General features: G+C 34.9%; 6 protein-coding genes and 1 pseudogene across 9 annotated transcripts in view; 3 read left to right on the forward strand and 4 right to left on the reverse strand.

Annotated features, from left to right (window-relative positions):
• Positions 1 to 1,008, reverse strand: part of LOC128225741 (acetylcholine receptor subunit alpha-like 1) — an 11,082-nt gene extending 10,074 nt beyond the window's left edge. Inside the window, exon 1 of the mRNA XM_052935647.1 lies at positions 832 to 1,008. Within this exon, the coding sequence (XP_052791607.1) occupies positions 832 to 999 (168 nt within the window). The 5' untranslated portion in view covers positions 1,000 to 1,008. The remainder of the gene's footprint in view (positions 1 to 831) is intronic.
• A 15,405-nt stretch (positions 1,009 to 16,413) lies between these two features.
• On the forward strand, positions 16,414 to 30,163 carry LOC128227777 (acetylcholine receptor subunit alpha-like 1). The gene is made up of 7 exons (XM_052938624.1): positions 16,414 to 16,823; positions 21,295 to 21,405; positions 26,519 to 26,563; positions 27,564 to 27,673; positions 28,114 to 28,294; positions 28,653 to 29,453; positions 29,744 to 30,163. Exons 1-7 carry the CDS (start codon positions 16,719 to 16,721, stop codon positions 29,906 to 29,908), a joined length of 1,518 nt encoding a protein of 505 aa, XP_052794584.1. The 5' UTR covers positions 16,414 to 16,718; the 3' UTR covers positions 29,909 to 30,163.
• A 4,351-nt stretch (positions 30,164 to 34,514) lies between these two features.
• LOC128227778 (acetylcholine receptor subunit alpha-like 1) lies at positions 34,515 to 43,717 on the forward strand. Of its 2 annotated transcripts, XM_052938626.1 has the most exons (8): positions 34,515 to 34,758; positions 35,052 to 35,131; positions 35,674 to 35,784; positions 40,419 to 40,463; positions 40,877 to 40,986; positions 41,421 to 41,601; positions 41,927 to 42,742; positions 43,024 to 43,717. In XM_052938626.1, exons 2-8 carry the CDS (start codon positions 35,063 to 35,065, stop codon positions 43,186 to 43,188), a joined length of 1,497 nt encoding a protein of 498 aa, XP_052794586.1. In that variant the 5' UTR covers positions 34,515 to 34,758; positions 35,052 to 35,062; the 3' UTR covers positions 43,189 to 43,717. The 2 variants fall into 2 exon arrangements, with proteins under 2 accessions (XP_052794586.1, XP_052794585.1); XM_052938625.1 differs by having other exon boundaries at positions 34,515 to 35,131.
• Positions 43,718 to 46,727: 3,010 nt separating this feature from the next.
• LOC128225742 (acetylcholine receptor subunit alpha-like) lies at positions 46,728 to 49,066 on the forward strand (annotated as a pseudogene).
• A 6,591-nt stretch (positions 49,067 to 55,657) lies between these two features.
• On the reverse strand, positions 55,658 to 66,034 carry LOC128227359 (acetylcholine receptor subunit alpha-like 1). 3 transcript variants are annotated; one of them, XM_052937807.1, is made up of 8 exons: positions 65,939 to 66,034; positions 65,384 to 65,628; positions 62,763 to 62,807; positions 58,923 to 59,032; positions 57,386 to 58,337; positions 56,901 to 57,081; positions 56,650 to 56,711; positions 55,684 to 55,822 (listed from the first exon to the last, which is right to left on the reverse strand). In XM_052937807.1, the coding sequence occupies exons 2-7, from the start codon at positions 65,606 to 65,608 to the stop codon at positions 56,653 to 56,655; spliced, it is 1,572 nt and encodes a 523-aa protein (XP_052793767.1). In that variant the 5' UTR covers positions 65,609 to 65,628; positions 65,939 to 66,034; the 3' UTR covers positions 55,684 to 55,822; positions 56,650 to 56,652. The 3 variants fall into 3 exon arrangements, with proteins under 3 accessions (XP_052793768.1, XP_052793767.1, XP_052793766.1); XM_052937806.1 differs by lacking the exon at positions 65,939 to 66,034 and having other exon boundaries at positions 65,384 to 65,858; XM_052937808.1 differs by lacking the exons at positions 56,650 to 56,711; positions 65,939 to 66,034 and having other exon boundaries at positions 55,658 to 55,822; positions 65,384 to 65,859.
• Positions 66,035 to 72,087: 6,053 nt separating this feature from the next.
• LOC128227358 (acetylcholine receptor subunit beta-like 1) lies at positions 72,088 to 92,800 on the reverse strand. The gene is made up of 7 exons (XM_052937805.1): positions 91,919 to 92,800; positions 81,003 to 81,154; positions 80,729 to 80,773; positions 79,687 to 79,799; positions 77,424 to 77,595; positions 74,885 to 75,748; positions 72,088 to 73,655 (listed from the first exon to the last, which is right to left on the reverse strand). Exons 1-7 carry the CDS (start codon positions 92,046 to 92,048, stop codon positions 73,464 to 73,466), a joined length of 1,668 nt encoding a protein of 555 aa, XP_052793765.1. The 5' UTR covers positions 92,049 to 92,800; the 3' UTR covers positions 72,088 to 73,463.
• A 3,088-nt stretch (positions 92,801 to 95,888) lies between these two features.
• LOC128228778 (acetylcholine receptor subunit beta-like 1) lies at positions 95,889 to 106,000 on the reverse strand. Its single transcript, XM_052940278.1, has 7 exons — positions 105,881 to 106,000; positions 103,265 to 103,413; positions 101,472 to 101,516; positions 99,780 to 99,889; positions 99,200 to 99,314; positions 97,393 to 98,316; positions 95,889 to 96,694 (listed from the first exon to the last, which is right to left on the reverse strand). Exons 1-7 carry the CDS (start codon positions 105,975 to 105,977, stop codon positions 96,512 to 96,514), a joined length of 1,623 nt encoding a protein of 540 aa, XP_052796238.1. The 5' UTR covers positions 105,978 to 106,000; the 3' UTR covers positions 95,889 to 96,511.
• Between the last annotated feature and the right edge of the window lie 38,179 nt (positions 106,001 to 144,179).

Genomic DNA, 144,179 nt, shown 5'->3' on the forward strand with positions numbered 1-144,179 from the left:
ATTGAAACTCATTCGAAATGCATATTGACTCATTAAGCGATGATAGGGTATTTATTTAACATTGTAGTGAAAGGTACAATATTTCTTACTTGTTAATATATCATTGAGTTATATGTTCGTTCTCCGGCTTTGTCACAACAGATTCATTTTTAGAATTGCTTGTTTTAATTTGAGCTAAACAGTCATATATTTGCATTTTGTCGGATCAGCTACTTTCTTATTGAAAATGTGATTTATTAGCATAGGCAAGAGTTGTAGTCGCATCATGGTATGGGTTTTGCACAGTTAAAATACATTACAATACATGGAATTGAAACGACAGCAATCCTTTTAAAATGTATAGCATTGAAGTAAAATATCGTAAAGTTTACAATACATACATACGTTTACAATGTATTTCCATCTGATATCACACATACGTAAATATGCACTGTAAGGTGAATTTTCCTTTAAATGTACAAGACTAATTTAGTATAGAGTGCAACATGTTCCCCAATATTTAACTCCGGCAAGGTTGGAAAACATTCGCTTTATAATGTTTAACGTTAACTTATAATTTTCAAATAGGAGTGCTAAAACATAACGCATTTAATAAAATCTTAACGGGGAAGGTTCATTATTGTTGTCCTTTTTGCGATTAAGGGATTATGTATCCATAGTATAATACACTGAAAAGCATGTTTGTACGTGCAGACTGTACTTGCATGTTTAAAGTTTAATTTTGTATGCAGCAAGGAAGATATTTCAGTATATTATGGCAAAACATAGTGTTATCACTTTGGAAATGTACTGAATATATATGTATCTACATATTACTGTTTAACTACTTACGACGTCGATGATTTGTGACAGCCGAATTCCCATCCTCACCATAAGAGGTTTGTTTGTGTTGTTTCCGATGGGCCGAATCAGTTTGTTGTACTTGTTCTGGATCAGTAGATCGTGGTACAAGCGTTTTGCATCGTCGTTGCCGTCGGAATACCCAAAAAGATTGCACATAATAAGAATCACAAGACATCTCGTTAACAATATAAGGTATGGTATTCGCTCGGTAGCCATTTTGGATTTCCCTTTCACCAATTACAGTTATATTAGTCCCTGATGTATACATTGCTTCGCATGTAACTAGCAAATAAAATTATTGTAAAAATGTGTCAATTATTAATTACGCCTACATCAAACAAAGTATTCTATTAAAGAGAAGAAAGCTCGCATCAGAGCGTCTAGCGTGATGTTTGATATGGTGAAGCCCAGAAATGCCCATACTCTTTGCAATCCGTCGTATCGGAGAATTCTCTATAATATAACGCCTACCATGTTAGGACTTGGTAGCAATCGTGATTTTTTAGGTAGCCTTAGTTCATTGCTGTTATATATATTCCTCCTGCAATGTTTTGCTGTGAATATGTTTTTGGAAATAACATATTTGGATGTTTATTGTAAAACATCTGTCTATCATCCGGAAGAAATCCGAATTTGATAAAGCCGTTTGACATGTCAATTTCATGTACATATCAAGGCAATAAGATGATGACTATAGTGACTGATTATCAAGAGCTCCAAAAGAGCACGCCTTATAGGTTTAACATATTTTAAACTGCATCAAACGGTTTAAAGGTGTGGGAATTATGAACGTTTTGCTTTTTTTTCTTGATTTGTTTTAACTCGAGTGTTACTGACCGTTTCAAGGCGCTAAACCCGTCATTTATCGGTAAAGCTAGTCGAATGAGTGTGCAGTTTGTTTGTTGTTTTTATATTGTGTATGTAGTGTTATATGTTGTATATCTAGCTCATTGTCGTTTGCGTCCTCCGTGAAGTGTGCCCCTACCCCCCCCCCCCCCCACCGCTCACAGGGCTTGCATTGTCGCCTACTATGCTTCAGTGAGTGTATACCACGTGATAAATTTTTGCTTAAAATGAAGACTAAAATCAAATTTACGTTTGTTTAACGACACCATTTTAAATAATACAAAGGGCTATCTATGCCTCTTCAAGAGCCCCACCTTCGTTTACTTACCGGAGTTTGATACATTGATTAGTTTCATCAAACACTGACAAATCTGTTTCGAAAAATTAATGATGTTTTGACATTGCTCCGTCAGACGGCCGTTTTGTGAAAAGATTTGTCGAAGTGTTTTAAGAAACTATACTCTCAATCAAACTCTGATAATTGACCAAAGGCGGGGCTCCGTAAGCGGCTTTCACTTAAGTTACACTTAAAATGATGAAGAAATAGTACAGTTATTTTTGTTTTAAGTCTTCATTCGAAGAAAAATATAGCTTTCCGACGTAGCATTTATGACGCAATTTATCACGTGGTATACACACACTGTGCTTGTCCTTGTATTATTGATTGCATTATTGAGACTTTTCTTAACTTTTCTACTTTAAGTATAACGCTAGTTGAGTTATGATTTACCATTTTTTTATGTATTTCGTTGCCATAAATTCATTTCTTACTTACGACGAAACTCGCCTCTTATGTGCTTTTAAGTACAGAGGTACTCCTATAAGCAATAAGTAAGTAAGTATTTGGAGCCGGAAACAACTCATTTAACTTGCAATGCATAAGGGTATTGGCAAGGATAAATTTAGTCTGTCTCGGAATTATTTATTCACGAAATAATTACTACCATCTCTGCTTTGAATAATCTAATGAAGACTTTCGAGACGTTTGCCTTTACTTCTGTTGTATACGCCTTCCAAACATCAAGACAATCACATTTCGAAAACACAGCACACGATGGGCGTAACTCAATATATAATCAAAACAGGTTACGTCAGTAATGCGTTGAACCATGATATGTTGTTATATATGGTTGAGTTTTCTCTCTATGTCCACCAATATTTGATTATCATATAAATTTCACAATTTGATATTCAAATGAGAATTCCTTTAAGAATAAATTCAAATTAATGCTTGCCTAAACTGTGCTTTTTCGAGACTCTGAATTTTAAACAGAAATAAACATCGAACATCAGTTTCCATTGTTTTATCAATTCATTCTCCTGGAAAGACTTTAATCGAAACGATTGGAATGTTCTATGCACGATGCGACACGAGGAGACAATAATCTAAGACATAATTTCCAATTTAACCACGATCTAATTCCGTTCTGTACTTTTTTTAAATATTTGCTGAAATAAATGGAAAGCGTGATATGAATGCAACACTATCTACAAAGAAATATCATTACAAGCAGGCAAAACACTTACTTTGCAATTTTAAATTGATATTCGCTCGATGGAACAACTTTGCAAACAAAAATATCCATGTTAGTTCCCATATGAAAGTTGTCATTGAATAAATGTAAGCTACATCTGAAATAAAATAGTCCAGTTGATTTTGTAATATGATTTCATATCATCGAAAACGTCTCTTTTTCTTTCATGCTTTAAGATGAAATATGGGGTTTTAACAGTGAAATAACAACAGTGAAAATATCAATTTGATATTTTCACTGCAAAATAAGGAGTGAAAATATCAATTTTCAGAACTACTTTTAAAATCCTTTGTTGTTACATGTACTTGCCTTGGTCAAAACAGAACACTGGATTTCAGTAAATTATGTCAAAAAATTAAAAAAAAGAAGAAATATTTTATAAATTTAAATACATATATAATTGAAAATTAACAACTTACCGTTTATTACCAGTTATCCCATTTATCAAACATTGTACTGATCCTTAAAGCTGAATGTTCGAACATTTGCTTTCATTCCAAACAAATTACAGACAAAAACAACTGTTCGAACATAAATAAAATTTTATAGCATCGTTCAAATGTATTTTGAACTGTTAACCGTTGTAGTACGTAAAATGAGCTTCCTGGAGAATTCACACAACAATTTACAGATAGATCCGATATTTTTTACCCCACCCACATCTCAAAATGTGTCAACAAACTAGCGTGGCATTTACTCTTCTGGAAAACAAAAATTTTAAAGCGAAGCAGACTGGTCTCTGACAGTAAGATGACTGAATATTAACTTACTATAAAAACACGCGTATGTGCAGTCTTAATCTAAGAAGAATGGTTAAAATCCAATGAGTATCCACATTTGTTTTGCTAACACATTTGACCTTCCAAATTTTCATTCTATAAATAGCGGCGTAGTAATTTGGTTAAAACAAAGTGTTTTCATTATTTTTTGGAACATTTGTGCACTAATAATACTTATTTTTTTTTTACTGTTCATAAAGTTTTTCAATAAAAAACGAGCGAATATTAAGCTAAGAATGAATAGCAGAGAACTATTTCTCAGCAAACCGAAAGTAGAAAAGTTGACAGCTATAATTATCCATGAAGGGCGCCCCACGGGTAGGGGCGTAAAGCCCACCCTTTTCAAAAAAGGGGGTAATTCAGAAATAAATAAAAAACAAATAAAACTCCGAAAATAAGCATAAAAGAAACAGGATATTTGTTTATTTCAGTGTAAGATCGTATTTAATTTCACTCGTGATCATAAAAAACTACATTTTCACTCGTGGCTTCGCCACTCGTGAAAATATGTTTTTCTATGACACTCGTGAAATAAAATACGATCTTACACTGAAATAAACAAATATCCTCTATTTCTTTTTGCAAAAACTTAATAAAAAGTTGTAACGACATAAGATTTTGCCAAATAAAATCTCCTATTTATTTCAGCATTACAAGAAAATCTCAAATAAAATGTGAAAGGCTTATCGTGAAAAAACGAAATTCATTTGATTTAGTATCCTTAAGTTCCAGAAAACCACACTCATTGTCAGTTGTCACTCAAATCACATCTGTGACTTGAATTTTCAGGGAACTGCAATTTAATAAGATTTTTAATGATATTCGGTATAGAATCATAGAATATAGGACGCTTTTATAATAACGTATGCTCTTTAATTGAATCTATGAAACTCTTTTATGTGCTCTCTTGAAATGATTTGTCTTGATAATATTTTTAGTGTTTTTATTTTTAAGTTAGGAGGGAACTCTCTATTATTTAATGCTTGAAATGTAGGTCTTCTATTGTCATTTTTCAAAACTTAATAATATTAAAATTCAGCATAGGTAAATATGTTTACTTATTCTTACCTCTTGGCAAACAATGCTCTGTCTTCAAATAATAATGTGCCATTATTATCTTTGTTCAGTAAGCCTTTTAGATTTTATTTTCATAAAAATAAGCATGGGGTCAAAATTTAATCAAGGGGTGATTAAATACCCTCGCCCCTACGGAGAATCAAAACCTTTGATATAGCAAATAAGGACACTCATATTTGAAGCACTGCAGATCTTATTTTTATAACCTTGTTCATATAAAAGTAAGAAATATTGGATTTGCAAGTCAACGTTTGCATCCGCGTAGAAAATACATCACCATAGACTTATTGCCACTCAAATCACGTCTGTGACTTGATCTAGGAGAGAACTGCAATTTTCCGGGGTAATGAATAAGCCAGAAATAATGAAGCAGGCGTATGTAAACTTATCTCCTGTTATGACAACTCCGTTGCTGATAAAACCCCTGCATCCATACAAATTATATATCTAATTTTAAATTGTTAGGGGAAAATTATGTCTACCGCGAAATAACGAATCTCTTGAACGTGAATGCTGGGTTATTCATTTGTGAGAACTTATTTTCGTTCCATTCCTTTGTTAAAGACTGTATTTTAGCAGAATCAATGAATGTAAAACTTCTTTACAATATATTGCAGTTAGTCGATATATATTAGGATCGATGCTCTTATGAGCCATATTTAACTAATATGTTATAAAATGGAAACTTTGGGACGATCTTAGCTGCTACACAGCCAACAAGGCACATATAAATAATGGAGACCGTATATCACATTTCATGCTTTTAGCTTGTTGTTATTTAAACATTAATTTATTAGACACCAAATGAACCTTAAAGTCCGCGAATGTGTGTGGTAGTAGGTCATACTTTAAAAAGATCGAAAATGATGTTAATTCAGTTAATTGTTAATTTGCATGTTATGAAATTGCTTCAGTTTTTTTTCACGATTCGTTTCCTACTAAATTACTATGCATGAGCACCACAACCTATTCATTGGCACCACAACGTTCAGAAAATCGAGCGAAGTGCAGCAAGTATAACAAATAAAGTTCTAAAATTTGTAACGCGACAACCTTTTGTCAATAAAAAAACCACACACATGTAAAGAAAATACTTAAACCTAAGGTATGTGAACAATTCTCACGAAAATCCAGATTTTTACGTTTTCAACACTAACGTCTAGCAAGTTATGCAAGTTCTAGACGATCAGATGTTAATTTTTTTCAGAACTTTTACCTTCAAGACAACTCATGACCATTCCTATGTGGAACTACATTCTCCAATTTTTCTAATTTACTCGTATAAACCTCTAAAAATGAAAAATAAGAAACCATACTCACTGTTTACAACCATATTCCACTCATTGGCACTATAACGGAAGACGCGTTGGAGCATTTTCAACACATAACAAAATGTTATGGCTCCAATGATTACCCAGCGTGTTATAGGAATAGTAGAAGTAGAAGTAGAAGTAAAAGTAGTAGTAGTAGTAGAAGTAGTAGTAATCGTAGTGGTGGTGGTGGTGATGATGGTGGTGGTGATGGTGGTGGTGGTTGTGGTGGTGGTTGTGGTGGCGGTGGCGGTTGCGGTGGTCGTGATGGTAGAAGTAGCAGCAGCAGTAGCTGTAGCAGTAGCAGTTGCAGTAACTGTAGCAGCAGCAGCAGTAGTAGTAGTAGTAGTAGTAGTAGTAGTAGTAGTAGTAGTAGTAGTAGTAGTAGTAGCAGTAGCAGTAGCAGTAGCAGTAGCAGCAGCAGCAGTAATAGTAGTAGTAGTAGTAGTAGTAGTAGTAGTGGGGGTGGTGGCAGTGGTAGTAGTAGCATTAGCATTAGCAGTAGCAGTAGCAGCAGCAGCAGCAGCAGCAGCAGCAGAAGCAGCAGTAGCAGTAGCAGCAGCAGCAGTAGCAGTAGCAGAAGTAGTAGTAGTAGCCGAAGCAGTATCAGTATTAGTAGTAGTAGTAGTAGTAGTAGCAGTAGCAGCAGTAATGAAGTTATAACACTTATAAAAGAAAATATTAATCTGAAGAATGAACTATGAACTTTTAGCGGCCTGTCTTGAAACGGAAAAGCTTGCACAATATGGCAGGCGCATGTATATGGAAATATGAGGCATTCCTGGATAATACACATTTAACAATAGCCCAAGGCATTTGAACACAGAGTCAGGAACCTAGGAATTTTCTAAAAGTGAAGTTGAGCCCTTTCGCACGTCCAATTAAACGTAAGCGAGTCAGCGCGTCATTTCTGAAATGACGTTTCGTTCGCATACATTTTGGCGCGCAAAACAATTTTTTTCGTGTAAACCTTTAATTAAATCTCAATTTCTATCCGTGTAAGGCATTTAATAAAAAAAAGTTTGTTTCTAATTTGAGATCGCAAAATATTTCCACTTGTGGAAACCAAAAGTAAATATTTCACACCGGCTACGTTACTTTAAAAGTATGCTATTGGTGCTCACTCTGTAAAGGATATTGCGATCGTAAACTTTAACAAACAATTATTCTCTATTAATCCATCCCTCATTGTTCCCAAGTCACTGCTGGCTCAAATGAGATTAATATTTTTAAATTTGTAATTATTGATAAATGTTTGGACAAGTGTGAGGTTATGTACAAATAGACTGGTTTAACTCGTAGTGAACATGTGTTTCACTGGCTGTTTTAATGCGGTTAGCTCAATATGTATTGATACATTCGGAACTCCTCGGCCTTTTTTTTCAAAAAAAAAAAACTCGGATGTATTTGGACGGTTTACATACTAAAAAAGCGGTACGTTTTAAGTCCGCTGCAAGTAGATCGCGTAGTAATTTTATTTAGCAGTTAAACTTTATGTCTTAACTCTTGGGAATCTTAATTATGTTTGCAATAATACACTTCACTGGTTATCAATTTAAACTTAGATCAATAAATACAACTCTAAAACACTAAATTTAATTAACGATATAATTAAAAAAAATACGAACTACTTCAACTGATGTACCGGCATACATCCGAGGTTGTTTTTGAAAAAAATGGCCGAGGAGTTCCGAATGATATTGATAGAGCTACGGCCATGCATGTGGTATTTGTATGTGGTGTTTGTACCTTTCATGTGTCTTGTTCGGTGTCTTGTGACTTTAAATAGGGTTTTAGCTAAATATGTTTGTATACTGGGCCAGTCCCAATAGCCGTCATTGTATTTTTGTAATTATTGTGTACGAGAGAGTCAAAACGTCTCAAATGCACTGCTCGCACATTTTTATCGGTGCACCGTCAAAAATATGTACGATGCGCCCATAAACTATAGATGCAACGATTGAAATATGTACGTTGCGCCCCTCATCCATTCTAAGTATAACTGGGTGAACACGGTTAATCTAGGAAATAATGATGAAAGGAAAATATCGGTGTTGACGTTAAATATGTTTCCTACGCCATTCTATATTCATCTTGACAATGCATTTTTATTTCCACTGACGAATTCACGAAGCGCTATCGAATACGGCTTGTACTTAACTTCGAGCCATTTGTTTGTTTATAATCACATTTATTTAAAATAAACCATATATTATATGTTCAAAATTACTTTATGGACTGATTATTGTGTGCTGTTTATATCCGGGTCTTCCATGCTCATGACGTACGCAAAAATGTGTTAAACGGATTAAACTTCAAAAAGTTGGCTTTTTATTGTCTATTTTTGAATGTGTTTACTAACTGGTTATGTTACGAAAATAATAATTGCAGTGAAAATTTATGGTAACGGTACGAGGGTACAGTGGCCCAATTGAATATTTTACCAGTTCTACGTTAACTCAAACACAGTAACCTCCCCTGGCGATGTACGACTTTATCATGTGTTTACGTTCATTTTACCATGGCGTGTATCCATGTTGTAATATAATGACACTGAACGACGTAATAGGTTTTGTTATGGTTTGATGTCGACATGTTATGTTTATGTAAATACCGCAAGCCCATTTAAAGCTGCACTCTCACAGATTGAACGTTTTGACAACTTTTTAATGTTTTGTCTTGGAACGAGCCAATGTTTGCGAAAATCCATAGAAACCAGTTATATAGTTTAAACATATTTATTTTACAACGATTGTGAAACAAGTTATTACAACATTATATTAATCACTCTCGTTGGCACGATTTTACGCGAGAGTGTGGTCTTGTGTTGAGGGGGAAACATGAGAACCCAGAGAAAACCCACTTGTCCGGCTTGGTGACCACTAACAACACTCACATGCGCCCAAGCCGGGAATCGAACCCGGGTCGCCTAGGTGAGAAGCGAGTGCGCTAACCACTGCTCTAACCGGACAACCAGTTATATAAGACTGCTGACAAAAAATAAGATCGCAGATTTTTATATTTAAGTTCAAAATTTGATGTTTTATGCATTTTTCTGCGATCTTATTTTTGTCATCAGTCTTATATAAACGTTAGTAACGGTTTAAGCCATAAAACATTAATTTTCGAATTGAAATATCAAAATCTGCGATCTGATTTTTTTTCAGCAATCTTATATTATTGGTTTGCGGATATTTACGCAAACAATTGCTCTTTCCTAGACAAAAAATAAAAAAGTTGTAAAAATGGCAAATCTGTGAGAGTGCAGCTTTAAGTGATTATAATTCACATATTGTCCAATATGTTTTTCTTACTATGTGCGAGTCCAAAAATACGCAACAATGTTAACTTGCCTATACATTTTCATTCTTAAACTTTTTCAGCCGCTTTGATGTCTTGCATTCGTCATGTATTTTATTGTGACACCCATTATATACGAATGCACACATACATATTTGACTGGTCATATATTATGGATTCAAGGAGACAAATATGTTATTTATGTTTTCATTCTGTGTTTATAACGATGAGCTGTATAAGCTTTAGTTAAATAAACATTCTGTTCTGTTCTGTTCTGTTCTGTTCGGTTCTGTTCTGTTCTGTTCTGTTCTGTTCTGTTCTGTTCTGTTCTGTTCTGTTATTATGGGCGTACGGTGCATACATATATTGGTACGCCGGTACATTAAAGTTTGACATTTCCGAACACCGTATTAAATTGTACACACATTGAACTCTTTCCAAACAAACTAGTTTCTTATACCAAAAACTGTAAAGTAATTTTATAGTATTTTAATGAAAGATTTATAATTTGTTTGTTTAATTATCCGTAATACAGCTTATCAAATAATTCTGCTTTTCGTTCGTTCTGTTTACTATTATTATGTTAGAGCAATACATGACTTACTAAATTGTATATAAGTTATTTTGCTAAGTATAAATGCTGCTGTCTCAAAACGATACAAAAACTTGCCATATACTTATGCCAATAGACAAGAGGTTTCTTAATACTGTTCTGCACAATACGGGATGTATTTGTACTCGTATATCCTATTTGTCTTGTAGACGTTCAATATTTGTACATGTATGTAATTCATTTGTAATGTTAAAGATACGGTCTACCTATATGTTATTGTTTCTTATTTTGCTATCTGAGTGTTACATTGCGGCTGCATTTCCGGCAGGCGCAAATTAACGTGAAGGCAAAAATGTAACTTTTGATTTTGATAACCTCCCTTTACCTGCTAGAACGCCTTAGTTTTATAGTCTCTAATATAGGTGTTTTCCACAAGAGGACATTATAATCGTTTTTGTGTGTTCATTGAACTTTACTACAATTTTAATTAAAAACGATTACAGATCATGTCTGTGAGTAACAACCCCATGATTAAAAAGGTGTTATTATTCTGAAATAACCTTTGTATTTGAACAAGATTTTAAAGATCTGTGAAAATCAGGTTCCTTTATTAAGATGAGGACGCTATGCAAATATATTGCTTTAATTATTAATGATCATTACAATAAGTCTTTGTACACTTTTGTTGGGTCTCTAAAAGGTGTTTGAAAGGCAATACCAATGTTAACAAAACCCGTCAGCTTATATATCTATTTCAATAGCGAGATGAGTATCACAATTTTTGTGAAAATGACGTTAAATTTTCATTTGTAAATAAATATCAGCATGAGTCCCTTATTGAGAATAAATTAATTGAATTTTTGGAAACATTCAGGTTTAATTATATTTACATTACTTACCAAAGGTAATTGTATACTCCAGTATGATTGTCAAGCTTATTTGAAATATCTTTTTGTATTTGATGTATTCTTTTCTATTTCTCACGGGAGGTTGTCTGCAAATTCGATAATTTTAAATGATTTTCACTTAAAATTAAGTTGAAGTTTTAACATCATTAATCAAAAGAATATTTTTAAATTAAAATACTTGCACGCAAGCAAATAAAAACGGACTGAAAATAAAAAAAGTCTTTGTAATAAACCGACCATCTTGGGATTTTCGAAAACCCTTAAGTAATGCAGCATGTATGTTAGAAAAAGTTAATAGCATTAATGAATTGGAATGAAATCTGCAAACGATTATTATTGTCATTCTTATATCAATATTTGTTTTAATTTGACAAAATGCTTGGGGTAAAAACATAGTTTAATGATAAATAATCATTTTGATATACATTTTTTATGAATTTCATATTTTTCATGAAGATTTTCACCTGATGAGTTTCAATTTGAATTAAAAATATAATTTGAAACTCAAAAATATCATATATAGCATGTACATATGCGGAAATGTATGCAAATCGTTAAATTGGAAAAGTCTTAAAAATACTTTATTTCATGGAGAACGTTTTTACATTCAGAAATCCATTTACAGGAGCTGTATAATCATAGATGCAAATTAGGCTCCAATGTAATACGGTCTGCGTAGATTGGCTGTGATTATATGAGTGGAGATGATGTATCCTCATCGCTCTGCAATATCGCCTGCGTATTGAAACGACCCTGGAATACAGTAATTGCCGTCACTGTTGCTAAATCTCACTCATGAATGACAGTCTATCATATTAATGGATCTTGTAATTTCTTTCTTAAGGAGGGTTATTTTCTGGAAAAAAACACACAGATATGTTTCTGATATCATATATCTGTCTTCAGTTTAAGTACAGGAGACGGAAAATCTATTATTCCAGTATATACAAGTGTGTTTTTTTTACTTATGGAACGCAAATTCTTGGATATTCAAATATGCAATGCAAACTCTATCCCTACTGTACCTACTGTTTAAGCTACGATGTAATGCTTTGAATAATAATGCTTTACTTTATTGATTTTAACATGTTGAAATCATTGATAATTTATATATATATGTATATATGTATAATGCAGTCCCGCATTTATCAACTATTGCCAGGTCATGTGTTATGTTATTGTGATAACGATGAACTGTATATGTTCAATCTGACAATAAATGTTCTGTTTTGTTCTGTTCCGTTAATTTACCGAAATACCTGTCAAAATGGACACTTTGTACATATATATTTTCTATTCTGTCTTTAACACCTGTATCCTCTTTTCCTTGACATATTTAAGCTCAGCTTTTGCTATTTGAGAAATGTGATGCTAATTAACTTATCCAAACAGACTTCTGATAATATTGAACAAATACAGATTCCTTAGTTAATTGGTATCATATTTTCCCTGGTAGCCACTTTGCAGCAGGAAATAAGGAGAGTAATTAATTCTACTGCAAGAAAGGCACAGTCAGAATGGAACTTGAGTATACATTGATTCTAATATTTGTAAAACGAAAGGAAGAAAAGTTGTTTTTCTCTTTTTAGTAATAAATACGCAGCTGGTTTTGAGTTATAATGATGAGATAATTAACACTATTTCGTCAAGTAAGACGTCGGTTTTGTCTTCTATTTTGTTTTAAAAATGACACTTTTTTCAGTATTTGATATATGATGTGAGAATCCGTTCATATTGAATTGTTTTACGGCTTGGTCATTTGAATAACGAATGACAAGTTAGGTGTCGCTGTTAATGTTGCCTTATTAAAACATTTTACACACCACTGAACGTTATTCTGGTTTTCGATTTTTTGCAAAACACGGAAGTGTTTGCATTTTGCTGTAATTCGTAAGAATTATACCCGAATGGTGTGATTTTCTCGCCATCAGCTTATCAATTTCTGAGAGCAAACACTTCGGTCATCGAGCGGCGTGATTGTTTACCTAGCGTGGTAGATATTGCCACATGGCGTTCGTTGTGCAAACACCAGCAAGCAGATACAAGCCCCGTAATTAACTGCCAGAACTCTTTGTCACATCGATTATACGCCCATTTGCTCTCATTCTGAACGCTGATCAAAGACGGACCAAAAAACTTACTTGTAACAGGTTTAAAAGTGCCTCTGATCCTCCTGGATAGAAGTACAACCAACAACAAGAAAATTGTCTCCTTTTCAGACATTTTAAATTATAGTCTAGATACTTTCAAAAACCTTGAATTCACCAATCACAATGAATGGCAAGGATAATGTTATATTAAAATATGTTTCTTAAATTTAGATATACGCTTCCTTTTGCCTATGGCACGAGGTTTTATTCATTAAAAATTAAAAGATATACATATCTGTCAAGATTTTTGGGTCAAGCCCTAATTCAAGTAACTGCATCACTCGAGTCCTGGCAATGTAGACGAAATGGCGTGAGACTGGGAATGAAGATAATGCCACCTTGTTTAGATTAAGTCAAATTAGTAAGTAAGTAAGTAAATTGTTTATTATAGTGACATTTGTACATAGCATAATAACATTTCATACTGAATAGTTTAACATTTACACCCGGCCCATCAGGCCTATAAGTCACCTTTATATCAGCGGTATATATGATGCGTAATTTTTTTTCCATGCCATAATAATTCATAACGGAAATGCTGTTTTGAGGCCAAATATACGTAAATAAGTTTAGTCTATTATTGAAATACTCTCTTATTTTTCAAATTGCAGTGTTTCTGTATACATTATTGTATGGGCCATAGCATACGTATACCTATCATTGTTTGGCTCAGGGGAGTGAGCATGTTCTCCGACTTTTCAACTACAACGTTCAGTCCATATTCGCCTGGTAACGTCAAATTAAATTTAAACAAAATAAAAAAATAATGGAACAGCGAAATTACTTCAACTGTGTGTAACCCTGTGTATCCTTGAAGAGCATTAGGCAGGCACAAGTTGAGGTTGAGTTTGCACATCTCAAAATACAAAAATGATACATGATTATGTGCGGCCTTTAATTGGGTGTAGTTATGTGTATCCTTGTAGAGCAGTAGACGGACGCAGCCTGTAAAACGACACAATGATTCCGTGCGGCCTTTAACTGGGCGTAGCTATGTGTATCCTTGTAGAGCAGTAGGTAGACGCAACTTGTGAAACGGTACAATTATTCCGTGCGACCTTTAACTGGGCGTAGCTATGTGTATCCTTGTAGAGCAGTATGTAGACGCAAGTTGTGAAACGGTACAATTATTCCGTGCGGCCTTTAACTGGGCGTAGTTATGTGTATCCTTGTAGAGCAGTAGGTAGACGCAACTTGTGAAACCATACAATTATTCCGTGCGGCATTTAACTGGGCGTAGCTATGTGTATCCTTGTAGAGCAGTAGGTAGACGCAACTTGTGAAACGATACAATGATTCCGTGCGGCATTTAACTGGGCGTAGCTATGTGTATCCTTGTAGAGCAGTAGGTAGACGCAACTTGTGAAACGATACAATGATTCCGTGCGGCCTTTAACTGGGCGTAGCTATGTGTGTCCTTGTAGAGCAGTAGGTAGACGCAACTTGTGAAACGATACAATTATTCTGTGCGGCCTTTAACTGGGCGTAGCTATGTGTGTCCTTGTAGAGCAGTAGGTAGACGCAACTTGTGAAACGATACAATTATTCCGTGCGGCCTTTAACTGGGCGTAGCTTAGTGTATCCTTGTAGAGCAGTAGGTAGACGCAACTTGTGAAACGGTACAATTATTCCGTGCGACCTTTAACTTGGTGTAGCTATGTGTATCCGTGTAGAGCAGTAAGCGCAATCTGAGAAACGATCAGGAAGGGCCTGAAGTAATTAAAGATCTTTAAAATGAAATCAAAACTTGAATTACAAAATAGTTTTAGTTGTGATATACACGAACGTCAAATTCATTTGTTGCTCATGTTTCGCTTTTGTAATAAATGTGTTTCTTGTTTTCGCTTATATGTGGTGCGATGAAGGCATTTTAGACCATGCCTGTCTGTCTGTCTTTCTGTCTGTCTGTCGGTCCGGCGGTCGGTCCGTCCGTCCGTCGGTCGGTCGGTCGGTCGGTCTGTCGGTCAATCTGGTGGTGACTCGGTTGGTGAGTTTGTCGGTCAATCGGTCGGACGCTCTGGCGGTAAGTCGGTCGGTGAGTTTCTCGGTGAGTTGGTCGGTCGGCCGGCCGATCGGTCGGTTCGTCGGTCGGTCGGTCGTTCCATCGGTATGACATTTATTCAAGATAAATGTTATGCTACATCATGTTATAAATCGATATTTTTGTATAACATGTACATAAAAGAAATCGGATTCCTCAAAAATTAAGGCGATGCTTTATATTTTCCCTAATACTAATTAGCAAAGTACAAAGTGCTTTGTCAGAAAATAATGTGAGTGACTAAAGATATGATATACAATATACATTTCAAGGCGAGGGGAGTAAAACATATTGTTGCAAGTCTTACGAAAGACCAAACACAACAAAATAATTCATACTAAAGTAGTTAATATGAATAATCGTTTGTCAAATTTCCCTCATTGAACGCTGTATATGGGAATCACGCCGTCCTGATGTGGAATTAATAGCCTTTCAGACGATGTTGCATGTCAAATTAAGCGAATTGTTCATTTGCAGCTGAGATAGGAGTGGTCAGCAATATTGGACATAGGATGGACACTGACAGGTCCAATCAGGCCGCTGTGACTGGAATAATTGGATTGCGTCCTCCAACATGTACCTGTTGTCATACAAGATTGCCTTCAACAAATAGTAATAGACTGTGGGAGATTCGGATGATAATCCCATGTCTTAGGTATTATCGAATTTGTTTTGGATGTTTCTCTTATAATTAATTACTGCTTCAATTATAACAAAATAGTCGGACGTCCTTTTTCAAAACTCGGACAACCAGTGTGAACTTTTGTCTAGCATTGGATTATTAAAAAAATAAGTTTATTATGTGGATCAAGCACGTTACCCTGGCAGACATAGGTTGGCCAATACCAACCTGTTTTAGATAATAAATTATATGTGTACGCCACACCGGCCCTCGTATGTAGAGCTCTGAAAAAAGTAAAATCAGAAATGAAAACTCTGAGCAGTTATCTGATTTTTAAGACCGACAAATATTAGGAGCTGATCTGTAACTTGAGGAGGAGTACGTTTCCTATTAACCGATGTTCATTTAGCATAAGAAAGCGATTGTATTTCGCTGCCGAAATAAGACCGCGCTGTGTCACTCTTGGCACAATGATCGGTGATCGTATAACTAGCATTGTTTACACGATATAGATATTGGTAATGTGGATGGACGACTTACATATTAACCTATTAAACATGTAGAAGATGCAAGTATTACAGGATGAACAAGCGATCTTGTTTGATGTAGTGGACTTGGCGTTGATCCTGCAGGCTTCATGTGATATCGGTCATACGCTGATGAAAGACGGCAGTTTCCATACAAGGCGTTGTGGCAGACTTTCTGTGATTGTTAAGATATTAATTTGTGATTGGCGGATTTGCCTACGACGAAGATGAAGGTGCGTGTCGTAATGGCCGGATTTGTGTTCGGGGTTTTGTTCCTGGTCGCCTCGAGTGAACCACCGGCGGAACAACAGTTGCACTATTTCCTTCTGCAGGTATGTCCACTTCCGGTCACTCATCGTGATCTTGTTACCACGTTTGATTGTAATGGTATTATCAATGACATTTAACGGCGATGACCACGCAGCTGGAAGTATTCAATTTGTTTGATTCGATATAACATCATTGACAGAGCAATAGCTGTCATTACAGTTAATCAAGAAATAGTTGCAGTTAATCAAACACATTTTAGTGCGACACAGTTTTAGGTTATAAGTATGAACTTACAGACAACACTTACATTCTTATGTATTGGCGAGGTTAATGAGTGGTTAGCTGAAGAGGATATCGTTAAGTTTTATATTGTCTAGGTACACATGTGTACGTCATGTTAATTGGTGTCTGTTTTTGATATACCGTTTTAATATATTTTTAATCGACGTTTAAATTTCAAAGAATATGTCTTGACATTTTGTTTCGATGGTCGTTACACAAAGGATGCTCATTATGTAACGGTACATTTAATAATTGCAAAATGTTTCTAAGGCATTGTACCGCAATTAATAAACTTGAAGATGTGTGCGTTTTAGTTAAAATGTTGTTGTGGGTCATGTTCCCTTATGTAATGTCTTTAAAGATGTACTCTTACACCCAAGCAAGATTGACCACAATTTATACAATTGTTTTAATATACCAAAATGAAATAATAAATATCGAAAACAATGGCTCTTCTGAAGGTTACCGAGTTAAATTTGAAAAAAACAGTGCAGAAAACACGGTATTTTTACCCTATGAGACGAAAGTAGATCACAGTAAATATATTAGCACTCACCAATGATTTAATATGTTTTCGTTTCTAGCTATCAAGTACAAGTTTACAATCTTGTTAAATAATATTTTCCATAAATGCATTATTTAGTAAATAGATAAAGGCTTATCACGCAAAAGTTATGTTTGTTATTCATGGTTATGTATTGATTTTGAATAAGAGTGTCACTTTAAGCAATATTTTGCAACATCTTGCTTTCATAAGAATGATAAATTATGACAGGTATAATGATCTGGATCATTAGTGTTCACAATACAGGTGCGTATAATTTAGACATTAAGCTTTTTAAGAGCGTTTCACCAATGAAGTACTTTTCAATTTATCATAAAAGTTATGCATTAAATTTAATCACCTATGCAACATCAAAAAAATATCATATTAGTCAGTGACATTTTCAAAAAATTGTTAAAGTTAACAACGGGATTAACGTCATCGTTTTTAACTTTTAAAGGTGAACTATTTGAAAATGTGTTTATATATTTAAATAAAGCAAGAAAAATGAAACGGTTGTCTCAAAACTGGTAAGGAATACTGCGGATCGTAATTGTATGTGTAAAATAGGGCGATATTTATTTGAATTTAACAACGGTGACGTTAACAACGTTGTTAAATTTAACAAATTTCTGAACAATCGACCCATTAATGTACAGATATTTTTATGTGCTCACATATTTGGTTAAAAGAGGCATAGCTGAATAGGTTGTCTCAATATTTGTTACAAGTACCACAGATCACATGTGTGGCCATGAAACTTTCACTACGAGTATTACAGATTTGAAAGTTAACAATTATACAGTTAACAACGTTGTTAACTGTAACAAATTTCTGAACAATCGGCCTAATGTGATCATCAGTAATAATGCATAGTTGAATCGTTATATTGTGGCCTCTGTGTGGCCTTGTACATATTAAACTCTCTCTTTGCCATGGTATTAACATGCCCATTTTCTTATTTAGTTTTTTATTATTTATGTATGGCTTTTTCTTCCAATCCTATTGCAAACATTAGACCCCGATTTCTCGAAGAAATCTTAGGCGTAACAAGCTTATGTTTCTAATTTCATTTAGCCAAATTAGCAAGGTTTGGTTGGTTTACCAAATGAAAAATAGTTTATAGTGATCATGATAGAGATAACTTCCATAAAGTGACACTCTTATTCAAAATCAATACATTTACATGTATAACAACATACATTTTGAGTGATAAACCTTTAACTACTCACTAAATAATGCATTTATGGAAAATTTAGATTACTAATAAAAGAATTGTAACCGTGTATTTAATAGCTCAAAACGCATACATATTAAATGGTTGGTGAATGCTCAAAGATTTACTGTGGTCTACTATAGTCTCATAAGGTAGAAATACCGTGTTTCATGATCATTTCTTTCAAATTAAACTCGGTATCATTCATATGAACCGCTGTTTTCGACATTTGCCCATCCTTTTTGGAATATTAAAAACAATTGTATTATTTTTATTTGGGAGTAGGAGTGCATCTTTAAAATGTTTTAGGAATCTCCAAAATGGGAATATAACACAGAATATACCAAAACAAATATAATGCACCTAGCTTGATCTTGTTATAAAAGGATACTTTTGAGATATTGGAGCCATATATCCTTTTCTTTATCATATTTTTACTGACCAATTAAAAACTATTTATTATAGAAGTGAAGTAGCTTGGGTTTCCAAGTAATGTATAATTACAGCACCACGCCTTGAGCATTGGTCTTCAATCATGTGTTATGGGGCATAGACGAAACCAGCAATCAACATTAATTACTAGTCTTACATGATATCTGCTGGCCATCTCCAGATAAGAGTCTTCGATAATTGTAGACAAACAAAATTACGTGCCAAGCACAAACACTTGCTTCTAACCAGTAACCTAGACGAACTGAAAGGGGAAACCATGCAACATACTAAAACACTACGCACGGACGCACAACACTTTATTTGGTACAATTAAGTTGCTATTTCATTTTAATTGCCTATTCAATTGTACTCGATAATCGAATGGACTTAGAGTTCTGAATATCAAAGGCTATTACAAAAATTACTTTCCCAACTCCCAGTAAATCATTTGAGATTATTGCTCGTTCTACTATTTTAAATTCATGCATATGCTCTTACAAAATTTAAGAATAACATGGAAAAAATGAATGAAATCAACGAATCGGTATGGCTAGACCATCGCCTGATAACATTTAAAAACTTGATAATTTGCAGATAAAGACTATCTGTTCAAGAAAAATATTAACACTACATAAAATGAAATTTGACTTATATTGCAAAACTTTTCCGCTTACTGTGCCACCGTGAAACACTGTTAAGAAACTGAATAACGTATGTAGACATAAAGTATTAAACATATGGTTTCTTGGCCCAAAGCCTTTTTGTAAGCCGATGTAAGTCTTCAAGATTAGAACTGATATTGACAAAATGATTAATGATTTAAATCTTTGCCCGGAAATTCTAAACATCATCTTCACAGCCCACTGTTGCTGCTTCACATCAGCTTCTATGATTGTATCTTGGTCAGTCAATAAATAGATCACATGTCATATCGCAGACTGATGTTCAATCACCCAAAAACTATTTTTGTAAATATTGTGTTAACTGTAGCAATTATATGTATATTTCATCAAACTTATGATATTTATGACATATTACATGAACCATTGATGACCTTAGGAAATAAAAATGCACATTCACCCATTATTTGGCACTAAGAATAATACAACCTTCGTCATCATTATCAATTGTCCGTCTATCCTCAACTTTGCCAAGTTTCCTTTTAACTAAATAACGTGTCATGTGACCAGCCGTTAGTTGGTGTGCCGTTGTTTCGTTGTCAACTTCTTGGAACAGGCACAACATAATGACACGAAAACAGGACAACATATACCATTGAGGTAAATAAAGGAGTATCAAATGTTTAGGTATGTCCTTGTAGTTTTCAGTCATTACTTCATTTTTTCATAAAGGCTGATTTGTTGTAATTAGGCATTCTATACTGTAGCAATATATTTTACTAACAATATTAATATCACAACCATCTATACAGACGAATAATGAAGGGCTCTAATTCTGGACTATTGTGACTTAGTTTAGTTTCCCTTCCGAAATCTAGTTTTCTTAAAGATAACATCACTGTTAGAATACAACCTTCATAGCCAATAGGATTGCAGATAGCCAATCAGTAAGTACTGGGCTGTTTCATTAAGAAGTTCAACTTTCGCGGATGTTTAAATGTACGAATACTGCCTCTCATTCGACACTCCTTCCCTGCGTCAGCTTTTATATTGACATTGTGTTAGCAAATGAGTTAGTTTTCTAAGATAGTTAGATGACCTGATGCATTTTTTTGATGATTAAGAATGGGCGAAGTGAGAGTGTCGAATGTAACATCATGTCATCATCAAACATTACTTTAACACGTAAAAACTCCTTATGTCTCCCGCTTTTGTAAGGGCATCAACATCATTAAAAACCTGAACACATCTTTTATTTACCTGAAGGACAAAGACTTATTATAAGCGGCCTTATGATATACAATGGGTGACAATATCATTATTAGTACATGCATAAATATATAACAAGCATTTTCATGAATCTAATTGCAAGGCAAAATAACCAATTAAATTTTGAATAATGTTATTAATGCTTTATTGTTTTTCAATTTTACTTGCAGAAGAACCCGTACAACAAGCTGATCCGGCCTTCCGGAAGCACGGCAAACGGCACAACCGTCAGCAAACTGACTGTGAAACTGGGTATGCGGCTCTCACAACTACTTGATGTGGTGAGTTTGTATTATTGATAAAAAAAATCATAAGGTTTTAAAATAAACATGGTCGTACCTTTCATAGAAGTTATTTAAAACGGCAACATGATTGTGCTTCAGTAGAGAAATATGGTGGTACCTCTTATTCCAATGAGTTAAAATGGCAACATGTGGTTTTATAGTCAAACATGGTCGTACATTTTATACCATCAACTTAGAATGGCAACATTTGCATCGGTGGACAAAATGGTGGTACCCTTCATTTCAGTGGATTTAGGCAAAAAGTGCTTTGATACACCAGCATAGACATATATTGTATGCATGAAGTTTTAAATTGCAACAGGCGCTTTGGTGAAAAAGACATGGTGGTACCACTAACAGAAGTGATTAAGGAGAAGGGCAACAAGAGCTTTGGTAGACAAAAATGGTGGTACTTATTTAACTAGTGGTATTAAAACATTCTTTTACCTCTTACATCGGTGATTAAGAAGGAAAACAAGTGTTATGGCAGAGTAACATGGTGGTACCTCTTGTACAAGCGTTTTAGAAGGCCAACAACTGCTTTGGTAGTGAAACATGATGGTACTTCTTATACTAGTGACTTAAAATGACACCAGGTGCTTTGGTAGAGAAACACCGTTTTACCTCTTTTACCAGTGGTTAGGAATGGCAACATGCGCTTTGGAATACGAACACTTAACTAACAGTACAAAGTATAAAGTACTTTTTCAACTTAATACGAATTAATGCGTTTTTAGAATAACTCATGAACAGCTTACAGTGTCCGGTAAGATTCACCAGTATCTTGGGAAGTGTTAGGCTGTGCACGAGTAAGCCGGTTTAGACCTCAAGTGAATAATAGCATGGTTTGACTGTCCTTGCCGTGATGATTGATCCAATACTTAGGAATGACAATATTTTGATAGCTGTGTTATGTTTGCTGCTTGAGACGCTGTGTTCCTCTTCTTAAGTGACTGTTTAGATTCGGTATCCTGTCATCGTATGATGGTAATTTATATACATATTATCTGATTTCATATTATTAAACTAGTAATATAAGAGTCTCTAAAGAATGGCAACAGGTACTCTGGACGACGAACACTTATCTTACACTAACCATGACAAGAAGCAAATAAAATCTAAAACTAAACTAAATGTTTAAATATGATAGAGTATGATATTTATTTATATTCTGTACATATACTTAGTATTTTTAGGAGATAGGGAACTTTTATTGAGCTTAGATTTTAATTAGTTTAAATATCGCATTTTTCAGTCCACAAATAATTTATACTATTTTTGGTAAGTATGTATTTTGTTAACTGATGTTCACAACCTACCTTCCATGTATCATTATTTGACTCGTTGGCTATCATAAAACTAGGACTTTTTTGGAATCAGGTAAGTATCTTTTGCATGTTTCAAATGATGAGATAATTTTTAGCGGGTTGATGACAAACTGGATTACACTTTTATTACCAAAACAGTATGGTGTCCGGCATATGTGGATTGTGCAAGTTCAAGTTTCTAGACATAGTTCGTTAATCAACTGAAGAACATGAAACCCTAATACTTATTCAGACAGTGTACTTGTTGAGGACAGATTGGACCCGTCAGTCGTGATTCAATGGGACGTTCGCCGGTCCTTTTCGGTATTTCATTAACTTTAACAATACACTTGACTGTTCAATGAAGTATCTATTCGTAGAAGAAGCACTATACAAACGAATTGTATTTATCTTGTAATTTTCATTTCGTTTCATACAACTTTGAACTCATTAACTGTATCAATGCATATAAACGTCAACCTACCTATTGATGTTTCGACTGAATTAAGCTGTATATTTTGTATTTTGGTTTCTTTCTGTTGATTTAATGAAAATGTTTGCTTTATTTTATGTTTTAAGATTCGACAAATGTGTGTTTTCGCTCATGCCCATGTTGTCCACGTGTATTAATACAGGTGGAAAATTTGAAACTTAAAAATAGCTTAAAAACTTTTTAAATATAATTACTTTGCTCTTTTCACAACGGTTTAGACTGCTATTTAGAACTGCACTTATATTTTGATATATTTGACAAGCTTGACAAAGGTGTAACACAATCGGGATATGAGTCAACTTTTACAGAGGATCATTTGATCTCTTCCAGAATCTTTTCCGTGTTGGGGTACGGTCGCGTACGAATGAGGTTCCAAATGAAAAACCTTAATTTTCTAACACCACTTAACACTAACAGACAGAAAAACAATCATAAAAAGAATCGGAGATCGTCTATAAGCATCACAAACGCTTCTCAAAGAAATAAGAGTGTTAATAATCGCGATATCCCCTGTTCAAAGATATCGAAGACCCGAATGTTTTATTAATTGCATACATTTAAAAAAAAAAAAATTCAAAGAGTGAACAAATATATACTTTAAATACTCTAAATACTTTGATTGTCCACCATCTCGTATTTTGGTAGAGTAAAACTGTATTCATTTTTGTACAGTTTGATATACTAGTAGTTTTACTTGAACAGCAATAAGCACAATTACAAGATGCCGTTTGAAGAGCTGTACATTGAAAACAAACGTTTCTTGGATTAATAACTCTTTTAAACAAGATCCAGTTTTTACGAATTATTTATAAATCCAAGTTATAAATCAAGATAAGAATTTCGAAAAGATTTCAGAAATTATTCATGATCAATGCCGACATATTTGGTTGTTTTAGTCAATTCTCTCGTTTCGGTGATTAGAAATGGCAAAGCTGTTTTGGTACATAGAATGTAATTTAATGATGAAAAGACGCAAATTGAGCCTAAAAGTAACGCGTTTAATTCGACATGAATGTTCAGCATATTGATACCAGATACTCCTTTGTAATTAAATTCTTTTGGAGAAAGAAAATCTCCGGAGATTGAAAGTACATGTATACTTCCAATTAGATGCAATTGAAACACTCATGAAATTAAGAAAACCAAAGATAGCTCAGTCCTCGCAGAAGTTATGTTCTCCAACGGTTTTATTTATGATTTTTTTTATGTTAAACTCATCATCTTTACTGTCTCGTAATTTAATTCAATCTTTAGCATACGCATTTAAACCTTATTTTTAAATTTCGTATCCCTCACTGCCAGTTTGGGTTAAACGTGCACGTGGTTTCATACAAAAGAGATCCTTGCATTTTAGTATACTACAATACTGATGTCGTGCATTGATTTAGATTTTCACGATCAAATTTTGGTAGCGAAAATAATTTTTCACGATCAGATGATGATAACGAGTACGAAAAATAAGGTTTAAATAGTATGAATTCAAACTTCTTCATTTCGGCCACACATTGTTAACAAGAATAAAGTATTTAACGATTTCGGCAGTATTTTTGTCTTCCCTCCGCCAAATGTGATACTATAGGACATATACAAGGTTCTCTTTGTATTTCATTACCTTTAACAATGCAATTGTCTGTGAAGTGATGTAACAAAGTCGCACAGAAGCACTATAAAAAAATATTTTGTACTTTTAATTCTGTGTAACCTCTCGTATAAACTAAAACGGTAAATTTGATTCCAATTTTCAACTGTCAACTGGTTGTGTTGCTATGTCTAGCTAATTTAAAATACTTTTCCCACGCTAGACATTCCTTGCTAATTTCACGAAATTCAATGTTTTAAGCACGATAAGAACACCAAGGATATTTCGTTAAATTTGGCAAGTAACAAAAGAGTGAACAGAATTGGAACAACAATGAAACATTGCAGAGAACAATTGCATCTCTAACAAACGCTCTTCTGTGGGCCTGTATGGACGTTGATGGAGAAGGATTAAAATGACAAATCACAGTTCACTAACACCCATTATGGACTAATGAAGGAATCAAAGTCATTAGGAGAACCAGATATCGTCTGTAAGCAATAGAAATAGAAATGTGACAAAAGAAAACAATGAAAGAGGTAATAAACGCGATGCCACCTGATCCAGAAATATCAAGTACTCGGCCGCTCTCTGAATTGTATATATTCATTTATATATCTCTCAAAATGAGAACATTTTTTATAATTTGATTGTCTTTCACTTTGTCTCTTATTTCACTAAATATAATGATTGCAATTTAAAAAAATGAAACATGTCGTTTGCAGACAAAAACTAAGTACAAATGAACGATTCCTGAATTCGACGACGTTTTATATTCAGTACGAGAACGTTGGACATGTTTTACGAATCTTAAAAAGGTACATGCGCATCATATCCAAACATTTCTGCATTATGATTAATATCGCCTGACTTTCAGAACCAGAAGTTCATCCTAAATCTCTGTTATTTCCTCATGTTTTGATTGGCATCTAATGATTGAGAATTAATTCAGTCACTCGCGCTCCGAAGTCATTTGAATAATTGTGTTACCGTTAACAGAATACATATTTTTCCCGGCATTTCTGAACACGCATTTCATTTGTGTTGTTAATATCAGCTAGACAGAAGCTTAAAATCCATCAGAATATACCATATACATATTGTTAACAATTGCTGTTAATGTTATTTCAACAATCGTGTAAGCGTTTTCCGTAGGACAAAAGAACGTTGTGCAAAAAGCTTACATCTGCCTCTAATACATTGGGTTAAAATTTTCATTTGTGTATAGACATAAACAGCGAATATTAATTACCGTTGAACTTGAAAACAATGATCCTCTGCCTTTATTCAATCGTACCAGACATGTTCTAAAAATCATCTCAACTATCTTATATGGGATTTCTTGTCATTTAAAGTTAATTATTCCAAGAATTAGAATTGAAAATGAATAGAATCCCGTTCCTTTAAGCATGTGATGTCTGGCATGTAACCATTGTGTTTGTATCAATCAAACAACATTCAAACGTTCAAATTGCACATAAGTTCGAAATAAACCCAAGGACTTCTTGTTTTTCTGTTTTACACTTCCCAGTTGATCCATTATTATTTCCTCCGAAATTGAAATTAAATAATTCAGTTGCTTTCATTGCGATTTTATCCAATTTTGATTGACATTTAAATGGCAAGGTATAAACAAAATATTTTTTAAAAACATAATTGTATTTCAATATAAATATTCTATATCGTTTAGCATGTATGTCTTTGCTTTATTACTATATAATGTCGTTTCAGTCAGAAAAGAACCAGATTTTGACCTCCAACCTTTGGCTGAGACATGTAAGTGAACTGATTTGTCGTTAACGTCTAATGGCATGGTCATATTCAGCATCATAATTGAAATCGGTTTCCTTATGTTCAAAAGATCACATTGAACAAATTAATGTATGAAAAGTATACGATATTACACTTAATTTGCGAGATAAGAACCGTTGATTTGTTTATTCTGAATTCGGCTTTTATTCACAAAGCTATCGTAATGCATATTTGCATGGCAGACAGCATTTGGAAACCGCACAAGACTCAGTTTCCTATCTAAATGTAAAACCCATTCCAAGATTTAAATTTGAGCCTTTCTGTGTGCCATTATGTATGGGTGCATGATTGCAAGACGTCAACTCATACGAAAACGAGATCATCTTAAATTTGTTTGTTTTTACATTCTAACTTTTTAAACCCAATACGAATGACGGCCGTTTTAGAAAAAACTCATGAACAGCTTCTTTGGTCCGGAAAGCTTCACCAGTAACCTGGAAAGTGTGAGGTTGTGCACGTTTTAGTTTAATTTTCCATTAAGTTCTCGCTAAATTTTACTGTCCGTGCCGATCCGGTTACATCAATACTTAATAATAACAATAGTATGATAGATGTGTAAGGTCTGTTGCTTGAGACGCTGTGTTTCTCTTCATTAGTGTCTGTTTGTCCTCGGTATCTTGTCATTGTCTGATGGTTATACATACATGTATACAATTTCACTGATTTGATGTCATTCAACCAATATGTGAGTTTATCTAATCTCATGCAAATGTTGTTGAACAATATCTTTGCAAACAGTATAACTAAAATGCCATTTAGATACATATTGGTAGATTGGCATTTTTTTTCGATTTTTTTCTAACATTATGACTTGTTCATCTCTGTCACTTTGAAGTGGATTAATGCAGTTGTCCGAGTTTGTTTTCACACTTGTTCTAAAAGTAAATTAAACTCGAACATATAAGCTGCAGTCTTAAAGTAATTTATTATTAATAATATCAAACTATTCATTTTATGTCCTAAGGAGTGGGTTGACCACAGATTGCGCTGGGACCCGTCGTCGTTCGGCGGCATCAACTCCACCCACATCCCTTCCGTCGAGCTATGGAGACCTGACATCGGCCTGTATAACAAGTAAGGATCTTAAGTGAACAAGGTTTAAAGTGTATTATAACGTCTTGAGATCATTATTCATTTTAACTTGGCGTGTGTTTTGTGCAGAAATTCTTAGGTAACAAGTATAACGAGGGATCAAAGCTAAAGAAGGTATTCCGTGATATAAGATAAAGAAGCCGATACACCCTTTTCGCCTCTCGATTTGGACATGTGACTTTTTCTATTTTAAAGTTGACCGACTATATATCGTAATGACATTTCATCTTTGCTTTTTGCAATTTATGATCTGAATATTTGAAAGATTTATGATTTACGGAAACGTGTTATCTGAAACAGGATTACTTAAACTAGCATATACGACCATAACCTCACATTTACCCGACATTTACGAATAATTACACAATTAAAAATAAAATCCATGGTCATGATTGTAACCTCTCGATGTTTATATCCTGCAGCGCTGACGGCGACTTTGTCGTAACGCTGCTCACAAAGGCGACCGTTTTCCACACGGGTCTCATAGTTTGGGAGCCCCCGGCTATATACAAGACCTATTGCCCAATCAACGTGGAGTTTTTCCCGTTTGACCAGCAGGAGTGTTTTATGAAGTTTGGGGTGTGGACCTATGATGGTCATGAGGTATGTCAAGCGTTTGACCTTAAGTTGTTTACTCCATGCAATGTTGTAAATAACATTTTTTGTATTTTGCACACTTTTAGATAAGTAATTACTGTTGGCTTTAAAATACAATTAAACAAGCAACATTTATGCAATAGCCTACTTGTCACCGTTAGAGTAAAAAGTACATGATTATTTTCAAAGTTAACCAATATATTGCTTGCCGTTTGTGAATGAGGTTGCTGTAAAACAATAATTTACTTTTGACTTAAGGTACGTACTTTTACACGCGACATACAATATCGGTTTTGGTTCAATTTTAATCAACATGTTCAACGTCAGCAAATCTAAATTATTGCGTATCATTTCATTGCGGTAGGTTGATCTGCAGCATGTTTGGGAGGATCGAGGTGTCATGGTAGGAAACCAGATCGTCATTCCACACGGCGTGGACCTGTGCGACTACTACCAGAACGTCGAGTGGGACATCATTAACGTCACAGCGAGGCGCAAGGAGAAATACTACCCATGTTGTCCGGAACCATTCCCTGATATCACCTTTAATATCACTATTCGAAGGAGGACTTTGTTTTATACTATAAATCTCATCATGCCTTGTGTAGCCATATCTTGTTTGACGGTGCTAGTCTTCTATTTGCCAAGTGACTCGGGTGAAAAAATTACTTTGTCTATTTCGATTTTGCTGGCATTAACTGTGTTCTTTTTGCTTTTGTCTGACATCAATCCACCAACTTCAATTGTCATTCCATTGATAGGGAAGTACCTACTTTTCACAATGATTGTTGTGACAATGTCGATATTCTTGACGGTTACTACGCTTAGTGTTCATTTCCGGTCACCTGCAACGCACAAAATGTCTCCCTGGATTAAAAGGTTATTTACAGAAATATTACCAAAGATTCTGTGCATGAAACGACCAATTGTGAATAAGAAACACTTTGCAATGAGGACTGTGAATGGAATAGAAATGAGAGAGGTTAATTTAGATACTCCACAGATATTTCCTAAATGGGACCGCTCGTCACCCAACTTTTTAAGACAAAGGATACACACGACAACAAAGGAAATTCTAGCAAAATATCCACCAGAGATAAGGGAATCTCTTAAAGGCGTGAAATACATTGCTGAGCATCTGAAGAAAGAGGATGATGAAAAGTCTGTAAGTGGAGATACATAGTTTTTTTACTTACTATCAAAATTATCTTGAACTTATTAGTCTTTCCGCTAATTAAACAAGTGTGTGTTAAAGTTTTCATCTGCTGCCATGATTGTCTTTCATTATGATACTTATTTTACTTGCATACATAATATAAAAGAGATAAAACTTAATGATGCATCGAGCAAATAGTGTGTCTTGAAACAAACTTTTAACGGTTGCCATAAATTTGATTATTGTTTTTGGTTTAAATAGTGCATTGAATTTACATTTTCCCCTGGCCTTCGTTTCAGGAAGAGCGAGACTGGAACTACGTTGCCATGGTGATGGACCGCTTATTCCTCTATATTTTCACCACAGCATGCGTGTGTGGGACGATGGGTATATTCCTCAACGCCCCTTCGCTGTACGATCCTAGGGAAGCTATGACAAGGGACAATTTTAACTGTTCCAAGTGACATTTTGTCATTTCTACTTGTCTGTTCGAAGACTTATAGTTCAACTGTTTAAAATGTTGTAATGAACCGTTTCATTCCGCTTGTTCGAATGTCTTTATTTGATAACAACTGCTCGTATCAAACTATAAGCAATTATGTGTGAAACTATTACTATCTATGTTCTAGAAAAGACATGTGTTAAAATGGTCACAGTGCCCCGCTTATTTCAATATAGCATTCAATCCTTGAGAAAGTGATATATTATATAGTAAAATGTTCGAGATGAAGGTAATTGTAATTGTGTAATTAATTCCTAATACAGAAGTTGAGAACGATAAAGATATTAATAAATTAAGCAATTATCTTCCATCTTTTTATTTATACGTATAATATATGTATGAATCCTTCAGTGAAATTAATTAATTCAATGAATACAATAAAGTTAAGAATACGGTAATGCACTATATAGAGATATACAGATTGCTATCATCGCGACCGTGACCTTTGACTGCCTCTTTGTCTGCGTGCCATTCTCCATACTCTATTCATAAGTTTGAGGCCCATAGGCCTTGGCATACTCTAGTTATCAATTACCTTTGTTAATCGAATTTTGACATTTAACTCGTCTGCCTGTAAAGATGATCGATCGCTTGAACCGTGACAACCATCGACTGAACTTCTTTCGTGTGAATGTTTTGGAGCTCAAGTACAGCTTTCTAGCTTATACAAAAACACGCTTTTCGCGTGTAATCTTGAAAACCTTTCTCCCATGAAAGACATTCCGACGCCCTGAAGTTTCAAAAAGCAATATCTTGGAATGTGAAATCCACTGATATTAATGAACATTAATTCATAATACGTGCAGTTCAATTTCACTTTCAAGCCCGTCAAAATGAAATTTTAAATTTTGAACGTTTAGACCAAAACAAATAGTCACATTGTCAAAATGCAGACGATGGTTTTGATAAATACACATTTTTATTTGGGTCTGTCCATCAGGCAGAAGCTGAAGAATAGGTTAAAGGCACTGAAGCGCAAATGCTTCTAAGAACCAAGTGAAATACAAATAAGTGATACCACTCATTGTTGTACATTGGATAGCATAATACCACATAAAGACTAGTACCAATTATATAGGACAGCAGTAAGCCGCTCTAGTTGTTTGTATGGTATTTTTTGTGTTTTACGGTATAATTATGATCTTAAACTAGAATCACATGGTCAAGGCGAGAGACACACTAAATCGATACACAACAAACACGGATAATATAAATTAAGACAATAACAAATAATTATGCGGGTTACCGCCCTTGAGGTTACAGTACACTCTCACTATGATAATAAATAAGTTTTACCTTGTTTCCAGTTTAATTTTACCACTAAGAATTATTTTGAAGTACACAAATGTAGTTATAACAATATCACTCTGCGTGTTTGTGCTTTATTTGCCATAAGTTTATTTCTTATCTAGTTTCTATGATACAGATTTATTTAATGCAGAAGTCCTTTTTCCATCTAAGTGATATGAGGAAAACGTGATATTTCCTCTTGATTTCAAAATTATGAACCCTGCAAAAAAATATTGCAAAAAATGTGTAGACACAGGTATTTCAGGAACATAAAAATGCATGTTTTGCCTGTTCAATGCATAACTATGAATTGTGTAACTCTACCGTGGGATTAAATACTGCAATTAAACTTTTAATCCCATTTTTTTCAGTATAATCTTTAATTGCATTTTTTGTGTGTTCTTCTTTTGTAAATCATATCTTAATGGGTTTTTTTGAGTGAAACATAGTTTGGATTTTATAATATTAACTTTGAATGTACATTTTTAATACAGTTTTTACCTTTAAAGAGCAAAACAGATGCATAGTCAATTAATTTCTTTTTTATTTTCAATAGAGTTGCAATAATATATTCTCAACTTTACTTACCAAGATGAAATATCAAAGACATTTGTATTTAATCCAAAAGCGAAGGTTTGATACCTGATAAATAATGAATAAAAACATTTATATCACGAAACACCTTGGTCTTTCATTTGTAAGACACCCTACATTTCCACAATGAAGACACGTTACAGAAACATAACGGCTACAGAGGATCTACTCACTAACAAAATTATTGCAGTCTTTTTATAAGGTTTTCATATTTAAACCAGATTAAAACATCACAGGAAATTTGAACGGACTTTAAAAGTAAAGTGGAATATCTGTAGTAAATATGGTCCAATATGATGCAATAAAACACATCATATTTTTCATCATCTTTTAATGTGACAAATACTTCTAAACTCTACGCAAACATTGGAATCTGAAACGATGGCGTTGTATACCAAGCAGAATCCCATGTGACAGATACGGGAACAGCAGAGCATGCTTAACGACACTGGTGGTATAGAACAGGACGCTGACAAGATAAAACACAACTCATGATTAAGGCATCGTTTTCAAGCACTAATTTTGCGAAACAAGCATGAATAAAGAACAATAACCAGAAAGTGCACGAAACAGAAATTCATTCAAAATCAGCATTTTATGCATCGTTCTTTATAATAGTTTTAATTTCAAAATACTCAAAAGAATGATTTCCGGGAAAATTTTCTCCATAAAAGAACATATGCACACGAAAACGTTAGATTATGTAGGCTTACATTGTCAAAACATACTTCATAATAAAACAACATGGCGTTTTCATGTGGATGCTTGGTTATTTTGGCGTTGCTTTCACATACAGCGTCAGAGGTTGAACATTTTCGGTGCTTTGGTAAGTGCTTTCAATATATGTTTTACCAATCTAAAATCAATTCCATAGATTAAGAGTTTGAATGTTTTTTCGTAAAAATATATTAATCTGCTGATAGTTTGAAATCGTTTTTCTGACATCAAATTGTTTCCATTAAATATTTTGCATTAAAGACATAATTATTACAGTGTATGTTTTCCTAATCCACCTATACTGTTCAGTAGTGTTTCAGCATGCATGTCAAACAACACAACATTGATAACATGGTGTGGACATTTGAATATATACGTAATGAATTCTCATTTAATATATTTTAAACGAGTGCAAATTTTCTTATCCTATCACATAATCGTGAATCAATATAAACCCCTTATAAGAATGTTTTAGAGTTATTATCAATTTTGTTCACGAAGGACAAAAATATTTAACCGAAATCGGCGCCAATAACGTAATTGACGCGACGTTTTGATCTCCTAAACCATCAACCCCGTCAAACTCTCGATAAATAAGAAGCCATTACGACCTTAACTATTGTCGATATGTTTTATTATCAATAGGGCATGTAATGATAATTCTAAAACCTGTTACTCAAATACGATTTTTATATATGCTTTTAGGCTTCACGTTTTATTATCCACATCAAGCACTGCTGATGTCTTTGGGAAAAAATCCTTATTTTCCTAACTTTAAAATGGATTTTTACAATTATTGATTAACTGAAAGAACTACATTTACGAATATTTTAATCGTAAGTCTGCATTTCGTCATATCGAAATTATCCTTTCAATTAAGAACTTTCTTAGATTCTTATACGTTCCATATGTCTAGGACAAGAGGATACCAATAAAATCTAAATTATCCCCAATAACCTCGCTATCAACTGTTCTCATTTACTACAATAAAAGCAGATTTAAGGGCATACAATAGTAGCATATTTACAGATCGTATCTTTGCATATATATGGGATACATCATCTAGATGGGTTAACAATTTGTCAGATTCCGCCGATATCCACCGGGCTGCTATCATACAGGGTCTTTGTATTGATTGAATGGCAACAGCCGTTTGCATCAGAGAGCTGGCATTTCATCTAAAAGTCTTTACATTGTTATAAAAGAGTATTTAAATCAGCCATGAACGAAAACAACGCTTTGCACAGGTAACCTAACAAGTATTGGATTGAATTCCATTTAACATGTTCTGATGTATAAGATGTTAATTTAAATGGCCTTCAGTTTCAAAACACAGAGCATAAACATAAAACATCTTTAGAATATACTTTGAAAGACATATGCTTTTATTAACAATTTGATATTCACTCGTCCCTACGGTATTGAAAAAAACTATTCACAAAATACATTGTCAATTATGTTTGTCCCTTCTATTCATGAGATATAATTGACTATATAATTAGGAAAGATGAGAAGATCTTTTGACTTCGATAAGCTGTACTCAAAGCTTATTCCAACATATTGAAAAACAAACAGCTGTGGCATAAGAGTTTTGAACTAGAAAAATCTGTGTTTAAATGTTCTGCGTAATTTTAAATCAAACCCAAATCTTTAAAATTGCTCTACAATGTTTTGTGGGCGATTTCAATCGTGAGTGTTTCATGAAGACGCATTGACTGAAAGGCTCAGTATGATTATACACCAGTACAAAGGAACCGCAAAAGAAAATCAAATAAAATGTCAAAAAATGAATCTTAAATACAACAAGGACAAAACATTGAATTATATACCTATTCATTTTATCTTTGAACCAAGATAGTTCAAGTATTCTCGATTTAGCCTATCATTTGTGAAGATATTTTTCATAAACACGTTCTTTTGAATAATCACCAAACATCTGTTGGCTCATTCAAACAGGAGCTGTTTAGCTGTGCATGTAAAACTAATATATAACTAATGGAATACAGTAATAGTTAGTGCGAGTTATGATTTCATTATTTACATCCCAGTGAAGTTGCGTTTTGTGTTTTGTTCATGAAGAGATATACAGGTAGTGGAATGAAAACTGCAAAGTTGTCTGTGAGTCTAGAACTAGCATCAATAGTGTTTGACATGTGGGGATGTAGGTTATGTCAGTGATAAGGTGATACAAGCACAAGGCACGAGATTTAGGTATACAGTGGCATTTATCTCACGGCTTAATAAATACACGAGACAACTGATTTTCATGAAACCTGCAGGATTAAACTTTGAACGCTTGAATGAATGTTTATGCAGATCATTAATATGTATTGTGTCCTTAATGATTTGCATAAAAGTGGGACATTGCAATATCAATAGCTCTTAAAGGTATCTATAAAAGTGTGGTATTCTAAATCAAATCTATAAATCGACAAGTTACAGTGCAGAATATGGACTAAAACACAGGATGGCTACAAATGCACATATAATGTCGTTCATTCTAGGGCTGGTTTGCATGGTAACAATAACAGACGGAGTTGGAGAGCCCCCAACGGAACAACGCCTGCATCATTTCCTACTTCAGGTACATATATGTTTATATGTTTACATACGACGCTCATGTAAACATAAGACAAGATATTGAGAATTTTGAGATGTCTATATAGATAATAGTATGTATATAGTATAACATTCACCATTTATATATGTTTATGTAAATATAATATGTGTTCACTATCCACCAATGGTCAGCGCAAATGCAATTATAATTGCATGCAATAAATACAATATCAGTTTATAAAAGGTTTTAACATCATCATTCTAAATCAAATTAAATAATTCTGTAAATGATCGCCCTCTGCTACATACAAACGAAAATGCGCCAGTTCATTGAAACCAAAATTAAACGACTATGGCAGGCTAAAACAATTAAATCGCTGATGACGTATTTCTTATTATCACAAGCGCCTGATGTCATTTAACTGGACAGGCAGTATTTAATATTTTTTGCATTGTACCTCCTCAGGAATAGTATTAGTAACTCAATACATCTTTTTTTTATTTAAAGCAGAGTACGAATTAAATGTAGAAAAAAACTCTGTACCACAATTGACTTTACCATTACAGCGCAACTCTTACAACAAGTTGGTGATGCCAGAGGGCAGTACGATCAACGGAACGGCGGACAGCAAGTTGACCGTGAAACTGGGGATGAGACTCTCGCAGTTACTCGATGTGGTGAGTTATTGATATATGGTGTACAGTAATGGTCATATGTGGTCATAGAAAATCTTAAAAAGGACAAAACACTGATCAATAACCTGGGTATGTTGTTCAACAATCTCCTAGGATAGAGCTGTTGTTTTCTTTTGTTCAAAATTGTGAGTACTTTTTTAATATTGACACATTATCGTTCCCATACGTCTTAGATATAGTGTGGGCCAAGAGAAAAACTCCAGGAATATGTAATTAAAGGGCCCGATTTCAAAACTATCCTTCGTTTAAATTTATAGAAGATTAAAACTTTAAACTAAATGTTATTATATCTTTCAGTTCACCGATCTGATTTTTAGTTGTAACATTCTTTTTAATTTTTAACAAACGTCCAATTACTTACAATAATCAACATAAACGTTTCAATAATTAAAGAAATGAAAAGTAAACAAATGCATATTAAAACCCCAAAACAATATCTCAACCAATTATTGTCTGCTTACATCTAAAAACATTAATAGCTTAAGCAAATGCTTTGCCAAGAATGTAACCGTTTTCAAGTGGCATATTTTTGAAGGTTTTATTGGTGCTACTAGTATTATTTCCGCTAAATTCCTAGGTAGATCTTCCTAACCGTTGTAAATCCCACGTGTAGGGAAGATAGATAATTAAAATTGCAGAAATAATACCTTTGTGGCGTCAGGAGTTGGTTTATGTCTTTGCAATGAGAAGTTTAAGAAGCAAATACAAACACATATATCTTGTGCTCTTTTACCTGTAAACGAATGTTTGTGAATGAGATATAAAATAATCGCTTGAAAAGGTCAACTTCGTCCAAATAATTCAATAATATTCAATGGGAAATGTGAAAATGAATAAACAATGCAAATTCATAACATCAATATTTAAGACGTTGTTACATATTTCGTATTTCTTCAACGACATATTTAATCAAGCTGAAGTGCTGCGATAAGATATGATTCCGAAGTCTCAATATTGCGTTGTATACAACTCATAGTCTACTTTTATTTGGAGTTAATTCCGTTTTTTTTTAAATAAAACATTGTCGGCAGCATAGTTACACACTTTTTAAGTAATAAACAAGTTGAAAGGTGACGTATCAATGATATTTTAAAAGCAATAGTATTGACAAAAAAGAGGGAATGGAGGATTCGAACCTACGACTCATTGGTTCATTTATTCGAATCTGATCCTCTGTATTCATTCGGCTTATGTTCAAGTGTGGAAATGTTTGCGTAAGTCTTCAAAGCTTGAAGCTTCGAAATAATTAATATATCACCTTGTTTAATTAATAAATCCCAGCGAATATCGGATCGTTTTTATCGAGAAATGTCAAAAGAAGATCAACAACAGATCCTACAGGCTATTATTTGTATCAGATTATAGATACATTTTAAAGCTTTATAACTTTACCGCATCTTTAAATATGTTTTCGAAAACATCTTTAAGGCGGAAATGGCAACGAAAGATGAATACCAGATCCTAGAGACAAAGCCTTTATTTTACTCTAAACGCAGAGCTTGTATTATTTTTATCAGATTATTGATATATTTCAAAGAAATTCAACTTTACTGCATGTTTTAAATTTGTTTTAACATTTGAAGTTTTTATGGACTGTCTATGATGTAATTGTGTGTTGTCGTCTACACAGTCATATTGGAATTGTTGTTAACACGAAGCATAGTTCTCTGAGCATGTAACATACATTTCCGAGCATTTCACGTTCATTTCTGAGCAAGTAAACATGCATGTCTCAATAATGAATATGTATTTTATCAGGAAAGTTAAATTATACCACTTTTAACAGGAAGAGCACAAGTCTAATTTAACATCGTATGTGGTATTTGAAAATATGTGGTCTTACTCTTTAAAAGCACACGAACTAAACGTAAAATGTGAAGTGCAACAGATCAGACAACTTCTCTCCGACAATTGGAATAAGGGATGCGTTATACATTTTCTGCCAAGAAATTTGGAATGATAATAAACGATATGCTAAAAACACATCATGTGTGATAAGATTAGGAATTGAAATGATAGACGAGTGTATGCTTTGTAATAAACACAAGCCTCCAGTGTTTGAAAAGTTAGAAAACAGTCTGGGAGTCCAAAATGGCAAGTATTTGATTTTCTCGAAATTGATACAGTGCACTGATTAATAGATCGGAAATATGGCGAGGGAGGCCAGTTATGTATTCTAGTCTTATGTACTATAATTCACCCAAGGGGAATTTGATCAAACGCTTGATTTGAGCAACACAATAAAATAATGATCCAAAAGCATACATTTAATAGCTGTAAAGCAGATTTGATCAAGCTTAACAGTACACCAATCATTGTAGTTATACAGGAAGGAATAACATGGCCGACAAAATTTCATATTCAAAATTTATACAGTTGAGGTAAATGGCACGCTGAAAAGACTAATGACAATTTAATAACAACTGAAACAAAAGAAACACACTCAAACCAGCTAACATAAATTAAAAATATCAATAATATTGATATTAATACCATATGGGTTTACCGCTGTAAGATGATCAGTGTAACAGCAGTGACAAGAAATCAGACCTTTTAAGAAAGCTTGTTTAAAGGTCCATGGTCGATACCGTTAAATCATCTGATTATTCATTCCTTACCTTTATTATTTTATCTCTCTTACTGGTAAGTCAATATAATTTCTTGATAAAGGCCTCCTTTTTTCATTGGCTTCAATCAAAATTACATTATCTTATGTAAAAACCAAAACGAATATATAAATATATAAAAAAGTTTTAATGAATCTTTTAGGAAATCGACTTCAGTCAGAAAATATTCCTATCTTTACTCTTGTATTGATTCGCAATTTTAAATGTAAAGATAATTCATTCATAATGTTGTTTTATTTCGATAAAATGTGTAATGTAAAACCAGTTAGTTGTAACATAAAGAACACTTTTAAAACCACCATCGCTTTAGAAATAGCAATTAATTACAAAATAAACTTTTACTTCTTTTGAGCCTTGAGCCTGGAAACGCCAATTTGTTTCTTAGAAATGCTCTCGGTCAATAAGAGCGCCGCCATGACTTGGAGTGAAATCAAGCGTTTTAAGGGAATCTAATAAACATCCGAAAACTGGTAATAAACATGCAAATGACCCGAAAAAGAATGTTGGTGCACGCATCAGCTCCCTGATAAGCAATAATAGAAGGATTTGGAGAACAGTTTTGGCTTCAATATTGACGTTTCTGAAGTAAACAATATTATACCAACATCAGTGGACATTGTTCGAAACTATTTGTTTATCAAAATCAATTCACAAATCTAAAATCTGAAAATCTTAAATACATTGAAAAGGTCTATTATTTAAATGCAAATGTGCTTAATTATCATGAATAACATATAATGTAGTATGCATAAATAAATGTTCATGCGTCTGCATGTTACTTTTGTTTGAAATGTGTAACGCTCATAAAGTTATTAGCTGCATCCTTTTCTGGATAATTAAAATGCCTAATGATATATATATGGTTGGTGAACTATTCTTCTTTCATGAATTACTGGTAGCATTCGAGCCCTGGTTTATACAAGCGTGCTCAGCCCACATTTAGTCCTTGTCTAATTTCCACATCAAATCGGACAACCGTAAAATCAAATTGAAGTCAGCATGGCAGACAATAACACAAGATGAGCAACATCGTAATGATGTTACAACAAGACAAACAGGTCGCTCTGCCAATTTTAATGATATCTTAATGGCTTGGAAGATATTCCAGAATGGTTTCATTTAATTAGCTGTATTTTATTCGTCGATGTAATCTGCAGACTTCTATTAAATATAATAAAGCGTTCTACGACCACCAAATGCAAACGAAAAACTGAATCTAGCTGCAAACTTTAAAGAACAACATTTTAAGAAAGATTTTAACTACAGTAGTTTCAAATGAGTAATCTGAAACTTAATAGGGATAAAAGAATATTGTTCAAAAGTTCATTAAGTATTTTTACTGATCCTGATATTTTAATATCCATATAACTAAATCCACATGCAATATTTAACACATTCTTTGAAAACTAATTAAATCCAACACTTACAGAATAATGCATGTACCCATGAAATGTTGAATGTAATCCTGGCATTATAATTAAATTAAGCTCAAGACTTTACAATGTTCACTGGTGAAACTTTACAAGGACTTGTTAATTGTTTAAAAACACTTTTACCCCAGGTCAAAGAAGTCCCCCCCCCCCTCCCCCTTATATACAAAACTGAAAGGTTCCATAACATTCTACAAAACTGTTTAAAACTTTCTTTCGAATACAAGCTATAAATATCTTGTTTATTCTTATACTAATACTTCAAATATGTAGAAAAGTATTAATTTTTTCTAGACATATATTAACAAATACATGCCAAAAGTGTCATAGGAATTTTTTCTGCATATTAATGAATATAGGTCAACATGCGAATAAAGACTAACAATGAAGTTCTGTATTTAAAATACCTATACATATAACCCATCTATTTGTGAAAATGCTTTTTTCACAACTCCTCCGTCAGATTTGTTAAGATATGATTATTCTTCTATTTCATCATGTTTACTTTTAAGAGGACCTTTAAAACAAGTGATTCACACATCTTTCTTTATATTTTCAGTCCGAGAAAAATCAGATTCTGACAACGAATATCTGGCTTCACCACGTAAGTTGGAAAACAAGATTGCTAATATATAAAAAAAAAGATAACTGACAGTTTGTAACGAAGAGCTTTTCGTCAATTTATGCTGGTCTATAATTACACTCAAAAAATGGGGATACTTGTTTTGCAGATATTTTATAATTTAATTGTTTATTTATAAAAGACATGTGAAAATTGTCTTATTTTCGATCCCATTGTTTTTGTAGTTACTGTGTTCAAACAAGTACTAAACGTTTGAGAAAACATTTCCTTAAGCGTCATATATTTTAATCAATAATAATATGAAATTTACGTAAGTCTTTTGGATCGGACGCTGACACTCAATGGGAGACACACAAAGCAGCAGACAGAATACATTCAAATTTACCAACAATTCAACCTGTTTATATGGTCAATGGTGTAACTTTTCATTCCAGGAGTGGGTTGATATCCGTCTTCGTTGGGACCCGCAGTTGTTCGGCGGTATCATGAGCACCTTTATTCCTTCTTCAGGACTCTGGAGGCCCGACATTACTCTATATAACAAGTAGGCCCTGTTTTTCAGTTGAATTTCTGGTACTTCGCTGCCTTTGGGATTTTTTCTCTTTTATTTTTTCTTAAAAATAAAATACCGCTTAGGCCGTGCTAGGGGCTTTGACCGGATTATACTTCACAAATTCTCATTTAACTTCTCAATAAAACCTAAAAGGTTGTGTTCATACTCTCGATTAGAACGGATCGATTTACTACATTTAATTGGCATGTTTTCTTTCAATGCTTTTTTGGTAAACGGATGTTCGTATAATTAAACCTCATTTTTCAGTACTAAATTCATAAATTGTTTTTTTTGTATGAGATTGCATTTTTTTTGTTATCTTTGTTATCAATGCCTTTTGTTCGATGCTCAATATTACCAACGTATAACAAAAAAAGAAAATTATTTTCTTTATTGATGAAACCATGTTTCCTTTTTACCACCAGTGCTGATGGTGACTTTATTGTGACCTTGCTCACGAAGGCCAAGGTCTTTCATACCGGTCTGATAGTCTGGGAGCCACCGGCAATCTACAAGACCTATTGTCCAATCAACGTCGAGTATTTCCCGTTCGATCAACAAGAATGCTTTATGAAGTTTAGTTCCTGGACATTTGATGGGCATCAAGTACGAACATATATACATTTTGTTATTGTGTGAACCGATAGTGTATAATCAAATCGTTAAACGATTAGGATGCAAAGACATGTACCAAAATTGTGCATATTTATGTACATCTTTCAATGACTAGTCATATCTTATAGGGGTTGTCATCTAAGTTATATGCATGCATTCATGTCAGTGTTAGACAAACCAGTCATTTATTAAAACAGCATAAAACAGGCATCATCGTGTTATTAATTTTGACACTTCAAATATATTTTTGAACTGATGTAGATATGCATGCGTTTAAATTGAACTTATTTCATCAGTCATTTTTAATTTCATGCAGATCGATCTACAGCATGTGCAGGCGGAGGAGGGAGTGTGGGTTGGCGACCAACTGGTGATCAAGAACGGTGTGGACCTGTGCGACTACTACCAGAACGTCGAGTGGGACATAATCAATGTCACCGCAAGGCGCAAGGAGAAGTTCTACCCTTGTTGTCCAGAGCCCTACCCAGATATCACCTTCAACATCACAATACGCCGGAGAACGTTGTTTTATACGATCAATTTGATTATGCCGTGTGTCGCCATCTCAGGATTGACTGTTCTTGTGTTTTACCTTCCTAGTGATTCTGGCGAGAAAATTACACTGTCTATCTCCATTCTGCTGGCATTGACTGTGTTTTTCTTGCTCTTGTCTGATATCAATCCGCCAACTTCAATTGTCATTCCCTTAATAGGAAAGTATCTAATGTTTACAATGATAGTAGTGACGTTGTCAATATTTTTGACGGTTTACACACTTAGTGTACATTTCCGATCACCGGCCACACATAAAATGTCACCATGGGTGAAATGGATGTTTATTGACACTCTTCCAAAGATTATTTTCATGAAACGACCTCCACAACAAAAAATGATAAGAAGATATATAAGGACTGAAAATGGTACAGAAATTAGAGAAACACCGATTGGCACGCCAACCCTTCGAGAAAGACATGACACAGTGGACTCAAACAGAAGTAACCCAAATGATGGCAACCTTCGAAGGCGTGCTGTTGAATCCCCTATTGGCATCTACCCTCCAGAACTAAAGGAGTCGTTAACAGCAGTCAACTTTATTGCTGATCATCTGCATAATCAAGACGTTGAAATATCGGTAAGACCCATTTATTAGTTTTTATTTTTTGGAAATTCTACAAAAATCCGATATATTTCTTCGTATTTATTGACAAACCCGTTGACTCATTAAATAAAACATGAGTATAATGAAATCGAAATGCATATCATTCATAAAAATGCTAGCATTATTCTTTAAATACGGCCAGAAGTAATGGAAGGATAGATACTATGGTCATGTATATGCATTTGAAATATGGAACATTTTTTTGTTTCAATTAGGGTACAGAACCATTTTTAATTATTAATATCATATTTTAGGAGGAGAGGGACTGGAATTACGTTGCCATGGTTTTGGATCGTATATTTCTGATATTCTTCACGACTGCGTCCTTCCTTGGAACCACCAGCATCTTCCTGCTACCTCCCACACTGTATGATCATGCAGTGGCGCTCACAAAAGATAACGTCAACTGTTCGCGTTGATAATTGTCCAAATACTTATAATCCAAAAATAATAATAACTTCTTAATTTAGTCTGACGTCGGACATCGACCTATACTCATACAAAGTGATTTTAACGATAGCTTTAATAGGTATTTAGTTCGTGTCTTTAAAGGTTGATGATTAAAACGCTGAATGAACAGTGTAGAAAAGGAGTTACAGATTATAAGTAATATATTTGATGAGTATGATAGTGGTCAAAAACGAATTCAAAACTAAAAATCACAATTGATTTTATTTAACATAGGGGATATCATGCACCATGTAGTTATGAAACGGTTATTCAATGTTTTAGATAAGTATTTTATTTCTGAAACATGTTTCCTGCGACTGTACTGTTCCATTTGTTACATGTTGTTGTCTAAACGTTAATAAGATCATATCGTTTGCTACTAACGGTAATGACAGTTTTGAGTATCATTAAAATGATGCTAATTTTTCTATTGTCTTCATGTTTCTATTTAACTATACGTGCATTGTTTTCATTTAGTGAAATAAAAACTGCATACAATATGGATTCGTGTAATTGTCGATTTGGGGATAGATGGTTTAAGCCACTTATATTGATGCTTCATCTTGTGTTAATAACAGCTATATGATTTACATAAGAATATTATAAATATACTTGTTTGCAACATCTGTGGGCAGTATTGTGTAACAACCCTCGACAAATTTATTATTTTATTTACATGTACAGACAACCCCTTTGATATCAGTATATTTTCTCTTAACAAACATCATCACACTCCCAACTCCTGTTTTATTTGTTGGAAAAACAAACTGTTTCCCGGAATTATCTAGCATCTGTTTCATATTTACAACAGTTCTTTTATAAATCTCTCTTCTTTAAGTGGTATTTACAGCAGAAAGTCAACATGTTCCTAGAAATTGTGCCTCAACGTGTTTATTTGTTTGCTATTTGTGAGGTAAAAAGCGATTTTTTTCGATAGGTAAACCACGAGGGGTTGGACTGACTTTTATGAAAGAGAAGTAAAACAATATAACACGGAGAGATAATTATCAGAAATTCAGCTGAATCAATGTGATTCCCCCGGATACGAATTATTTATTAGAAAGGTCAATTACGAATGAACTCTTATGTTTATGTGGTATGAGAATATAAACGGAAAACCTGCGCAAAATAACAAATCAAATCATTCCGCTATATTTTGGTAGCCCAAACAATGGACGATTAACAAGCTACACGGGTTAGATAAATACTCACTTAGAACAGAACTTGTTGACCGTGGAATACAGCTGAAATATCAGCCATAAGAGCATGAAATCAAATTTATTGAGCATAAAACTTAATACAAGTAGTAGGAGTGTGTTTTAACTTCATTACATACGTTTAAATATTAATTCGAAATATAGGTCTTCAAACTTTGAGAAAATACTATGTTATCATCTATATGTAATCATATGATTTGAGAGATACACTCACCATTAAACATTACCTTAACTTGATTATAAGCAACATGTTACAGAGTCAAAACTGACTGCGAACTGAACAATTATTTTCTTTTTATACCTATCACGAGTACGCCGTACTTTTTGAGCACGCTAGCTACACGAAACGTTGAATTATAGTGAAAATATGAGCAAACTAAATCTTGACAGATAACTGTAAGTTCTTAAGCGATGATAATTGTCTAAAAGATAAACGGCAAGCGGTCTGGTGGAATTGCGAGATTGAATACAAAACACCATTTAACGGATGATATTATCTAAGAATGAAAATCCTGGATTTGCACACTAAACATTGTTGCATTTTCAAGGCAAGGGAGTGTAATAACAATGCTTGTCCTGAAACAAGGATTTGTTCAGATCTGATTGCGTTCGGTTTTCTGAAACTGACAAGAAAGCCTGCAGATGATGTTTAAATGCACTTAAAATGCTATCTTAGCCCGATTTTATATCAACTGTTCAGATGTATGCCGTTGGAGTTATAACACACGAATAACGGTTGCATCAGGTTTGAATTTTTGTTTCATTTTCTTTCGTAGATGAAAAAATATTTATTTCAATCCAATGCCACACCAAATTGATATATTGATCATTTGATTTTTTTCAGAAACAAAAATGAAATAAACGATCGGTAACCTAACTTGTTTTGAAAATCGGTGCGCTTGAAAAAAGTGATCATTTTGACTTCTTCATATTGATAACATTTATTTAATCAATTTGCTGCGAGGAACAGTTTCGTGCGTCTTGTATATCAGTAGGAATGAAATTCAGATTGAATATGCAATCTAAAGTTTTGGTCCTTGGTATCACAAATCTTACTTAGAAGATCATAGGTTCCTTTGCCTTTGACCTTCAAACAGGGTATTTGTTGATGGTTCGGCTATTGGGTTTGTTCGTTTAGTGTCCATTATGTCGTAAATGGGGAAATGTGTTTTCACAAGTCATCATGATTGTTTGGGTCCGCGTTTGACCGAGTCACTTTCTAACGACCACTCAATATATTTGCGAAAAGCTACAGAAACAAGTTCAGTAGAAAAAGTTTAAACATAAACCCGGTTTAATGGCACTGGGTAAACGTCAAAGAATCAGTTATCGCTTCTTTTTAATCGAGCTAGATTAAAAGAGTTTATCAACTAAATCAAAAAATTGTTTGATAGTGTTTATTCAAATGATATGAGTTGTGTTCTATTATACAATAGTGTTTGGATTTTTGCCAAGTTTCCTCATTCCTTACTTCATGTGAAATAGATTAGTGCATTAATGAGTGTGGTTTTAACACGGTACGAAGTGGGTTATACCTGCAAATCAGTATATGATTCGCGATTACTTCTGTATGCTGCATTTGATTACCGTTTCTATTATCCTGAACGAAAACAAATTGTTACAAGGAAATATGGTTGAATGAAAGAACGTTCTACAGATAAATTGTCTTGTTCATATCATTTCTTTATTTGCAAATATGATTGAAAGTAAAATGTATAACTTTTTAATAGCAATAACTAGGGTTTTAATAGTTGGCCAAAGCAAATGGCATTGTGTGAATTTGAAACAAACACTGATCTTTTGTAATATACTCATACCTCCCTAAAGTGCTCTTACACATGAGTAGTGGAATGCAATGGGACCCTTTAGACTTTGGATATATCACTTAAACACTCCTAAGCACAGGTTACAGAAGGGAGAAAATAAGATCTTTATATGCTTATTAAATATTGCTCTTCCTGAGCCAATTTCTGGCCATTGTGCGCAAGAGTGTAAACAAACTTTTCAATTGAAGTAAATTGACGAACATACATCGTGCTTTACAACGAGTTTCTCCTCTTTTTTTGTGCACATCTAATAGTACAAGATCAATGTTATTACAACCATGTGAATGTCCGACCGCATAATGGATACAGATAAGCAGAACCTTTCTGTACCATATAGTATACAATATTCACACTGCTGACCACATATTTATATCGTTGCTAATTAATGGCTCTTGTTATAGCCTTTACTTACATTTTCAGTGGTAATGGCAATATTGAGGTTTCCCTCTCATAAAAGCGTACGTTATGTCAACGGGCAAGTTCATAATTGAGCCAGCGACCGTTTACAAGAATAACTGCTTAATTAATGTCGAGTACTTTCCGTTTGATGTGCAGGAATGCTTCTTCAAGTTCAGCTCATGGGCATATGATGGCATTGAGGTATTATTGCTAGTGATGTTTGTTTGTAAAGTACGCTCAGGGAACACATCATATGTGCCACTGTTACTAACAAGCGCACATCAGGCATGAATAAGAAATATGTTGTCTTAGTTTCAGGCTATAGACTATGATAAGGTAACGACATTTATATGTTAAGAGTATTGTACCTACGACAAACGGTCTTAAACACCCTCTTAAAGACCCTCTTCCATGCTGCATTGATTAAGCACTTGCTCACCTTTCTGATTTCTCATTCCGGACCGAACATGCATGATAGATATGACTATTCTGGAATTATTCGAAAGCACAGTTTCTCAGATTGTTTGAAACTTTTCGTTTACTGTAATGATCAGTACGACAATATCTTTGCTCAATAACAACTGGGTCCGGGGTAAAAAGGCACCCTCGACGAAAACGAAAAAAAAGTCAAAATTATAAAGGCGTCGACGGGCCACAAATAACCACTTAGGACCACAGTTATTTTTTCTATATGTTTCATTTAAAAACAGTCCAAATGGAAATATAAAAAGTAACTGCTGTTGAACAATCCAAGACGAAACAAATAATCACAAAAAAACATAAGGTTGACCTATGCAGTGTCTCACAAAATTGTGTAGAAAAACATGAACCTGAGGTAAGGACGAAATAAGGCTACAAACAACCAATTTACATAGTTTCACAGGCAATGATTTATTTAATTTTTACACTAGAATCTTTTTTTTTGCAATACAGTGCCAAATTATGTTACGCTTTATGCAAATGGAGCATCCGTTTATTCTTTTTCATTCAACTTTAATAAAATATTGATACTTGAACACAAGCACTCTTTTTTCTGTATTAACATCCGGATGAACGGGGAGGGGGCACATAACTGTCGTCTTGGGAACGTAATATTTAGTCTTTTAATAATTAAAAAGCCTGTTAAAAGCATTTGCGACGTTTGTTATACGAGTCGTAGTGAAAGTTTTAATGTTAAAAAAAAATGAAATATAGAACTGTAGACAGCTTAAATCATAGAAATACCAAATTGAGTCAATAAGAATTGTAGTCACATTCGAATACATTTGCATAAGGCAAACTATTTCCGAAGATATGACGAGAACAATGATGTGTTAAAACACGCATGTAAATTTTATAAAAAGACAATTAGAAGATTCTAGAACACATTAAAGACATTGAAGTTTACAAAACTCAAATTTCAAAACATTAAATCTAAGAAAATAAATTTACATGAAATACTTAATATTAAATCTAACATTATCAAATGCATTTCTGTGTTTATGTGACAACCAATTGTCCAAGTATGAAAAGTTATGCTGTTTTGTAAAATATTTCTTATCTTAAATATATCTAACATGTTCGTGTTAGGTCTTGTTAAACAAATGGTTCTCCCGTAATATTTTGCTTTGTATATTTGTTTATTGCATATTCTTTTATCTAAATAGCCCTGGTCTTATTATTCATTTTTTCTCATGTAATCAATTTTTAATAAACTTATTATTTATAACCTTAACATTATTTTTTTAATTTGCATGGCCTCTCAAAACACAGATGCATACAATTACTTTTTAATGTGCATGACCTTATTATTCAGGATAAAAGATCAGCCGGAAATCTGCAGGAAATCTCCAACATGTATGTGAAGAAGATAAACGGATCCGTGCGAACAACCACACTAGTATTCCCGTCGAGTTTGACCTGTTTGAATACAGTGAAAAAGTTGAGTGGGACATTATCAACATAACCGCTACAAGGAAGATGAAGTTTTGTTCCTGTTGCCATATCATACCTTATCCTGACATCGCGTTTTGGATTCATATACATCGCAAAACGTTGTTCTACACTGCTAACCTGACAATGCATATCAACATTGACTGCTCTTGTGTTTTATTTACCGAGTGAATCTGGTGATGATAAAGCTGTGTCAATATCTATTCTCCTAGCACTTCTTGTTCGTCTTGCTGCTATCTGATATCAATCCTCTAACGTCAATGGTGATACCACTGATCGGTAAATATTTGCTCTTCACCATTATATTCCTGACAGTGTACACACTGGGTGTTCATTTTCGCTCCCCTGCAACACATAAGATGACGCTATGGACGAGAAAACTCTTTATTGGAATACTGCCTAACATTTTGTACATAAAAAGACCAGATCAGGAAGATAAAAACAGTTGTGATAAACAGATGACAGGGAATTGAAACAAGAAAACTATGGCGAGATTCTCGTATTGATTTGAATTTGAAAAGTTGTTTTTCTTGAGAAAACGACCCTTCTTCTTATGATATTAGAACTCTTAATCGAGCACTACTATTAAAGACAACTAAAATGAAAGTTATAGTGATCATTGGTATTCTTTATGTTTAACTCCTATCCAGGAAAACTTGGATTGGAACTATGTTGGCATGGTGATGGACCGCCTGTTTTCGCTCCTCTTTATTTCCGCTTGTTTAGAAGGGACGAAACATTCTTTCTGAGTGCACCTTCTATAAATGACCTCCGGAAGCCACTTACATGAGCTGACTCCTTCCGTTCTCGGAGATGATAACAGTATCGTGCTGTTATAAAATAGAAAAATGGTTTAACCATTTTTAACGGATCATCCTTATGATTAATAAAACAAGTCGATGCAAAACAAATCTAATACGATACCGGATATGAAAAAGACAAGGGAACAGAAGTTTAAATGTTTCGGTTTTACATAATTGAGTATTAACTTAACTTGTGTTATCGGTGAACAAAGCAGTTGAATTAAACCCTTGGTATATGAAGACTTCCGTGAATAAAGATACCTCACTTTAAAATTCAAAGTGAAGTAGCAACCTTCAGTATTTTGCGAGTGTCAAGTGTGAAGTATTTTATTTTTAACGGTTATATTTCTTCCACATTGTATCTGTTTTGACTGCAAGGTTTTGAAAGGTCCGAAATGGACTAGAAGCCTTTTTCATTTCGAGATCAGTCAAAATAACATATACTCTAATCCTTTCTGTTCATCAATTATTATTTTAAAATTATTGTATTCGTTCAGTCCAATTCTGTCGGAGGAAAAGTGTGATGCTGGTTACTCAAGATTAGTTTAATATTCGGCGATAGGGCGATAGGGCAGAGTATCTTGAGGTTACTTCCAACAAATATATACATTTAATTATATTTAAAATAAATACAACATATATATACTCGTGTAATATAATTTTATGAAAAGCGAAGCGTGTTGGAATGATATTGTGTGCACACATATGTTTATTTTTAAGCAGGAGAATATATTGCGTAATCATAGCAAATAATCTCTGGTTTTCCCCTATTTGAAGTGTTTTTGTGTAAGTGCATAATTGAATTTGACATACGCTATTATAAACTTAGCGTCTCTAATCAAAGATCAGTTCCGGTGTATATTGATTCACGTCACATAAGACGTCTGGCTAAGGTTGCAAGTTTTCTCAGAACTCAGTTGTTTCTTATCCGATTGGATCCAACCAGAATCTCTGATATTCAATCAGCTTCGGCCGTATTTCCTAAAACAATGAATAATGGCGATGATTTGTTTCCTATTGTAATTCTTGATACCGTGACGTCCATCTCCCGTCAATTAATAACAGTGTTATCCACATAGGCCCATCCATCAACGACAAGGGGAAGGCCAAGAGAGAAAAATAGACTTGAAACTTGAAATGGAACATTAAAAAAGCATATTCTGGAAATGTTTCGCATACACCCCTCGATTTCAATATCATAAGAACATTCTGGTAGCATATATATGGCTTTTCTGATGAAGATAATAAAGCTTATGATTTAATATCATTCATAAAAAAAATCGATCTGTTTCTTTTTCACCTTCACGTTTACAACCCACACCGACATGATTTTTAACAGTATTTTTTAGGTTAAAGTCGAATTGTAGACAGTATCACATGTTCATTAACTTGAAAGACCATTTTTTATATATGCATTTTGAGAAGGGTTTGGGTAACATTACAAAAGTAGCTTTATTGTAAAGCAGAACGGGACATTCACGCGTTTCATCTCGCTAAACAATATATTTTATTTTCAGAATCGCCTGACGCTTCATAGAAAATGGCTTTGAGTTGTTACATGGAACAAGTCATTGCCTTACTAAATGAGACATAATTCTGATTTGATCATTTTCTTTCAAATAAAGAATATCATTTCAATTCTAACAAGTTGCTTATTTATTTGCACAAACATTAGGCATCGCTCAAACGATAATGTTTGACGTAAAATGTTAACTGAACAATATTAAGAATTGTACATAATTCAAACAATATTCTAAAGAATTTAGCAAAACGCATAGATATATTGTGCTAATGGTTATAATTGTCTTTATCTTAAATATGTTTCTTTGCTTTTCTCTACATTTGCAAAATTAAAATGTACGAAATTGGAAATACATTTTCGATGAATTTGTTCAGGTCTATTGTATGCATTTTTTTATTGTGAATGATATATGTTCATCAGCACTAAGCTCTTTTATGTACTAAATTACAAAAGTTTAATTTAACATGTACTAAGTAGCTTTATTTAACATATCATCGAATGGCCATACACCCTTCAAACATTGAAATGGTATTATTTATAGAATATTTATAAGTAATGTAAGTAGCCTGACGTTAATCCCGGGCGGCAAAGATATATTAATTTAACCTCTTTTTGACATCTGCTTCTCTCTTCCACGTAATATTTTGCTCAATCTCTTCTTTCTCTATTCCTTTTCACGTCTTTCCTTCCCCTTTCCCTATGTATGTTTTACCTCAACCTTTCTCTAACTGCAATCCGTCATTTCTTTTTACTGTTCAACCTCGCAATACCGTCTGAGTCTTCATATCATTATTTTCCCTATGTCCCTTCCATCCACCTCCTTTCGCTATCCCCTCTCCCTCTTGTTTGTCCTATCCCCTCTATCCCCCCTCTTTGTAGCCCCTGTCCCCTTCACACTCCCTCTATGTGTACCGCTCTATCGACTCTCAAATGTTACTCAAACTTTGATATGGAAAAAAGATTATATTGCAAGAACTTGTCATATGTTTAGCAGCAAGGGGTCGTCAACGTCGTCATTGGCTTTTTCGAACTAAATGAGAAATCAGAAAATAGTTAAGTGTGCTTATTCCAACCATTTTAGTTACGCCCACACCCCGAAGCATTGAGATTATATCAATTCATCAATATTAATTTAAAACTTCAATCGCGAGGGTGGCATTGCTGTTTTGCAGCATGTGTTTAAGCACAACGTTCAATAAATAGTATGCGGTTGTCTTTATCCGCCAAGTAATTATAGAAAGATTTTACTTGTCATCGTTCCGATTTGGGAGTTAATGTGAAGACTTAAAAAAGAAGACACTCACAGACATGATACAACTACCAATAGTTCATATGTTATCAGAGCAGTCTATTAACAATTGGCAGCGAAAATCGATATATTTCTTCGGGTGGGCTGACATCTGCTTATACACAATAACACTGCCAGTCACATAAAATAATAAAGCATACACAAAATCATTACGTTATCACGAAGAGGATGTGTTTGTTTTATCAAACCATATGTCATCACAATTGTTTATTCCGGGTCAAGTTGTCTCTCGATCTACCATAAAGCTCTAGCAAACAATAATTGTAATAATAACTTTGAAGACATTTGTTAAAAAATCACAGACACCTTTAAGTAATAAGTGTACTAGCAGAAAAGATAAGAAGCACACTTCGACTGGATTAAAGACGTCTTATTAAATAAAATATTGCATTGATCGCATGACAGTTGAATTCATGTATAATTGTTTCAATTATGAATAAGTTGGAGTGGTACAAGTGTTTGCCTTATTAAGTTTGGCCCACTGCGTGACGCTAAAACACGTCTGTTGCCTCTCATTGCGCACTCCAGTTTGAACACCGACGATTGACCAGATCTTGTTATTAGTTCTGTAATCGCTAACCACCGATCAAGGCACATTGCTTTTAACGAAATGAATTTCAATATAAGTTCCAGATTTACAAATTTTGAAGCATGATCAAATGACATACTGTGTCCAGTATACATGAAGCATAGACATTTTATATATGCACACTACATAAAGGCTCTAAAATTTACATTACAATGACTAAGCATGTTGTTTTTTATTAAAAGCAATACTCTCTGCAAAGATAATCAATTTCCGCACCCACGAAATGTCTTTAAAGTATGCAAATTCCAAGCTTTGTCCTGATATTGCTTCACTCAAAGACAAAAGTCGTACAAATCATTGATGCACCTAATGCGATCATTTTTAAAGGTCTGTTCAAATCCGATATAAAACGAATCGCGCTTAAAACATTTTATGTCGCTATTCCTCGAAGCACAACCAGGCTTCATCTCCATGAAAGGTAATCTAGAAAGTGTTTTAGTGTCTCGCAGTGGTCTAAAAGCTGTACCAATTTACCTTTTTTGAAAATAATATTTAAGTTGATTTAACTGTCTGTTATTCATCCCGAATCAATTTCGAGTTTAAGAAATTTGCTGATAAGATGATTCGATCAACTCGTATTAGTTTATATTTTTATCTGCCTATCTGTTCGTGCTAATGCGAAATTAATGTATATAAAGCGTTAGTGCCAACTTGTATTTTATGTTTTAAATTACAACTACATGTAACTATTACTAGATATTAATGGGAGACTGAGTGACTCCAAGGCTCCTGATAAACATATACCAACAATTATCATGCCATATGGTTTGATAAAACATATGTTTCTTCTTCGCTGTTATCGTAATTGGAAAGACTGTTGTGCTCTATGCTCTATCATTTTATGTAACTGACAATTCTATTGTTTAGTGCAAGATGTCAGCCCGCCCGTAAAAATATACAAATCATCGTAGCATTGCCTTGATAAACTCCTCTGATAAGATTTGAAATAATTGGTAATTAATTGGTAGGTATGAGCGCAGGTAATTTAGCTCTCATCTAAATGAAGGTAGATTGGTTCGCAATATCCAAGGACGGCGAAAATGGAAGAAAGCACTTTTCGCTGTGTATACATTGTCAATTCCTCGGTATTCATTATGTATAAATAATGAAACATTTGATTGATTATAGACAACTTTGTTAAGTAAGGTACAAACGAAATATTGTACGCAAACAAACTAAATAAATATATAGTATTTCGTTTGATGGAATTAAGACATTGCAAGATATGTTTATACAATCGATTGCGGGTCATGTTTTTTGCATACGGAAAAGAATGACAATGTTTAACAAGAACTATTCGAACTAAAACAAACACAGCGTATTTATATTTTTATCTAAGATTATACTAAAAGTTATGAAAAAATACGACAATTCTTAAAAATTAGTTCGAAAAGTATGATTCAGACGCATGTACAGTAATAATCTCCAAAATAGAATTATCAAAGAAACATTTTTATTTAACAAATATCATTTAAAACAACATAAAATAGTATATTTAATGTGAAATGCTTTTCATAATAACCAATCGTTAATATTTGTGTTTAAATTTGCATTATATTTACAAGGTACAAAGAACATACATTATCAATAATTTTGAAGTAAAATGTTTATGGCAGTGTTAATATTCATGACGTGTGAATAGATCAACAGTAGCCCCACTTGGCCGTTTCAGCCGTTAATGCAGATCGGTCGTCGTATATGGTCGGTGCCTGCAGAAGTATTCCAAATGTTCCAATGATAGACGCTGATGTAAAGACCCAAAAGAACACGCGGTCCAAAACCATAGCAACAAACTTCCAATCTTCAATAACCTGAAAAACGAAAAACAGTTGAAAATAACTCAGTGTTATCTTGTTAAAATATCAGTTGAATTATAATCAAATAACATGACTTTGTAACAAAACCTGCATAATAAAAGAAATTATTTTTGGGGTTGTAATATGCGGAATCGTTCATCAACATAAAGTAAGGCGTCTGAGGGAATAGATTTAGCATGCATGCAGTTATAGATTAGTTATTACCGATGAATATTCATCCTCATCCTTAAGATGGTCGGAGATGAACTTTACATCGGTGAAAGCGACCTGGACGCGTCTATTAACCGTTGAATCATGTCGGCAATTGGGACAATGGTTGTCTTCTTCCAAAAAATGCATCCCTTCATGCGGTTGAGATGTTACATGTCTCTCGTCACATCGTATGAAGCTGGGTTCTAGCCTGCGGTTCCTCTGTTTTACGCCATTGCACTTCATTAGCCTATATTTTCGCATGATGGGACGTTTCATGCATAACATTTTCGGTAGAACTCTGAGAAACACTGCCTGCGTCCAATGAGACATTTTATGCGTAGCTGGTGATCGAAAATGAATTGTTAGGATACAGACGGTGACAATGATGGATAGGGTAACTAAAATCACAGTAAAGAGTAAATATTTTCCAATCAAGGGGATAACGACCGACGTAGGTGGAATCATTTCTGTGAGCAAAAGAAAGAACACAGTAAGGGAGAGAAGCACGGATATACACAATGTTATCTTCTCCTCACTGTCTGATGGTAGATAAAATACAAGAACAGTTAAAAATGATATAACAGCACATGGTAGAATAAGAGTAACAGTGTGGAATAAAGTCTTTCTCCGCATTGTTACATGGAAAGTCACGTCAATATACGGTTCAATACAGCAAATGTATATCTTAATATTCTTTTTAGCAGTTACTGAGATTACGTCCCATTCGACGCTTTGGTAAAAGTCGCTGAGATCCATTCCATTGAAAATAACCTCTGTTGAATCAGAGTCACTTGCGCAAACATGAACTAAATCTATTTCGAATCCATCGTAAGTCCAGGATCCAAATTTTAAGGAACAGTTTTGTACGTCAAAAGGGAAAAATTCGACATCCATGATACAAGCGCTTTTGTAAATAGCTGGTGGCTCCCAAATGATGAGGCCGGTATACATGATGGTCGCCTTTGTTAGAAGTTGGATTTCAAAATCTCCGTCGGCGCTGCAACATATACAGGTATTTATATTGCTTTGTATAGATAACAAAGTAAGATGCTGGTGATATTAATACCTGACACTTTTATAAGTATTTAATTCTTCATAGCGCTGTGCTGATTATAGGATTACTTAAGTATATCTGTCATGTTATAAATCTAGATTTACTTTCATATTTGTAGGATTTATACCCTTGCACTTGCAGCACAATAAATGAATAACAATGTCAACAATTCTTATGAAAGGGTAACAGCTTGACGAACAATATTGCTAATCATCATCGTAAGATTCATGCACAATGTTCTACTGTATGCGACTACTAATTTAGCACGGACCATGCAAACAGTATACTAAATTAACGGGCAGACGAATTGAAAGAAACCATAGATAGAACATAAATTTATATCCCACAAAGCGTATACTTAAAATATTTCACCACCTAAGCGTGTGCATCTTTCCTTTTAATGGTAATAATAAGTGACGTAACTCTACTAGCCATTTTACTACACAAGTTTCAAAACAATAGCGAATTCTTGTTTTCAATCGTTCGAATAGATCACCTTACCGATTAAAAAAACTACTAACCAGTTCACTTGTATATACAGATATTTTTCGCTTTTTCGAAGAAGAGTTATGCCACTTAAATCTTAATCTTAAAAGATTACAAACTATTTTTGCAAACCGTTATATATTGACTTTATTTCGCAAAAAATAAGTAGTGTTATTAAGCATTAACAAAGCAATATTAACATTTAACATTAGTTTGCATCTACAACGAGTATTTGAAAAGCATTAGAAATTGCAAGGTTTTCTCGATCCATACCAATAACCTACCCTTTACAGATTCCTTGACGAAAAGCAAAATGAGTTTTCGGACTTACTAGCCGAAAATAATCCTGAAAATAGTTTACACTTCGTTATTTGATGATTGAGTTTTTATTGTCTGTACATTTACATAAAAAAGATGTATATCCAGATCTAACGTGAAGAAAAATGATTGAAACAGACATTTATTTCCAAGTCTTACGTAAAGTTAAATTATGATATATAAATCAATGTCTAAATATACGAAAAAAACATACAACCTTGGTCATGTGGTGGTAGGCATTTGTAGGAGCTATCAACCGGGGTCATACGTTGTCGGTTGTCATACAGCGTTGGTGCTTGAAAGATTATGCCAAACGTTCCCACTAAACAAGCCACTGTGAATATCCACAAGAATAACCTGTCCAAAACCATTGCAACATACTTCCAGTCTTCACGAATCTGAAATTATTGTAGTGGAGTGGTTCAACAAATTTTACCACGAAGATTATTCACAAAATTCAAACAATTAAACTTGGTCGTGGGCTAGCGGCTCAATGGTGACAGTTTATGATAGCCTCTTATAATTGACAACAGTACTGGTATTTACTCATGATATGAAATGGAGCGTGATTGTATATGATATCAACTTACGTCACAAATAGACTAAAAGTAGAATGCTTGAAAACAAATAGTAAAACCAATACAAGTGCTTTTGTATGTTTTCTTTCATGTAGTAACACAACCCTCCTACATCCCTAATTACCGAAGCTGTATGGTCGCCCTTCTTGAGGTGTTCAGCAATGAACACAATGCTGTCAATTGCCTCCTGAACTTCCTCTGATAATACGCTGCTCTCTGAATCTAGATCCTCATGCGCCGTCAGACGTAACGTCTCGTAGTTGTCTAGATCATGCCTATTTAGGTACTGATCTCGCATCTCCATTCCATTCCGAGTCCGCACTATGGTTCGGGCGACCTTTTCGAGCTCTAAGTTTGGACGTCGCATTAACAACATCTTTGGCAAAATGTTTAGGAAGACGCGTCTCACCCAAGGTGCCATCGTGTGAGTAGAAGGCGACCGGAAGTGGACGTTCAGTGTTATGACAGTCACAATAATTGATAACGTGATTAAAATCATTGTAAACAGCAGGTACTTGCCGATCAGCGGAACGACAATTGACGTTGGAGGTATGATCTCTGCCAAAAGCAGGAAAAAGAAATTAAGTGAGAGCAAAATAGAGATGCACAAAGTAATCTTTTCGCAGCTGTCTGAGGGAAGGTAAAATACAAGAATGGTCAGGCAGGATATTGCAACAGAGGGGATGATAAGATTAACGGTGTGAAACAAGGTTTTGCGCCTCATTGTCACATTGTATGTTATGTCTGGATATTCGGTGTTATTATTCACATTCTTTTCTGCAGTGACCTCGAGAATGTCCCATTCACCGGATTCGTAAAAGTCACGGAGATCGATACCATTGAATATGACCTCTCTTGCTTTCGGGTTGGTAGAGCATTCGTGAATGAGGTCCACTTGATTGCCATCATAAGTCCATGAGGCAAACCGCATGGAGCAAAGTTGAATGTCAAACGGGAAGAACTCGACCTCTATGGTACACGAGCTTTTGTAAATCGCCGGCGGCTCCCACACAACGCATCCTTGGTAATCGACAGTTGCTTTTGTCATGAGAGTAACTTCGTAATTTCCATCGGCACTGAAAAGTAAGTCTATTTAGACTACCAGACAAAACGAGAATTTCTTTTGTCTATGGTGATAAGGATTAACAAGCAGTGTTGAGGTAAATATAAGAAGGCAAGGCAGACACATGTGGTTTCCCAAAGCCAAAAAAAAACATATAAGTACATCGGGAAATAAACGTTTTAGGATTGCTGTATTGGACTGCATTTGTACTCTCTATGTATGCTCTCACCCTATCCCAAGTTTCTTTGTATTCACAAAATAGGGCAATCTGCCCGGTAGGGATAGTTTGCACTCGGGGATACCGAGTGACCAGATGATTATTAAAATAAATAATTAAATTCAAAAAATATTTATAGTCTGTATTACAAAGTGTCGTCTTACCTGAAAATATAGAAAAGAATATAGGCAGAATATAGAACACAGTTTCGATATCTAGTAAAACATTGTCTACGATAATAATGTTTCGTTAATCATGCGGTTATAGATTCAATGCGACATGACTTTCTCAAGTATGTAATGTGCAACAGTATTTCCTCATCAAGGTAAGTTCAGCAAACATAACTAGTTGTCCTTAAGCGAGCATTAGAATGTCACTTACTTGTTGAAGAGGACAATATCAGGCAGCCATATGTTTTTGGAAGGCAGCTCGAGTTGTTTGATTGTTCCATATTCCTCCGGATCCCACTGCAGACTGATATCTCTCCACTCCTGGTGAGAAAACATAAACTGGTCGTAGAAGAAATCGTGCAAATCTAACTTAAGTAATATAAACTACCATAACCACCACAGCACTTGTTTGACATTCTATAAAAGCACATATACAACTATTGAGCAGATTGTTCAGAGCTGCTATAATCTTAACACAACTGTTAAATTCATCGTTGTAAACTTAAAATTGTGAAATAAGTTTTTGATGGGTTTATATATTTACTTCATACAGATACAGCTGAAACAGTTGTCTTTAATCATATTTAAATTTATACGTATCGCAAGTGTGTTTTAAACAATTTAGAGAGGTAAAGATTTGAAATTTAACAGCGATGGGTTGTTAACCTGAACAATCGTCGCATTACAAACATTAAACATAACTGCCATGCAAAAATAAACAAGAGGTATTAACAGTGGACAAAAGGTATTCAGAAAGCAGGGTCTCACAGACATACAACACGATTCTAAATATCAACATCCCATTAAGTCAAAACCGAGTTTGCTTTAAGACGAAAACAATAAACTTATACCACTTGGTTCTTCCAAAAAAATTTTTTTATTTTTTTTTTGAAAATTAGGATATTGATACAGAAAAGGCAAACTCTAACTTTATTGCAATGACCTACTTATTATAAAGGACAATATCGGGGAGCCATATAAGCTCAGATGGTACATAGAGACGATCGACACCCCCGTACTCGGCTGGGTGCCACGTCAGCTTGAAATCATACCACTCCTGACAAGCCGCAGATAATAGAACAACATATACATATGTGAGTACGTGGAACGATAACTTTGAAATAGTCGAACAGTCAGACATTATACATATAATGCATATAGTCATACGTAAATAGATCTAAATGATAAAAGTGTGTAACATGGCCAAGGTTTGTGGCAAATAAAATAAATCCTCAAGCTGTTTTACAACGTTTTTCATACAAATAATTATCCATCGATTTGGGATTTGGTCATTTATGGAGTAATCGACAAATGCGCTTTTATGGGTTAGTGCAATGTTCTTCATAAAGTATTTAATTTGGTTAAATTTTAAATTTTGTTTGATATAGGAAGTATTGTTGTCGTTTTCTGAAATAGACTGATATTATATTTCAAATAAATTAAATTTGATAGCGTTGCACAAAATCGTTTGTTAAGCAAGACGAGGAATCCTGATTTTCAATTTGGCTGACAGCTTTCTATACATTGATTTTTGCTGACGTTAATTTTACTCAAGCAAAATATCACTAAGAGCGTTAAGTTCCTGATGAATTATTTTGAGAAACGTTTCGTCGATTCAATGTTTCAATAAATGCGAAAGCACGAACGATTTCCCTCTTCTCAAATAATACGTCTGTTTCTTTAAAATATTACTGCAGAATAGGAATCGAGCAATATCATTTCCTCATCAATTCGATTCGGCAGTTTGACCTGCGGCATCACGCGTGCAAATACAAAAGCGTTAACGTCTGACATTTCATACGATTTCTTACTAGGCTCTTATTGATATTTCGCGTGGCTGTGCTAATCACGGCGCCTCGTTTGTCTTGGTTAAACAAAGTATCAATCAAAAACCACACGTAACAAAACTGAGACCCTTTCAAGACAAACCTTACTGACATCGTTTTTCATAAGGAATATTTTGCGCAAGAAAAAGCTTCGATACGCTTCTACATCATTATCAAGAGTACACATACCTATTTTGGTTAGCCTTTTTACTAGTTTTGAAATATCTAATTTTTAATGATCGTGAAGTTGGCAGACTGGCAGCCTGGCAGCCTTCTTACTCCTGTATTTACAATTTGAACATGTAATTCAATTGGACGTTTTATCGTTATATCGCAAAAAAATCTCGACCGCTTTTTTATTGCATCTGTCTATTAATCTGAGATTTTTTTCAAATAGTAAAATAGCATGCATCACTGATTACGACAAAACGGAATAGACAGTTTTCAAAGAAAATGGTTCGCCTCAAGAGAACGCTGAATTCCGAATTCAAAGGTTTGACCCAGTATGCAATCTAGCCAATATATCAAAGTACAATATACGTTTGATACAATTTCAATAAAGACATCATATTCAAATAAAGTTTTGTTGATTTTGTCTGAAGAGAATTGGTCGACCATAAAAGCTGCACTCTCACAAATTGAACGTTTCGACAACTTTTTTTTTAATTTTTTGTCTCTGATCGAGCCAATTTATTCGAAAATGCATGGAAACCAGTCATATAAGACTGCTTACAAAAAATTGATCGCAGATTTTGATTTTTAAGTTCATAAATATACATTATATGCATTTTTTTTAAACCGTTAGTAACGCTTTTAGCCATAAAACATAAATTTTTGAAGGGAAATATGAAAATCTGCGATGTGTTCTTTGTCAGCAGTCTCTTATAACTGGTTTGCAAATATTAACGGAAATATTTGCTCATTCCAAGACAAAAAATATAAAAAGTAGTTACAAGGGTAAATCTGTGAGAGTGCAGCTTTAATACAAATATCGTCAATAAATAGTTTGCCAACTTGGTCCATATTCACTAACGTCTGTTTGTTACTCAGACTTAGCAATGCAATTTCGTAAATTTATCAAAGATCACTTTATATAATTATGTTGAAGTAAGGCTGAGTAAATAAAGATAAACCAGCCGTGTGTTATGTACACCGCGGTTTTCACCGTTACTGCTTCCGAGGCAGCACGTATTCTACGATGGAATCAAATCTTGCACTTCTGAAACTCAGACTTAAGAATTAAGTGCTTATTGGCCCTTTTTGAACTGTCATTATTCGCTGTCATATGTCTGGCGTCACCACTTACCAACAGAGAATAACGTACGTTGTATGCTTTGTATCTTGGTCTTTCATTGTCAGACATGCTTTCTATGTATCCATTAAAGTGCATCTCTTCTGTTATCTTTAGAGTATTTATTTCAAACTTGGGCTGTGAGTACAAATGTAATTAAGCAAATCTTCAACAAATGCAACGCGTACCTTCACTGTTTTATTCCACAAGTTAAAAGTGTATTATTAAATGATAAAACAAATACAGATTTGTATCAACGAGCGATAGACAGTGTATGGTTAGATCAAAACAAACACTGATTAAAGATTGCGTTTATGTCACAACTTAAATTAAAAATTGGACAATTTAAACTAGATGTGTCTATCATCCAAATCCAAACAACTCAATTCCAAATTAACGATATTACTTTTCCAAATTAACGATATTACTTCTTGAGATTTCCAATTCAAAAAAGGTATCACAGTGTCTCCATTATGAACGATTAAATGGAGGGCGTGGGCACCGTATGTATAGCAGCTTAATTTCAAAGAAAACGTTTGTTAAAGAAAGCATTTCAAATTGTATTCTTCTGCTCAGTCGATATCAAAAACGTTCTTATTAAAAAGCAGCTGCAAATTTATTGAGAGTTTATGTAAACTTTAATATATATATATAATTGTGTATGTATTCAAATTATATGTCAGGTTTAGTATTTATGCAACTGTTATGTACGATTTAGTATTCAATAAACTTCATAAGTGTTTGGTATTTATACATGTCTCATGTAAAAAAAATAGTATGTATACAACATTATGTAAAATTGTAGCATTTATACAATTTCATAAATAAATAAAAACTATTATGTGAAACATTGTACTATACAACTTTTACATAAACTTTAGTATGAACAGAAGTGCCATTGTGTCACTTGGTAGTAAATGTAAACCCTACATACCTGTCTCAGCCACACATTGGTCGTCATCACCTGGTTCAACTCATCCTGGAATAAAAAAAGATAATCATATAAGTTAGGAATAGCAAAATTTAAACAGTATTTCGTATCAGCATAAATATCAAGCATTGTATTACGACATTAGCTAAATAACAAACATATGATTGTTACATGGGAACGGATTAAAAGGAAAGCATGTTTCTCTGCTACGTACTATAATGAAAGAAAGGCAAAGTTTATCCAATAAATGTTCGTTTGATAAAATCTAATATATCAGTATAAAAAGCAAACGATAAATGTACAGTTAAAACATAATTCGCCTTAAGATTATAATTGGATTTTTAATTAATAGCCACGTGGCCACAAAATCTCTAGTTCAAAAAGTGTCAAAATATCGCTAATGTTTTTTAAACTGTACACAAATCATACGCTTTTTTGTGTTTATCATTTAAGTCAAACGATGAATTAACATTTAGAAAACAAGAGAAGAATACATCTTAAGTACATTTTACTGCTGAAATAGATTTAATACTATTAACATTTATTCTACCGATGTATGTATTACCATGTACATATTGAGTGTGTCTAACTCGAATTGCACCAAAGATCACCTGCAAACCAATCAATCATTCCAATTATGTTATGGTGTTATAAAATACGATATCTGATATTTTAAGACATCAATAGCAATGCGTTGTACTTCTCTAAGTCCATAGTATGAAATTAATGTTAAAACACGAATGTTTCATATGGCATGGTTTGATATTGTTATTCTGGTCCTTAGTTTGTACAGAACTGTATTTGTTACAGAATACGATACTTTTAAATCTTGATAATTAAATCATATATTCATGAGTGAAAGTTGCAAATCTGCAAAAATCTTTCGCACCAGCTGTGACACAAAGTCAAATCTGTTATTTGTTGTTGTTTAATTTTATTTTGAAAAAGTCACATGTACATTTTATTGTAGTTATATATTTTTCGTTGAGAAAAAGACGCACCGATTTTGAATTTGCGAAACTAGGGCCTTGGAACTTAATAATATTAAAAGTAAAACGTACAGACATTAAAACAATAAGATTTATGGTGTTGGTGATCTGTTATCGACGGTTTCCGAAAACGTGTTCCGTTTGTTTAAATCTTTCACAACAGCTTTTTCTTCTGCGACACTAGACACTGTTATTGGTCCAGTTGAATAATTAATTGAATTCAACAGTTTTTCTTTGGCAAGGCTGTGTTCTTTTGTAGCAAAAATGACAATCAGCCTATAGAGAAAGTGGTTGCAATATATTTCGCTTGATAAAGTAATACATTCTTTTATGAGCAATCAATGAGTGTCTGGACGTATAATTTTGCCGAAAATATGAAGATCTATTTAATGCTTTGACGACCAGCATGTCTGCTTATAGGCAGATTTTATTTTTTTCTGTTATATCAGCTACGCAGAGTAAAATTACTTGATGATGTGGACTAGTATTCAAAAACGGTCAAAATATATTGCTGCAAGTATATCACATACAACATTATTTAAGGAATCGCCCTTTGAACGTTTGATTTCAAGGCAGAACTTACTGTTTTAAAGTCAAGTCTTTATAAGGTTCAATATTTAGCATGCATGATACTTATGTCCTTTTACATGTGTATTGGTGGTTTTAGAGCGAAACAAACTTTACAAAAGAATATTTTAGCATAATCTAGTTCAAAAAGCATTTGCATTCAAATGAAAGTGCCATTATAGTAGGAATAGTTTCATTTGCACTCTCCAATCAATACTTTTCCCGGCCTTGACGTATATTACATCTAGACTTGGGTAGATTGAGTCAGAATTGTGTTATTTTGAAAGGTTTGGTTTGTGTTCACCAAGCCGGACAAATGGAAACCTTCTGTGTACTCCTGTTTCCCCCACAACACAAGATCAGATTCGCGTGCATTTCGCGTGCCAACAAATGGAACTTAGCATACTAACTTAATTCACAATCGCTGTAAGAAATATCAAGCATAGCCTAATTGTGTCATTTTATAATGTGCAGGGCGAAGAGAAACTTTTCAATATGTATACCAGTACTATATAATGACCGTGTACAGATAATTCACTGGTGCCACACACATAATATGTGTATGTATTATACGGAGAGTTCCTACTTGGCAGCTCTTCTTAAATCTACGCAAGTATTGAAGGTAATTTACTATAATAACAGCGCAACATGTGTTCCAATAATTTACTCCGGCACTCATGGGGAGAAAATATTCACAGTATTATGTTAAATAATAGAAAATATGTCCCTACCAATTATTTTATGAATATAATACTCGAACATAACGTACGTTATAACATGGACATCTATGGTTTCGTCTCCTTCATCTCTGGTATTAAACAGATCATTATTTAGAATAGCTAAAATTTGCTGAACTTCAGCACCAACATCTTTTTCATCATGCAATTGCCGCTTTCGAAAAGAAGAAAAACTACACTAATGGTTGAAATATCACCTGCTGTTACACGGTATCGACTGTTTCAATCAAGTATACATATCATACAAGTAAAATTGCGAAACATGTTGTTAATCAAAATAAAAAAAATACTGAAATATACTTAGTTATATTGTTGATTTAAGATTACTTACGACGTCGATGATTTGTGACAGCCGAATTCCCATCTTCACCGTGAGCGGTTTGTTTGTGTTGTTTCCGATGGGACGAATCAGTTTATTGTACTTGTTCTGAATCAGTAGATCGTGATACAAGCGTTTTGCGTCGTCGTTGCTGTCGGCATACCCCAAAAGTTCGCAAATGATAAGCGCCACAAGACATCCCGTAAAACAAAATTTTAGTTTTCGCACGGCCGCCATTTTGGAATTTCTTTTTAACACTGAAAAATGTTAGTTATTATAGTCCAAGCATTACTTTTTATCTATCTACTGGCACGTTTAACTAGCCGATAAACTCGTTTTAAAGCTATGTCATATATTTAGTGTACAAACATGAATAAGTAAGTATTCGATTAACGGGAAGAAAACGCGTATCAGAGCGTCTAGCGAGATGTTTGATATTGTATTTAGCTACACTATCCCTATACCTCCTTGCCATCTATCGTATTGGAGAATTCTCTATATTCCGTATGCTATGGCAGGACTGGGTAGCAATCATGAGCGTTACAACACGTTATTTGTTGAGCTTACCTTTGTTAATTGCTTTCACATACTCTGTCGGCAATGTTTCGCTGTAAATATTGTTCTGGAAACATACAGTTTCGGAGGTTCATTGTAAAACAGCTGTCTATCATCCGTAAGAAATTCTGTATTGATAAAACCATGAATCAGTGTGCACAGATGTTGCCATATCGTTTGTATTCAAAGTAGTTCAAGGAATTAAATGTTCGACTTGTGATGGTGATTCTATTCTTTCCTTTAAATCAAGAGCTTTTTGAACATGATTAAATGTTAAAACTTTTGTAAACTGTTTTAAATAGATTCGTGTAGGATATTCTGATATTACAGTTGTAGTTTTAGCTATTTCGATCGAAGTACAAGTCAATTGAATCACGTTTTACCAAATTTATTAGGGTGCTTTCATTTTATTACTGATTGAATTTAAAGATGCTATAAAGATTTTGAAAAGATGTGTACTGAGATGCGAACCTATCTAATTGGCAATGCATTTGGGTGTTCAGTCTGTTTGATTTATTCACGAACTAATTTCTACTATCTCTGCTTTGAATAATCTAATGTACAATTTTAAGAAGCTTGCATTTACTTTATGTGGTAAATACCATTCAAACATCATGAAATACATCTCAATGGCTAAACACAAGATGATTGTAACTCCGTATAAGTAAAGAAGAAGTTACTGCCGTATTGCACCGAGCCTACATTATGTTTCTGTATATGGTTCTGTATCTGTTTATGTCCTCATTGTGTGTATTTTCCTATAAATTAAACAATTTGATATTCAAATGATCATTGCCTTAGTTATAAATTCAAGTTTACGTCGGTCTGCTGTGCTTTTTCCGGAGACTGACTTTAAATCGAAACATCTATTTGCAAGTTTGTCTCTGTAGTTTTTCAGTTTTTGCATTTTCGAAAGAGATCAATCACAATTGATTGAAATTTTCCAAGCAAGAATCGAAAAAAATGTAAAAATGTTTCGTTATTAAATTTCATTTCAAGTTCAATGTATTTAGTTCTCTAATAATTCTAAAATCTCGTTGCACAGTTCAGTGTAATAAACTGAATATAAAATAGTTACTATAGATATATGTTTTAAATGCAACACAAACCGTATGGAAAAATACGAATTTAATATCATCAATAACAGGCAAAACGATTCATCAATCTGTATTTTTTTAACTAATATGCGCGATATTTCAAGCTGTATGGAGCAATTCAATCCACTTAGGATCTAAAAGCATGATTGCATAAAATATTAGGAGCTTCATTTGAAATTAATTACGCCGGTTGATTCTATAACTTGATTTCATCTCATTATGATATTCGATACTTTCCTATCGGGAAATAAAAGTTGTATTTCAATCAATGAAGAATTTTAACTGCCACTATTAAAATCTGATCTGCGTTTTCTTGAAATGGTGGGGATTGTTTTTCCTCCTATAAGAACATAAGAACTGGCAAGAATATATGAACTGGCAAGAACATAAGAACTGGCAAGAACATATGAACTAGCAAGACATAAGAACTGGCAAAACATAAGAACTGGCAAGAACATGAACTGGCAAGAACATACGAACTGGTAAGAACAAAAAAAACTGGCAAGAACATAGGAACTTGCAAGAAAATAAAAACTCGCAAAAACATATGAACAGCAAGAACATAAGAACTGGCAAGAACATACAAACTGGCGAGAACATACAAACTGGCAAGAACATAAGAACTGGCGAGAACATTCAAACTGGAGAGAACATACAAACTGGCGAGAACATACAAACTGGCAAGAACATAAGAACTGGCAAGAACATACAAACTGGCGAGAACATACAATCTGGCAAGAACATACAAGCTGGCGAGAACATACAAACTGGCAAGAACATACAAGCTGGCGAGAACATACAAACTGGCAAGAACATAAGAACTGGTAAGAACAAAAAAACTGGCAAGAACATAGTAACTTGCAAGAACATAATAACTCGCAAGAACATACAAACTGGCGAGAACATACAAACAAGCAAGAACATACGAACTGGCAAGAACATATGAACTGGCAAAAACATAACAAATGGCAAGAACATAAGAACCGTCAATAACATAAGAACAAGCAACGTTACGTACCCTGAAAACCACAGTCATTGTCAGTTGTCACTCATATCGCGTCTGAGGCTCGATCTACCAGAGAAGCGCAATTTGAATTGATCTTGAACTATATTCGGTATAATTCGATCGAGAAGAAACAGGGGTTTTATTCCCAATAATTGATGCTCTGTCATTCATCTAGTATGCAAATCTGGTCTGCACTTTCTTGAAATCATTTGTCAGGATTATTTTTGTTAATGCCGAAACTGTATTGAAATATCTAACGTCCTTTTTTGTTGTTGTTTTTTTTTCTTTGAAAAATGAAGCCAAATTTTAGCAAGGTTTAACCTCGTTTTCGGGTAAGACGCAATGCAAAACAATGACTTAGGTTAGCAAATATCATATTATGAAAAACAGTTCATACAATCTAAAGCAATACAAATACTTATTTTTGATAGCATAATGCATATAAACATAAGAACTAGTGTATTGACATGCCGGCGTTTGTCTCCGCATCGAGTGTCCATCTTCCCCAGTCAATTGTCACTCAAATCACGTCTGTGACTTGATCTACCAGAGAACCGCAATTTCCGAGATAATGAAGAAGCCAGAAATAATGAAGCAGGCGTATGTAAACTTATCTCCAGTTATGACAACTCCGTTGCTGATAAAATCCCTGCATCCATACAAATTATATATCTAATTTTAAATTATTAGGGGAAAATTATGTCTACCGCGAAATAACGAATCTCTTCAGCGTGATTGCTTGCTTTTTCATCTGTCAGATCTTATTTTCATCCTGTTGCTTTGTTATTTATTATGGTTTCAGCAGAATCAATGGACATGAACCTTCTTCAGTGCTATACAGTCGAACCCCGTTGGCTCGAACTCCCAGGGACCAGCACAAAAAACATCGAGACTCGTAAATTTGAGCCAAACGGGAATGCTTACATTCAGTCTCAAGATATCGATCCTTAACATCGAGTTCGAGCCAACGAGGAATTCGAGACAAGCGAGTTCGAGCCATCGGGGTTTAGACTGTTATGCGTTAAAAAGAAACTACAGAGACAAGCTTAGCATCAAAATGTTTCGCTTTAACCTTGTTTCATGAAATAACAGATACAGTCGAACCCCCTTGGCTAGAAGCCCTAGGGTCCAGCGAAAATACATCGAGCCCCATAAAATTCGAGTCAAACGGGAATGCTCACCTTCAGTATGGAGAAATCGATCCTTTACATCTAGTTCGAGCCTACGAGGATATCGAGCCAAGCGAGTTCGATCCAACGGGGTTCGACTGTATATTTTATGCGAGTTATTCCAATTAAAGTGTATATGTACTGTCAGAAGATATATACTTAGACTTATTATCCATATTTGGCTTAAAATTCATACAATGGAAACCACAGAGACAAGCCTAGCATCAAAATGATTCACTTTAACCTTGCTTCATGAAATAACGGATACAGTAGAACCCCGTTGGCTCCCAGGCAAAGGCGAAAATACCTTGAGCCTCGTAAAATTCGAGCCAAACGGGATTGCTCACCTTCAGTATAGAGAAATTGATCCTTTACATCTAGTTCGAGCGAACGAGGATATTGAGCCAAGCGAATTCGAGCCAACGGGGTTCGACTGTATTACGATTTCATTGCACCTATAAGCTGGGTTTAAAGGGGCACGTTATAGGTCTACCACTTTCTCGTTCATCAGACGTTTAATGATGACAAATCTGTTGTACACAGAGCAACATTGCTCGGGTGTCCCTTGTGATTGCGCAAGAGAAACGTATTAGTTTTAATGCATTGTTATGTCTACCTCATTTGACTTTAATGATCAAAACAAAAAAGATTATGAATTGTGCACAGATAAAAAGTGTTAGCGATAAGTTTGTTCTTTTTTTCCACTGGGGATTTTGCGGCCACGTAGGTATTAATTGCAAAACCCGTTAAGTATTGTTTTACATTTATCTTGAGTGTAAACCTATGTTGCACCTTTTTAACATATGTTTATGTTGTTCAATAAAGAGCTTTTGCATTCAGATCATATCTGAATCTGGTTGCATTAAATAGTCTTTATAAAACTTTTAAGTTCTATAAAAGTATTATTTCTATTCGCACAGATGCTACCATGGTGTATTTTGTTCTTGTTTATATACTCCTTGGGTTTTCTTGTGACTATTACTTTCTTTGTGCGCAAGGCATCACGGCAGCGGGCTTCACGCCAACGTCTTCGCCGTCTTCCGTGCAGTCACATTTCCGCTCTCTAACTATGGAAATTTTACAGACCTAGGTCCCAATGTGTATAAACAGGCAGACCGCACAACTTAAGCCAGAGTTATTGCCATTGAAGTGTCACATCTGATCGAAACTAAAAAAAAATAAGTCTAAATTTTGACAATTTTTGTTTATATTGAAAAGGGTTTTCAACGATTGTTATTATATATGTATGCGCGGGTGTGTGTGGATGTGTGTGTTTATATTTATAAAAAAGGTTTTTCGTAGTATCAAAAAACCTATTCATACCAATCCAATTTATCTAATGTAAGTTATGATATATGTGGGATTCATCGCTCATACTATATTTGAATGACTAAATTGATCGAGCATGGATCCTCCAGACATGACAATGGTTACATTTCCGTCTGCTTGTCTTGTCCCTGAACTTTACATTGTATTCCAGATGACTCGAGAACTACTTATAATAATCAATATTTCACCAATCGACAAGACATCGATACATCTCACAAATGCAACTCATGTATTACCCCTGATACGGGTAAGCCGTGACCGATGCCAATTTCGATAAATTTCACTCTATGGTATGTATATATACAAACTTTATCTTCAAATAGGTGTCAATTCGACTCGGGTCTGAGAGCAAGACGTACCTTTATCATTTCAAATATGACCCACGATGCTATTAAATCGTTAACTGTCTTTGTAATTATTATAACTATGATGTTATTAAACCAACGATTACGACGACAGATACTGGGCCAAGACCAGAAGCCGGAAAATAACTATTAGATAAACCAGGGACGAATCCAGGAATTAATGTTAGATGGGGCTTAACTTAGGGGCGCAACCTTTTAACATGCGCCTCTCCCTCAGAACCAAAAGTGCATGGCATAAAGTGTGTGCATGTGGATTTTGGGTTACTCCCTCAAGGACGATTTAGCAATTTGCAGTCGGAAATGATGCATTATGATTGTATTTTATTACTTTTTGCCCATATTGATATGAAAAGCAAACTTCGACGATATTAGAGGGGGCGCGCATCGGGTGCGCCCCCTTCTAAAACCGCTAGTGTAACCAACGCATTAAGACCTTGCTGAAAGTCAAAGAGTGACACTCAACTACATATCCTGTTCTTTTGGTATGTATGAGTATATTGTTTTAAAGCTGCACTCTCACATACTGAACGTTTTGACAACTTTTTTTTTATTTTTGTCTTGGAACGAGCCATTTTTTGCGAAAATCCATGAAAACCAGTTATATAAGACTGCTGACAAAAATTAAATCACAGATTTTTATATTTAAATTCAAAAAATGATGTTACATGCATTTTTCTTTAAATAATTATCTTATATAATTGGTTTGCAGATATAAGCGCAACAATTTGCTCTTTCCAAGACAAAAAATAAAAAAGTTGTAAAAACGGTATATCTGTGAGAATGCAGCTTTAATAGTAAGGCCAAAATAAATTAATTGCTAGATTTTCATCCGTTTTGTAAATAATGGGGGGGGGGGGCGGTGGGTGGTTGGTAGTTTATTTTTATTTTTTAATTTAATGAATGTTTTCGTGCTTTTCTTTCAGCATAATGGACCATATAAATATGTTTCTAGACGAGCCACGATCGCTACTATTATCCTTTTTGAAAAGTGATAAACATCGACACCGTAGGTATGAATGAACGCCGTTCCCTGACTGTACCGGGCTGATACGGAAATACAGACCCTAGTTCAACATTTTATTTGAGTTAATAACATTTAAGGGGCTGCGGGAAAAAAGAGCGGGCTGGGATAAAAACCTCTTGAGCAATTACTTTATAGTCGCTTAAGAGGAAACTAGAAACAATACGCAGAATATAAAATAGACTCTTTATATTCACAATATCAACAATGCATTTCAACATGCATAGTACAAATATTAATACAGTGGTTTACTTAGTATGTTAATTGGCTCTAATAATTATATTTGCATAGGTGAATGCCAGTAAACATCTGTACAAAATATCAAGATCATGTATTACAGTTAAATAACAAAATCCATATCAAAACCGAGGAAACTAGCTACACATGTATGGTTTGACAGAGATTCATTTAAGTACATGAACATATTTTCGGACAACGATTGCTCTTGTTTGAAGGGAACAACTTAACTAAATAAAAAAAGATTGTAATCTGATTATCAACAAACTTAACTCATCTAAATAATAATGCGCTGACCAATTTCTCAGACCAAATGAACTATTTTTCATTAAAGGCATAGTTTAAGCCTTCTATAAGTGACCCCCCCCCCCCCCCACCACCAAAAAAACACCGTGTATTTTTACACAACCTCTGTTAATTGATCTTAATCTTATTGCCTAATTGTCTTATCAGATTTCAAATCTGAGTATCCTGCTGTGCAGTTGTGGATGTTTTATTATAAAAAAATAGACCCTAAATGACCCTGAGCCAATAAACGATACACAGGAAAGTGGCCCCTACTACGACACCAGTGCAATTAGCAGGAAATGCACAGCAGGGAATTATTATGCCAAACATTACTTAAACTAGGCCTTGAACTTATCTCATTTAAATAATAATGTTGTGACCATTTTCACAGACCAAATCAACTATTTTTCATTAACTTAACTCATCTAAATAATAATATGCTGACCAATTACTCAGACCAATTTAACAATTTTTCATTAACTTAACTCATCTCAATAATAATGTGCTGACCAATTACTCAGACCAATTTAACTATTTTTCATGATTAAAAATTAGCAGCATTTAGACACATCCATACAATGGAATTGACAAATAATCATCGCTGAGTTGTCTATATTGTTCAATCAATCATCACTTAATTCGGAACTCCTTGGCCATTATTATCAAAAACAACCTCGGAAATATGCCGGTACATCAGTTGAAGTAGTTCGTATTTTTTTTAATTAAATAATGAATTAAATGTAGTGTTTTAGAGTTGTATTTATTGATCTAAGTTTAAATTGATTGCAAGTGAAGTGTATTAATGCAAACATAATTAAGATTCCCAAGAGTTAAGTCATAAAGTTTAACTGCTAAAGAAAATTAGTGCGCGATCTACTTGCAGCGGACTTAAACGTACCGCTTTTCGAGTATGTAAACCGTCCAAATACATCCGAGGTTGTTTTCGATAAAAATGGCCGAGGAGCTCCAAATATCATCACATAACTGACGATTAACACTGTTTCCAGAAAGCAACATATGAAATGTCAAGTAGGCGGTTGTTTAGCCCTGTCCCAGTTTGCATTATATCTAGCGAGAATTTCATCCTGGTTGATCTTCTCGAAGATGTGAGGAGCCTTGAAGAAGATGCCCAGAGTCCCAGTAAAAGTGACAATGAAGAAAATTGTGAGCAGCAATCTGTCAACCACTCGGGCAATATATCGCCAGTCATCTATCACCTGCAATGGCAGTGAGGAATAAAGTCATTATCGTCAAAAAAACGCAACAAAGATAGACATATCTAACGTCTGAATATAATAAGTAATATGCCTCAGTAATAATTGTTATACAGTGGAAACTCACTAAACCGGATCTCCACAAAACCGGAATCCTCGGGATTCCGGACTTTTTTCAGAGCCCCGGTTTTCCCCTTCTGTTTTCAATGTAAAATAATCCTTACAAAACCGGAATCTCGGAATTCCGGATGTAGTTGTTGTGAAGCTGAATTAGTAACAACAGTAACAATGTGTTTCTTTGGTGGTGGTGGTGGTGGTGGTGGTGGTGGCGGTAGTTGAGGAGGAGGAGGAGTAAGGGTAGGAGTAGTAGTAGTAGTAGTAGTAGTAGTAGCAGTAGCAGTAGCAGCAGTAGTAGTAGTAGTAGTAGTAGTAGTAGTAGTAGTAGTAGTAGTAGTAGTAGTAGTAGTAGTAGTAGCAGTAGCAGTAGCAGCAGCAGAAGCACTAGTTGTAGTAGTAGTAGTAGTAGTAGAAGTAGTAGTAGTAGTAGTAGTAGTAGTAGTAGTAGTAGTAGCAGTAGTAATAGTAGTAGTAGTAGTAGTAGTAGTAGTAGTAGTAGTAGTAGTAGTAGTAGTAGTAGTAGTAGTAGTAGTAGTAGTAGTAGTAGTAGTAGCAGTAGCAGCAGCAGCAGCAGTAGTGCGCTAGTAGTAGTAGTAGTAGTAGTTGTAGTAGTAGTAGTAGAGGTAGTAGTAGTAGTAGTAGTAGTAGTAGTAGTAGTAGTAGTAGCAGTAGCAGTAGCAGTAGCAGCAGCAGCAGCAGTAGTAGTAGTAGTAGTAGTAGTAGTAGTAGTAGTAGTAGCAGTAGCAGCAGCAGCAGCACTAGTAGTAGTAGAAGTTGTAGTAGTAGCAGCAGCAGTAGTATCAATAGTAGTAGTAGTAGTTGTAGTAGTAGTAGTAGTAGTAGTAGTCGTAGTCGTAGTCGTAGTCGTAGTCGTAGTCGTAGTAGTAGCAATAGTAGTAGTAGTAGTAGTAGTAGTAGCAGTAGCAGTAGCAGCAGCAGCAGTAGCAGTAGTCGTGGTAGTGATAGTAGAAGTAGTAATTGTGGTAGAAGTTGTAGCAGTGGTTGTAGTAATAGTCGAAGTACATATAATTCTTACTGTAGTTATAATAAGAGAAGAGGACGGAGTAGTACTAACTGTAAAAAAAAAGTGTGAGAAATTTGTTTTCTTTACTTACAGTGTGATATTCGTCATCTTTCTTTTGATGTTTCTGTATAAATGATATGGATTCAGCAGCCTTGAATATCTCCGGTGAGAACTGAATGTTAGGTGCATCCACTGGGACATTTTCTGTGAAACTCGTCTCCGCTGTGTCGGGAACACGTCGGTCTGTCAGCCTACAGTTCGGGTGGTGCGTCTCTATCATACTTTCAAGACGAGACCCACCGATAGATTGAGCAATACCACTGATTTGTGTATTAGGCACCGAGTGTATCGTTGTACTATGAGTCAAATCTGGATGACCTTTTGGGTCCTTCTTATTATCTTTTTTGCCCCGCCAACGTTTATCATGATCGGGGCGTTTCATGAATAACAGTCTTGGAAGCCAATTAAGAAGAAACACTCGCATCCATCGAGGCATCTGATGCGTTCTTGGGGTCCTGTAGTTGCGATTTATAACGATCACGGTGCTAATAATAGCGAGTATGTTCATTATAAATGTAAATAACAGAAACTGCGATATGAGTGGAATTGTCAGAGATGGTGGAAGAATTTTTGATATCAGCAAAAGAAACACAACCAAAGCAAGCAAAATGGAAATACACAGAGTTATCTTTTCGCCAGCGTCGGCCGGCAGTATAAACACTGATACAGTCACAAAAGAAATTAGAACGCATGGAATTATTAGGTTCACTGTGTAGAAGAGAGTTTTCCTTCTCAGTTTGAGTTGAAATGTGACCATGGGTTTATATTTGTTGCCCACGGGTACGCGGACGATATCTGCCTCCCCGCTGACAATGTCCCAAGCCCCGTTCTCTAAGTAGTCGCTTACATCAAAGTGAGTCACATCCAGGAAAAAGGCAAATTGTAATTGTTCTTCCTGTAAGAAAATCAAATATTTACATGATGTTGAATCCAGCCAATAAGTAAGTTAGTTTTCCAACACAAGTAATAGCTTCATTAACAATAATGTAAAATGGTGATGCTTGTTGACGGCAATGATTTTGTTATCATTGGAAATGCATTTGCTTGAATAGTATAAATATCTTAAATAAATTACCGAAAGTACATACAAGATACAAGATACAAGAATCTTTATTTAAAGTCGGGTATGTGTTAACAAGAAACATTAGCTCAATAAGCTTCTTTCCGACATGAATAACAGACATACATAAAATGTCTAAATAATTATAAAAAAAATGAGCTTGTGACCTGGAAATAAAAGCATATAGGTTAAAATGAACAAAAAATGGAACAAGTATTTATAGAAGCCGTTCGTTATCATATGCATGCATACAGTTACAAATAGTAAATTGGATTAGAGTATTAAAATCATTGATAACATCAACAAGTTTTCCCGGCTGTACGGGGAATCCACACGCACGGGTCCGTTGACATAACACTGTATAATGGTTAGATATTTCAAGAGTATAACTGAAAGGATAATTGTGTACATAAAATTAGCAAAATGACATTGTACATTTGGACACCAAAGTGTTTATATTTGCTCTTTATTTCAACTCAATTCAAGCGCATAAAAAGACCAATTTTGAAATATTTGAGGGCCTAAAACTTTTTTTGGTTATATACATTTTGGTAAATAATGAACATTTCATTTTTGTTCACACAAACCTCTTAGAAATTATGTAGAAATATTAATGGGTCACCAGGCAAACAAAAATTCTCTCATAACTAGGCAATTCTTAAATAGGATACTTTATCATTAAGAATGTCAACTTTTGCGGGTGTTTAAAGGTCTGCCTACTACCAGTCATCCGATACACACTCCCTGCGTCAGATTTTGCGTTGACAATGAATCAGCCAATGAAGTTGTATTCTCAGTCAGTTACATGAAATGAAGTAAAACCTTAATGATTAAGGAGGGCTCATTCGCTACACTCATTCCGCCAATTCTTAATCATTAAGAATGTACTTCATGTCATATAACTAATACAATTATCACGCGAAACAACAATTATTATAGATTAACGGGCTCGCTTTCTAGTAACGCCACAAGATATGTCGCATGTACACAGAAGCTTTATGTACATTTAAACACGGTTTATCTGAACACCGTTTATCCGAAATTTTTGCTATTTCGGACTTATTTTTCGGTTGCGATTTTTTTTCTTCTTTGTAAACTCAAATTTTCATCAATAATCCGAAATTGTTTTTTCAAAATATCGCTACCATAGTTCCATTATTTCTACGAGTTGTTTATGTTTTATAGACAAAAAACTTGCAAACATGTTTAAAGAGTGATTTTGAGTAAAATGGCGAAGCCAAACATGTTTTATTATTAAACTTATATAGCTGAGCTGTTTGAAGCATAGATAGAAAAAAATATCTACTGAAACTAATATGAAGAATAAGATGTTTGACCTTGGGGATGCGTCATTTATGTCCGATTTTAGTTGAAATGAAGAACAAATAAACAAACCGTAATACCTTTATTTACATATTTGAAATCAGTCAACAAATACTTAAACTGAATGACGAGCACGTTCCGCAAATTATATTTGCAAGCAGTCGTAAGTTCGTAAACAAGTATTTACCGTAAACGTCCAGGAGCCAAATTTGAGATCACAGACTTGCTCATCAAAGGGGAAGTACTCTACGTCGATGAGACAGGAGCTTTTGTAGATGGCAGGCGGGATCCAGTTGACGTAGCCACTCTTGTAAATAACCACGTTGGACATGAACGACACCTCGTAGTTGCCATCAGCACTGTTTGTAAAGTAAAACAATATTAAAATATAATTAAAACTATAGGCCTACATGCTCACTACAAGGACATTCTTTTAGTTGTTTACAAAGGGGATATCATAGACTATGAGGGAAAATGGTTTTGTAGACCATGATTTTACGAAAGTGTATCATCTCATAAACATTTTAAGACATGTCTACACCTTGGTCGTTGGGGCGTTTGAAAACTACAGCATTTTAAAATACATTACCAAACAAATTTCAACGTTCGAGTATAATTTTCACTTGTACATGGAAGACACAATGTTGATAAAACTAAAACTAACTACTTAGGGTAACGTAGTTTAAATGTCCGATACTCAATTATTCCCCCTCTCTCAGAGCGTAAACATATCTAAAACTTATTTGGTGGTGATTTTCTTAAGCTTTGGAAAAATCATTACCTTCAAAATTGCCCCTGGGGGGAGGGGGGGGGGCAGGGTCAATTGACAGCTGAATGTCTATCAGACTGAACACAATTCAGGCCATTTTGATGACATTTAAAAAGAAACTACAGATATCAAACTTAAATCTTGGTGCGGATATTTGAGCATTACAGAACAGGTCCAAATTGCTCAAAACAGGTTAAGTCCTTTATAACCAGATTAAGGTTGTAAGCTATTTTTGGTTTGATAAAATATGTGTTATATACAATCTTATGAGTTCTTGGACTTTAAAACGAAATTATCTTTATGTATCGCTATTTGCCAGACTTTATGTAATTTCAAAGGGTTGGCTTAAAAGTTTAAAATGGTCAAAAATAATTACTGTTGAATACAGGCATTTAACAAGGTGTCTCATAGTTGTCTTGTGGCGTTATTTCTCGTTGAATGTCTGTCATCATGTGGCGTTATTTCTCGTTGAATGTATGTTGTCATCTGGCTTTAATTTTCGTTAAATGTATGTTGTCATGTGGCTTTATTTCTTGTTAAATGTCTCTGGTCTGATGACGTTTTGTCTCGTTAAATGTATGTTGCGTTTTGTGTTATTTCGCCTTTAATGTGTGTTGTCGTGTGGCGTTATTTCGCGTTTAAAGTCTGTTGTCGTGTGGAGTTCTTTCTCGTTGAATGTGTGTTGTCATATGGCGTTATGAATCGTTGCATGCCTGGGATCTTGTGAGGTTATTTCTCACTGAATGTATGTGGTCTTTAGGCGTTATTTCTCGTTGATTGTATGTGGTGTCTCGTTTAATGTGCTCTTAAGGAGTTGTTCGTCTTGGGGCGTTGTGTCTCGTTTAATGTGCTCTTAAGGAGTTGTTCGTCTTGGGGCGTTGTGTCTCGTTTAATGTGCTCTTAAGGAGTTGTTCGACTAGGGGCGTTGTGTCTCGTTTAATGTGCTCTTAAAGATTTGTTCGACTAGGGGCGTTGTGTCTCGTTTAATGTGCTCTTAAAGAGTTGTTCGACTAGGGGCGTTGTGTCTCGTTTAATGTGCTCTTAAAGAGTTGTTCGACTAGGGGGGGGGGGGGCGTTGTGTCTCGTTTAATGTGCTCTTAAGGAGTTGTTCGATTAGGGGCGTTGTGTCTCGTTTAATGTGCTCTTAAAGAGTTGTTGGACTAGGGGCGTTGTGTCTCGTTTAATGCGCTCTTAAGGAGTTGTTTGACTAGGGGCGTTGTGTCTCGTTTAATGTGCTCTTAAAGATTTGTTCGACTAGGGGCGTTGTGTCTCGTTTAATGCGCGCTTAAGAAGTTGTTCGACTAGGGGCGTTGTGTCTCGTTTAATGTGCTCTTAAAGAATTGTTCGACTAGGGGCGTTGTGTCTCGTTTAATGTGCTCTTAAAGAATTGTTCGACTAGGGGCTTTGTGTTTCGTTGAATGTCTTAAGACTTATGGCTTTGATAACTCGTTGAATGTTAGATGGGCTTTATTCCTTATACTTTTAAACAAGCTTTTGTTTATATTTGACTGTTGGGCTGGTACCTTAATTTGTTGAGTATTGAATACGTTTTCTGATGTTGATTATACTTTTACCACACCCTGTTGTTTGTAAAGTAAATGATAGGTTATATGGAATATAAAGTGTTCATTTGATGCTTTTATACAATATAATACTATTAAACCGCAAAGGATTGTATTACTTGTTAAAGAGAACAACATCCGGTCTCCATGCATATTCAGGGTTGATTCGAATAGCCTCAATTTCATTGTAAACGTCATCGTCCTCCCATTTTAGCTGAAAATCCGTCCAGTACTGAAAATACAGGGAAATAGTTAAGCTGCACTGATAATGTCAATAATTGTGATATATTTTTTTATATCTTTAAACGTTACGCCATTTAAGTCGCTTGTTGTTTTCATTATTTGTTAAAAATATTAATATAGTTCATCGGTCGTAATGCACTACTCTTCTACAAATAAATAAAAATGATCCTCTCCTCAGTATATGACTGGTTTATGCGGAAAGCCGGATTGAAGTAGAATCCTTCAATTTGATGAATATTATTTGGTAGCAGGGTGTATGTTTAAAGAGTAAAAACTAAAGGCTGCAGACCCATTTTCACACTGCTCCGAACTAGTTTTAGTTTGAGATAAATCATATTCATAGTGGTCGTAAATATCATGCTGAGAAATATTTTGACTTAAATGTTTAATTAATGGTTAAATGTTGGATTTATGAAAGGAATAAAAACCACAAAAAAGGTGTTCATATTCACACTTGTCTTTAATATTACGTTGACAAATATTCTCATCGGATTCCACGAAGAATGGATAACGCTTTTGAATTAATAAACGCAACGTTTTTCTTAATTTGACCTAGTGACCTAGTTTTTATCCGAGATAACCCATACTCGCACTTGCCTTTATATTTCTGAGAAATAAGCTGACGGAGTTTCTTTACGATTAGAAGAATACTCAATAGTTTGTAATAGTAATAAGACACTTCAACAGTAAATGTTGTCTTAAACTTTGACTATATGACCTAGTTTTTGACCAGAGATGATCCATTTTCACAGTGGTCTAAAGTAAAGTCAATATAAGAAGACAAATATTCTGACCACGTTTTCTGAAGATCGGAACATTAGATTCGATAAAAATAATTCGGCAAAAAATCAATAAGCGCCCAAAGAAGCTATTATCCGTCTTAATGTACAATGCAATGAACTAAGACTTAACCCATACCAGTTGAAGCCAGACGTTCGTTTTCATGATCTGATTCTTCTCATCCTGCAAAAAGGTAAGACATATACTAAAGGCATATAAATGTTCAAATTGTTATATCAAACGCACTCAACATGATGTTAAATTATTTAACGGACTTGCATGGATGGGGTATTCTCTTGATAGATTAGTTAAGAATCGTACAAAGTATAATTATATTAAACTATCGATAGAAACAAAAACTCTTATAAGTGTACAGGAAATCCATTGCATTGCAGATCCGACTAGATCTTACCAAGTTAACTATCTGGGACAACTGGACGCTGAAGTCTACATCGACAGTATTTGAAATATTGCTGACGGGCCTCACAAGCGGGCTGTAGTTGGCGGGATCGAACAGCTTTTCCACGAGACACTCGTACTTCTGCTGCTTTGTAAACTCGCCACCTGAAAAAAATTTAAACATTAATTTAAGATTGTATTGAAATGAAAATAAATGATAGTTGTAAGGTCTGGTTAACCCTGAGAAGGACTAAAAGTTGCAATGTTCTCATAGACAACGCATTTTATTGTTCGTTGATATAGTCTCTTATAAGTAAAACTTGAGTGGTTGTGTACATGTCATTGTACACAACAACTTTTTTACACTCCGCCAGTCTGTCTGTCTGTCTGTCTGTAAATGGTTCAAAGTAGCCTTTTGTGAAGAGGTTTTGAACACATGGCTTTCTGTAACGTAATGTTTCATTTTTATTCTTCGTAATGTTCCATTTTTATTCTTCGTTATGTTCCATTTTTATTCTTCGTCTTTGCAACATGATCTTATGAAGTGTCTACGGTGATGTGCAAATTGTACATAACACATGTTTGAGGGTTTATATACTCGTTTATTTGCGATTTCTACTTGTTCGCAATTGAGACGAAAACAAACAGCTACTTTATGTACAGCACAACAATAATTGCTATTTTGTTTCGCTTGTTCTGTAAATACACATATTGAACAAGAATAGTTTATGGCAGTTGTGTGTTGGCGATACTGTAGAATGCACATAATCGTAAATTGAAGTGAGTGGGAGATGCGTTATAAGAGCTTTACATCGCTTCTGTTATCAGTTAGATTCATTTACTTTGTTACACATACAAAGTACAGTCAAACCGACGTTTTACGTGAATTAAGTTTTTTTATCATTTAAATGCTTATTTTGTTGCTGCTGCTGCTGTTGCTGCTCCTGCTGCTGTTTTATTTGCTGATGATGATGCTGTTATTGTTGCTGTTGCTGCTGCAAGTGTTGTTGTTGTAGTTTTTGTTGGTATAACTTTTAATCTCATATGAACTGAAAAAAGTCCGACCTTAAATAACTTAAGTGAAAATATTCAAAAGTTTAAAAGAACTTTTGGCACATGGTACGTTTTAACAACTGGACAAAGAAAACACAAATTGGTGCTAATAATTTCTTAGTAAACATTGACATCTAAATATAACAGTAATGTGAACAGCGATGAGCTAAGAACAAAAACCGTTTTAGGCAAATGAGCTGTATGCATTCAAAAATAACATGGTTTTATGTGGCGCCCTTACAACCAAAAAGAACATTCTAATAGTGCTATCAATTTTAACAAGGGATCATTTTTAGGCTGCATAACGCAAAAATTTGAACCGCTAATCGAAATCAGGTACCGTGAGATCAATTTTTCGACATCACATGTTAAAAAAAATGCGTTGGAGTTAAAAATGGAACGTATGGTGTTATGCGGTTTAAAATAGTTCGAATTGAAAGACCCCTTTATTTCAATACGTTCATAAGATTGCAACGCTTATGTGAATTGAAAGAGACCTGAATAATCTTAAATAAGTCTTGCAGAGAATATATATATTCTAACCAAGAAAATGGAAATGTATTGAATAAAAGACCCTGCCTTGTTGTACCTATTACAAATAGTGAAAACGTCCTTAGCCAAAATTGGGATTCATTTGATTAACTTTACATTAGCAATACACTCAAAAGATGAATGAAATGTTCACATATCCGAGTACATATAGGTTTATTAGTTACTGTTATGAACATCGCTAATTGTTAAAAGTTCAAGACTTTACAATACCTATTCTTAGGTAATAGCAGGCATTTATCGGTTACAGTTTGAGGCCACTTGGATTTTTACTGCCTGTGAATGGTAACTACAGTAAAATCATGATTGTTTAGACTACAGCCTTTCAACACATCCAGCACTTTTTTCGTTGAGTGCCCTTAATCTAATCGTTCGGGCGTGCCTAATTTAACAACCCTAGCAGATGAAGTTCTTTGTTTAGAAAATGCAATGTACCCATGTTTGTATCCAAACACACAATCTATTCTAGAGTCTAAATGTATCTTTGGTGTAAAACCCACCGGGTAGAAATGATTATAAACGCATTCGGGTGTTTCAAATTCGCTCTGCAGGTGGCGTACTTATTGCTAATTGCCACAGACAATGTTTATAAGTAATTATTCAACAACAATAAACCCATTATGAACTTGAAAGTTTTAGGAATTCCGAGTAACGGTTTGTTTGGTACTCAGTGCATTAGCTTGAAAACTGTCAAACTTGATTTATTTTTCCTAAAAGTATAAGTTCTAAGAATTAGGTTTATGGGAAGTGATAATGCAAGAATAAAGGTACTGGCGAGATAAGATGTTCTTTGTTGATGCTCTGACGGTAGGACTCAAAAGAAAACTTATTGTTTTGTTTTATCATGTATGACCTCTATTCCTAAGCCAATTCTGAAGAGCGGCATTTCCTTTATTATACACACACTCAATCACCTTTCAAATTAACATATTTCCAAACCAAAAGAATGCTTGATTCAAGCAAAATGTAATATTCAATAAACTATGTTTTACATACATATATATTTATTATCTCAAAATATATGTTTATATAGTTCGATTGTGAAAGTCATGGCTTGTCCTTGTTATATCCATTGTTTTATAAAAAATCTTCCGAGCATTACAATGAGTCAAAAAATGGTGAGGAATGCCAACAAGTGGGAAAAACATTATTTAAATTATTTCCTGGCTACAAAATGGCTAATATCCGTTTCTAAAATAGCTGCAATCACCACAAAGCCATAAGACAATGTTGATTGGGTAGTGCTGACTTTTTTGACAAAAACAAAACATATTTAAAGCCAAACACTTCTACGATTTCTTTTAACTTGTAATGTTCTGTGATGAAATGAGATTGAGAATTGACTTGAATATGTTTGTGATATTAGGATACGGGCTAAACTGTCGACAGCTGTATTACTTTGAAACTAATATAATCGTTGGAAAAAGAAGTCCATAGAAACTGCAAATGTGTTCTTGAAAGTAAACTGTGGAGGTTCTTTTGAATTATGTCAGGTATGAAGTGTATATATAGCCAGGAAATAGCATTGATACATTACAAAATACTCAAGTCTTTGCTGTAGGGTGTTTTTATTCTGATCTTAAGGTTTTAAACAACATGTTCTTTTGAGAGAGAAAAATTACGTTTTTCAATAGCTTTATAATGTGTTGATGCCGAGATCATAACTTATGTCTTAACTAACTGATTTTAAACCAAGAACTACTCTTTGCAAAAGCATGTTCTTTCAAAGAACATATTGATAAGGAAAAACATGTAGGCAAATACTGACTGCACATGAACCTAGTTTATTATTGTTGGGTTATAACTGAAGAAAATGTAATTCCTCTAGACTTACTTTTCTTAAGTATGTATAGCAAACATAATACACAAGAAAATCCGCTTCATAACAGTAAAACATACACAATTTTGAACCATGTCATGTTGTTATTTGGAAGGTGAGATTGAGAAAAGAATTCAGTGTTTCGTAGTAACGGGGGCTAGGCAAGCCTTATGAAAGAGTCTACGTATGAGTAATCCGTTTCACCTATCAAAGCACGCACACACACACGCACGCACGCACGCACGCACGCACGCACACACACACACACACACACACACATTTGCATGATGCGAAATCACGTGACTTAGAGGGCTTCTCACATGGGTCACCACGGGCTACAACCGATATTAATAAAATAAGTAAGTGATGTTAATTTCTAAACAATATCTTTGACAGAAAAGATATTCTTAGCCTATACAAGAACATGTTTTATTTCCAGTTTCTACACGTGTGAAATAGGTTAGAGTTTCAATGATTGAATCCTTGGCCAAAATTTCAAATTCACTGAATTTTGTAGAACGATACAACGCTAAAAGATAATTTAGAAATTAACGCCACTAAGTTGTTTGTCTATATCGGCTGTGGCCCGTTTTGACCAATGTGAGAACCCCTTTAGGTCACGTGTTTCCTCATCCTAATTTGGTTGGATGTGATATATCTGGACAGTAGTATGAAAAGTTATGACAGATCTGGCTGGGCTATCCCTAAGACACAGAAAACAGACACTACACGAATACTTGCCCGATTAAATAAGGTTACTCATAATCTCCCAATTTGTCTCACCTTAGAAACTACGAAGGCTATCGGATATAAAGAAAACATTTCTGACATGAACCGTATTCTGCTAATTAACAATCAACAGAATCACAGTGCATGTTGTCTAAACAAATAACGGTATGATTATTAACAAGATTTCTGTATATAAGCGTCGAGTTCGCTGTCCGGCCGAAAATGACAGACTGTGTAATACGTCTGTAGTGATCAGTGGGTGATGCTGGCCATCACCAGTGCGTCGTGTCCGGTGACATAAGCATTGTTTGCCTTTGATTAGGGCTTATTTCACATATAAATAGATGGCAGATCACCAGATAAGCCATATGTTTTGTATGTGTATCGTGTAACGATCTGTTGTTCCTGGTCAAGACTTTAACTGTATTTGATTTATGGTATCTTATACGTCATTATGTGTCAGAGAAGGTTCGATATACAATAGTTTTGCCTCCTAAATGTTTGCCTTTGAAAATATTTTCCTTGAGGATTAAATCTTTTAACACATCCACGATATACAACAACTGCTTTACATCAACGGAACAAATATAATCACTTTTTATCATACTTTGTTTGAGTATAAAATATGTGCATTGCAATTTAAGAATTTAACCTTCGATATGAATGGAACTCGTGCCAAATGGTCGAAATATCGCTTTTACACTTAGATAACTGCATTCCATTTTGTCAGAGTTTTTGTAAGACGATATATACCCGGCTTCTGCTGGTATTTACAGACAATTTGTAACTCAAAGCAATGTTAAAGCAAAATAATTGTCTGAAACTAAAGCTGTTCTTAATTTGTTTAAACAATGTTACTAACATACGTTGTTCTTGTTACATATTGTGTAATGTAAGTTTGATTAATTCCTTGGTATTTGAATGGGATTCTGTACGTTCGTGCCATGCGGACTTCATGTAGAATATTTCAACTTATATAAATAGGTTTGCTTCACCAAATTATTGTTCAATTTGTTAAAATATTTGGATAAACTACATTTTTCCACTGAAATCCTTTAGATCGGTTAATCGATTTAATCCGCAAGTATATTTTACTTTATATTGGATCAAAGAACTCATTCAACTCGTGTATAAGTTTCAGCCAAATAAAAAAGTGTATAGTTCGTAATGATATGTATTTATGGATTAAAAACGGTAATCAACAAGCATATACATGTTATAAAACACGCCTTCTGCTTTTCAAATCTTTTTTGATGATCCATATGTTTTTAACATTTTGTCGGTTCATCGGGTAAATACTATCAGATGGCTTCTCAAGTACGCCACATAAAGTGGACAAAATACAACTGAGAAGAAAAATGAAACACTTCTCACCTAAAGTATAGCTTTTACTTATAATTGCTCAAATGATTTTCTAACGCGAAAACTCGTTAAGGTACACTCAAATTATCATCTCAAAGTGATATCATCTTTTAGAGAAGCATTTATGAATTTGTGAGTTTTTCTCAAAGGTGTGGACTTGCGTCCTTATGGACCAAGGAAGTCATTACGATGAGGTTTATTAATTATAATGTTGGAATACTGTACTATTGTGTACACGTTTTATCTAGGTACCCGGTCGAGTCGCAATCACATATCAGCTATACAATGGAAAATACAGGGACAAGCCCGGTAGCCAATTAACCGAGACCATTTTTACAGGCTGGAGAGTAAGAGTGGTCTAGTGGTATATGTGTCCTCCTCTATCCCAAAAGGTCTGTGAGGAGTTCGATCCAAACAAGGGGTAAATTCTCATGGATACCAGTACTAGTTTGTACCAATAAAACGGACACGCGCGTGGTTATAAAAGTCGTCGGCTTATGGTCACAATCGAGCTTAAAGAAATAAGCATAAACGAACGGCTAGAGGTAAAAGGGAAATAGGTGTTCACTCGGTCAGGGAAACAAGTGTTCACTCGGTCAGGAAAACAAATGTTCACCCTGAAAGGAAAATAGCTGTTCTCTCGGTCAGGGAAGCAAGTGTTCAATCGGTCATGGAAACAAGTGTTCACCCTGAAAGGAAAATAGGTGTTCACTCGGTCAGCGCAGCAAGTGTTCACGCTGTCAGGGAAACAAATGTTCACCCTTAAAGGGAAACAGGTGTTCACTGGGTCAGGAAAACAAATGTTCACCCTGAAAGGGAAACAGGTGTTCACCCTAAAAGGTAAACAGGTGTTCACTCGGTCAGCGAAGCAAGTGTTCACTCGGTCAGTGAACAGATGTTCACAGTGAAAGGGAAACAGGTGTTCACTTGTTCAGGGAAACAGGTGTTCACTTGGTCAGGGAAACAAGTGTTCACTCGGTCAACAAACACAGGTGTTCACTAGGTCAGCGAAACAGGTGTTCACTGGGTCAGAGAAACAGGTGTTCACTAAGACAACAAAGCATATGTCTACTCGGTCAACTACTTAGGTGTTCACTCGGTCAGCGAAATAGGTGTTCACTCGGTCAGCGAAACAGGTGTTCACTCGGTCAGCGAAATTGGTGTTCACTCGATCAGGGAAACACATGTTTACCCTGAAAGGAAAATAGCTGGTCACTCGGTCAGCGCAGCAAGTGTTCACTCGGTCAGGGAAACCAATGTTCACCCTGAAAGGGAAACAGGTGTTCACTAGGTCAGGGAAACAAATATTCACCCTGAAAGGGAAACAGGTGTTCACCCAAAAAAGGAAACAGGTGTTCACTCGGTCAGCGAAATAGTTGTTCACTCGGTCAGGGAAATAGGTGTTCACTCGGTCAGGGAAAAAGATGTTCACTCGGTCAGGGTAACAGATGTTCACTCGGTCAGCGAAACAGGTGTTCACTCGGTCAGGGAAACAGGTATTCACTCGGTCAGGTTTTCACTCGGTCAGCGAAATAGGTGTTCACTCGGTCAGTGAAACAGGTGTTCACTCGGTCAGGGAAACAGGTTTCACTCGGTAAGCCAACCAAGTGTTCACTCGGTCAGGGAAACAGGTGTTCACTCGGTCAGGGAAACAGGTGTTCACTCGGTCAGGGAAACAGGTGGTCATTCGGTCAGCGAAACAGGTGTTCACTCGGTCTGGGAAACAGGTGGTCACTCGGTCAGCGAAATAGGTGTTCCATCGGTCAGGAAAATAGGTGTTTACTCGGTCAGGAAAATAAGTGTTCACTCGGTCAGGGAAACAGGTGTTCACTCGGTCAGGGAAATAGGTGTTCACTTGGTCAGCGAAACAGGTGTTCACTCGGTCAGGGAAATAGGTGTTCACTCGGTCAGCGAAACAGGTGTTCACTCGGTCAGGGAAACAGGTGTTCACTCGGTCAGCGAAACAGGTGACTCGGTCAGCGAAAAAGGTGTTCACTCGGTCAGGGAAATAGGTGTTCACTCGGTCAGGGAAACAGGTGTTCACTCGGTCAGCGAGATAGGTGTTCACTCGGTCAGCGAAATAGGTGTTCACACGGTCAGGGAAATAGGTGTTCTCTCGGTCAGGGAAACAGGTTTCCACTCGGTGGGAAACAGGTATTCAATCGGTCAGCGAAACAGGTGTTCACTAGGTCAGCCAACCAGGTGTTCACTCGGTCAGCGAGACAGGTGTTCAGTCGGTCATCGAGAAAGGTGTTCACTCGGTCAGCGATCCAGGTGTTCACTCGGTCAGCGAGACAGGTATTCATTCGGTCAGCATAATAGATGTCAACTCGGGATTGAATCGGTGCATTGGTAGCTAATCGTACACTTGTCCCATTATTAATTTATTATTGCAAAATGAGAGAATAAGCCTAATATCATATATATTGTATTTCGGCGACAGTTTTTAAACGGTTACCCTAAAATATATTTCTTAAAGGGTTACATTGAACCTGATTTATATTTGTATAATTTTGCTGTGGATTTTTCTGCCACAAAAAATAATAATACTTAGTATTATAATAATTAAGTAACTGGGTTTGTCTTTTTAATTTCTATTTTATATTTATACATAACTGTACATATCCAAAATAATGAATCATAGCTTTACCAGTTGCCATTTCATGTTTCAATAGGTTTAGTCATAGAGTAATTATACGTACAGAAAGAACACGACAAGCAATTGAGAAAATAATTATTTGAAAGTAATATTGTTTATACTCAGTTCCCCAAGATATTTGGCTCAGATTGTTGGCATAGCTTCTGAACAGTATTTGTTTATGATTCTGACGAGTTTATGCACCAATAACTCGTGCTTCCTGTAACATTTATTTGGCCTGCGTGGCTACTAGGGACTTACATATTTCTGAGAAAGGTAACAATATATATGTGTACATACATACAAGCGAAATAGTACGTGTGTATACACTTTACATGTCCAATGTTACTGAAAATACTCCATTACATGAAAATAGTTCTCTTATGACATACCTTTGATAATTTTATTGCATGTTCCTTATAATGTCATTTAGGTGCATTATGTACATATAACTGATAACATTATAAATAAGTGAAAACAAAGTAAAATATCAACTGCAAAACTGTAAACCAAAAAGGTTTTCCTGCATTCCAAGGGTAAGGGTGGTGAAGTATGAATGATTTGTTAATCTTCCTTCTAATTTGCTTGTGTTGCTTTTTTCTTGTTCGAATGTTCTCTGTACTGTAAATCTAAATGTCGGTACTGTAAATCTAAATATCGGTACTGTAAATCTAAATGTCGGTACTTTATATATAATCCTCGGCTCTATAAATCTTTATTTAGGTACCATACATCTAAAGGTCGACTTTTGGTACTATAAGGAACTTAAATATCGGTACTGTAAAATTGAAACCCCTTTTACCAAAATTCCGGTCTCCCTATCAGAACAGTATATTTAATTGTCGGTGCTGTAAATCTAAATACACGTACGGTTAGTCTAAACCGCGGTTCTATTAATCTTCATTCGGTAATATAAGTCTAAAATCTGAATATAGGTACCGTATCTAAATTTATCAGTACTATAAATGCACAATTCCAACTGAAAGTCTATATCTCGACACTGAAAGACAAAACTCCGTACTGTTAATCTAAATATTGGCACTGTAACTCTCAACCACGGTACTGTAAGTCTTAACATCGAACTGTACGTCCAAAAATCGGAACTAAAAGCCTAAATCTCAATACTGAAAGTCTAAACTCGGTACTGTTCATCTAAATATCGGTACTGTAACTCCCAACCTCGGTACTGTAAGTCTAAACCTCAGAACTGTAAGATTAAACCTCGGTACTGTAAGTCTAAACCTCGGTACATTCGGAACTCCTCGGCCATTTTAATCGAAAACAACCTCGGATGTATATGGACGGTTAAAGCGGTACGTTTAAGTCCGCTGCAAGTAGATCGCGTAGTAACTTTATTTAGCAGTTGAACTTTATGACTTAACTCGTGGGAATCTTAATTATGCAATAATACACTCACTGACAATCAATTTAAACTTAGATCAATAAATACAAGTCTAAACACTACATTTAATTAATGATATAATTTTTCAACTGATGTACCGGCATACATTCGAAGTTGTTTTCGATAAAAAATGACCGAGGGGCTCCGAATGAACTCCAGCACTGTAAGTCTAAACCTCAGTTCTATAAGTCTAAACCTCGGTACTCCATGTCAAAGCATGTAAGTCTAAACCTCGGTACTGTTAGTCTTAACCTCGGTACTGTAAGTCTAAACCTCGGTACTGCAAGTCTTAACCTCGGTACTGTAAGTCTAAACCTCGGTACTGCAAGTCTTAACCTCGGTACTGCAAGTCAAAGCATGTAAGTCTAAACCTCGGTACTGCAAGTCAAGGCATGTAAGTCTAAACCTCGGTGCTGTAAGTCTAAACCTCGGTACTGCAAGTCTTAACCTCAGTACTGTAAGTCTAAACCCCAGTACTGTAAGTCTAAACCTCGGTACTGTAAGTCTAAACCTGTAAGTCTACACCTCAGTACTGTAAGTCTAAACCTGTAAGTCTAAACCTCAGTACTGTTAGGCTAAACCACAGTTCTGTTAGTATTAACCTCTGTACTGCAAATCTAAATATAGATATATGATTTGCTTACGAGTTTTGCCCTTTTATATTAATCTAAGAACTTTATGTTGATAAGAATGCAATGGAAACTCCAGTGAAAAGCCAAAAACCAACAGCAGCAAACTAACTAGCAACAAATAGATCAACTGAGTACGAGTAGTGAGTATTCTTTGTGCTCTTTTTTCTTTTCATATATTGAATTGTATGCCATATATAATTCAAGACCGAAGCAGGACATTTTATTATCATATTGATTTCGTTTTATACAAATACTGAAATAATTTCGTAACGCTGCATACGTTTTACAAAAAAAGAGCATATATGAATTCTCATATGCTGAAGAAAATAATGTAGGATCATAGCCAATTATTTATTTATAGATATGCGTTTAACATAAAAAGTTTATTATAGTCTTTGATAGATATACAAGTTATGCATTTTACAAGCATTCTTAAGAGCCTTGCAGAATCTTGTTAACAGCTGTGAGGACACTTGACATATGAATTAATATCTTGCTTAACTATGTGTATTTTAATAAAATTGATGCAATAGAAAAGAAAAGCAATTGTCTGGTTAAATATCAGTTTCACCCTTCGATTAGGTAGGATATTCGATGAAATTTCCACTTGTATCTGTTATAGCCTAATTATGATTGCAATGAGGATAACACAGTCAAGCATATTAGATGACAGAAACACTGCTTGCGAATCTAATTAGCTTAGTTTCGTTGTATTTTAGAAGGAAGGGTAATAAATGTTGCTTACCCATGAGGGACGGATCACACTTGTTGACAAAAGCTTCGGCCAAGGCACACCAAACTACCAGAATCCACAGGTTACCATAGATGATCTCCTTCAATGCCCCTCCCACTGTATTGGCTCTTATTAAAGTCATGTTGCATTGTTCCCTCGTGTGTTTCCAGAATGCCGTGTCTTCGATGAGATTTCGGGTATCATGGAAACTGTATCAAGTTTGAAAGCAGTTTTAAATCATTCTGAATTATCATTTCATCAGTTTAGAGTTAATCTTGGTGATCACCAGACACAATATTCCACTTAATGACCTTCCCTCTGCGATGATTCTTGTGGGGCGATGCTATATAGGCATTTAGGTAATCCCTAGTAGAGCAAATACACCGCCATTAATATACATCTGAAAAAATAATCACTGTAGAAAAATTATCATTTACATAGCAAACACTTGAGTATTCGAATTGTCAGGTATTCAAGCCACTGAAAACTGCGTCTACTTTACATCGAATTCGATATCCAATTAATACAAAACCCCGAACACTATTCATTCAGTTTTCTTTACCTATAATACAAGGCACGGCATGTCTTAACGATGTCTCTACAATATGCCACAAATCACTGTAGGTTTTTATCAAATAAATCCAGCACTCGATCAACAACTGTTACCTTTGTTTGATCTGAAACACACGTTTTCTCGCGTGAACTCGATGCAGACGACTCTGTGTGTACATTCAATACATTAAATACAACATTCCTTTCCCTGACAAATTAAAACATTCAGTACACTTAACTATGGAACAATAAACTTCTTTTTTCATCCACATAATCCCATGAATACCACAATGAATATTCACAGATTCACGTAGAAATATTATTTACAAAACTATCCGTAAAGAGAAATCGTTAACAGCTATAATACCGTAGCTGCTTTACAGTAATAGTCTAGCTGGGCCGATATGGCACAAGCGGGGCGCTATACAGGTAACCAACTTCAGGTGTTCTGCCTGCGTTCAGCACTTCCACTTCGGCAAATGCTGAAATCGTCGGCTTCGCCTTGCGTCAATAATACGCCTGGTCTTTCCCCCGAACAAGTTGTTCACTACGGGAAATGTGTTACACTGACGGACATGGGATCTGTTTTTGTTTCTCTTTCATTTACTTTGTGTGCATTTTATTATTGTCTGGAATGACGATTCGATTATGCTGCAACATTTGTTATCTACGCTTGTATTGACTGACCGATTCATAGAGAGGATAGTTTTTCTTTTATCTTTCTTAAAAGTTTTGAGCTTAAATTAATCAGATTTAACCTTAATTATTTCGCTGGCTTTAGTTTTAACTGATATCTGTCAGAAATGACCGGCTTATCAACGAAGTTATAATACATAAACATATCTAATTCTCGTAAATATAATTATAATCTCGGCTTGTATTTTCATAGAAAAAAAAACATGTCAGAACAAAACAGTCCGTAAGGAAGTTTTGTTTTTCTATATGCTGTTTTAAAAAAGCATTGAAACACAATGATTGAACTGGCATTACACCAATTTAATAAACAAGTAGTAGTCAATTTTGTATCTTTGTAGCTTTTTGAAATCACAGCTGTTTCCATCAATACGTCTGAAGGAGATTAACAAAATGACAATGACTATTGATATCTTTTCTGAATAACAAAACGATTCAAACAAAAGTTAACCTTAGTATATCATCACATAATTAGGTTCGGTATTACAGGCGCGTAGCTGCCCTCATTCGAGTATGCGGCTGAATCCAAATAATTCTGACAAAAAAGGGGAAAAACACAGCCAAAGTTGCAGTATGCGTACTTGACAACATGATTCTAAAAATATCCATTTCCCAGTACCAGATTGCACCATGGGTTTCAAAATGTTCTGAGGGGGCATTCCTCAGAACCCCCCTAGCAAAAGTATGAATCAACATAAAGAGGGCTAGCTACCTCCCTGGTATATAAGAACAATTTTACAACTGTATTGTTCGCATCGTCTGCTCGGTCACCGAACCGTTTTGTAAAAAGCGTTTATTGCAATCAAAGTATTGCTTTTTACCCTAGAACAATTCAGATCAATTTACTAGGAAACATAAGGTATTATTTTAAGCTACCATCTGCAATTAAGAGATGACATAACAATAATTGCAAAGCTGATAAGCCCAGTTAAAAATGTTTTGGCTGTTTTCGCAGGTTTGTTGTGATCGTAAAAAAACGCTGTTAATCTCGGGATGTTGAAGACGAAGAACATTTTTCTAGACCTGGTATGAACGCAATTCTACCTACCAGATTGCGATCGGACCATATGTTCCTGTAACAACAAAAACGTTCAATGGATTAATTGGTGATTTGTTGCTTACGACTTCCGTCTATCGTGTTACAATCTTTAAGAGTTATTTTAATAACCTATCCCCAAACCAATATACGGGTAATTATCACTCTTTCTTCCCGTTTTTCCTTGATCTGAAGCCATAGATATACCATGCTCTAATCCTAACATCCATGATAGGGTAGGATGTTTCCTGAAGTGTTAAGTTTACCGCACGTGTTTTGTTCAGTGTGATTCTTGTTGTTTGTCTTTTCGCGTCTGACGTTTTACTGAAAAGGGCTGATAATCAATATTGGTCTTAATCGGATCTAAGAACGATGTAGCTAATCGGATTACTTGTTATTAATATCTGACCAATAGAGTGAATGAAGTGACAATGATGTATGACCCTAAGATTAACTTAAGTTTTATATATACCAACCCAGATAGTGCCGTGCTGACAATATTTGGATAGTTATATACGCTTGTGGTCTTTTAGCGTTTTTTTTTTGTTTGCTATTTCAAGACCGATCGCATGTTTTTCGTGAGTTCAGTGCTTTATGAATAGAGTAGGGCAAAATGAAAATTTATCAATCATCACGATTGAAAATCATCAAAATCCTCCTCACCTGCGTATTTATTATTTAAGAAAGGCTACCAAGAACAGATGTTCTTATGAACGATTTGCCAGTGGTTGTACAGTCGTATACCATTTGTTAACTGACGTTCAAGTATTCATGTGAGTAAAGTATTATTTTGTTCCATTATTTGTGGTATAGATGTGTTTTTTGTGTACATTGCAAATATGTGCATGGTGAATGTGTTTGGTCATCTTGTTTGTATTTCATGTAAGCACTTGGTAATGCGTCTCTTAATTTATGGAGGCTTATATAAGGAATAAAGTTCAAATTCCATGTTCCCGCAAAAAGACTAGGGCGAATGTAAATATTTGTCCTTGAGCATAGGCCTGTAATCGGGCTTGTGGTTAAATTTTAGGTTATTGGGCTCGGCCCTATAGTTTCAATAATGTTAACATTACATTGGTGTCTGAAGGACACTCAAATGTCCAAACATGTTATCGAACATCACGACGGCCATTATCACCATATTTAGTTTGGCAGCTGCAGCAAATCGAATAAAACCGTTCGGTTTGATTAATATCAGCCATTAAACGTGTTGATTGGTCAATATGTATCCGATAAATACTGTTGGCCAATCAAATTGCCTTGACGCGCAAACTAGCCAACAGACAACCTATGGATAGCGTATGTTATTTTATACAATCGGCTGCTCGTCTTGTTCATTTAAAGTATAATGGATATTGGAACGTGTTTTACTTGCTGCTGATAATGCTGTTGATGTTACGGTAGCTTATTTAGTGTGCATTAGTTGCTTGCATACTTAATGGTTTGACATTTGATAGTATGTATAATGTTTATTTTAGATGATCATAAAACCTACACAAGTCAAGTGAAACAGACTTACACGACCGGACAACATTCATAAAATGTACACACATATTCATTTTATACACACATAAAATCATTGTAGGATAAACACCCAAAGACATCAAATATGCACTATATAAAATGATCAATATAAACAACAAAATGATAACTAGTATGTACAAAACCGACGTACACCAGAATGGTCTCCCTGAATCTGAACAGCTGAATGCCGAACACACATTATCCCCTTCTCTTCATACAACAATCTGTCCACTTTATTGGACCCCCGACTTTCATTATTCAAACTATTCATGCCCGTTCAATGACCAGAAAGCTATGATGCTTGTATAAGCAACAGCCTTTAACATCAAAATAAATACCGTTCGGTTAGGATTGATGTTAAACAGGACATACGTTTACCCTGCTGCAAAGTCATACTAAACATTAGACACTAAAGTGTTCCGCTTGCCCAGCTTGCCTTGCACTTGCCCACTAAACTCTAAACTCTACACGTGCTCTGTTTGCCAAGAAGGTCAATTTCTGTAAATCACCAATGAATTCAGGTAGTCCAACGGTTCTGTTTCTGCAAAACGACATCGGGTCAAGTTTGTCTCAAATCACGACAGTAGTTCCCCTAGGTTATGGTCAACATTTTACACTACACAGTTCAGCTTGCTTTAGGGCTAGAACCCGAAACATCAAATTTGCTCTGTTTACTTCAAGGGTCCATTTCTGTAAAACACCGAAGTGAATTGTGTACTCACAGAGTACCATTCATGAATAACACCAAACAGGTTTCAGTGGATTCCAAGGTTCCATTTCTGCAAAACACCAGAGTGAATTCAGGTCGCCCCCAGGTTCCATTTCTGTATAATGTTTTGTATGATCTCGTCCTGGTCTACATATTCGAGTATATGGGGGGCCTGCATGAGGATCGTCATGGTCCCGCCAATTGTAACCAGGAGAAATATATACAGCAACAAGCGGTCGATCACCCTGGCAACGTACTTCCAGTCGTCAAGGACCTACAAGATAAATGGAAGTGAGTAATTATATTTCTTTCTTATTTTACACATTTTCGAACCTATCTTATACATATAAAAAGGACATGTAACATGCAACAGTTATACATAGTTATTTTTGTGTCCTTAGCGAATCTCTTTTAGCCAGCTCGAAACCGTTTAGCTAAAATCCAGCGTTTGGTTGAATAAGTTCGAGATATAATTTATCCATTTTAAACACATACAAGTAAAAAAAAGTTATGGGAAGCAATGATGATAAATGTTCAATTATATCTATATACTAGTAAGTAATGCAATAAAAAATATTTGAATTTAGATGCACGGTGAGTATCATTAATTATGAAAGCGTTCATTTGAAAGAGTTATATGATTAAAAACATGCAAGTGAACTATCTTGTTTACAATGTCATTTATGCTTGTTAAATATCGATAAGACAAACAAAATATTAAAACCCTTAACATTGTAGTTCGGAAAACCAAACAAAAAAACTGAATTCAAAGGCGAGATTTCGATACAAATATTCCAAGATAAAATAAACTCATCCAGATGGAACGTTTTCTTAATTATGGAATATTTCTCCTAGTCGATATAGCATTATCATCACTTAGTTAACGTTGTGAAAATATTAAAAAGACATTACTATGAAGACTTGCATATTAAGAGAATTTCTGACAAATGGGTTTATATTATCTGCCATTACCGTGTTGTAGTCGTCTTCATTTTTCAAATGCCGGCTTATAAACCGCAGAGCTTCGGCAGCCTTTACTATTTCCGGAGATATCTGTGCCAACGCTGCATCGTCGTAGTTCGAGAGCATGGGCTGAGTTTCTGGCGCAGACGACACAGTTAATTGGCAGTCATTGTGCGGATTAATATCGGAAAGTTCAACAGTGTCCAAATAGTTGTCATATTGTCCGCCTCTTGATGGCACAGTCTGCAAAACATCTGGGTTTCTTGAGTTCACCAAGAGTGGAGAGGTGAAATGATGTTCATGGGAGTCTTCGTCATGAGGCGACTTCCATCTAATATCGTGTTCAGGTCGTTCCATGAACAGAATCCTGGGAAGGTAATTCAGAAAAACTACCCGTACCCAATAAGGCATCTGGTGCGTCCTCGGAGTTCGATAGTTTCTATTTATAACTATCACGGTGAATGATATGGCCGCTATATTCATAATAAATGTGAACAGAAGGTATTTCGCAACTAGTGGGATTGTCAAAGAAGGTGGAAGAATTTTGGAAATCAGTAAAAGGAACACAACCAATGCAAGGAGAATGGATATGCACAAGGTAATCTTCTCCCCTGCATCCGCTGGTAGTGCAAACACACAAATAGTAACAAAACTGATCAATACGCATGGTATGATGAGGTTTACTGTGTAGAACAAGGTTTTCCGTCTCAGCCTGAATGTGAATATCACCATGGTTTTCATTTCGCCTGTCACCGGATGTGGAACTCGCTCAATTTTTGCAGGGCTGTCTAGGATGTCCCATGTTCCACTTTTCAAATAATCTGTCACATCTAGCGAATTCATGTTCATGTAAAATGTGAAATTAAGCTGGTCTTCTCTAAATGTCCAAGATCCGAATTTCATGTCACATCTTTGTTCATCGAAGGGAAAGTACTGAAAGAAATATCGTTCGTGAATATTCCTCGTACAAATGAGGTAACAGGAGATGAATCTCGGATTAAAATGTCTGAAACTTTTGGTGAATGGGTTAACAAATTACTTCATCACGTTTTCATCTTACTAAGTGCTTGGCTTATAAACTGTTTCAAAATGCATCAGATTGACTCGGCGCCATTTCCAGAAAGAAAATGTTTACATCCGGAGCAATTTTAAGGTTTAGTAAAATGAATTGAAATCTTGATCATTTGCATACTTGCCAGACTAAAACGGCATTGGAAGTCTTACTTCTTCGATTAACGTGTACCAGACCTAAGGTCAGATATATGGTGGCATATTACTGCCGTAAGATAACAATATAACGTTCGCCAATTGTTTTGTGTTTCGTGTGTTCTAGTTTATATTCGCCGAACCTTTTTGGTACGTTAAGTATCATAATACTTAAACACGCTCATAAGTGCCCAAAACTGCCACCTGTTACCTTTATAAGCTGAACAACACTAACATGTTATCTGGTTTGGGTTTGCGCATTCTACTTAATAAGTATCAATTTTCAATATTTTCTCTACTGTATTTCACTGCTTATATAAGAGAAAGGAACACGCCTTTTTTAATCTTATTATAATTGAATTTAAGACTCGTTTTCTCGAAGAAACATAAAGCAAGCTTTATGTAATCTTTTAACACACGTCCGAAAATAGTGCGCATGTCGCATGTGTATGTCTTAAATAGTAGATATATTGTCGAGAACATATTTAGTATTCTGGTTAAGACTGGCATGAACTCAAATAAACACAAAGGTGAATGTGTGCCTATTCAGCAAAAATATATACAAAGAAATGGGAAGAAGATGCATATTTAAGTATCGTAATATTCTGACCTGGACATCGATGGTACATGAGCTCTTGTAGATGGCCGGTGGAATCCAGTTCACCTTCCCGTCCGGGTAGACGATCACATTGGACCGATATGACACCTCGTAGTTGCCATCAGCACTGAATATATCCAAGAAATGTAACAACATGTGTCATATAAAAGAAAGAAAACAACAACATTTTAAGTGGCATCATTAGCCGGTTTGTTAAAACAACGACTCTGAAGGTGTTCCAAACCTCGTCAATGCATGGCAGGAATAGCTTCATTACTGGTTCTCTGTTAAATATCTTTACTGCTAACAAGAGTTAAAAGCCATGAAAATGTCGTCAACAAGGACATACTTGCAAGAAAAAAATTGGTATATTATATAATTATATATATATTCCAGAACTATAAACAAACATTCATATTGCCAAGAGGCATCGTTAAAAGAAAGATTATAAGTGTCATGCCAAGTGTACAAGTTAGTGTATAAAACATATACAGGTAAGAAACATATTCCAAAGATGAAAACATACTATACAGCCCATAGCATACGATACATTAAGGTTAAAGCATACCCTAAAAAAACACATGTCATATACTTATTGAAAAGGACGATGTCTGGCGTCCAAGCCTTCTCTGGGCGGATCCTGAGCGCCTGGATACCCCCATAGTTCTTCGGATCCCACGTCAGTTGATAGTCAGTCCAGTACTGGGCGATATACAGGACAATCATTATGTAGACATCAATAATGTATTGGGAACTATCTCAGTCTTTATCTATACACAACTAGATATTACACGCAGGATATTTGTTCATTTTAGTTTGTTATAGTTGGATTCACAAACTACGGGTGGTCAAAGGCCTGGGGGCCGTGGTTACAATTGACTGGTGCATAATACAAATGTAAAACGTGGCACGTGAAAAGTGAGTATTCGACTGTAGGACAATATTCATGTAATGTGTATGGATGTGTTGTATTGTATGTTTGTTTGTATTGTTGACATTTGGCAACGAATCTGTGTGCCACTAAACCATTCATATAGTCATATAGTTGTTGGCATGTACTGCTCTTCTTTGAAGAATGTCACCAAATACCTATACACTATTGCATACAACTGAAAAACCTTTTCAGCTTAATTGTATACAGGGTTACATATCAGAGGTTCGAAAAAAAGGGCCAGTGTCATAGTTGACCTTGTTTATTTGCCTCATTAAAATTGCATTAATAAAATCTGTTTACCATCCAGAACAACGCATATTAAAAAAATAAATAAAAATCCTGCAACATTCTTGAACACAGCATGTTTTGGTCGTGATGCAAACAGTTGTATTGCAGAAAATGCATATTATAATATAATTAAAACCACAGGAATAAGGTTAGTAGCAAAATATCAAATAAAGACCCTGTAAACATGCAGGAGGCTTAGCCCTAAACCAGACAGAACTGATTCTATATGCAGCAGAACTGAATGCCAAGTGAATGGATCCATTGTAATTTAAATGAATGCATCTCACAATATAATTACAGGGATAAATAATTTCCATGGTATTTAGGTATGATTTACATTTGAGCTTTTTGAATGAAATATCTTGGGTAATATGCTAAGGACTGCATAATTTGCATCGTCATATTTCTGATCTACTTCAACGTTAACTCGATGGTTTAAAGCTGCACTCTCACAGATTGAACGTTTTGACAACTTTTTTATTTTTGTCTTGGAACCGCCAATGTATGCGAAAATCCATAGAAACCAGTTATATAAGTCTGCTGACAAAATTAGATCGCAGATTTTTACATGAATGTTCAAAACTTGTATGTTTTTTTTTGCATTTTTCTTAAACCGTTTGTAACGCCACAAAACATTAATTTTCGAACGGAAATATGAAAATCTACGATCTGGTTTTTGTCAGCAATCTTATTTCATTGGTCTGCAGATATTTATGCAAAAATTTGCTCTTTCAAAGACATAAAATAAAAAATGTTGTAAAAGTGGTATACCTGTGGGAGTGCAACATAAACGCGTGATTTGTGAAATGATAACGTATTCATTCACAAATATGACCGACTTCTAAGCACTGGTAATGTTTAACATTGTATATGTCTCCAACACCTTGAATTCAGACCGTTAGCGCAAATATTAGAGGGCAAAAGACGCTTTTCATCAATCGAGCTTCAAAACCAAATGGAATTTGGATTAAAAAACGCATACAGTCGGATCATTATAAATAAGGAACGAGATACACACTCATTTTCCTAATGCGGAAAAATATAGGTCTTCCTATTACTTACCACTTGGAGCCAGACGTTTGTCTTCATAATTTGATTCTTCTCGTCCTGGAAATAATAATATGTCATATATATGTCTGGCAGGTTGTGGTATTTCTGACAAATTGGCGTAATGTGTGTACCATGAAACAGGACAGCTGAGATATTAAAGAGCGGTAAATATGCCATACAGCTGAAAAAGAGGCTTTGAAATTTCAATATGTTTCCAAGAGTAGGCAGTCTGCACATATGGAATGCACACACACATTATTTAATAGTAAAAGAGCATTCTCGGATTTGGCAAACTCATTTCTTTATACTAAGCAATAAAATAAATAAATAACGGGTTGGATTTGGTCTTTTTAGCGCTTCACATTACCCAACTGCCTAAAAGCGCAAAACGCCGACAAATGGTTATCACATTAATTTAATGGTAAAATTATGCTTTCAAGCTACTTGTCTGGTTAAAATATTCAATTGTTACACATTTAAGAATTTAGAAACCACTCAGGGCAGAATTCTCTATTCTGTTGTAATTGATAGGAAACATTCTAAAACTTCTTTTCAAGTTTTGTCGAACTATAATTTGACCTTTTTGTACACAGCATTCCGATTAAAAAACAGCGTGTAGTTATATAAAACGAGTTTATTTTGCATTGTGTGATAAGAAGATAAGCTTAAGTTTATTATCAGGGCTTGGTATTAAGTCATCCTCAAGAGTAAGGTGAATATCTTAAAAACCTCGCCTACTGGTAGCAAACCAGCAATGGATAATGCCTTTGTAAAGATGTTGCTTCAAAAATAATTGCATTGTCAAAACCAGGAACTAAGGTGAAGACATTGTTTGTTCCATATATTTATTATTTGAACAAAAATCATCAAATGACCAGCGTGCTTTCTCAACTAGATAGTCTAAAATATTTCAGCACAAAAACATAATCATGTGGTCGAACTACTTTTTTGAATAATGCCATTGAAATAAAAACGAATAAATATCCTTCGTGATTTCTTGCTCAGTTCCTAAACATAACCATAACAATAACGAATGATTCATGGTTTACTCTTGAACAGATTATTAATGACTCAAAAACGTTCCAGTGTTTGGACTTCCCTCCCACTTTTTGTATTAATGGCAATGCCATAAAAAGTTAAGATACAGCCTTTTATGTATGATATTTTTGATATCCGTAAGCGGGACATAACTTGTTCTTTAACAATATATTCTTGTTTTCTTAAGTATGTTTGTCAGAGAAGGTAGTAATTACAAGATATTTGAATAATCAAACTCCATGGCAATATGTTTCAAGCACATCATTGCATATATAATGATTTCATTCAGTATGTATACAAATAAAAATAAAGGCCAACTGAATTCAAGAACGTATCATCAAGTGCTAAGAAAATATATTAAAAATTATTATCTTATTTACAATAACAAGTTATGGTGAGGTATATGTTGGTAATTAAACAAAGAGGATTGTTGTGGTGAGGTATATGTTGGTAATTAAACAAAGAGGATTGTTGTGGCGAGGTATATGTTGGTAATTAAACAAAGAAGATTGTTGTGGTGAGGTATATGTTTGTAATTAAACAAAGACGATTGATGTGGCGAGGTATATGTTGGTAATTAAACAAAGAAGATTGTTGTGGTGCGGTATAGGTTGGTTATTATAAAACAAAGAAGATTGTTGTGGTGCGGTATAGGTTGGTCATTATAAAACAAAGACGATTGTTAATATTACCGGTTAAATTGCAACAAACACCTCATACATTTAACACATGCATTGATTTTATATAAGTATTCAAAACATACTTACCACACTTATAATTTGACTGAGTTGAATACTAAAGTCAATGGTTATGGTGTCATTAATCCTTTCCACCGGTCTTACCAGTGGGCTGTACTTGGATGTCTCAAATAAATCCTCCACAAGGCATTCAAACCATTGCTGTTGATCAACGGGACCTGGGGGAAATGCAAAACATATCCGTATACTATGACGTCATAACATTAAATGATGACGTAATCAACTTATACCTACCACGTAGATAATTTGGCTCAGGGCCAAGTTAAACTGCACGATGATGGTTTCGGTGATATTTATGACCGGACGTATGAGTGGATTGTAGTCGGAAAAGAGGTACTTGTACAAATCCTGCTCCAAGTGGTCGGTGCTGTAACCTGAAAAAAGATAGACATTGTGAGATTGTCATTGACCATGGACTCATTGATGAGGTGAAATCACGAGAAGGAGTCCTAAATGTGTTTGACATTTGCTTCTAATTATGATTTAAATTTACGAGTTTGTTTTGTATACATTTTACTGAAGGTTAATTAATAATTAATGATAAGCACCGTGTATTTTAACTCATTTTTAACTATTTCTATACTCTTAATCTACGTCCTCTCTTTAGCAAAACATAATTTAGTGCAAAAGAAAAAATGCAAGAACAAGCTCAATAGAAAATCAAACTAAATGATCGAAAGCACTCTCCCGTTCTAGTGTTTTTCATTTGTTTGCCATTTAGATTCATTTGTGCATTTATGACTAAATAAGACAACAGACTATAAAAATCATTTACAATGGTTAATATGATAAAAAATATAATAAGCCAATTGCAAGTTGCGAACATAAATTTTACAAGACATTTCCTATAGCAAGCATGTATAAATATGTATGTCAACAGGAAAGGCAGTATTTATGAATGGTTAAAAGAATATTTAGTTGGTGTAAATAAATTTGACTTTTTGTATAAGTTTCGTCTGTATTGTCTTATGAGAATTAAACTCGATAAAAGGAAGGTTGCTGTTTAAGTTCGTTTTGTCTCTATGCTTGTCCGCCCACTTCCATTAATAAGATTGTATTTCAGTTATATATTACCATTAGCTCATTAATCTGTTTCCACAAGATACATGCCAGAGATCGCATGTCCCAAACTACTCTGTAACATTCATAAAATGGAACCTTTCTCTGTTCACAGAATTTGTAGGTCCTTTCACAAGAACTCAGTTAATCCATTCAGGTTCATTAACATGTTTAGATTGATTTTGACGTATATAAATACGAGACGAATTTCTGTGGAAGTGGTTTTAGGCTCAGTTCGATGCGTGGATACAGCTGCCATGAAATATATCCATGATTTAGCGAATTAGGGTCAAGTGAAAATTTGTTTGAATTGAAATGGACTTTGATGACAGAAAACTTGTCTTAGAATACGCCCATAGGTAAAATAACAGGAAGTTAGATTATATTCCTGAAAACAAATCCCTAGAATTTAGGTCATGCGCAACCGACATGATACGTGAAATCAGGTCACCATATAAAAGTTGAAAACATTCTTAATTTTGTGTTGTTTTCTGTGTGTAATTGTCTTGGTTACTTCAGGGTGAACTTTTGGAAGCTATCATCAATATGTATTCGTCCATAAAGTTCTAATTGAATTTCTGTACCATCGGATATCCATATAGCTTCAATCAATTGAACTGGTTGAAACGTCATTTATTTTACAACGATTGTAAAGAAAGTTATATTAAGTTATGCTAAGTTACTCTCGTTGGCACGATGTTTCCCGAGAGGGTGGTCTTGTTTTGTTGGCGAAACTGGAGCGCCCGGAGGAAACCGAGTTGTCTGACATGGTGACCACCAACAATACTCATAATCAATCTACCTGAGTCAATACTTAACGTATCAAGACTGCACTACACAGGACTACACACCATAACGGGACAAAACAAATACTTGTATGACCCACACAAGACAACACAATAAAAACAATACTCGAAGATAAAACAATCCAAATATTATTACAAGATGTAGTACACAAACTACAGACACCTATGATACATGACAACAATCAGTGAAAAAAATCAGGTCTAAACAAATAACTATATGTTTCAATATCTTCAATCCTTGCAGGACAACCATGCAAACTCACTGGATAACAACTTCAGGCCAATAAATTAACAGAAACATAGACTTGAACAAACTTCTATTTACCTTTCAGCTTTGCTCCCCTTCTCTACCTCCTCATTAGAACAATCCTTCTCGTCCTTAGTCTTAAGGTTTTCATGATGCATACAATTATATGGTACACAAAAGCAATATACTTTTATATTAATTTTAATATAGTTTCGTTTATTGAAAATGTGAGTTTTTTTGTAGAAAGTAAATGTAAAATAGATTGATAACAAAAATGTTTTAAATTCTTTACAGTTTCGTGGCTGCCATCTTTGATGTAAGTAAGCCATTAAAAGAATTGCAACTGTCCTTCGAGTATTCATTTCGTTTTGGCGACTTATGTAAGGCATATGCCTTTCTGTATCAGAAATAAGATCAGAGTGTTGTTATGTATGTATTCAAGCTTTCAGGATTCCGAACCAAAGACAGCAGCCATGTGATTTTACGAGTCTACGAGAGGTTCAGATAGATTACCTATTGCATAAAACGGATCGCATCGCTTGTCTATGGACCTCACATTTCCTATCATCGTGATACCAATAGTCAGAAGCAGGATGCACAGTAAAGTCATAGTGCATGTTTAACTCATCCGTTTACCAATTAGGATAACATCAGCAGGGATTGACATCCACGGATCGTTGTTGGTTTTTTTGTGTCAACAAAACAGTCCTTCTACAAATCATCAAATGCCTACTAAACTCCGTATGTAAAATCCAGTTCTTTACAAAGCTGCATCTTTTCAATTTAGATCCACATCATTTGAAACTTTAGGCCACCGACTGATAAGATTCCATTACCAAACTGCCATACATCACCAACTTAAAAACACATCGCTCACTTTAAGAATCCTTTACAGGACAAAGGAATATCGAACAAACAGAATATGCATGTATCATCGGCATAGTTTTTATCCACAAACAAGAAACTGTTCTCGAATTCTCATGTAATTGCAATTTCAGTGGAAAAAGGAAGCGACAGATTCTTGCTTCTCTCATTTGTCAATAATATCGACAGGCTCCTCACACGAAAACAGAGTTGCCTGCTCCGCGATGGACACAGTATAAACATCGATTCGCGTTCCTCATGTCTAACTGTGGAATATACCGCCGGCAAACTTGTCATTCAAGACAAATCTGATTGTGGTGCTGTGGCTTCTTGGATAGCAAAGGACAGGAAATTGACCTTATGTTTCGTCCGTGGACGTTGATTACTTCGTCAAGCATAATCAGTGCTCAAGTAACAGCATTCAGTAAGATATGTGAAGACTTCTGGTGTTAAAATGACCAATTATAGTTATTCTCAGTTCAACATTTATGGCACTTCCAATTTAGATATGTAAATATCACTTCTAGAAGGCATTGCAAAGTCCAATTTCTTCCAAAGGGTTTAAAAGTGACAATACTGCTGTAAATGATTATCCATTGCAAATTATATTACTAGTAATACTTTTTTGAAGGCCAACGATTGACTTTAGAGGACATCAATAAAGAAGGTGTCATCTTCAGTTTAAAATGCCGATGATTCATTTAATGTGCAACTATATGAACCAATAAGCCATAAAACCAAAGTAAGATGTATTTACTTTAAAATAAAAACAGATGCTGACCATAATTCATTACAGGACACTGCAGAAAACAAGGTATTTCCCTTCCAATGAACCCCGATTCGCAAACTTGGTACTAGAAAGAAACATCACAATTATAAAACATTTAACATTATATGCAGAAAAAAACTTGTATATTGATAACAGTTTATTGTACAAATTAATTTACGAAGGGCTATTAATCTGGAAAAAATAAGACATCATAGGGTTGATGAAGCTGGGTGCAGCTAGAATATTGAATCTATTGAATGTGCATCATACACAGATTATTAAAATAGCTTTGTTAAAACCCTGACTTTGCCCGTGAGCTATCTACTTCACCACCAGTTTACTAATGTTTTAAAGCCAAGCATAACGGTCATGTTGAGACCTGGACATGTCTATAATCGTTAAACCTGTACTTTATTGTGTCAAACTAAGGTTATCTAAAACAAAAACAAGTCAAACCCTCACCATCCCTGTGAAAATAGCATTGTTTACGTCTCAATTGGGCTACTATATCCGGTGTACGGTTATCCATCGCGATACAGCATGCCAATCGAACAAATTGACTTTATGTGCATCTCATTAGTAAACATGTGCGTACAACTGAGTGAGTTGTGGAAACTAGAAATTGTTAATGGAAGAACGTGTCATCCAACGCCATAACAGAATACAAACACTTTATGAAAGTAACATAAGGATAAGGCTCAATTTTGAGAGCGGTTCTGAAAATGAAAGTTCCTCTACCTATAGGAGCTTCACTCGAGGAAAATGGGGCCAATATCAACAGTTTAAAAAGTAAATTGAAGACATCAGTTTGAGTGTTGCTACTATTGATCGTCGTTTCAAATTAGCAGCCTTTAATTCAATTAATTCAAACCAGCTTTCTATCACGCTTAAGGGAAGACGCCAGACTAAAAACCATCTAAAATAATGAAACGGTTATTGCGTAATAAAACCGTTTATGGGCGCGAAGAGGGCAGTAAAATGATTAAATCATTTTCTCGCACGAAATGGAAAATGATACTGCACGAAATTCAACCGTATCGGTGATTGTACCGTGCTTAAGATTGTTTTCCTTGTTTTCGACTACATATTAAAGGGACCATACACCAAATGGTCCAGAATTCAACAAATACAGTTTTTCGTAAGGCCGATTAAACATAATTATATGTGATTAAATGGATAAACGCAGCAATCAGGTTGCTATCTCATCAGAGTTTCCTCGTTTTTAAATAGGAAATAAAGGATTCCCAGTTGAAATCATATCGGTATACATTTGCAGATAAAAAGTCGAAAGCAGAGCAACGTTACCATTGCTGTACATGCTGTCAATGAACAGTCTCAATCAAACCGGGTATAGTATCATTGCCTATTGAACAGTCTCAATCAAACCGGGTATAGAATCATTGCCTATTGAACAGTCTCAATCAAACCGTGTATAGAATCATTGCCTATAGAACAGTCTCAATCTAATCGTGTATAGAATCATTGCCTATTGATCAGTCTCAATCAAACCGGGTATAGTATCGTTGCCTATAAAACAGTCTCAATCAAACCGTGTATAGAATCATTGCCTATAGAACAGCCTCAATCAAACCGTGTATAGAATCATTGCCTATTGAACAGTCTCAATCAAACCGTGTATAGAATCATTGCCTATAGAACAGCCTCAATCAAACCGTGTATAGAATCATTGCCTATAGAACAGTCTCAATCAAACCGTGTATAGAATCATTGCCTATTGAACAGTCTCAATCAAACCGTGTATAGGATCATTGCCCATAGAACAGTCTAGATCAAACCGTGTATAGTATCATTGCCTATAGAACAGTCTCAATCAAACCGTGTATAGAATCATTGCCTATAGAACAGTCTCAATCAAACCGGGTATAGTATCATTGCCTATTGAACAGTCTCAATCAAACCGGGTATAGAATCATTGCCTATTGAACAGTCTCAATCAAACCGGGTATAGTATCATTGCCTATAGAACAGTCTCGATCAAACCGTGTATAGAATCATTGCCTATAGAACAGTCTCGATCAAACCCGGTATTGTATCATTATATCTTTAGAACAGTCTAAGTCAAATCGGGTATAGTGTCATTGTCTATAAAACAATCGCGATCAAACCGGGAATAGTATCATTATGTCTTTAAAACAGTCTCAATCAAACCGTGTATAGGATCATTGCCTATAGAACAGCCTCAATCAAACCGTGTATAGTATTATTGCCTATAGAACAGTCTCAATCAAACCGTGTATAGTATTATTGCCTATAGAACAGCCTCAATCAAACCGGGTATAGTATCATTGCCTATAGAACAGTCTCAATCAAACCGTGTATAGTATTATTGCCTATTGAACAGTCTCAATCAAACCGTGTATAGGATCATTGCCTATAGAACAGTCTCAATCAAACCGTGTATAGTATCATTGCCTATAGAACAGTCTCAATCAAACCGTGTATAGAATCATTGCCTATTGAACAGTCTCAATCAAACCGTGTATAGTATTCTTGCCTATTGAACAGTCTCAATCAAACCGTGTATAGTATTATTGCCTATTGAACAGTCTCAATCAAACCGTGTATAGAATCATTGCCTATAGAACAGTCTCAATCAAACCGTGTATAGTATTATTGCCTATTGAACAGTCTCAATCAAACCGGGTATAGTATCATTGCCTATAGAACAGTCTCAATCAAACCGTGTATAGAATCATTGCCTATTGAACAGTCTCAATCAAACCGTGTATAGGATCATTGCCCATAGAACAGTCTAGATCAAACCGTGTATAGTATCATTGCCTATAGAACAGTCTCAATCAAACCGTGTATAGAATCATTGCCTATAGAACAGTCTCAATCAAACCGGGTATAGTATCATTGCCTATTGAACAGTCTCAATCAAACCGGGTATAGAATCATTGCCTATTGAACAGTCTCAATCAAACCGGGTATAGTATCATTGCCTATAGAACAGTCTCGATCAAACCGGGTATAGGATCATTGCCTATTGAACAGTCTCAATCAAACCGGGTATAGTATCATTGCCTATTGAACAGTCTCAATCAAACCGGGTATAGTATCATTGCCTATAGAACAGTCTCAATCAAACCGTGTATAGAATCATTGCCTATTGAACAGTCTCAATCAAACCGTGTATAGAATCATTGCCTATAGAACAGTCTCAATCAAACCGTGTATAGAATCATTGCCTATTGAACAGTCTCAATCAAACCGGGTATAGTATCATTGCCTATTGAACAGTCTCAATCAAACCGTGTATAGAATCATTGCCTATAGAACAGTCTCAATCAAACCGGGTATAGTATCATTGCCTATAGAACAGTCTCAATCAAACCGTGTATAGAATCATTGCCTATAGAACAGTCTCAATCAAACCGTGTATAGAATCATTGCCTATTGAACAGTCTCAATCAAACCGGGTATAGTATCATTGCCTATTGAACAGTCTCAATCAAACCGTGTATAGAATCATTGCCTATAGAACAGTCTCAATCAAACCGGGTATAGTATCATTGCCTATTGAACAGTCTCAATCAAACCGGGTATAGTATCATTGCCTATAGAACAGTCTCAATCAAACCGTGTATAGAATCATTGCCTATAGAACAGTCTCAATCAAACCGTGTATAGGATCATTGCCCATAGAACAGTCTCGATCAAACCGTGTATAGAATCATTGCCTATAGAACAGTCTCAATCAAACCGTGTATAGAATCATTGCCCATAGAACAGTCTCGATCAAACCGTGTATAGTATCGTTGCCTATATAACAGTCTCAATCTAACCGTGTATAGAATCATTGCCTATATAACAGTCTCAATCAAACCGTGTATAGAATCATTGCCTATAAAACAGTCTCGATCAAACCGGGTATTGTATCATTGCCTATTGAACAGTCTCAATCAAACCGTGTATAGTATCATTGCCTATAGAACAGGCTCGATCAAACCGTGTATAGAATCATTGCCTATTGAACAGTCTCAATCAAACCGTGTATAGAATCATTGCCTATTGAACAGTCTCAATCAAACCGGGTATTGTATCATTGCCTATAGAACAGGCTCGATCAAACCGTGTATAGAATCATTGCCTATAGAACAGTCTCGATCAAACCGTGTATAGAATCATTGCCTATTGAACAGTCTCAATCAAACCGTGTATAGAATCATTGCCTATTGAACAGTCTCAATCAAACCGTGTATAGGATCATTGCCCATAGAACAGTTTCGATCAAACCGTGTATAGTATCATTGCCTATAGAACAGCCTCAATCAAACCGTGTATAGTATCATTGCCTATAGAACAGTCTCGATCAAACCGTGTATAGAATCATTGCCTATAGAACAGCCTCAATCAAACCGGGTATAGTATCATTGCCTATAGAACAGCCTCAATCAAACCGTGTATAGAATCATTGCCTATAGAACAGCCTCAATCAAACCGTGTATAGAATCATTGCCTATAGAACAGTCTCAATCAAACCGTGTATAGAATCATTGCCTATAGAACAGCCTCAATCAAACCGTGTATAGAATCATTGCCTATAGAACAGCCTCAATCAAACCGGGTATAGTATCATTGCCTTTAGAACAGCCTCAATCAAACCGTGTATAGAATCATTGCCTATAGAACAGTCTCAATCAAACCGTGTATAGAATCATTGCCTATAGAACAGCCTCAATCAAACCGTGTATAGAATCATTGCCTATTGAACAGTCTCAATCAAACCGTGTATAGAATCATTGCCTATAGAACAGTCTCGATCAAACCGTGTATAGAATCATTGCCTATTGAACAGTCTCGATCAAACCGTGTATAGAATCATTGCCTATAGAACAGTCTCGATCAAACCGGGTATAGTATCATTATATCTTTAGAAAAGTCTAAGTCAAATCGGGTATAGTGTCATTGCCTATAAAACAATCGCGATCAAACCGGGAATAGTATCATTATGTCTTTAAAACAGTCTCAATCAAACCGTGTATAGGATCATTGCCTATAGAACAGCCTCAATCAAACCGTGTATAGTATCATTGCCTATAGAACAGTCTCGATCAAACCGTGTATAGTATCATTATGTCTATAGAACAGTCTAAGTCAAATCGGGTATAGTATCATTGCCTATTGAACAGTCTCAATCAAACCGTGTATAGAATCATTGCCCAAAGAACAGCCTCAATCAAACCGGGTATAGTATCATTTTATCTTTAGAACAGTCTAAGTCAAATCGGGTATACTGTCATTGCCTATAAAACAATCGCGATCAAACCGGGAATAGTATCATTATGTCTTTAAAACAGTCAAAGTCAAACCGGGTATAGGATCATTGCCTATAGAACAGTCTCAATCTAACCGTGTATAGGATCATTGCCTATTGAACAGCCTCAATCTAACCGTGTACAGGATCATTGCCTATAGAACAGTCTCAATCTAACCGTGTATAGAATCATTGCCTATATAACAGTCTCAATCAAACCGGGTATTGTATCGTTGCCTATTGAACAGTCTCAATCAAACCGTGTATAGGATCATTGCCTATAAAACAGTCTCAATCTAACCGTGTATAGAATCATTGCCTATAAAACAGTCTCAATCTAACCGTGTATAGTATCATTGCCTATAAAACAGTCTCAATCTAACCGTGTATAGAATCATTGCCTATATTACAGTCTCAATCAAACCGGGTATTGTATCGTTGCCTATAAAACAGTCTCAATCAAACCGGGTATTGTATCGTTGCTATATAACAGTCTCGATCAAACCGGGTATTGTATCGTTGCTATATAACAGTTTCGATCAAACCGGGTATAGTATCATTGCCTATAGAACAGCCTCAATCAAACCGTGTATAGTATCATTATATCTTTAGAACAGTCTAAGTCAAATCGGGTATAGTGTCATTGCCTATAAAACAATCGCGATCAAACCGGGAATAGTATCATTATTTCTTTAAAACAGTCTCAATCAAACCGGGTGTAGTATCATCATGTCTATAGAACAGTCTCAATCAAACCGGGTATTGTATCGTTGCTATATAACAGTTTCGATCAAACCGGGTATAGTATCATTGCCTATAGAACAGTCTCAATCAAACCGGGTATAGTATCATTGCCTATAGAACAGTCTCAATCAAACCGTGTATAGAATCATTGCCTATAGAACAGTCTCAATCAAACCGGGTATAGTATCATTATGTCTATAGAACAGTCTCAATCAAACCGGGTATAGTATCATTGCCTATAGAACAGTCTCAATCAAACCGTGTATAGAATCATTGCCTATTGAACAGTCTCAATCAAACCGGGTATTGTATAGTTGCCTATATAACAGTTTCGATCAAACCGGGTATAGTATCATTGCCTATTGAACAGTCTCAATCAAACCGGGTATAGTATCATTGCCTATAGAACAGCCTCAATCAAACCGTGTATAGTATCATTGCCTATTAAACAGTCTCAATCAAACCGTGTATAGAATCATTGCCCATAGAACAGTCTACATCTAACCGTGTATAGAATCATTGCCTATAGAACAGCCTCAATCAAACCGTGTATAGTATCATTGCCTATAGAACAGTCTCGATCAAACCGTGTATAGAATCATTGCCTATAGAACAGTCTCGATCAAACCCGGTATTGTATCATTATATCTTTAGAACAGTCTAAGTCAAATCGGGTATAGTGTCATTGTCTATAAAACAATCGCGATCAAACCGGGAATAGTATCATTATGTCTTTAAAACAGTCTCAATCAAACCGTGTATAGGATCATTGCCTATAGAACAGCCTCAATCAAACCGTGTATAGTATCATTGCCTATAGAACATCTCAATCAAACCGTGTATAGAATCATTGCCTATTGAACAGTCTCAATCAAACCGTGTATAGAATCATTGCCTATTGAACAGTCTCAATCAAACCGGGTATTGTATAGTTGCCTATATAACAGTTTCGATCAAACCGGGTATAGTATCATTGCCTATTGAACAGTCTCAATCAAACCGGGTATAGTATCATTGCCTATAGAACAGCCTCAATCAAACCGTGTATAGTATCATTGCCTATTAAACAGTCTCAATCAAACCGTGTATAGAATCATTGCCCATAGAACAGTCTACATCTAACCGTGTATAGAATCATTGCCTATAGAACAGCCTCAATCAAACCGTGTATAGTATCATTGCCTATAGAACAGTCTCGATCAAACCGTGTATAGAATCATTGCCTATAGAACAGTCTCGATCAAACCCGGTATTGTATCATTATATCTTTAGAACAGTCTAAGTCAAATCGGGTATAGTGTCATTGTCTATAAAACAATCGCGATCAAACCGGGAATAGTATCATTATGTCTTTAAAACAGTCTCAATCAAACCGTGTATAGGATCATTGCCTATAGAACAGCCTCAATCAAACCGTGTATAGTATCATTGCCTATAGAACATCTCAATCAAACCGTGTATAGAATCATTGCCTATTGAACAGTCTCAATCAAACCGGGTATTGTATCGTTGCCTATTGAACAGTCTCGATCAAACCGTGTATAGAATCATTGCCCATAGAACAGTCTAGATCTAACCGTGTATAGTATCATTGCCTATAAAACAGTCTAGATCTAACCGGGTATTGTATCATTGCCCATAGAACAGTCTCAATCAAACCGTGTATAGAATCATTGCCTATTGAACAGTCTCAATCAAACCGTGTATAGTATTATTGCCTATTGAACAGTCTCAATCAAACCGTGTATAGAATCATTGCCCATAGAACAGTCTACATCTAACCGTGTATAGAATCATTGCCTATTGAACAGTCTCAATCAAACCGGGTATAGTATCATTGCCTATAGAACAGCCTCAATCAAACCGTGTATAGTATTATTGCCTATAGAACAGCCTCAATCAAACCGTGTATAGTATTATTGCCTATAGAACAGTCTCAATCAAACCGTGTATAGTATTATTGCCCATAGAACAGCCTCAATCAAACCGTGTATAGTATTATTGCCTATAGAACAGTCTCAATCAAACCGTGTATAGTATTATTGCCTATTGAACAGTCTCAATCAAACCGTGTATAGTATTATTGCCTATAGAACAGCCTCAATCAAACCGTGTATAGTATTATTGCCTATAGAACAGCCTCAATCAAACCGGGTATAGTATCATTGCCTATAGAACAGTCTCAATCAAACCGGGTATAGTATCATTGCCTATTGAACAGTCTCAATCAAACCGTGTATAGTATCATTGCCTATAGAACAGTCTCAATCAAACCGTGTATAGTATTATTGCCTATTGAACAGTCTCAATCAAACCGTGTATAGGATCATTGCCTATTGAACAGTCTCAATCAAACCGTGTATAGTATTATTGCCTATAGAACAGTCTCAATCTAACCGGGTATAGTATCATTGCCTATAGAACAGTCTCAATCAAACCGTGTATAGTATTATTGCCTATAGAACAGCCTCAATCAAACCGTGTATAGTATTATTGCCTATAGAACAGTCTCAATCAAACCGTGTATAGTATTATTGCCTATAGAACAGCCTCAATCAAACCGGGTATAGTATCATTGCCTATAGAACAGTCTCAAGCAAACCGTGTATAGTATTATTGCCTATTGAACAGTCTCAATCAAACCGTGTATAGGATCATTGCCTATAGAACAGTCTCAATCAAACCGTGTATAGTATCATTGCCTATAGAACAGTCTCAATCAAACCGTGTATAGAATCATTGCCTATTGAACAGTCTCAATCAAACCGTGTATAGTATTCTTGCCTATTGAACAGTCTCAATCAAACCGTGTATAGTATTCTTGCCTATTGAACAGTCTCAATCAAACCGTGTATAGAATCATTGCCTATTGAACAGTCTCAATCAAACCGTGTATAGTATTATTGCCTATTGAACAGTCTCAATCAAACCGTGTATAGAATCATTGCCCATAGAACAGTCTCGATCTAACCGTGTATAGAATCATTGCCTATTGAACAGTCTCAATCAAACCGGGTATAGTATCATTGCCTATAGAACAGCCTCAATCAAACCGTGTATAGTATTATTGCCTATAGAACAGCCCCAATCAAACCGTGTATAGTATTATTGCCTATTGAACAGTCTCAATCAAACCGTGTATAGAATCATTGCCTATTGAACAGCCTCAATCAAACCGTGTATAGTATCATTGCCTATTGAACAGTCTCAATCAAACCGTGTATAGAATCATTGCCCATAGAACAGTCTAGACCTAACCGTGTATAGAATCATTGCCTATTGAACAGTCTCAATCAAACCGGGTATAGTATCATTGCCTATAGAACAGCCTCAATCAAACCGTGTATAGTATTATTGCCTATTGAACAGTCTCAATCAAACCGTGTATAGAATCATTGCCCATAGAACAGTCTAGATCTAACCGTGTATAGAATCATTGCCTATTGAACAGTCTCAATCAAACCGGGTATAGTATCATTGCCTATAGAACAGTATCAATCAAACCGGGTATAGTATCATTGCCTATATAACAGTCTCAATCAAACCGTGTATAGAATCATTGCCTATAGAACAGTTTCAATCAAACCGTGTATAGAATCATTGCCTATATAACAGTCTCAATCAAACCGGGTATAGAATCATTGCCCATAGAACAGTCTCAATCAAACCGTGTATAGAATCATTGCCTATTGATCAGTCTCAATCAAACCGTGTATAGAATCATTGCCTATTGAACAGTCTCAATCAAACCGTGTATAGAATCATTGCCTATAGAACAGTCTCGATCAAACCGGGTATAGTATCATTATGTCTATAGAACAGTCTCAATCAAACCGGGTATTGTATCGTTGCCTATATAACAGTTTCGATCAAACCGTGTATAGTATCATTGCCTATTGAACAGTCTCAATCAAACCGGGTATTGTATCATTGCCTATTGATCAGTCTCAATCAAACCGTGTATAGAATCATTGCCTATTGAACAGTCTCAATCAAACCGTGTATAGAATCATTGCCTATAGAACAGTCTCGATCAAACCGGGTATAGTATCATTATGTCTATAGAACAGTCTCAATCAAACCGGGTATTGTATCGTTGCCTATATAACAGTTTCGATCAAACCGTGTATAGTATCATTGCCTATTGAACAGTCTCAATCAAACCGGGTATTGTATCATTGCCTATATAACAGTTTCAATCAAACCGTGTATAGTATCATTGCCTATTGAACAGTCTCAATCAAACCGTGTATAGAATCATTGCCCATAGAACAGCCTAGATCAAACCGTGTATAGAATCATTGCCTATAGAACAGTCTCAATCAAACCGGGTATAGTATCATGATATCTTTAGAACAGTCTAAGTCAAATCGGGTATAGTGTCATTGCCTATAGAACAGTCTCAATCAAACCGTGTATAGAATCATTGCCTATTGAACAGTCTCGATCTAACCGGGTATAGAATCATTGCCTATTGAACAGTCTCAATCAAACCGGGTATAGTATCATTGCCTATAGAACAGTCTCAATCAAACCGTGTATAGAATCATTGCCTATTGAACAGTCTCAATCAAACCGTGTATAGAATCATTGCCCAAAGAACAGTCTAGATCAAACCGTGTATAGTATCATTGCCTATAAAACAGTCTAGATCAAACCGTGTATAGAATCATTGCCTATAGAACAGCCTCAATCAAACCGTGTATAGAATCATTGCCTATAAAACAGTCTAGATCAAACCGTGTATAGAATCATTGCCTATTGAACAGTCTCAATCAAACCGTGTATAGAATCATTGCCTATAGAACAGTCTCGATCAAACCGTGTATAGAATCATTGCCTATAGAACAGTCTCGATCAAACCGTGTATAGAATCATTGCCTATAGAACAGCCTCAATCAAACCGTGTATAGAATCATTGCCTATAGAACAGTCTCGATCAAACCGGGTATAGAATCATTGCCCAAAGAACAGCCTCAATCAAACCGTGTATAGAATCATTGCCCAAAGAACAGTCTAGATCAAACCGTGTATAGTATCATTGCCTATAAAACAGTCTAGATCAAACCGTGTATAGTATCATTGCCTATAGAACAGCCTCAATCAAACCGTGTATAGAATCATTGCCTATAAAACAGTCTAGATCAAACCGTGTATAGAATCATTGCCTATTGAACAGTCTCAATCAAACCGTGTATAGAATCATTGCCTATAGAACAGTCTCGATCAAACCGTGTATAGAATCATTGCCTATAGAACAGTCTCGATCAAACCGTGTATAGAATCATTGCCTATAGAACAGCCTCAATCAAACTGGGAATGGTATCATTATGTCTATAGAACAGTTTCAATCAGACTGGGAATGGTATCATTATGTCTATAGAACAGTTTCAATCAAACTGGGAATAGTATCATTATGTCTATAAAACAATTTCAATCATACTGGAAAAGTATCGTTATTTGTTTATAAACAGTCTCATTATATCATTGCCTATAGAACAGCCTCAATCAAAACGTGTATAGTATCATTGCCTATAAAACAGTCTCAATCAAACCGGGTATAGGATCATTGCCTATAGAACAGCCTCAATCAAACTTTGAATGGTATCATAATGTCTATAGAACAGTTTCAATCAAACTTGGAATAGTATCAGTATGTCTATAGAACAGTCTCATTCATACTGGGAAAAGTATCATAATGTCTATAGAACAGTCTTAATACTTCCGGGAATAGTATCATAATGTTTATATAACAATCTCATTCAAACTGGGAATATTATCATTTTGTCTATATAATCGTCTTGTTCAAACTGGGAATAGTATCATAATGGCAATATAATCGTCTTATTCAAACTGGGAATAGTATCATAATGGCTATAGAATAGTCTAATTCATACTGGGATTAGTATCATTATATGTATAGAACAGTCTCATTCATACTTGCAGAACAATCATTATGCCTAAGGAATAGTCTCAATTATATTAAAAATATAACACTATGTCTTTAAAACAGTCCCAATCTAACTGGGAATAGTATCATTATGCCTTTAGAACAGTCTCCACTAAACCGGGTATAATATCATCATGACAATAGAATAATCTCAATCAAACCGGAAATAGTATCATTTTTCGACAGAACAGTCTCAATTATACATTGAATAGTATCGTTATGCCATAGAACAGTTTCAATAAAACTTCGAATAGTATTATTATATCTAAATCCAGGAATGTTATCATTATGACTATAGAACAGTCTCAAACAAACCGGGAATAGCATCAAAATACTTATGGAACAGTCTCAATCAAACCGGGAATAGCGTCAAAATACTTATGGAACAGTCTCAATCAAACCGGGAATAGCGTCAAAATACTTACGGAACAGTCTCAATCAAACCGGGAATAGCGTCAAAATACTTACGGAACAGTCTCAATCAAACCGGGAATAGCGTCAAAATACTTACGGAACAGTCTCAATCAAACCGGGAATAGCGTCAAAATACTTACGGAACAGTCTCAATCAAACCGGGAATAGCGTCAAAATACTTACGGAACAGTCTCAATCAAACCGGTAATAGCGTCAAAATACTTACGGAACAGTCTCAATCAAACCGGGAATAGCGTCAAAATACTTACGGAACAGTCTCAATCAAACCGGGAATAGCGTCAAAATACTTACGGAACAGTCTCAATCAAACCGGGAATAGCGTCAAAATACTTACGGAACAGTCTCAATCAAACCGGGAATAGCGTCAAAATACTTACGGAACAGTCTCAATCAAACCGGGAATAGCGTCAAAATACTTACGGAACAGTCTCAATCAAACCGGGAATAGCGTCAAAATACTTATGGAACAGTCTCAATCAAACCGGGAATAGCGTCAAAATACTTACGGAACAGTCTCAATCAAACCGGGAATAGCGTCAAAATACTTACGGAACAGTCTCAATCAAACCGGGAATAGCGTCAAAATACTTACGGAACAGTCTCAAACAAACCGGGAATAGCGTCAAAATACTTACGGAACAGTCTCAATCAAACCGGGAATAGTATCAAAATACTTATGGAACAGTCTCAATAAAACCGGGAATAGCGTCAAAATACTTACGGAACAGTCTCAATCAAACCGGGAATAGCGTCAAAATACTTACCGGGAATAGCGTCAAAATACTTACGGAACAGTCTCAATCAAACCGGGAATAGCGTCAAAATACTTACGGAACAGTCTCAATCAAACCGGGAATAGCATCAAAATACTTACGGAACAGTCTCAATCAAACCGGGAATAGCGTCAAAATACTTACGGAACAGTCTCAATCAAACCGGGAATAGCGTCAAAATACTTACCGGGAATAGCGTCAAAATACTTACGGAACAGTCTCAATCAAACCGGGAATAGCATCAAAATACTTACGGAACAGTCTCAATCAAACCGGGAATAGTATCAAAATACTTACCGGGAATAGCGTCAAAATACTTATGGAACAGTCTCAATCAAACCGGTAATACCATCAGGATGTCTATAGAACGTCTTAATCAAACTGGGAAAAGTATCGTTATGTCTACAGAACAGGTTTTAAAAACAACCGAGATTGCTATTCGAAATAGTCTGATTACGTCTATAAAACAGTCTCAATAAAACCGGGATTGCTGTTCGAAATGTTATGATTTTGTCTAAAGAACGGTCTCATTCAAACCGAGATTGTTACATTTTCAATATTTTTACATCGAAAAAGAATTGTAAACATCAGTAAATATAAAATTTTGACACGTTAATGATTACTGCCACCAGAGTCTCCCTTCGACCTCTAGTAACACACGGTTACGGGAAAATAAAATGGGTTGCACTGAGTTCTAAGAAACAATGGGGAAAAGAGACATTTTAATAATTTAAATGCAGTTTGAACTTCGGAAGGATCGCTCTTCCAGAAAATACAGAATGTATAACCTTTTTATAGCAACAACTGTTCAAATAAGTAATAATTTTAAATAATGTATGATCAATCATATGTTTCCTGTTTCACAAACTCGTTTCCAAAACCAGAATGGAGCGCGTTAATCTAAGTACTCATCATATTTGTAAATGTGTAACCGAGTTGATAGATGAGAGATAATGTTTGATAAAGCTGTCGCGGAAAGGCTACGTATTTTCGTGAACCTCGACAGAGCCATCTATCACGGTGAGCGATGTAGACCGCTGTAATCGATAGGTTGTATTCTCTCCTTTCCAGCCGACCCGATCATAATTGAACCAACCATCTATATTCAAGGCTATCAATACGCAATTTATTCCTTATTCTTCCTGAACATGAAACTATAATTTAGCTAGAATATATAATATCAATAATTTAACGGAATTGCAGGTCGAGCCGCTTATCAGCCAAAATTGATCGAGGGTCTCGGCTTTCAATCCACTAATCACGGGTTTGGAAACATAGAACTGTCCCAGGACACCACTCTCGACTTAAGATTATAGTGTTTATAACAAAGAATGTTATATTCGACAAAACCATTATCGTACATATATTAAAGTTCCATATTAATAGTTGAAATGCATCTCATATAACTTGTGTATTGAGCTTAGCTTTAGGGCATTATTAGGCCAACATATTTTTAAAATGAGGTTTACGCAAGCGCCGACCGTATTTTTTGCCAAAACCAAACAAAAATAAAAGTTTTATCGTTATATTTTATTTTTATTCTAGCCGCCGACAGTCATATTTTCGTGTGTTCGAATAAAAAGACGATTTGTCAAATTTTATACTATTCCGCTATAATTCTAAAACGGCTTTTTTAATTGGATGTTCAGTGCGGTTGTATATGATGTAAGCCAATCAGAATCATTGCAATTACGTCGTCCTAGGCCTTCCAAACAAGATGTCGGTATTTGATGTTAAGGTTACACACCACCATTGTTAATCCCTATATAATTCAATGTAAATTTATAATTTTTAGACATCATTTAAAGGCATTTCGAGCGAATGCAGGCTATGATAACCACATATATTCTTAAAGTACAAGCTTTAAATTACCTTTTAAGCCAATAAAAAAGGGGGGTCAAGTTATTCCTAAGAAAAATCACTCCACTTGAAAAACAAACTCTAAAAAATGCACCGTCCGCCATGACAGATCTTCCAAAATGACCTTTTAACTATAGGGCAGCGGTTTATGCTTTAATATCTACTCTAAATGATAAATCAAGCAAGAATAGATACTTAAGGTATAAAAGTTTCAGGAATAATGATAGTTTTGATTTATAGTGTATTGAGCATGTGAAAACATGTCTATCAATCATAAGAACATTTTTTTTATTGAGAATTTTCCACACAACGGAAGTACATATGACGTAATGGTGACGTCATTCCTATAACTAAACCCGTCCCTGCATTTTTATGAAAAACACTTTCGATTAGTCCTTCATACATAAATACACCCAAAGCTAGCTCAATCTGATAGTCTGTGTCAGGTTTTCAAATTTCACTGCCTGTCACCCAAGTGCCTGTGCGTCTGTATTTTCTAAGGCGTTTTAGACCAAAATGCCATTCTTTGAGGCTTTTCAACTTAACTTTGACTCAAATGGCATTCTAAGCATCTAATGGGGCAGTTCTACACATCTTTGCACATATTTCAAGTTCTCGCAGTCAAATTTTCACCAAATTTGGACATTTTCAGTGCTCGTAAGATTGCAGACGACTCATTTAAAAAAAAAAATAGGCGAAAGTTGTGAAAACCAGGAAATAGCATATTTTGATCAACCGGACAAGATAAATGCATTTAATTGTGAAAAATTGCCAGAAATAGTGAAATGCAATACATTTCTTACCAAAAATAACACTTTTTAAACAAAGTAGTTTGGTCCCTTTTAGGTTACACACCACCATTGTTATTCCCTATATAATTCAATGTAAAATTATAATTTTTAGACATCATTTGAAGGCATTTCGAGCGAATGCAGGCTATGATAACCACATATTTTCTTAAAGTACAAGCTTTAAATTACCCTTTAAGCCAATAAAAAAGGGGGGTCAAGTTATTCCTAAGAAAAATCACTCCACTTGAAAAACAAACTCTAAAAATTGCACCTTCCGCCATGACAGATCTTCCACAATGACCTTTCAACTATAGGGCAGCGGTTTATGCTTTAATATCTACTCTAAATGATAAATCAAGCAAGAATAGATACTTAAGGTATAAAAGTTTCAGGAATAATGATAGTTTTGATTTACAGTGTATTGAGCATGTGAAAACATGTCTATCAATCATAAGAACATTTTTTTTATTGAGAATTTTCCACACAACGGAAGTACATATGACGTAATGGTGACGTCATTCCTATAACTAAACCCGTCCCTGCATTTTTATGAAAAACACTTTCGATTAGTCCTTCATACATAAATACACCCAAAGCTAGCTCAATCTGATAGTCTGTGTCAGGTTTTCAAGTTTCACTGCCTGTCACCCAAGTGCCTGTGCGTCTGTATTTTCTAAGGCGTTTTAGACCAAAATGCCATTCTTTGAGGCTTTTCAACTTAACTTTGACTCAAATGGCATTCTAAGCATCAAATGGGGCAGTTCTACACATCTTTGCACATATTTCAAGTTCTCGCAGTCAAATTTTCACCAAATTTGGACATTTTCAGTGCTCGTAAGATTGCAGACGACTCATTTAAAAAAAAATAGGCGAAAGTTGTGAAAACCAGGAAATAGCATATTTTGATCAACCGGAAAAGATAAATGCATTTAATTGTGAAAAATTGCCAGAAATAGTGAAATGCAATACTTTCTTACCAAAAATAACACTTTTTTAACAAAGCAGTTTGGTCCCTTTTAGGGTACACACCACCATTGTTATTCCCTATAAAATTCAATGTAAAATTATAATGTTTATACATCATTTAAAGGCATTTCGAGCGAATGCAGGCTATGATAACCACATATATTCTTAAAGTACAAGCTTTAAATTACCTTTTAAGCCAATAAAAAAGGGGGGTCAAGTTATTCCTAAGAAAAATCACTCCACTTGAAAAACAAACTCTAAAAATTGCACCGTCCGCCATGACAGATCTTCCAAAATGACCTTTCAACTATAGGGCAGCGGTTTATGCTTTAATCTCTACTCTAAATGATAAATCAAGCAAGAATAGATACTTAAGGTATAAAAGTTTCAGGAATAATAATAGTTTTGATTTATAGTGTATTGAGCATGTGAAAACATGTCTATCAATCATAAGAACTTTTTTTAATGAGAATTTTCCACACAACGGAAGTACATATGACGTAATGGTGACGTCATTCCTATAACTAAACCCGTCCCTGCATTTTTTATGAAAAACACTTTCGATTAGTCCTTCATACATAAATACACCCAAAGCTAGCTCAATCTGATAGTCTGTGTCAGGTTTTCAAGTTTCACTGCCTGTCACCCAAGTGCCTGTGCGTCTGTATTTTCTAAGGCGTTTTAGACCAAAATGCCATTCTTTGAGGCTTTTCAACTTAACTTTGACTCAAATGGCATTCTAAGCATCAAATGGGGCAGTTCTACACATCTTTGCACATATTTCAAGTTCTCGCAGTCAAATTTTCACCAAATTTGGACATTTTCAGTGCTCGTAAGATTGCAGACGACTCATTTAAAAAAAAATAGGCGAAAGTTGTGAAAACCAGGAAATAGCATATTTTGATCAACCGGACAAGATAAATGCATTTAATTGTGAAAAATTGCCAGAAATAGTGAAATGCAATACATTTCTTACCAAAAATAACACTTTTTAAACAAAGCAGTTGGATCCCTTTTAGGGTACACACCACCATTGTTATTCCCTATATAATTCAATGTAAAATTATAATTTTTAGACATCATTTAAAGGCATTTCGAGCGAATGCAGGCTATGATAACCACATATATTCTTAAAGTACAAGCTTTAAATTACCCTTTAAGCCAATAAAAAAGGGGGGTCAAGTTATTCCTAAGAAAAATCACTCCACTTGAAAAACAAACTCTAAAAATTGCACCGTCCGCCATGACACATCTTCCAAAATGACCTTTCAACTATAGGGCAGCGGTTTATGCTTAAATCTCTACTCTAAATGATAAATCAAGCAATAATAGATACTTAAGATATAAAAGTTTCAGAAATAATGATAGTTTTGATTTACAGTGTATTGAGCATGTGAAAACATGTCTATCAATCATAAGAACTTTTTTTTTATTGAGAATTTTCCACACAACGGAAGTACATATGACGTAATGGTGACGTCATTCCTTAACAACTATACATGTGATATTAAATATTGTAAATTGAGTGTAATTGACGAAAACACTTCATAATCTTTGTTACGCAAAAAAAAAACTTTATCAGTTGATGAAGTTGTGGAAATTAATACTCAGCTACAAAAGGACGTTAAAATAAAGAAAGTCCTTGCCTAGAAGTTGACAGATAAGACGAAATCTTTTATAGTTTTGAAAGATTTTTCTCATCTGAGAGGGCAAGAAGTTCCAACACATCATTGTTGCAAGTATGACCCTAATTAGCTCAAGCTTGAGGAATAATAATGTTTAAAGTGGCCTTGACATGGCTTTGTGTGCATGTATATTTATAAAGTTCAACTAAAAACAACAACAATTGAACATCAGCATTTTGCAGAAACTTTATTCTTGGTCCTTATAAAATATATTATATTTCAATTAGGTACTCATTGCTGAAATGATTATGGACAATAATTTGGCACTTACAGTTAATTTTTAAGCATGCCCAAGTACTGTACTGATAGCTTGGCTAAAACTTTATTTTATGTTCGTCTTTAAATGATGTTTCAACCTAGGTCAATGCGTTTATTAGGTGCCGGGAATGTGGTAAACGTAGGATTGTGTACAGCCCAGCACAATTATCATCTGAGGCTCAGTCAGTCACAGAGTTGAGGAAGAGCTTCTTTACATATACTGTGATCCGCTCATCCACATAATGACTTACAGTTACCAATACATTGTCAAGAAAGGCTTGTCATGCAGTACTTTAGTAGAGGCATCTTATTATGAAGGTTGGACATTCAAATTTTCTAGCCTGAAAATCATCTACTTGAATACAAGCCTCGCTCAGTACCCAGTTTATTCTCATAAATTATAAAAAAAAATATGAATGTTGGCAAAGCATTTTTTAATGGCTTCCTGGAAATTTATATGACGGACAACTTAGTTTACTCTATAAGTGCTTTGTTCGAGCCTGTATAACGAACCCAGTTAATGAAGGTTACAAGTGAAAATGTTTGCTTTTTCTGGTCAAACAATGAATTTTGATGATATCTGCTTCTACTGTGGGGACAGTGATGTGCTTGACACTGATGAAGCGCGAGATTTAAAGGAACGCTTTAGCATGATTTGTCGGATATGCGCAACATGCCAAAATGATAGTTCATATTACCACAAAGAGATGTTTTGAAATATTAATAGAGACAATGAAAACTGATGTGTTTATGGGTGTTTATAGGTGTAACATTTAATTTTAGTCATGGTAGTGACATTGTTAAAATTGCTGTATAGAATGTTTTTTTCTAGTTCTTGAAAAGACATCATCTAGTCATGTTTTAAATGCCTTAATGTGTTCTAACTTTAATAGAGACATTACTAAGTCATGGTTTAAATGCCTTCATGTGTTCTAGTTTTAATGTCATATTTTGAAAGCTGTAATATTTTCTGGTTCTAATAGAGACATTATAAATTGTGTATGGAAAGCTGTAATATGATGATCATCTATGTGTAATAAATTTGTTTCGTCATTGTAGTATTATTTTTGCTTGAAGCTCTGAATTTTAAGTGTGTGACACCAGAACAAGTGTATAAAAATACCGTTATTGTTTTTTTGTGTGTGTGGTGAGTTTGAACTAGAATGTTATAGTTGCAATTAGAATAGATCTATACAGTAAACATTTAAAACAAAAAAAAAACACGCGCAAACTGTGACATTCATCATCGTTATAGTGTATTACAAAGCGACATGTAAAACAGAACACATGATATGAAAACAACAGAATTGTACAACACATTCTTTTCATTAATATAAATATTAAAATGTAGACACATTTTTTGACATATTTAAGTATTTGAATAGAGCATAAAATTACTTAAATCAACTTATTTTCAGTTCAGAACAGTGTCATCTCATTTCAAAAGTATTATCAAGGTGTAAAAGAGACAATAAACAACGGCTGCAAAAACAGAAAACAGTTCTGTCCTCACTTTTATTTTTATGTTTTCGGTCGGCTGGGAAATTGTTTGACTTTTATCTTTATTTCCCCCTCCCCCACCTCAATTTTTTTGAAAAAATTTCCGTTAACCAAATAATAAAAAAAACGTTGGCCTTATGCTCCTATTGGCCATAAACAAACAAACTGTAATGTAGAAGTATGCTACTTGGCCTATATTTTCTAAATATTCAAAAACTGGACATATTCAAACTATATATAAAATACACTGTACGTTCTCAAATATCTGAACGTACCATTGCCAAAACCATGACGAGAAGAATAGCTTGCCCTTTCTGATAAAGTTGTGATGAACAGTCATAGAGAGATCCTCCACAACGGCTGTGCTACATCATCAAATTAAGTGGTCGCTACCAATCAATAGAGATGAAAGCTGGACAAATCATAAGCTGTCAGAAAAATATCTGTAGCCAGTGTGATGTCCAAACAATCGGACGACCACCTTATTATCACGAGATATAAGGTCAAATAGGTCACCGTCTCCGGTAGGAATGACTTTTACATTTTGACGTCACATGTATGTTGCTTTTTTAGACCGCATTTAATTAACATGTGAGTCGTGCGATCGCTTTTTTCGAATATCTGAAAAACTACTATAGTACGTAGTTTTATTTGTAACTAATGTGTTCCACGCGTATCAGTATTCGCTGACAAAGTTTATTTGAGTTGCAATAAATTAATCGGTAAATATTAAAAACGTGGCATTAACAATTTTAAGGAACGTATATACCACTAATTAGTTTATTATAATAATTTTGTCGTACGTTTGTTCATAAATCATCAACTAAATTGAAGCCGAAAAACAGTATTTGTCATGACAACAATGACGATTCTACTCATGGTGGTCTTATTTATACTGTTTTGCTTCTTAATTTTTCAAAACATAGAATATGTTCTTGATATCATCTCAGTTTAAACTTAATTACTTTAACTATAATTCAGATTGTTGAGAAAGTCCAATTTGGCAAGAAAGATACTTTTTATTATGGAATCGGAGGACAAATGAGTCACAGGCGATACAGACATACATGTTTGGGTCACCGCTTTAGCATAGCCAGCAAAACATGGGTCTTTAAAGGTCTTTATCCAAGGTTATATTCATAGCACTGCATTTTGCGTGCATGTTGCCTTTAAAGTGTCGAATTAAACGATTTTCCTTTTCAGCCTTTGCTGCCAAGAATCTGTTACGTTAAAGCGAATGCTAAACATTTATAAAAGTGCATTATCTGATACTTAGTTAAGTATGCATATCTTTACTAAATTGCTGCTTTCATGAAATGATGAAATAAATAGGTTCTGTTTATAAATCACTCAGTTTTCTTTCAATAAGGTCATGCTCGTGTTTGCAAGACAGCCTGCTTCTCCGGGGTTCTACCAGTATTACAAAATGATCTTTCAAATGTTATATTCTTAAATTTCAAGATTTCAACATCTCGCATTTTCAACATCTTTGAACGTCAAAATGTTATACAGGCCAGCATCAAAGATTGTCCAAAAATCAGCAAAAATACAACAGACAATAACAACTGTCTCCAAATTAGATTTGTAAAATACAACAAACGACTGTGTCTGAAACATGTGGGGAGTTATCTTGTCTCATCTTTTCAATACTAATGAAATTTGAATGTCAACTAAAATAATCGCTGTTGATATTGGAAATTCTTCATTAAATACCAGATAACTCTCCCTACATTGCCAATCTATACTCCAGATTTCTCTCCCTTGTCCACTTGAGTCGACTTGATTTCAAACGCATTATTAATTTTATTATATTATCTTTTCATACCATGATTTAACTTGGTCAAGATTGTACCCCTATGCAACGAGTTGGGAAAAGACTGAACAAGAACAAAATTTTGAAGAATCAACGGCCATAGCTAGATTTTAATGCTGTGGACTTGCTGTTTTCGGACTTCGCTATAAGGTCAATAAACATTCAATCTCATTAAAATCAGATCCCCAATACACTCTTCACGACGTTACGCTATGTACATAACGTAATGAAATCAAGTGAACGTCACGATATGATTTTAATGAGATTGATCAACATTGCACTAAAGTTTGGTGAGATTCGATGTAAAATGCGAAAAAAAGTGGACATTTAAGTTTGACAACTCGATTTTATCACTGTCGCATTGTTTTCGTGAATACTGCTACTTCAATACTCAGACTGTCATTCATCGTTAAGGAAAAACATTTGAATATGTACATTTTTCTAGTTTGTCCTAAAGGAGCATTCTACCAGAATTAATGAATAAGTTTGGCAAATAATGTTGTGGAATGGCAGATGAAAATCTACTATTGGTGGTGTTCTCTGTGTAGATAGATTCAAATTTAGAGGAGATACTAACAGTAACTGGCAACATTTATTTCATGAGGCAAGCTCGTGATAAATGTGGGATGTTTCTGATATTTGATTTGAACATTCCAAATAATCAAATGAACAAGGGATGATGTTATCTTAGTAATACATGTTTTGCCCAAGATCATGCAACCATATTGGGATTTTGTAAATATAATCAAGCTGCCTTTGCATGTGTATGATGCTTGTACTTTTAATAATATAATAAAATATAAACTTCAGGGACAATCCTAGTTGCAAAGAACCTCGAACAGCCATGCTTAAAAGTACAAGATTAGAAGTACAACATTAAACGCCGAAAAGCCAACGAAAAACCATGTAAAACTCGAAGTAACCCACACAAAATATACATGAATTTCAGTGAGGTTTAAAGAATGAGTAAACGCCTAATTAACACTCATTCTGGTAAAATACAACATTAAACGCCGAAAACCAACCAACCAGCATGTAATACTCAAGATAAGCCATACAAAATATACCAAAATTAAGTAAAGTTGAATGAACGATTCAAGACCCTTCTTATGTCAATAAAAGGACTTTAAACTCAAGATAGTTTGTGTAAATTTGGATATTAAATCCCTGAGTGTATAACGGCTGTGCAAAGGCGGACTTGGTGCCCAAACTTCACCGATTGCATGACCATACATAAGAAGCAATGCCCGGAACAAGTTTGTCTGGTAAGTAAGGGTTTCTTTAAAAACAAAACGAGCAGTGTTGTCAACCTTTCTAATCCGGTAATACCAGTTTCTAAGAAGACAACCCAATTAGACTGAAGGGTTCCTATGAACTACACTAGTAATCACCATCAATGTGGAGGCGGTGTGTCAGACACACCGAAATGCAAGTAGAATATGTCTGGGGGATTTTAATACGAAATAAACTGAAATCTAAGAAACGTGTATGATTTTACCTAACTCAAAACTTATGGCGAAGTGTACATCATGATTTAATTGTAATTTGATTGAATGACATTCGGGGCACATGTCGTGCATATAATTTCATTTTCATATATATGTCTATTGCATGATGTATTCCTTACAAGACGTTTATACGTATATTGAAATGATTTCCGTCACTCGTATACATTTATTATTTGATAAATGGGAGAACATATTCTGATAATTCGTCGTAAAGAGTTTCTAAAGCCTTATAAAGGTCTTGTTAAACTGATTTAATAAACTTTCGGCGTGTCTGGAGAACAACTGTGTCACGTTGTTTTATGTATGCTGTTTTGCAGGCAACCAAGAGCAACACTAAAAAACAGTCAGGGCTCAAACTCTTTAATTGAGGACATTCTGATTGCAGCATGGTTATATATTTTGCTGATAACTGTGAACATAGACATATGGAAGGGAAGCTTCAAATAACCGCTTCTTTGAGACACATGTCGTTTTGGGGGAAATCCAGAGAGAATGGCACAACTTTAGCTAGCTGCAGAGGGTGGCAAACGTTTAACTAACTGCATAGGGTGGCAATGTTTTAAGTAACTACTGGTGGTGGGGCAATGCTAGCTTATTGCAGAGGGTGGCAAAATTTAAGCTTTCTGTAGAGGCTGGCCCAACTTTTGCTTTAGGAAGAGGGTGGCTCAATTTAAGCTCAATGAAAAGGTGAAATAGTTAAGCAGCATTGATGAGGACCATGAATTAATACCATATAAACCCGTATGGTATGTTAATTATACCTGTGTCAAATATAAACTCAAGAACAACATAGTTTCTCTATACTATATTTCATACGGAATATCGCAAATGCAAACAAATACAGTTAAGAGAAACTCTTAACAACCCTGAACGTTTATTCTTAAAGCTTATGAAATTATGAAACATGTTTAAAAGTATTTATTGTATGAACCTGCATGTATACACGGCTTGATTCTGTTGAACACATCGCAAAGAAGTTAAATTTAGGATAATACGCTGGTTTTGCCCTTGGTGTTAGTAACTTTTCTCGTACCTGCTAAGAATGTTTAAGGGTTGGGCTTCACACAAAACTTCAAATCAATTTGGTATGGCCGTGTCCTGATAACATATATAAATTCATATAATTTTATCAATATAAGTTCTGCCATAATTACTGCCTTTTATAGAGTGTCCCAACGCATGTTTCTATATGTTATCGAACTCGTTCATCAAACTATTGAGGAAATACTGAAGGATGGTATTTCTTGCAAACGGCTCTTGCAATTCGTCTGACAATAAAACTGGTTTGTGCAAGTCATTAACCGAAATTTAATATTGATCGCCATCATTCAATTCTAAAAATAAAAGAAGTAAGAAATTTCCGTTATAATATATATTAAACAATCGAAACCCAACTCGACGTCTAATATGACACAGTTTTAATGCCGTGCTGGTTCGTCATTCATCTAAGCATTCAGTTCGCTTTTACAAAGACCATCGAAGAATGTCGGGCTTCTCGTCATTTAGCTCGAGGTTCAGTTCGACATTCAAAATCATAAGCAGGCTCGTCAGTCAGCTCCACAACGTTCAAATCGACATTTCAGGTACATGAAGTGAAATTTGTGATGGGGCCATCTGGTCCTAACTTTAAAACATGGCAAAACATTTGAGGTACATGAAGTGCAATTTGTGATGGGGCCACCTGGTCCTAACTTTAAAACATGGCAGAACATTTGAGGTACATGAACTGCAATTTGTGATGGGGCAGAACATTTGAGGTACATGAAGTGCAATGTGTGATGGGGCCACCTGGTCATACTTTAAAACATGGCATAAGACTGCAACGCAGATGAACTACAACCTATGTTATGTTCACAATAAAAAAATTAATGTTTACGTTTTGTTTTTTTCAAATTGAAGTAATATCACTTTCATATGCATAATTTCAATCTCATCCATGCTACAGAGATTTGTGTCTTCATCTAGAATTACCTTAACAGCATCAAGACCTCAACAGGCACTCGACCTTATCTTTTCTAATTGAACCGGACATACGTTTTTCTTACCGTTGATATGTTTTGGGCATTTCTTGTTTTTTCGTATCTTGAGAGCTCAAATCACAACGCGTGAATGGACATATGTATGAACATGAAAACAAAATATCACCAAACCTCCTTGAATCTATAAAAAAGATGCCAATAAACAGCAACATGAACCCAAATAGTTTGATCTAGCTGCTTTTCAACTATTATGCATCAAAGTTTGCTACCAGTTTGATCCGAAATACAATGTGAATTTGTTCACATTTTAAAAACTCGGTCGAGATACTTTGCACAAAACATCACTATCAAGTTTGGTTAAGTTTGAAATATTCAAACCGGAGAGTTATAGTGTACATTTGTTCAAATTTTAAAAATTCAAGGTCCAATCACATGATCAAACTGTGTAAAGAGTTTATTCCAAAGTACCAAGTTTGGAAAAGTCTAAAAAATTGCGTTTTGTTAAATTTTGAAATGATTAAATAACGTGAACTTGCTGTTTTCGGACTTTGTCGAATTTTGATGTCAATGAAAGTTTGGTAAATATTCACTCAGAAATGCTTTAGAGAGCGGATAACATCACAATTTCATCATTTTCACATTTTTTTTTGGTTAAATATTGTTGATTTAATATCCTGAAGGAGCGTTAAATAAGAATTAATACATATGGAGAAGATTGTTACAAGTTGGCAGACGAAAATCAACTATTGTGTGTGTTCTTCGTGTTGATTTGTGTATTCAAATTTAAAGACAATAACAGCAAAATGGCCAAGTAGTCCATTTAGCTTTTCATTCTTGTGCAACTGACACAAATACTTTACTAGACAAGCTCGTGACAAATGTGGGAAGTTTTCTGCAAATTTGATCTGTATATTCCCAATAATCAAATGAGCGAGGCATGATTGTATCTAAGTAATAAATATTTTTCCAAGATCATGCAGCCAAATCGGGACTTTGAAAATCCAATCAAGCTATATTTGGATATGCACTATTCTTGTTGTTTGTTGCGCTAATAAAACTTCAGGGACAAACCAGTGCATTGCTTTATAGAATTACGTATACATTGGTTGTACAACATTAAGTGCAAAAATACAAACGGACAAGCATGTAATACTAAGGTTAACCCACACAAAATATGACTGCATTTCAATGTCAATAATAATACTTGACTCTCACTCCGCTGAGATATTTGTGTGTGCATTTTGATACCCGTAAAGCGGTTTAACCCAGTTAAGTTGACTTTCCACCAGCTCACCCGCTCACCATAAGCGGATTTGAGGTGCAAAATATTAGGGACGATTTTACAGATTTTATAATTACTCTTTAAAAGAATTTTTCTGAAACAGATTTGTCTTCTAAACCAAAGTTTCTGTAAAACAAAACCAAGCAGTGATGTTAACTTTCCTTATCCAGTTTTACCAGATTCTACGAAGACAACCCAATTACACTGAAGGTTTCCTCTGCACCAAACAAGGAATTACTTTCAATGTACAGGCGGTGTGTCAGAAGCACCGCAATGCAATTGAAATTCGTCTGGGAGACAAGATATGATAATCTTCAATCAGACTTACTTGCATGATCTTACTTAAGGTATCCTAATTGCAAAGCGTATTTCAGGGAATCACTAACTCGATCACTAGATGCTAATGAGGTAGATAATAGGGCGGAACATAGCGCTTTGCAAATTTGCAGTTATGAGCAGTTGCCAGACGCTTTTTGATGTTTAATACTGGAGGATATATACTGCACATTTTGATATGAAATTTCACTTGATAGTTTAGCTCCTGCTTATAAAATTAATGCGATGCACCCGTTTCTGAATGAGGAATAATCAATGTTGTTTGGTGAAAATCGGCAATTTAATGTGTAGATAAATTACCTTATTACCTCCCTTTTCTTCCGTTGAATATAAAAGCTTTCAATTGAAATATTTTATGAAAATAACAGTTTAAGTATGATTATTTTGCTTAAAAATATTAAAACCATAATTTCTTAGTTTAAATGGGAAATAACCCGTAGATAAAGCAACATAGAATATATGCCTTACAATTTGTTATTGCGATAAACGATTGTTTTTATCAAACTTGGGGTTAACAATAGTCAAATATGTTAAGAGAAGTCATTTAAATATATATCCAAAAACGTTTTAATAACTAAAACATACTCGTACTTTAAAAGCTCGTGGCAAAAAGTCCCTACTTAAACAGTTCCAAAAAATTTGTACATAAATCATTTTCATCATTTAACACAAAACTGCATTAAAAAATAGAATGCATCAACCTACATTTTGCGCTCAAGGTTAAATCTAGGATGTTTTTTTAATACGGCCCCTGGATATAAATTTAATTGGACTGACATTTGACTTCATATTCCATTATATTTTTCCTTATAAGACAAATACGTATAATGAAATAATGTTCCGTCACTCGTATACATTTATTATTTAATAAATAGGAGAAATCATTCTGGTAATTCATTGTAAATAGATTTGTAAATACTTTTAAAAGTCTTGTTTAACTTATCTTATTAACGTACAGCATGCCTGGAGGAGAACTGTGTCACGTTTAATAGTTGTGCAAATTAAAAAAAAATGAAAAAAGAAGGGACTGCAAAACATCGACGGGTCATTCTGTACGTTAGCGACACAGCCGCTGCAAACTTGGTAGAATGATTCATTTAAAACAAACTAAGCTCTAGACATTGCAGTCTTAACCCCTACCGGATCTTGCAGAAACAATCATTTCCATAAAAACTGCTAATTTTCGGCCGTTCCAAGGCGGTACCTAACAATCCTTGATACACTTACCTAGTTTTTTATGAATAGTATTTATGCACTGAGCTGTTTGTGGAGTTTTGTGCTGTTTCTGGTTTGTGATTTTATGTTCTATGTCTTTGGCGTTTACCCAGTGCCATTAAACCAGGTTTATGTTTAAACTTTTTGCCACTGAGCTTGTGTCTGTAGTTTATCGCGTAAATATAAAAACTATGAACAGTTTACTCTGATCTAACTCGTTTACTAGAGTGGGTTGTTATAACAACAACACTTGTTTCTCTCATGATAATGGCTGCACCATTACTTAAGCTACAAGCCAGTTTGTTATTTGAGGCAGTAATTATCGATGTTTAATTAGTTTGTTATACACCATTTCCAAGGTTAATACCACTTTTTCTTTCAACTTAAGATTGTGGCACAATTTTGTTTAAGGGCAGATAGTGATACAATTTTAGCTAGCTGTTGAGTTTAAGTTTACTGCAAAGGGTGGTTAAGGTTTAGCTTACTGTACAGGGTGGCAACTTTGTTGTTAATTGTAGACAGTTACACACTTTTGGGCTACGGTAGACAGTAATAAAGATTATCATCCTGTAGACGCTGGCAATTTTAAGTTGACTGCGGATGGTTGCTCAATGTAAGCTTACTGTAGAGGTTGACAAATATAAGCTTAGTGAAAAGAGAGCGGCACACTCTAAGCTTAATACAGAGGGTCGCGAACTCATGCGATATCAGCCGTAGGGTATGATATCTAGATTGGCGTCAAATTTAATACTAGCGGCTAAAATCTATTAAAACCTATAGTTTATTACCCTTATTCTATGCCACAGCATATCGAAAATAGACACAAGAAAAGTTTTAAAGAAAAACTCTTAATAAAACTTTAAATGCAGTTCTAAAGCTAGTATTTTAAAAAAAAAAATGTTTAGAAATTAAATCATAAAATCGATTTGCTTAAAAATGTATGGGATTGCCAGTATACTGAGTGGTAGCATTATTTTATGTTTTTAGTACTCAATTGCAGAGTGTCCCAGCGCATGTTTCTATATTCTTTTGAACTCGTTCATCTGATTTCTTCTGAGATACATTCTGTAAGATGTAATTTCTTGCGAACGTCATTTGCAATTAGTCTGACAAAATCTGTCCTCTGCACAATATTAATCGAATTTTGTTCTTCATCATGTTACTCTAAGTATAATAGAATTGAGAGCCTTGCTAAAACTAGAATTCCGTTGTAATAAAGATTCCATGTAATTATCGTTTATCTTTTTTGGTTCTATCTTAATAGAAACCGCCTCTCATTCCTTTTGAAATACCATACATTTTGTATCAAAATTTAGCCCAATGTCAAAAGCTTTGGCATGACATTCTCACACGAGTATTTCAAACACACGTGCTTTGTGGTCACCAAGCCGGACAAGTTTTCCGGTTTTCCCGTGCCCACATTTTCGCTAAACATGCGTTCAAACGACCAGCATTTATATTATGTTGTAATAGTTTGTTTCACAATCGTTGCAAAAGAATTTTTTTAATTGAAACACAATATACACTAAAACAAATAAAACAGTAGGTATATGAAGTTTACGCATTCATCAAAATACGAAACCCAACTCGACATTTATCAAAGCACTGATAGTGCTGAACGGCTTGAGCGATGCTTCCTTCTATGTGATATTCGAAACCGATCATATGAATGATAGCATTGCACTCGCGCACTCGCTCTCACTCCTGCCCGTCCACACACCCAACCTGCCCACTCACTCACTCACCACTCAAAACCCACTCACAACCCAATCCACCCACCATACTGATTCGGTGTATTCAATGAGCAGCATAATAAAACGGGCATCATAGCAAAAGGTTGTATTAAGATTCAACAACTATTATACTAAATGTGTTATTCTATTATGCCTATCAACTCCAATTTAAAAAAAAATGTGATCACAATTGTAGTACAGAAAGTACTATTTCAATTCAGATCATAGCTTAAACAAAGAGAGTATAATAAATTATTTACAAATATACATTTTAGGCCAACCATCCGTAACAACTGTAAATGGAAATAAGAATCATTAGACTGTTCATAATTATATGAGTTGCATACGCTGATATATATATATATATATATATATATATATATATATATATATATATTTGAACTTATACACAAATGCATAGCAATACAGAGGAAAGCAGTCTAGCTTACCAAGAAATTTGAGTATGAACGCTTTGCAAAATATGAGGTATATATCAATGGATAATGATATAGGATAAATATAATTCCATCTTACTTACAACGCGTCTGGGTATATTTTATCTATTTAGCTAATTTCACTGTCAGAGCAGTGCAAGCAGAAGGGAGAGAACAACACTGAATTAATTATGAAGTGTTCTGCTGAATTCCATTCGCTTGTAGTATCTTATTTATAGAATTTTTATGCAATATAATTCCAATTCAGGTCAACACAAGAAATTCGCGGTGTTTTCCAGTTTATGGAGTTTTCCATTTCATATCCGTGTTTCATATGTGTGTTTTACTGTATAACAAAGTCTTAAATGAACTTGTTTGGTTAGTCAAACATTATTCCAGGTATATTTCAGAGACTGATAATCTGGTACATTTGAGTATGATGGTCAACTCCACATGATTTTTGTGGCTTATTACAAAAGTCTTGAGCTAAAGCTTAAGCCTAAAAATGGCATAGTTCGAATGCCGAACTGGCTCGTTATTCAGATAAGCATTCAGCACATCATTCAAAATCTCAAACTCCAAATTGCATTTAGCTCGAAGAATGTCGCTACATTTTTAACAACAATTTCCGACTGTTGAGCGGGATAGTCAATTGGTCAGATTAAGCTATACATTAAAAATGATAGCGCACTAAGCTATATACATGATCGAAAGGTTAATAAGGATAACCCTCAAGAGTGAAATTCTGTATCAATGAATGTTTGTCCTCAAACAAATCTGATCGATAATAGGAGATATAATCAAAAGAATGGGTTTTCGAAGGCGAGATGAAGATCTTGTTTCATACGTTCAAAGAATTATATTTTACTTTATGCATGACATGAAATAAATGTCACCAAAATTGTATTCCAATCGAAAACGTCGGAACCGATGCACGACAATGGATATTCCAAAATAGTTAAAGTCAGCATTCTTTGTATTTTAAATTGTTTGCTTTTTGTTCAGACAACGTATTTCATAATTTATATTGATTTACATTGTATTCAAGGGTTCATACTCAAGCAAAATGCACTCAAAGAATATTTATGTTGCTTAAGCAAGTGATTCACCTGAGGAAGATCTACCAAGTTGATCCGGTAAGTGCAGAGGCTAGCGCACTTGCTTCTCACCTAGGCGACCCGTGTTCGATTCCTGGCCTAGGCTCATGTGAGTTTTGATTGTGGTCACTAAGCCGGACAAATGGGTTTTCCCCATCAGCACAAGACCATACCTTTGCGTAGCATCGTGTCAACGAGAGTGATAATATAATGTTGTAATAAATTGCTTCACAATCGTTGAATAATAAATAAGTTTTAACTAAATTAAACTTAATTTGTTCATAGTTGAGTCGCATTTTAATAGTGCCTTTCACATATATATTTGCAATAAAGTTTTTTCATGGACCCATTGTCCCCTTTCCGTTGATTATATTTATCGAAGTGGAAACTGTTGAAAGCTGTTATATGACTTTCAAGTTTCAAAAAATATTGTAATAAAACTGCCCGGTGCATAATAAAATTGTTTTCCATCTTGCGAATAGAAATATGATTCTTTGTCCTGCTTATCGGTAAATAAAAGAACTGACATTATATTGGATGGGAATTGCTCAAGTTTAGGAACGTGCAATGATATTTTAGTCAAAATTTAAAAACTCGCGGGAGAAGGGTGCGTTGTGGCTATTCATCAAAACATTTAATACTAAATGTGGTGAAGATTAGACAGGAAATACTCAACCCGGAGAGTGTACAATGTAAAGTGGCCAATATTACAAACCTAAAGCGCCCTAGCTCATGATCAAAGTTGGTCAAGATGATTTGCCAATTTACAAACTATTGAAAAGCCTGAACAAAAACGTGCATTTGGTCAAATTTTAAAGATTCTAAGGCCATAACTGGATTTAAAAGTGTATTGAACTTCCTGTTTTCACACTTCTTCGATATTTTAAGTAAATGCACAGTATAGTATAGTTTGGTAAAGATTCGATGAGAAATGCTCAAGAGAGTGAACATTAATAGTTTATAGCAAACAAATGAATGTGTATAGTTTAACTACTTTGTTTCAATGGAGCACTGTAGTATGTACATGTATGACAAGTGTTATGAGTTGGCGAAGAAAATTGGCTATTTTATGTGTTTCCTCTGTTTATGTATTGAAATGAAAGCAGATAACAATAATAAGGCTACAAAGTTAATAAACTTTCATTCTTGTGATACTGGCAATATGTATTTTATGTCGCAAGCTTGTGATAAATGTGGGTTGTTTCCTTTTATTTCATTTTTATATTCCAAATAATCAAATAAGCGAAGATCATGCAAACAATTTTGGATTTTTAATATACAGTGTGTGTATACCACGTGGTGAATTGCGTTATAAATGCTACGTCGGAAGGCAATATTTTGCCTCGATTTTTTTTAAAAAGAATGTGATCACAATTGTAGTACAGAAAGTACTATTTCAATTCGGATCATAGCTTAAACAAAGAGAGTATAATAAATTATTTACAAATATACAGTTTAGGCCAACCATCCGTAACAACTGTAAATGGAAATAAGAATCATTAGACTGTTCATAATTATATGAGTTGCATACGCTGATATATATATATTTTGAACTTATACACAAATACATAGCAATACAGAGGAAAGCAGTCTAGCTTACCAAGAAATTTGAGCATGAACGCTTTGCAAAATATGAGGTATATATCAATGGATAATGATATAGGATAAATATAATTCCATCTTACTTACAACGCGTCTGGGTATATTTCATCTATTTAGCTAATTTCACTGTCAGAGCAGTGCAAGCAGAAGGGAGAGAACAACACTGAATTAATTATGAAGTGTTCTGCTGAATTCCATTCGCTTGTAGTATCTTATTTATAGAATTTTTATGCAATATAATTCCAATTCAGGTCAACACAAGAAATTCGCGGTGTTTTCCAGTTTATGGAGTTTTCCATTTCATATCCGTGTTTCATATGTGTGTTTTACTGTATAACAAAGTCTTAAATGAACTTGTTTGGTTAGTCAAACATTATTCCAGGTATATTTCAGAGACTGATTATCTGGTACATTTGAGTATGATGGTCAACTCCACATGATTTTTTGTGGCTTATTACAAAAGTCTTGAGCTAAAGCTTAAGCCTAAAAATGGCATAGTTCGAATGCCGAACTGGCTCGTTATTCAGATAAGCATTCAGCACATCATTCAAAATCTCAAACTCCTAATTGCATTTAGCTCGAAGAATGTCGCTACATTTTTAACAACAATTCCGACTGTTGAGCGGGATAGTCAATTGGTCAGATTAAGCTATACATTAAAAATGATAGCGCACTAAGCTATATACATGATCGAAAGGTTAATAAGGATAACCCTCAAGAGTGAAATTCTGTATCAATGAATGTTTGTCCTCAAACAAATCTGATCGATAATAGGATATATAATCAAAAGAATGGGTTTTCGAAGGCGAGATGAAGATCTTGTTTCATACGTTCAAAGAATTATATTTTACTTTATGCATGACATGAAATAAATGTCACCAAAATTGTATTCCAATCAAAAACGTCGGAACCGATGCACGACAATGGATATTCCAAAATAGTTAAAGTCAGCATTCTTTGTGTTTTAAATTGTTTGCTTTTTGTTCAGACAACGTATGTCATAATTGATATTGATTTATATTGTATTCAAGGGTTCAAACTCAAGCAAAATGCACTCAACGAATATTTATGTTGCTTAGGCAAGTGATTTACCTGAGGAAGATGTACCAAGTTGATCCGGTAAGTGCAGAGGCTAGCGCACTTGCTTCTCACCTGGCGACCCGTGTTCGATTCCTGGCCTAGGCTCATGTGAGTTTTGATTGTGGTCACTAAGCCGGATAAATGGGTTTTCCCCATCAGCACAAGACCATACCTTTGCGTAGCATCGTGTCAACGAGAGTGATAATATAATGTTGTAATAAATTGCTTCACAATCGTTGAATAATAAATAAGTTTTAACTAAATTAAACTTAATTTGTTCATAGTTGAGTCGCATTTTAATAGTGCCTTTCACATATATATTTGCAATAAAGTTTTTTCATGGACCCATTGTCCCCTTTCCGTTGATTATATTTATCGAAGTGGAAACTGTTGAAAGCTGTTATATGACTTTCAAGTTTCAAAATATATTGTAATAAAACTGCCCGGTGCATAATAAAATTGTTTTCCATCTTGCGAATAGAAATATGATTCTTTGTCCTGCTTATCGGTAAATAAAAGAACTGACATTATATTGGATGGGAATTGCTCAAGTTTAGGAACGTGCAATGATATTTTAGTCAAAATTTAAAAACTCGCGGGAGAAGGGTGCATTGTGGCTATTCATCAAAACATTTAATACTAAGTTTGGTAAAGATTAGACAGGAAATACTCAACCCGGAGAGTGTACAATGTAAAATGGCCAATATTACAAACCTAAAGCGCCCTAGCTCATGATCAAAGTTGGTCAAGATGATTTGCCAATTTACAAACTATGGAAAAGCCTGAACAAAAACGTGCATTTGGTCAAATTTTAAAGATTCTAAGGCCATAACTGGATTTAAAAGTGTATTGAACTTCCTGTTTTCACACTTCTTCGATATTTTAAGTAAATGCACAGTATAGTATAGTTTGGTAAAGATTCGATGAGAAATGCTCAAGAGAGTGAACATTAATAGTTTATAGCAAACAAATGAATGTGTATAGTTTAACTACTTTGTTTCAATGGAGCACTGTAGTATGTACATGTATGACAAGTGTTATGAGTTGGCGAAGAAAATTGGCTATTTTATGTGTTTCCTCTGTTTATATATTGAAATGAAAGCAGATAACAATAATAAGGCTACAAAGTTAATAAACCTTCATTCTTGTGCTACTGGCAATATGTATTTTATGTCGCAAGCTTGTGATAAATGTGGGTTGTTTCCTTTTATTTGATTTTTATATTCCAAATAATCAAATAAGCAAAGATCATGCAAACAAAATTGGATTTTGAATATACAGTGTGTGTATACCACGTGGTGAATTGTGTTATAAATGCTACTTCGGAAGGCAATATTTTGCCTCGAATGAATGTTTTAAACAAAGATAATTTCATATTTCTTCATCATTTGAAATGAAACATAGCGCAGTCTACACCGCTTACGGAGCCCCGCCTTCGGTCTTTTACCAGAGTTTATTTGAGAGTTTAGTTTCTTCTCACTTCGACAAACCTTTTCAAAATACGGCCTTCAGACGGAGCACAGTCAAAACATTATTTTAGAAACAGGTTTGTCGAAGTGTTTGATGAAACAAATCACCTTATCATACTTCGGTAATAAAACGAAGGCGGTGCTCTTTTAGCGGCATAGACTGCCCTTTGTTGCATTTAAAATGGCGTAGTAAAAGAAAAGTTACCTTTGATTTAAATCTTTATTTTAAGCAAAATATTGCCTTCCGACGTAGCATATATGACGTAATTTATCACATGATATACACACACTGATATATAATCAAGCTCTCTTTGGGCGTCCAGGATGCTTGTTTATTATGTTATAATAAAATAGAAACTGTGGGGAACAAACTGACTTGCCATAAGCATCAAATATCATGCTTAATATCACAAAGTTTTTAGCTAAAATTAATTGCTAAAATACAGACACTGAAGATAACCAGCACATAATTTACCTGAATTTCATTGAGGTTGAAAAATCAGTCAATGTCAAATAGCACCTTTCAATCACTTTGGTGGGGTATGTTTGCGTACATTTGGGTATTCGTAGACCGTTAAAACCACGGAGTTAACACAGGCTGTGCAAAGCCGGATTTGGTGTAAAAATGTTATAATTTCATAGATTTTATCACTATACTTTAGAAGCCATTTCAGGGACAAGGGACAATTTTGGCTGGTAAGCATGTGTTTCTGTAAAACAAAAACGAAGTGTTGTTAATCTTCCTTATCCGGTAATACGAGTATCTACAGGTTGAAAGAATGAGTCAAGAATAATACTTCACCCTCCCTCTGTTGTGGTCTTTCTGTGTACATTTTGGTATTCGTAGGCCGGTTTAAACCACTGGATTAACACATGCTGGCAAAGCCGGATTTTGTGTCATCAATGTTATAATTTCATAGATTTCAATATGACACTTTCATCAATTTCTAGAACAATTTGGTCTGGCAAAAAAGTGTTTCTGTAAAACCAAAACGAGCAGTGTTGTTAATATTCCTTTTCAAGAATTACCAGATTCTTCGAAGACAACCCAATTAGACTGAATGATTCCTCTGTACCAGTTTAGCAGTCACCATCAATGTAGAGGCCAGATTAGACTGAAGGATTCCTCTGTACCAGTTTAGCAGTCATCATCAATGTAGAGGCCATATTAGACTTCTACTAGCATATTCAATTTAAATCTACGATTTTATCTACGGCCCTTTGAAATGCATTTGACTGAATGAACTACGGACCACATGTCATGCATATAATTTCATTTTAAACACATGTATATATATATGTTTGTCTATTGTACGATGTATTTCTTACAATATATAAACAAACGTTCGTCACGTTTATCCATTTATAATTTGATGAATAGGAGAAAG

This window comes from Mya arenaria, chromosome 3 (genome assembly GCF_026914265.1).
Source record: "Mya arenaria isolate MELC-2E11 chromosome 3, ASM2691426v1".
Taxonomy (NCBI): Eukaryota; Metazoa; Mollusca; class Bivalvia; order Myida; family Myidae; genus Mya; species Mya arenaria.

Coding starts and splice junctions, on each gene's coding strand:
- LOC128227358 (XM_052937805.1), bottom strand. CDS start 92,048: ATGACTTTAATAAGAGCCAATACAGTGGGAGGGGCATTGAAGGAGATC. Junction 80,774..81,002: donor TGTCCCAGATAGTTAACTTG/GTAAGATCTAGT, acceptor ACCTTTTTGCAG/GATGAGAAGAATCAGATCAT. Junction 79,800..80,728: donor CGAACGTCTGGCTTCAACTG/GTATGGGTTAAG, acceptor CTGTATTTTCAG/TACTGGACGGATTTTCAGCT.
- LOC128227777 (XM_052938624.1), top strand. CDS start 16,719: ATGAAGGTGCGTGTCGTAATGGCCGGATTTGTGTTCGGGGTTTTGTTC. Junction 21,406..26,518: donor TCTCACAACTACTTGATGTG/GTGAGTTTGTAT, acceptor ATGTCGTTTCAG/TCAGAAAAGAACCAGATTTT. Junction 27,674..28,113: donor GACATCGGCCTGTATAACAA/GTAAGGATCTTA, acceptor TATATCCTGCAG/CGCTGACGGCGACTTTGTCG.
- LOC128227778 (XM_052938625.1), top strand. CDS start 35,015: ATGGCTACAAATGCACATATAATGTCGTTCATTCTAGGGCTGGTTTGC. Junction 35,132..35,673: donor TGCATCATTTCCTACTTCAG/GTACATATATGT, acceptor TTACCATTACAG/CGCAACTCTTACAACAAGTT. Junction 40,464..40,876: donor CGAATATCTGGCTTCACCAC/GTAAGTTGGAAA, acceptor TTTTCATTCCAG/GAGTGGGTTGATATCCGTCT.
- LOC128228778 (XM_052940278.1), bottom strand. CDS start 105,977: ATGACTTTACTGTGCATCCTGCTTCTGACTATTGGTATCACGATGATA. Junction 99,315..99,779: donor GACATCGTCCTTTTCAATAA/GTATATGACATG, acceptor GGATATATTCAG/TGCTGATGGCAACTACGAGG. Junction 98,317..99,199: donor CATGTACCATCGATGTCCAG/GTCAGAATATTA, acceptor TATTTCTTTCAG/TACTTTCCCTTCGATGAACA.
- LOC128227359 (XM_052937807.1), bottom strand. CDS start 65,608: ATGGCGGCCGTGCGAAAACTAAAATTTTGTTTTACGGGATGTCTTGTG. Junction 62,808..65,383: donor TGTCACAAATCATCGACGTC/GTAAGTAATCTT, acceptor TTTTTATTCCAG/GATGAGTTGAACCAGGTGAT. Junction 58,338..58,922: donor GATATTGTCCTCTTCAACAA/GTAAGTGACATT, acceptor CTTACTTTTCAG/TGCCGATGGAAATTACGAAG.